Source organism: Silurus meridionalis, chromosome 6 (genome assembly GCF_014805685.1).
Source record: "Silurus meridionalis isolate SWU-2019-XX chromosome 6, ASM1480568v1, whole genome shotgun sequence".
In the NCBI taxonomy this organism is placed as follows: Eukaryota; Metazoa; Chordata; class Actinopteri; order Siluriformes; family Siluridae; genus Silurus; species Silurus meridionalis.
Window position 1 is genome coordinate 2,344,827 of NC_060889.1, and position 135,835 is coordinate 2,480,661.

At 39.8% G+C, this 135,835-nt stretch overlaps 4 protein-coding genes and 1 non-coding gene across 6 annotated transcripts; 1 reads left to right on the forward strand and 4 right to left on the reverse strand.

The window, feature by feature from the left end:
• Nucleotides 1–6,511: 6,511 nt before the first annotated feature.
• si:ch211-119o8.6 (uncharacterized protein LOC556659 homolog) lies at nt 6,512–10,209 on the reverse strand. The gene is made up of 4 exons (XM_046850855.1): nt 9,836–10,209; nt 8,587–8,772; nt 8,486–8,505; nt 6,512–8,401 (listed from the first exon to the last, which is right to left on the reverse strand). Exons 1-4 carry the CDS (start codon nt 10,085–10,087, stop codon nt 6,871–6,873), a joined length of 1,989 nt encoding a protein of 662 aa, XP_046706811.1. The 5' UTR covers nt 10,088–10,209; the 3' UTR covers nt 6,512–6,870.
• A 698-nt stretch (nt 10,210–10,907) lies between these two features.
• copb2 (COPI coat complex subunit beta 2) lies at nt 10,908–19,698 on the reverse strand. Of its 2 annotated transcripts, none has more exons than XM_046852495.1 (22): nt 19,549–19,698; nt 17,412–17,549; nt 17,232–17,318; nt 17,008–17,134; nt 16,593–16,741; nt 16,286–16,432; nt 16,057–16,156; nt 15,838–15,980; nt 15,561–15,760; nt 15,225–15,335; nt 15,055–15,143; nt 14,827–14,933; nt 13,892–14,035; nt 13,626–13,756; nt 13,319–13,526; nt 13,121–13,231; nt 12,772–12,986; nt 12,578–12,670; nt 11,770–11,953; nt 11,605–11,679; nt 11,369–11,512; nt 10,908–11,289 (listed from the first exon to the last, which is right to left on the reverse strand). In XM_046852495.1, exons 1-22 carry the CDS (start codon nt 19,549–19,551, stop codon nt 11,194–11,196), a joined length of 2,802 nt encoding a protein of 933 aa, XP_046708451.1. In that variant the 5' UTR covers nt 19,552–19,698; the 3' UTR covers nt 10,908–11,193. The 2 variants fall into 2 exon arrangements, with proteins under 2 accessions (XP_046708451.1, XP_046708450.1); XM_046852494.1 differs by having other exon boundaries at nt 11,369–11,515.
• A 6,101-nt stretch (nt 19,699–25,799) lies between these two features.
• On the reverse strand, nt 25,800–27,758 carry LOC124387616 (retinol-binding protein 2-like). The gene is made up of 4 exons (XM_046852046.1): nt 27,635–27,758; nt 27,364–27,542; nt 26,007–26,108; nt 25,800–25,893 (listed from the first exon to the last, which is right to left on the reverse strand). Exons 1-4 carry the CDS (start codon nt 27,705–27,707, stop codon nt 25,840–25,842), a joined length of 408 nt encoding a protein of 135 aa, XP_046708002.1. The 5' UTR covers nt 27,708–27,758; the 3' UTR covers nt 25,800–25,839.
• A 4,561-nt stretch (nt 27,759–32,319) lies between these two features.
• clstn2a (calsyntenin 2a) lies at nt 32,320–104,687 on the reverse strand. The gene is made up of 17 exons (XM_046852641.1): nt 104,456–104,687; nt 69,839–69,961; nt 58,613–58,808; nt 58,144–58,352; nt 55,587–55,736; nt 52,272–52,457; nt 50,215–50,472; nt 49,192–49,313; nt 40,559–40,721; nt 39,151–39,317; nt 38,920–39,068; nt 38,604–38,812; nt 37,570–37,737; nt 36,286–36,431; nt 35,971–36,091; nt 35,642–35,829; nt 32,320–33,939 (listed from the first exon to the last, which is right to left on the reverse strand). Exons 1-17 carry the CDS (start codon nt 104,523–104,525, stop codon nt 33,724–33,726), a joined length of 2,841 nt encoding a protein of 946 aa, XP_046708597.1. The 5' UTR covers nt 104,526–104,687; the 3' UTR covers nt 32,320–33,723.
• On the forward strand, nt 80,182–80,254 carry trnad-auc. The gene has a single exon. It is a non-coding gene; the product is annotated as a tRNA-Asp (tRNA).
• Nucleotides 104,688–135,835: the final 31,148 nt, after the last annotated feature.

Below are 135,835 nucleotides of genomic sequence, written 5' to 3' on the forward strand. Positions count from 1 at the left end.
AATGACTAACTATAATAGTCAAGTCAAGTTTATTTGTATAGCGCTTTTCACAACAGACATTGTCTCAAAGCAGCATCCCAGAAAATTCAGAACTGCAACACTATCTTGTTGAACAAACTATTGAAAAACCTTAAGTTCACCCAAGGTGAACTTATAATAATAGTTATATTATATACTATATATTTATGTAACTCTATCGTTACATAACTTTAACTAAATACCCTGGCTTTAGAGAGACAAATAGCAAACCATTTCATTTGAATGTTTTGTCCTTACATTTTAGCTCATCCCTTTTTCTACATGTTCGTACTTGAATCCGAGCTCGGAGAGCACCATTGTGGGGGCTGGCCACACACGCTTATGCAACACCAAACAAACGTTCTGGAAACGTTGCTCTGAAGTCAACATCGCAATGTCATTTCATTGTCAGCGCATGCATTATTCACTGTCGATGAACGTCGTGGATGGTTTTTTTTTTGGGGGGGGACAAAACGGGGACAATAAAGATCATTTGTACTCCTTCTTTTCTTGTTCTGGCTTGTCTGATTTTGTCTGAAATTACTTCTTATTATTTACGTGCCCCGAATGTTTAGCCCGCTACGCTTTGCTACTGTAGCGTTACTGGTGTTGAAGCATGTGTATAAAAGCGACTGTTGAATTGTGGGCAAACACTGGACCATGCAGTCCAAAGGGCAGATGGTTGGGACATGAGGTGATGGAGGAGGAGGAGAATGACTGATGATGGTTGCTTGGTAACTGTTGTCAAGGAGACGGAGTGTGACTCTCCTAAGCTTGACTCGGAATTCCTTACTATGGATGATCAAACTAGTGGAGCAAAACGACTGCAAACAACCAGAGCATTTTTTTCTGCAAACCTGCTCTATGACCCTCAAAGCTCTGGACAAAAAACATTGAATACTGTCTCCACACTATCCTGTCTGAATACTTAACCATATAGACTAGGGGTGACCAGAATCCATTTAAATCCACTTGAGTTGTGTCTAAATCAGGGGTGTCCAATCTTTTCCACAAAGGCCCAGTGTGGGTGCAGGTTTTCCTAACAAGGGCAACAAGGACAAATCTCATGATCAGGTGTGGCAAATTCTGATTTGGAATAAAAAAAATCCTGCACCCACACTGGCCCTTTGTGCTGAAAGGTTCTGACCAGTCCCCACTTTCCCACACTGCCATGCTACCACCAGGTTTTAATGTAGGAATAGTTTACCTAACCCTAGGGTTAGGGTTAGGGTTAGGCCTAACCCTAACCCTAACCCAAACCCAAGCAGGATCTGTTTTTTCACCAAAATTACTGATTAGAGTTCAGCTTGTAGGGTTCACTCAAAATCCTGCCATATGTCTTTCACTCGAGTATCTCTGGTTTAACTGCTCTACTCTACAAGCCAAAAAAATTGAGTATTTCTCTAACAGAGAATCCTTCCAGCAAGTTCTCCCATCTTTCCTAAGGATTTCTGAAGGTCCCTTAGAATGGCCATTGGGTTTGTGGACACTTCCTGACCAAGGCCCTTCTAGCTTGTTTACAGATTTCTTGTGCCTGGATGGTTCAGCAGCTCCTCCAGTTACAATTGATCGATGAGAAATTCAATACAGAATATGCACAGTCAGAAAACATTGAATTGAAAGTGTCCCACAATATACTGCAGCTATAACACTGGCTGTAATGGTCCAAATTCTCTGCCCTTGGCTGATTATTCTGGCTTGGAATCTAATTAGCCTATGCAGGCGGTCATTGAACTATCATTTTATATTATTTGTACTGATATAATCGTAAATATATCCGCAAATCCAGCCTTTTCCGACACCCCTTTTTTCCACTCTATATTGATTAAAGGCTAAGATGGATCTCTGGTATAACTGTAAACCTGTATATTTGTCATGGGACCCAAAAGGAATCAAACAACCAATTAAGGATCTCTGAGGGCTGCTGTAATGGTCTCATTGCCGCATTTCCTCCAGTACAGGGAAGCACGAGTGTTATCGATAGAGCTGCTTGTTGCAGGGTAAGTTATAATGTTTACCTTAAATTTATTACATCAACAGCTTATGGTCCCCTAGGAATTCCACCCTGGTTCACCCGATTACGCCACTCTGGCATTGATTAGTGGTCTGTGTACATTGCATTTTGAAAATGAAAACAAATTATGAAGTAAACAATTTTTGGCTCAAAATGTAGAAACTTTATAATGTGCCTCATTTATAGTTTCTTGCCCTCTTATTTCTTTAAGTTAGTTGGGTATGTGGGATGTAAAAGAACTTCTCACCATCAGCAGAGTTAATATAGATTAAAAGCAACAAGAGTGTGACAACAAATGAGAGATCAACCCATGTCCCCATTTTATTTTTTACAGTGTTATGCCCTGAACAAAATTTCTCGGACACTAATTTTAGAACAACCTTGTCCCTACCAGATTGTGTGCGATTTCTGAATATGTTGCTCTAGATTTTGTCATATTTTATTTGCTGAAATTAGGTGACATTTCCAAAATGGAAATTTCTTTCACTCATGCAAGACCGCTAAGAACGTAAGGATGTTAGATAGGAAGTATTTAGGAAACGTATGACATTTCTGGAAGTATATTCCAGGCAATTTTCAAAAATAATTGTATTTGCAATTGCTTTTTCCATGTGGATTTTTCCCAGCCATTATGGTTGCACAAGTCAGTGCACTCTTAGTGCTGATCCCAAGCCTGGATAAATAAAGAGGGTTGCGTTAGGAAGGGCAGCCAGCGTAAAACGTGCCAAATCAAACATGTGGATCACAAACCTGAATTTCATACCGGATCGGTCGAGGCCTGGGTTACCAATGACCGCCACAGGTATTGTTAGCCAGAAGGGTACCGGTGGAAATTGAGCTACTGTTGGCCGAAGAAGAAAAAGGAGAGAAGGAAGACGTCTACAGAGACAGCAGAAAAAGGAGAAGTGTAGGAGAGTGGAGGTTAGGGTGGGCCCTTTAAATGTTGGTACTATGACTGGTAAAGGGAGAGAATTAGCTGATATTGTGGAAAGTTAGATATGCTGTGTGTTCAGGAGACCAAGTGGAAGGGGAGACCAGGAACATTGGAGGGGGGTTTAAACTGTTCTTTCATGGTGTGGGTGGAAAGAGAAATGGTGTAGGGGTGATTCTGAGGAAGAGTACAGTCAGAGTGTAGTGGAGGTGAAGAGAGTTTCTGAAAAGGTTATAAATGTGAAGCTGGAAGTTGATGGGGTGATGACAAATGTCATCAGTGCTTATGCTCAACGAGGGGGTTGTGAGATGGAGGAGAAGGGAAAAGTCCGTAGTGAATTAGATGAATAGGTGGAATTTGTACGGAGGAATGAAAGATTGAAAGATTGAAATGAAAGAATGAAAGATTGGGGCAGACTTTAATGGGCATGTAGGTGAAGGGAACAGAGGTGATGAGCAGGTGATGGGTAGGTATGGCTTTAAGGAGAGGAATGTGGAAGGGCAGATGGTGGTAGATTTTGCTAAAATGATGGAAACAGCAGTGGTAAACACTTATTTTAAGAAGGAGGAGGATCATTGAGTGACGTATAAGAGTGGAAGAAGGTGCACACAGGTGGACTATATTCTATGCAGAAGATGCAACCTAAGAGACAAATGTGTTGGCAGGGGACAGTGAAGCTATTCAGAATCAGATTGTGGTCTGTAGAATGGCTTTGGAGGTAAAGAGAAAGAGGAGGAAAGCAAAGACTAAAAAAATAATAAAATGGTGGTAATTGAAGGAGGAAGGCTGTAGTGTGAGATTCAGGGAAGAGGTCAGACAGGGGCTCGGTGGTGGTGAAGAGGTGCTGGATGATTGAGCAACTACTGCAGAAGTGATAAGGGAGACAGCTAGGAAGGTACTTGGTGTGACATCTGGAAATATAAAGGAAGAATAAAGGAGTGCAAGAGGGATGTGGAGAAAGCCAAGGAAAAAGCATATGAGGAGCTGTATGAGAAGTTGGACACTAAGGAAGGAGAAAAGGATTTGTTCCGATTGGCCAGGCAGAGGGACCGAGCTGGGAAGGATGTGCTGCAAGTTAGAGCGAAAAAGGATGCAGATGGAAATGTGTTGACAGGTGAGGAGAGTTTGTTGAAGATGGAGTATTTTAAACAGCTGATGAATGAGGAAATGAGAGAGGGTTGGATGATGTGGAGATGTGAAGCAGGAAGTGGATAGGATTAGTAAAAAGGAAGTGAGAGCAGCTATTAAGAGGATGAAGAGTGGAAAGTCAGTTGGACCAGATAACATACCAGATTGTTTAAAAAAAAAATTGGCACTACAGATGCAGTATTTGCTTTGAGAATGTTGATGGAGAAGTATAGAGAAGGTCAGAAGGAGTTGCATTATGTGTTTGTGGATTTAGAGAAGGCGTACGACAGGGTGAAGAGAGAGGAGTTGTGGTATTGTATGAGGAAGTCAGAAGTATGTGAGGGTGGTTCAGGACATGTATGCCGTCATATACGACAGAAGTGAAGTATGCAACAGCGCATATAGGATCTTTTGGAGACTAAGTGAGAGAAACCCGATTGAGATGGTTTGGACATGTGCAGGAGGGACATGGAGTATATCGGTGGGAGAATGGAAGGACGGAGCCGCCTGTAAGGACAAGGAGGTGGTTTATGGATGTAGCGAGGGGGAAGACATGCAGGTAGTTGGTTTGAAAGAGGCAGATGTAGAAGACAGGATAGTGTGGAGACGGATGATCCGCTGTGGCGACCCCTAATGGGGGCAGCCCGAAAGATCATGATAAGTGAACGCATAAATTGATAATCCAAACGCAATTGCAAATCTTGGATTAACGTTTGCGTTTTTACTTTCATGAACGAACGGTGACTGCTTTTTCATTTAAAATTTGGCAAAGTCCATTTGTATTTCCCTTGTCTTACGAGTTATGTCCAGGTCATATTTAAATAGCAATATTAATTACCATGTATGCTTTTTTACTTTGCCTTGCAAGGAAAGCCGTCAATCTAGTGTCATGATTGGAACTACATTATTGGGTGTGTTTGTATTAGGAAGTGACATTATCCACAGTCTAAGGCCAAGCGGGGAAAAATGCCACTCAAAACGATTTTGTGGAATGTTTTGAACAATGGAGGTAGTCAGGGAAATTGTGAAGGACATTATGGTTTGCCCTATATACTCCAAGCCGTGGAAGCTGGACACAATCACGTAGTACTCAATCATTTCTAGTGGTATGTCCATCAAAAGACGTCCTGGTCAAGTTGTTCACTAAAACTTTCTTTTGGCTTCTCCCATTAGGGGTCGCACACAGCGGACCATCCGCATGTTTGATTTGGCACGTTTTTACGCTGGATGCCCTTCCTAACGCAACCCTCCCCATTTATCCGGGCTTGGGACCGGCGCTAAGGCTTGTGCAACCTTAATTGCTGGGGTTGGTTCCCTGACCGGGGATCGAACCCGGGCCGCAGTGGTGAGAGAGCCGCATCCTACCCATTAGACCACCAGGGAACCTGGTCAAGTTGTTCACTATTTTACAAAAAGCCTGTTAGCGACTTCACTTAGGTTGGCGAAGACATTACTGATGTTGCTGTTCCTTAATTCGTTTAACCTGTCCAAAGTGCGAGGAAATCTGTAGAGTATGAACAGTCATCAACCTTCTGTGTGAGCATCATTATATAGAATATACTTTCATTAAATGTTTTTCAATGGCAAAAAACAAGAAGCTCTCTCTCTTTTTCTGCTTCCAAAATTAAATAAAAAAAACAAACAAAAAAAAAAAAAACAATGACAGGGTCGTAATTCACCTTTAGTTTTTCAATTGCGAATTAAAAATCAGTAGTTATCACAAATACATGATGTATCGACTTTCCGCCAAAAAACTGTATGATCAGGGTTATAGATTGCTTAAAAGAAAAAATGTTAAACTCAATCCACAAATTTGAAATGAAATTCAAGCTAAATCTTGGATCTCATTAATTATGATGATTAATAGGCAAATTAATTAAACAATTCAGATAAATCTTTATTGGATTTCAAGGCCCTGAACCCTCAACTGCTCAGTTTTATAAATTAAAGGGGATTGTTAGGTCACTCTGGATAAAGGCATCTGCCAAAATGGCATACATGTACAATTAAATGTCAATATAAACTCTGATTTGTTCTACAGTGCTCTAAAGGTCACTAAAACCGAGGTTTAAATGTCAAAGCCTCTCATTGAGTTCTCAGCATAATTTATTAACCTTGCCTTAAGCACCTTAAGTGAGTAAGGACACATATGTTACCTTTACATTCAAAGCATTTGGCAGATGTCCTTATCTAGAGCGACTTACAGTCCTCTCAGTTATACAGCTGAGCAACTGAGGGTTAATGGCCTCGTTTTAAGACCCAGCAATAGCAGCTTGTTGGTGCTGGGATTTGAATCCATGACCTTGTCAACATCTTGTCCACTTGACCTATTTACCCGATCTTCTGCTCCATATTTAGCTGTTGCATTACAAAACAAACATTTCAGAGAAATCCCTAGTTGAAAATGAACAGCACACTGGTTTGAAAGGTGCAAGAAAATTCAATTTACTATACAGATTCTCATTACCAGTTACCAGAGACAAACCTGGCATAAACAGCCTGGAAAAATAAGCATTTAGAAATTTAGATATTTGACATGAATAAAATAAATCAGATCGGTTGGATTGCTAATGAAACCCTGTACCATGACAAAAAAAAAGGGTGAAAAATAATATTCCTGATAAGTACTGTCCCCCGCACTCAGGCATTCCACGGAGGACAGATTTGCCCATGCGATTGTAGATATTAAATACAAATTCAGATGGTTCTTTCATCCTTTGCTGTAAGGATCTTCTGAGAATTCCAGCTAGGACAATCCACCGCCATGAAAGTTTTTCCCTTACTTGGCGCAGACATACGGCGTCTCTGCTGCATGCACGGCTAGCTGGTGCTTCTTTACATATGCTGCGCTACTGAAACTCTTCTCGCACTCGCTGCAGTGATACATGGGCTTCACTTTGTGGTTCTGTATGTGTCTGTGTAAATTGCTAGCGCTGCTAAAGCAGTTTCCGCACTCCGGGCAATCGTAGACTTTTGCTCCTGAATGGATATTTTGGTGAGTTCTAAAAGTGTCTTTGCGGATGAAATTCTTGCCACAAACATCACAATGGAACTTGGTCCTGGGCAAATGGGTCATCTGGTGGGACTTCAGAGTGCAGGAGGAGTTAAAACCCTGACCACACTCTGTACAACGGTGGCGCCGCTCGTTCTTGTGCATTTCTTCATGGGTTTGAAGGTTGGAGGCAGCAAGAAAGCTTTTGCCACACTCACGGCAATGGTACGGTCTCTCGTTAGAGTGGGTCCTCTGGTGGATCTTCAAGGAGGGCAAGAATCGGAAAGTCTTCTCGCACTCAGAGCACTTGTAGTTTCTTTCTCCTGTGTGGATTCTGCAATGGACTCTCAGGTCACCGGATGATACAAAGCTCTTCCCACACTCTTTGCAGCTGTAGGGCTTTTCACCGGTATGAACACGTACGTGAATCTTAAGATAATTCTGATGCTTAAAAGCTTTGCCGCATTGATCGCATTTGTACGGCATGTCGCTTGAGTGGACCACCTGGTGTGACTTGAGGTGGTCAGCACGTCTAAAGCTACTGTCACAGTCCGGGCATTTAAACGGCCGTTCGTTCTGATGAGTTATCTGGTGGACGGTAAGGCTTTGCTTCCTTGTGAAAGCCTTCTCACACACTGAGCAACTGTAGGGTGTTTGTCCTGTGTGAACGCGCAAATGAGCGGCCAGTTGAGGTTTTAGAACAAATGTTTTATCACACTGATGGCAAGCAAAGGGCCTTTCTCCAGTGTGTATTGCTTTGTGGCTCCTCAAGGATGTCGACGTAAGAAAAGACTTTCCACAGTGGTCACACTGGTACTGTTTGATCCCCTCGTGCCACTGTGTATGCAATTTGAGCGAGCTTCTCCTACTAAAGCTCTTTCCACAGAAAGTACACGGGAAAGGCTTCTCTCCAGTGTGACTCCTTTCATGGCATATCAAGTCCTTTTTCCTTGTGAACTTCTTTTTGCAATAGGCACAACTGTGGAGCCTCTCATTCGTATGAAGCCTCTGATGTAAAGCAAGTTCACTCTTGCTAGCATATTGCTTTCCACAGGTGAAGCACCCATGCAGCTTCTTTACAGAGTGTGATTTCTGATGGGTTTTTAGGGCTGATTTGCTTTTGAAACATTTGCCACACTCAGGGCACAGATTGGCTCTTAAGTCCAGTTGAGGAGATGAGGCTTTTGAAGGAGTTTGGGCTTTCTGACCCACTGAGGCCATACTTGGTACCTCACTAGAAGATTTTCTTTCAGGGGATCTCAAATGCAAAGGGAACATTTTCTTCTCAACTGTGGTAAGCTCTTGTTCATGCTTTAATCTGAAAAGTTGCCAATTGCGTTTAGGTTTAAGGGCATGCAAAGTTAGTCCTTGTAAATATGAGCAAAACAAACATTATACATACCTGCACTTTCGGGGCTGCTTCTAAAAATTACAAAACACTTTCAAAATTTCTGACAAGATCAAATTATAGGTTATGATTTAAAAAATAATAATGAAATTTACCATGAATTGTGTGACATCCTCCTCGTTAAATCCATGTATGCCAGTATCATGGATATTGAAATAGGCTGATAACTTCAGCTCTATTGGTTTGTATTTGCACCTCATGTCCTTTGCAGTGTTATGCTTTTCATGTTCTTCTGAAGTCACAGTGCTTGCTGCCATTTGAAGCCACATCTTTGGTTGTACCTGCCAAGGAGAGTTTATCAGATGTACCTAGCTGCTAATGTTTTTCTTAACCAAATGCATTCGGCTTTCATGCTAGTTTTATAAGTACATGGTGGTCAACAACACTCCACTGAAGAATCATTAAGGTGGGCTGGTTAACGGGTGGTCGAATCACCAACCCAAGCACATATCCCAGTTTTGTCATATTAATTGGTCTTACAATGCACTTTCTTGTAATGGTATACGACTCTGTTGCATACATAACCCTACACAAACAAAAACAAAAAACAGGGTCGAGGTCTGGCTAATAAGGTTAAAGAATTTTACTAGGAATATTGATTAGCATGAACAAATGCTTGACAGTGCTTCCAAAATCCAAAAATGTGTGAAAATAATGACTAATCTGAGTATAGTACAGTGTAAGACATTAACCCTTAATGCTAGATTGAAGAAAAGGAGGAAAGACTGCAGATACACAAAGTCACCCCGCTCAAGGATTCAAGTGCTTGCTAATTTTCCATAGTCTGTTTTAATGTTCATAACTAGCTAGTCATTTGTTCAAAGAAAATGCTTCTTGGTTGACACGTTTTCGTTAAATGGACCTCCGGGCAATCAGAACATCAGACTGGGCAAACATACTGTAACTTTGACCTGCCCTCTAGGCTAGATAATGAATTATTGATTTGACCATCCCTGTGGGAAGGTGGAGTAACAAGCCAAGGGTCACCCAATGTCAGAATGCCTTTAGTCTAAAAACATTTTTTAAAAACTAGCATTTGTGTTTAAGGAATTTGGAATTGTTAATTCGGAGTTACCATGGCTGGAATTTTTACGCAAAACTGTAAAATCGGTTGAAATCGTCTGTTTTGCTCGATTGAAACCACAAGATTATAGATGAATGGTGCAACCAAAGTTGTTAGTTATATTTATTGTTCAAAAAAAGAATATTGGCGATCAGCCTTTGGTCTGTAGTATCGTACCCCGCTTGGTCCATTGCCATGTTTGGGTAAAATCAACATTCCGCAAGATATATGCATAAATCTAAATACAAATACGGGTCCAACCAGCTCAAACATTCACTCACCATTTCATCCTCAAGAACATTTCCCCTCTTCGGTCCTGATAACTCCCAACTCATATGTTGTAAAGACACCTCACACAACGTTTCTCTCAAACAAACAGGACATTTCAGAGACTGGGTCAACTCCCAGTAACTTTGTGCACAGCTTTTGCACAACCTATGAGAACATCTTAAAACCACAGGATTGTTCAAACATCCTGAACAATAGAAGCACATGTTGTCCCGAGGGGGATTTGGCTTTCCAACACTGGACATGTTCCTACCCAATGGAGAAAATGGTGTTGATCTTGTTAGTTAGGTAGATAGTTAATTGCTGGCAGGTTTGACTTCCTGCTCAGTTCTCACTCCATGTGCATGGATGGCCTTCTTTAGGACTTTATGGTTGCTGATAATAATGCTGGTGCCAGCACCACCTTCTGGAGAGGATGACAAGTGTTGCTTTTATTGTTTCAGAGGTAGTCAAACCTTTTCTATAACAAATTTTTCAGGAAAACCACATCAAATGCACACTGGTTTGGTCAGAGGGTTTCTAATGTTACAGCTCATTGTTTTGGACTTGTGTGTACCACAGGGTCAAGTGAAAGGAGATCCTCATTTCACATTCATGGAAGGAGTCTCCAGCGTCGGCACTAACAGCAAAATCTTGCAGAGATTTTTTTTTTTTAAAGAGATCGAGAGATTTAATTGAGAAACACTGAAGTTCAAAAGGACCGCTAAACTGACTGGTAAATCCCTTCTCTCATGTACAGACCAAGAGGGTTGCACACTTGTATCACAACACGTTTACTGATTGCTGCCAATCCCTGGGAGTCAATCATTCCTTTTGCTTCTCATTTCAAACCCAAAGTCCAATCCAAATGTATTTTTTTATGCTTTGGTTTTATCATTGGCCGTACATCCATCCATGCGTCAACAAAAAGTTTGGGGAAATACTGCATGTATATACATAGTTATGGCATGAATTACCATGCCAAGACTCGCTTCAAACATGTGCAATTCATTGTATGTTTGTTTATAGTGGAAGATTTTGTTCAGACAGCTGAAGACATGTTCTATATCCACAAATAAGCAATAATTATAGATTATTGTATAGATTTATTCATTACTTGAATCATGACTCGAAATGTACAGTTTGTAATGTAATGGCAAAAGAAAAAAAACAAAAACAAGAACCTGCATGTAGTAGAAAATTCGAACACATACACCCCCCCTCTTTAAACAGCATGTTCCCAAAAGATATCCTGCTCAGTCCACATCACCCTTCCATTTTCTCTGCTCTGGGGAGACTTCGCGGTTAACGACAGGACGACAAAGTAAATGTTTGGTCTTTTTTAAATAAATTTCGACATCTCGGGATGCGGTCAGTCGTCTAAGAAGTCGTCGTCCAGGTTGATGTCTGTAGTGTCGATGTCGTCCAGCTCCATGTTGTCCAGGTCGTCCTCCAGTTCCTCCAGGGTCTGTGAGCAAAGCCGGAATAATAAGAATATGTTCGCAAAATCCTTTTATGGCTGATGAAAATGATTATTAATACCGTACCTTTTCTCTGAACTGTGTAATATTGTCGTCTTTTTCTGCAGGTTCGGGCTGCGGAGGAGCCGCACTAGCAACGGGAGCGGCTACAGCAGCATCCGTGACTGGCGAAACTTCTGCTTCTGCTGTAGCCTTCTCAGGTTCGGAGCTCTGCTGTGAACAAACACAATACACAGTTTATTTCCAGCTTTATATCCAGAAGCGTTATAATATACAAAGACAAAAAGTTTGTGGAATTAAACCTGTGTATGAGTGGGAAGAACGCCTTTAGGTTCGTAACCGCTGGCTTCTTCTAGTATGTTCCGCTCCTCGTTGAGCTAGACAGACACGGATCCGTTGAGTTAGCAATGAAACATTAGGGGAACTACACAAATATGCTTTTACAGTAGGGTTCTGAGGTCTCTCACCGTGACCAGTGGGTAGTCGGTGGCAGGCCTGCTCTTGTCCAGGCAGGTTTCTCGGAGGTACCGCTCAGCCACGAAAGCCTCCTTCAGCCCAGGGAACAAGTTCTCGTATTCGGTGGGGTCGGCCAGGGATTCTGCCGCTTTCTGGTTGATTTTCGAAAGGCTCTCTCTCCATAGCTTTACCACTCTGGTAATAACACGCAGCAAACCCACGTTTATAAACAAGGCACACATTTTTGCCAGTCAACATGTGATCTATAAGGCTGATGCCGTAAAATTAGGGATGTGCTTGTCCACAACTGAGACCGATCTTGATGCAAAAAAAGATTCAATAAAACCAGACGTTTATTTCCTTTTCAGTCTCCAGGAAGACGCAGCTCTACCTCTGCCATGTTAATCTGTATTCTATGTGACTCTCAGGACACGCCTTGGCCTCTGTAGTGTTGTGATACATCATATTCACTCTAGGAGCAGTGGTTCTGAGAGAATGCGCCCGAGAAATGGTTTCTTATCTATCAACATTTAAAATATGGGTCAGTTTCTAATAGATAAAGGTACATTACAGCTACATAGAATAATATATAAATAAATTGCCTTTAAACAGATGCAAATATTTTGTAAATTATGCGTCATGATATGTGTATGATGCATCACGTCGTTAACTTTTGTGCTTGGAATCCCTACGTTCCGTTAATGTAATAATGATTAGTGACTTGGTGCCACTAGGTGGCAGCAGTGTGTTAAAAATCTGCAAAATTCTATCTTAATTAAAATCTGAGAAAGAAGTTATGGAGTGTGTAAGGGGAAGCACCTGGACACTTGGCTGGGCAAGTAGGTGCGAGCAAGGAAGGCGGCCTCAGGCAGGCGATTGGTTCTAATCAGGAGTTCCAGACACTGGTCCAATCTTAAAGAAGAATTAACCAAGATAATTTTTTTAGTAGGAATTAAAAAAAGTAAAAAAAATACAGGATTAATTTAAAGAAAAAGGTAAAAAAAAGTACTCACTTCCCCTGCAGGAAGTAGGTCATGAAGGCAACGTTGTTCTTGCCGTCTCGCTCTGCGCCCTCAGCCAGTTTGCTCACCATCGCGCCGTTGCCAGAGGCTGTAGCCAACAGCAGCAGGCCTCCGTAGTCCTGGGCGTGATGAAGGCACTCCTGTGCCAAGCCAAACTGGCACTTATTGATAGCCAACTCTGCCAACTGCTTCCATTTCTGCTCAGACTAAAATATAGAACAAAGATATATTTGACAACTAAACCTTTTTGTTACAAAGCTCAGGAGCCTCGCTCAGGAAAACGATAGAATTTGAGTAAAAATAATAAATAAATTAATTTCTCGAGCTACACGATTCATACCTCTGCTTCAACTGCTAGCTGGTAGCCAATTTTCAGCTCCCCTAGTTGGAGAGCAAGTTCAAACCTGTGCTCTGGGTCGGTAGAGACGGCCAGCGCTTGCTGTTTAAAACCCTAGAAATAGAATAAGTGATTAGAACATTTTTTTTTAAGAGATGGATCCGGTACATCGGCGTCGCGCGGGCGTAGGTGAAGTCGTACCTGTTTCTCCAGGAAGTGGGCCACCCTGGTCCTCTGCTCTTTCGGAATCGTCGGGAGCACCTTGTCGGCCATTGAGAAGTCGCGCCGCATGACGGCTGTCTGGTACTCCAACACCGACACCAGCAGCGAGTAGCTGACGATGTTCAGCTCCTTGTCTCCGAGGTACAGGCGGTCATCTTTCGGGATGTAGCCCAGCAAGTACATGGTCCTGAGAAGATCAAAAGCTTCGGATGTAACCCACAAATGGGGGGAAAGGGGCGTATTTTCATGGCATTTTCATGACATTCGGGACGCTAATGAAACGTACCTATCCAGGTGAGCGATGGTGACGATCTCGCCTCCGACAAAATAGTTCAGCCGGTTGACCGAGCTGGTGTAGATGAAGCAGTCTCCCACCCACAGACCTGTCTTTACAATCTCCTGGATCTCACCTTGCACCTGCACGCACACCCAAATCAGTCTGAATTCATGCAATTCTGATATAATCGTGTAGACATACGATCATCAAAAAGATTTGAACGACCGGTAGACGACTGGGAGCACAAATAAATAATAAACACAGGAAACTCTAACCTCGAAAGCGTCCTCGATGCCGTCTTCGGTGACCCCTTCGTTGGACTCCTGGGATGCAGCCACTTTGTCTGCCATGTAGCGCAAGATAAAGAAGGACTCCTCTGTGGCGATGCACACGAGCTCTCCAGAGTCGGACCAGAAGATCTAATTACAGAAATGTGTACAATAAATTGCATTTGTAACCAAGTCACATGTTCATGTTTTTGTCTGCTTGACAGAACACTGGATGTTCAACATGGCACCTCATGGTAAAGACTGGAACCATGTCCTGTGGTCTGATGAGTCTAACTTGTTTGGCTCAGGTGGTGTTCAGCATGTGTACCGACGACCTGGTTTAGGAGTATAAGAAAACTGTGTCTTGCCTACAGTAAAGCATGGTGGTGGCAGCATACTGGTCTGGGGCTGCATGAGTGCTGCTGTTACTGGGGAGCTGCAGTTCGTTGACGGAAACATAGACATTAACATGTACTGTGACATTCTGAATCAGGACATGATGCCGGATGGCGGTTTTTCAACATAATATCGACTCCGAACACACCGCTAAGATGACAACTGTCTTACTGAAGAAGCTGGCTAAGTATGTCTCCAGACCTGAACCCTATTGAGCACCCATAGGGCATCTTCAAGCGGAAGGTGGAGAGGCGCCATGTGTCTTACATCCAGCAGCTTTGTAGTGAAAGAGGAGTGAAAGAGGATCCCAGCAACAACCTGTGCAGCTCTGGTGAATTCCATGTCCAAGAGGATTAAGGCAGTGCTGGATAACAATGGCGCTCACACAAAATATTCAATCTTTACACTTAGGGTGTACTCACTTTTGTTCTTGGAGGACAGTAAATCAAAAGACTGCTCTAAAAGTTTCATTTCTATAATATTGTACCCTGAGAAGATATATAAATATATATTCCTGTATAAATGTGAATTTCAACAAGCATTACATGTTTTGGTTGAATTTCGATGCGGCGTATCAGCTCGGTGTTCTCCCAGTCGTAAAAAGCCAAGCCGTTGACGGACCTCACGCCCAGCAAGAAGCCACCGTGGATGCCTGAAAGAAATGAAAAAGAAAAAACATCTCATGTACTTCGAAGCTTACTGAGTTCCTGAAGTGAAGTGTCTCTGACAAACAGCTGCTCGATCGCTTTTGCAAATACGAAAGTTAAAATTACCTTCGGCCCCAAAATCAGGTTTGAAGGACTTCTTCTCCTTAAAATTCTTGAAGATTTTCACCACACTGCTGCTCTCTCGAATAGCGTACCTGTACATGAGAACGAGATATTTCGTTTTTTTTTCCACTTCTTGTGGTCGTCTATGTGTAATGCAGCAGAACACTACTTACTCTGAAGAATCGTGGGCCCAAACAAACTCCTGGGCTGAGCCGAAGCTCTTGTTCCTCAGAGCCATGGCTGTATAGATGATGTACTCTCCGTCGCCGCAAACCACCACGAACCTGGTCGTAAACGGGTATACGTTAAGATGGTACATTGAAGGCAACGTGCTGGAATTGGTTGATGTAAAGTGTCCGAGAGGGAACATCTTATTTTAGCTTATGTCCCTGTCAGATGTTGCTTCAGCACTCATTTACATCTCTAAGAAAGTATAGTGGCGGCCCGACCTCCAGAACCGTTTCATTGGGAAGCTTTGTGTAGATTTGGTCAAATTTGTGTCAACTAACCTTCCATTAGGGTTGTGCTGAATAGTCTGGGGGTAGATCTCACAGCTGCCCATGTCTTTGACGGCCAGTGGCAGCCTCTCTCCGTCTTTAATTTCCGTGTCGCCCATGGCCTTCAGGTTGGCCTGCTGGACCTCAGAATGCTTGGCCCAGATAATCTTCCCGTTGGTGTCCATGGACATGGCGGGCTCCTCGCGACCAAGCTAATGGGAAAAACAAAAACAAAAGTCAGAACATTACAGCATATTCCTTATGTATTAGTAAAAGTACAGGGTATTACCTTAATAATGATGCTGCCCTCGTCGTAACCGAGTGCGACGTTGTTGGAACCGCGGAGGCCGCACACGCACCAGACGCGCTCCATGCCGTAGTTCAGAGTGCTTTCCAGCCGATAGGTGCTCGAGTGCCAGATGCGCACCGTGCCTAAACGTGGGTAAAAGAGGCAGCGTAAGTCATTCGTCTCGGTGTACGCGTTTTACAGGTGGACACTGTGACCTACCGTCCTCGGATCCCGTCACGATGATCGGCAGCTCGGGGTGGAAGCTGACGCACGACACGTTCTGGGCGTGACCCTCCAGCGTCTGCACGCACGTCTTATTCTGAGAGGAACAATTGGCCGTGTAAGTGGGAACGAAGTGACAAGAAACCAGAGAGAAAGAGAGAGAGAGAGAGAGAGACAGATAGATAGATAGATAGATAGATAGATAGAAATAGATATCGGCGCTCACCTGGTAGTCCCAGATTTTCACCAGCCGGTCGTCGGCGCCGGAGATAAGATACGGCTTATCGCCGCCGCTGTAATAATCGATGCAGTTCACTCCCTTCTCGTGGCCCTCCAGGGTGAAGTTGGGAGACGAGGAACCAAGCTGCCATACCTGAAATATCAAGAAACAAAACATGCTAAACCTTTTCAGGATCCTGCGCTAAGGTGGTCCTGCACAAAAACCTCCACTAACCAACCAAAAGCACGTCGCGTACCAGTCTTTTGGATTTTCTCGATTACTAAAAGGTTATTGAGACAATCGGAAAGTTCACCTTGATGGTCCTGTCCAGCGAGGCGCTCGCGAACTGGTTGTTGTCCTTGGGGTTGATGACGATCTGCATGACGTAGTGCGTGTGGCCTTCGAACACCTGACTGCACGACCATTTCTTCTCCCAGTCCCACAGCTTAATCAGCATATCGTCTGAACACACAGACACACGCCAAGAATTGCTGGATCAAACCCATACAGTGCGGAATTTACATAGTGCATATTATAGTGTATATAAGAGGTCGACCGATTAATTGGTTTTGGGGATTATTCGGCAGGGATGGTTGATCGCTGGAACTATAACCGAAAATGCATACCGCCATTGTTACGACAGCGGCCTCTAGAGGCAAATCACCGACACCGCATGCTGTTTGATTTTTTTATTCCAGCATCCATTTGTGTATAGGGTATATACGTACCACTGCTGGTGAGGATGTAGGGCTGGGTTGGGTGCACGGCGATGCATCGGATGTAATCGGAATGCGCCTCGAACATGTGCACGCGCTCGAGCGTGTTGTAGTTGAAAACGCGGATCTGCATGTCGTCCTAGAGTTCGGGAGACGGAAAAGGGATTGAACTTGACAATCAAAATCAGATGGTGGGGAAAAAACAAACTGCTTGCATTGTGAAAGAACGCTCTTACTGCTCCGGTTATGACCCAGTTCTTCCTGGCGACAAACTTCGCAGCTCTCACTGGCAGGTCGCACACTTCGAAGGTCTTCACCAAAGTCTACCGTGGGAGAAAATGCATGAGAGGATGTGATTGGCTGCTTCCCTCTGTCCAAAACAATACTAAGTCTATTAAACTCCTCCTTTTACTTACTTGTGTTTCGTGGTTCCAGACGCACACGCTGCCGTTGTACAGGCTGGCCAGCATCCATGGCTCGGTGGGATGGAGGTCGACGCTTTTGACGCGGTCCGACCGAGCCGTGAGCTTGCGCTTGATGTCAAGCCTGAGAGGCTGCAAAAACCGGATGGGAAAACAGTTAGGGCACCGATCTGACTTCAAGTCTTAATGATAGCCTTTAACGATATACCCCACAAATGTGATCGTACAAAAGCATTAAGCTGCATGTCATACTATGAATGGTTATAAAAAATTAAAAAAAATCTATTTGAGTGAAATTGACCAATCAGAGTCGAAAACTCCGGTGGGTTTGTTCCTTTCTGCCTTTTCGTTCGTAGGTGTCTGGTTTTGTATGGGTGACTCTTACTCTTACGCCAGTGCTGCTGAATGCTCAATTCTGATTGGTCATTGGTTCTGACAACAGACCCGTTCTAACATCCAACAAAACGTTTACACAAGAACTTCACGGATTCGACACGAGATTCTCCAGAGTAAACGTTAAGGCTTCCACGACTTCTACAGGCGTTTCTTTCTTTAAACCGCAGAAGAATGAATTCATTAGAGGCGATCGACTATAAATAGATGACAAATATAAACCCAATTACGAATACCAAGTCAAATATACAGTAATCCCCCGCTTTACCACGGGGCGAATTGCATTTGCTACATAAATAATTTGTTGTATGTTGAAATAATGACATTTGTTAATAAAAATATAATTATTCATTAATAAATTAAGTGAAATGTTAATACAGTACAGTACCGTATATACGTAAAATAGCAATTTTGCGGTGGTGTCCGTTTATCGTGGTTGATCGTTTATAAACGGGGGATTACTGTGTTCTGGAGAAGGAACTAACAATTATATTGGACTTAATTATATGTAAATCTAGCACAATGTTTATCTATCTATCTATCTATCTATCTATCTATCTATCTATCTATCTATCTTTCCATCCATCCATCCATCCATCCACCAATTATACAATTGCATTTAAAAGAAAAAAACATTGCTAACAGCTGGAATACAGAGTGAGAGTGTATATATGAGTATATGTTTATTCATCCATCCATCCATCCATCGATCAGAGTCAGGTGTAAAATCAACAGTTCCACAAAGCAGGTACCAATGATCGTCCATTTCACATGTAGATACGTGAGGAAAAGCCAAGGCGAGGTCGTGCGAGACGGTTTCATGTCACAAGGCCAGCAACGAGATCCAAGGTAATTCTTCGGAAGATTTCAAAGCTCAAGATGTTTCGAAGAAACACAACGGAAGGGAAGAAACCGATTTGATATGCAGACGTATAAGGACATTTACAAGGTGGACCTTTTTCAAGAAAAGATTGCGTTCAAGAAAATCTTCCTTCATTTCAAACCACCCGGGAAAACTGAGATGACGTATGCGGGGCGGTGCAGCTGTGTCTATGCAGCTGTGGCTACAGTGAAAGGAGACTTGTTGAATTTCTATATAATATGAATGCTTTCTATAACTGTGGTGCCTTAAAGATGCTCTTGCTTCAAGTAGGACACCATTGTAGTGCAGATGTTTTAACAGAAATGGTTTAATATCCTTGTGTCATTTTTTATTTATTTATTTTTTTCAAAACAACATTAATGTTTCATTTATTAATAATTAATAACACATACAACGTTTAACGTTTATCTAATAGACAGCAAATAGCACCAAAACTAAATATTAAAGTGCCCTCTATGTAAAATGAGGCTCTAATAATAATAATAATAATAATAATAATTAGCATTATTATTATAACTATTGTTTTAATTATTAAGTGTCTACATTACGTTTTTATTAATACATTATTCTGCACATTAGTTAGCCTTCAAGCAAACAAGCTCAATTTATTGACAGCAGACGGACGACTTTTTAAAAAAAATGTATTTCATAAAATAAAATAGTGATTAAAAACGCGCAAAAAAAAAGAATATTAAAATAAAAAAGACATTAGCATTGTTAGCATTAGGTCTGTGTAGCGATACGGCCTCCGGTGTAGCCCGGATGTAACGCTAACATCAGCTGTGCTGCTTCCTACTGCATATTGTATTATATATATATTTTTTATATCACAATATATAATCTGTTTTTACTCACCATATCTGCTCTTGTTTGCTTTTACCCCTTGCTAAAGAAATCCTACGGTTCTGACACCGGTTCTGTACGCGCTCCTCTACACGGCAACACAAAAAAAAAATCTGACGTGGAACTTCCTGAAACGTGTTGTCGGAAGTGATGACGTGGGCACGCAAGGCATTGTGGGTGAGGGATGGAGGTGTGGGGTCTATCTGAAGTATGGTGGACAGGAGAGAGAGAGAGAGAGAGAGAGAGAGAGAGAACATTTTCTTTTACTTTTTCCACGACCTACTGAAATCCTAATAGTCCTTTATATATTGTTTTCTTTCTTGGTGTCGCGTAATGATGACGTAATTTTCCCCAGAATCAGGTTTATTGGCCATGTGTGTTGAAACGCACAAGGAATTTGGTTCCAGCTGTTAGTGACTCTCAAAAGTACAGACATAAATAACACTATAGATTCAGCTTGGACTATACGAGACAATAAACACAATGTGAGAGACAATATAGACGGTATTAAATTGGGATACAGAGCATATCACAGATCAGTCATGTATATAAAGTGTCTGGGATAAGTTCCTGTGCATGGTCTGTTATGCTTATTATCCATCTCTAGAACACGCCGAATGGACGGAAATAAATAAAGTCCTAAGAGGTCGTGCATGTTCTAAAGGCAGCGTGGTCGCAGCGGCGTGTCAAGTCGTGATGACGACAAAAGAAAAATCCATTATAATGCATGGACTCTTATGACTTATGTATGTTCTAGATGTGGCACCATAACCATTGGAGGCCACTTTGTGCAGCTGGGGATAATTTCTCATCAACGCCCTTTGTGGTTCTATGAAATTACAGAGTAAGAACGGGAGCTTTGAGAATGGATTTGGACTGTAGTTAATATCAACAGTCTGATTCAGTCTGATACACTGATTCAGTGATTCAGTTTTCTTCTGATCACCATCACTGTACCCGCAACATCGTTTATCTGCTATAAATGGACATTCGGTGCAACCCAGATGAGGACAGGTTCCCTCTTGAGTCTGGTTCTTTTCAAGGTTTCTATCTTATGCCATCTCAGGGAGTTTTTCATTGCCGCAGTCGCCAGCGCCTCGCTCATCAGGGGCAATTCTAAAAGCGTTTCAGAATGTCGCGTCACGCGAAAACAACTTTTACCTCGAGAAAGTGTCATCCTAATGAGAAGTCAAAATCACGAAAGTGCAGATTAAGTCGTGATCACGAGAAAACAAGAAAGAAAAAAAAATTTTATAATGCATGGCCTTTTAGGAATTATGTAGGGGACCAAACATCTTATAAAATAAATAAATAAATAAATAAAAACATATTGCATGACTAAATAAATGTCATTTTGTTTTTGTATTATTTTGAAGGTTCAACAAGAGCATAAAAAAGCACTATACACGTATACTTCATTTTGGATAGTTTTAATTTGTATATTATTAAATACGTGGATAATTAATTCATATATTTATAATATTGGCGCGTCATTCGCACTTTTAGTATTAATGGATAGATTTTGGCCAATCACCATCGAGAATCTTGCCCCACGTGGTTAGGGTGGAGCGCATCTCAATCCGCACTTCCCTTCCTACAAGTGAGCACAAGATACTCGTTACGAAACTACTTTAAACGCACTCCATAGTACACTAGTGTGTGGAATAAGACACAACCCGTGTGAAGCAAACTTACTTGGATGGCGGGATGAAGAAGTGAGTGACATCTTGATTTTTTATAGCATTAAAATTAATTATATTATACTCTATTTTATTTTATTTTATCAATTTTAGGTTTCTACACACAAAACATGTAAACTATGCGCTAATATACTTTATTTTCTGCACCTTTCTTGCTTGACTTCAGCATTAATATGGTGGTGCAGTTTGTTTGTACTTTGTAGGAGATAATGTGATTTTTGTTATTTTAATTGTTAGAACATTAAATAGGGAATTTTATTTGGACTAATTAATGTATGTAAAGGACGTTGCAGGTGACTTACTATGAGGTGAAGAAAATGGAAGGAGGAGTTGAGGGGATGGAAGAAGAGGGGATTCAGGGTCAGGGAGAGGAAGTGGAAGGTGGGCTGAAGGCTGAGGGAGATGGAGGAAGAGGTTGGTTGAGGGTGGGAGGAGAAGGATGGGGTTGAGGGGGCAGTTTGGTTGAGGGTGGGAGGAGAGAGAGGTGGGTTGGGGAGAGAATGGACGGTGGGTTGAGGTCTGAGGAGATGGAGGCAGAGGTTGGTTGAGGGTGGGAGGAGAGATGGGGTTGGGGAGAGAATGGCAGGTGGGTTAAGGGCTGAGGGAGATGAAGGAAGAGGTTGGTTGAGGGTGGGAGGAAAGGAGGTGGGTTAGGGTGGGAGGAGATGGGTTGAGGTGGGAGGGAAAGAAGAAGGGGGTCGAAGGGGGTCGAAGGGGGTTGAGGGCTGAGAGAGATGGAGGAAGAGGTTGGTTGAGGGTGGGAGGAGAGATAAGGTTGGGGAGGGAGTGGAAGGTGGGTTGAGGTGGGAGGAAAGGAGAAGGGGTGGTCAAGTGAGGGGTTGAGGACTGAGGGAGATGGAGGAAGAGGTTGGTTGAGGGTGGGAGGAGAGGATGGGGTTGAGGGGAGGGAGTGAAAGGTGGGTTGAGGGCTGAGGAGATGGAGGAACAGGTTGGTTGACAGTGGGAGGAGGAGGTGGAAGTGGGTTGAGGGGGGAGGGAGTGGAAGGTGAGTTGAGGGCTGAGGGAGATGGAGGAACAGGTTGGTTGACGGTGGGAGGAGGAGGAGTTGGAGGTGGGTTGAGGGGGGAGGGAGACGGAGGAACAGGTTGGTCTATGTATCTCGCAGTTCTGGCTATTTCTAAAATATATCTATATAAACACTTTGATTTTGAGTTGTAATAATATCCAAAAATGTCCACCGAGTCTGAAATAATCACCATGGCAACCTCTACTGGAAAAAACTCTGGATTTGGCTTCATTCATTAATGTCTGCTGCCACCTTGTGGTTAATCACATACATGACACTCAATGCTTAGTCTATACCAGAGGTGCCCAAAACTTTCTGCTATCTATAAATGGCCAAAAATCAAACAATCTTTGAGGGCAGAAAGTAAATATTTTATGAAATGTTCTCGCCAACACACTTTGAGAAAGCTGAAGAGTGCTTGGCTTCATAGTGACGACAATATGGCGCTCTTTCCAAACAGCTGACATTTCTTCCTGTCTGTGTACCACTGCTTCGATCTCCCCATATTTGATTGTTGAGTGTTATTTTGTTCCTGTTCCCCCACTACTCTGATATGGCCATCACAGAGTCTCTAGTGCAGTATCCATGCTTCAAATTGTTTAATATGATCGATATGACCATGTATCCATTTACTGCAATGTCTTTTTATTGGCCGTTATGTGTATGTTTTTGCTTTCTGTTTTACACTCGTTGACAGACGACATCTTCGTAATACAGCTCCTGCAAAACATATATAAATGCTATAAAATTGAAGACAGGATGTACGTAATGAAATATGACAGTAACTGGTGGGGAAAAAAACCCTCACCTGCCTGCTTTTTCAGGTACATTTAGAACAGAGAAGAATTAAAAAAAAAAGTTAACTCATGACAATCATGGATTAATTGCGATTTAATATTTGAATCAGTTGACATATTTTACACTATATTTCCAAAAGTATTGGGTCACCTGATCTTTCCTGCTATATGAGATTCTTCTTCAAACTGTTACCACAAAACTGGAGGCACTCAATTGTACAGGACGTCTTTAGATGCGCTTTAATACAATTTTCATTCACTTGAACTTGGAAACCCAAACCTGTTCCAGCATGGCGATGCCCCTGTGCACAACGTGAGCTCCTTAAAGATCTGGTTTACATGCTTTGGAGAGGAAGATCTTGAGTGGTCTGCTGTATCCCTACTGAACACCTTTGGGATGAATGTGAACGCTGACTGCACCCCAGGTCTCCTCACCTACATCAGTACCTGCATTTCATAACACCCTTGTGGCTTATGAACACAAATATCCATAAGCACACTCCAAAATCTAGTGGAACATCTTCCCAGAAGAGTGGAGGGAATTATAAAAGACAACTGAGACTAAATGTGGAAGGCGATGCTCAAAAATCACATGCCATACTTATGACCAAGTGACCCAATACTTTTGGAAATATAGTGTATATAATCAACAGTCCATCATGATGTTTTTATTTATTTATTTATTTATTATTCCTTCTTTTGGCCAAATGAAAGGTTAGAATGTTCTTAAAGACAGCAATATAATAATAATAATAATAAAAGACTACCAAATCCCATGTGTCCTCTATTGAAAAGGGGACTGGTAATAATTTAGACCTCCATTAATGTCAATATGATTATTATGAATATTATTATTACGGGGTCTAAATGACCGCATTATTATTCCCCTATGTCCTATACGTTATGTCGCCTGCTCGCTAGCAAGCTACCAGGTTGAGTTCATTCCCTGGCGGTAGATGGTCGTAAATGAAATGATAGAAAAATGTTTAATTAAATGTACTAATTAAAAACGCTTTAATTCCGAATAGCAAAGACCAAAGGAATGCATTAGCATTATTCTACTGTCTGTGGCTATATGGCCCGGATGTAGCTAGTTCGCTAGCTGTGCTGCTTCCTGTCTCCACTACTGCATTGTTTGTTTGTTTGTTTATTGAAATATAATCGCTATTTCAATCACCAAGTCTGCTCTCGCGCGCTATTTCCCCTGCTAATAAAATAATACGATGCTCCGGCTCCCGGAAGTGTGTGTAAATGTTATACTGTATGTGTGTGTGTGTATCTATATATTACATCTATATGTTACATCTTTAATACAATCTTCCAAGAAATAGAAAATCCAGAGAGAAAAAAATAATAATTGAAGAATATAAAAATAAATTAACAAAACCTTGCACAAGTCTGCAAAAGCCTCCAATCTAATACTTTGTTATAATAATAAAGTATAATAATGATAATTTAATACTTTTTTAATTATAATAATCTATGTAAAATGAATTATTGGGGAACATTAAAAATAAAATAAAAATAAATAAAACCTTGCACAAGTCTGCAAACCCCCCCAACTAATACTTTAAGTAAGTTTGTGAAACAAAGTTCAAGTTCCTTAAAATTACGAGGAGATCCACCGTGTACGTCTCTTTTTTTTTTTTTAACATTTATTTAGGCCATTCCATAGGTTTTCATATGTTGGTCATTCCCATGTCTTTTTTGATTTTGAGTTCTGCTTCGGGACACTGGCATAGGCCTCTTTGTTTTCACCTTTTTTGAAGAAGGACATCAGTTCTTTAGTTGTTGCCAAAATAGCTCTGTATTTGGAGCTATTCATTTTTGCCTATCTAGCGGAAGAGAATGTTCCTCGGATGATGATGCATATTGGCCAAAAACATACCTTTTTAGAATTATGGCTGAAATGTTCAACTTCTCTTATCAGCTCATAACATTTTCCCCCACATAGTTCGTGGTGACTAAATGAATCTTTTGGCGTAATTTAGAAGAGCTTGAATGTTCTTCTTTTGTAATGAACGGCTTCCATCTTGCCCCCCTCTACCTCACGGCCCAGACTTGAACTTTGCAATGTTTCTGTGGTGCCACATTTTCTCTGCATATTGACGCTTTTGACAGTGTTCTATATTACATTTAGTGCCTTTTGTTATTCTTTTCTATCCCTCTCCTGATTGGTACCCATGGCTCTTGGTTGCAAACATTCAAGCAAATATTCTAACAATAGCCGACTTAATCTGGTTTTAATCCGAATCTCCATAATTAATGGCAAATGACTGCCGTTTACCCACAGGACACATTTTGAATGTGGTGCCCAGACTTATGCAATCAGGGTGTTATAGGGTTTTCATGTAGAATGTTCCCAGTTCACTGGATATTTTGTTAGTTGGAAGATCACATAAATGGCAGACTTGTTACACCCTTAATGTTGTTGGTATTTCTGTTTCTATGTATTACAATATATCAATAAAATGGCAACCTTCATTGGAGCAAAATCTGGATTTGGCCTCACTTGTCTGTGGTGTTCCTGTCTTTCCAGGTGACATTCATGAGAATGTCTTCTGCTGCCACCTTGTGGTAAATCACATACATGACATTGAATGTTTATAACAGAGGTGCCCAAACTTTGAATCTATGAATGGCCAAAAATTGCACATGACTGAGGGCTGTTTCTGGTTTATACCTTATAGTGCAATATGCATGCTTCATAATGTTTAATATTATACATACGACCATGTATACATTTATTTAAAAGTTTTTTTTATTGCCCGTGAAGTAGTTATTGCTTTCTGTTGAACACTTGATGGCAGACGACATCTTCGCAATACAGCTCCTGCAAAAAAAAAAAAGAAAAAAAAAAGGTTATTTGAGATACTATTAGATTGAAGACCGTATAGGATGTATGCTATGCAATATGATTCTCTAATTGCTGGAAAAAAATCTCACCAAATGTAACTTATCTCCTTCTAACCAATGCTTCCATCCGCGGTTGGCCTTTTCTCCCTTTTGCGTGCACACCAATGTGTCGCCCTCCCAGCTGACCAAAGTCTGTTGGCACAATGGTGCAAAAAAATAAAGAAATCTACATTTTACGCATAACAAGCCTACAAATTAATCTACCTCGGTTGTTTAGAAGAATTCATTAATGTATGGGCAAAGAAAGAATAGAAAAAAAATAGTGTGCGTTCCCATTATTTAAAGGGAGGAATAGGTTTAAGGAATCAATTAATGTAGATAAAAAGGAATATGAAATTTTAATTGGTTTGATTTGGTCTAAAAATCTAATGCCAGGCCATGATAATGTTTCCAAGGCACTCTGATTCTGAGCCTGCACACAAGATCATCATACAATCCAGACTATCTGCCATCTTCTGCATACACAAAAATCAGACACTATGATCAGTTCATTGTCACTGTGCTTGAAACGGCCTGTTTTGCTCTCATGGATGGATGTGGCTTTGAACCTCTGCTCACACAAATGATACATTTTTGTGACTATTTCCATGTTCCTTGGTGAGGTGGTAGGATATCGATTAAGCCTCAGAAGGTTGGAGGTTCAAGCCACCAAGCTGCCACTTTTGGGGGGCCTTTGAGCAATGCCTTTTAACCCTTTGTACAATGTAGTACCTGAAAGCTTTACACATTTAAAATGAAATGGGCTCCAATCAACAGAATCGCATGGTACCAAACTGAGCCTCAGATCCCTGGAGAGAACTCTGTTGAACAATCAGCTCTGGAGGAGACGGAACAAGACGGATGAAGCAGAGGAGCTTCGTTCACACACACCAACAGCTTCAAACCTTTATTTATTTATTTATTTATCTCATTGAATGCACTAAATTGGTTTAGTTTTCACAGATATTCTTGTATACAACTGCAGCACTAACATGTACATTTTTCTAAAAAGGGAACAAATTACTTGTTCATTTTAAGATGCCCGTCTTATTTTCTTTTGTCGACCGATCCAATAATCCATAAAAGTCCTAGTTTTCTCGCTAGCTACAGCCCTAGCGTGCTTATGAAAAGTCGACTCTAAAGGTGGTGAAGGTTCAATTTGGTTCAATTGATTGTTACGTTTTGATTATTACAAATATTCTGTTGAATCGCAGAAAAAAAAGAACACGGAATAAACAATATCTGTGTCAAGTTATTGAGTAAGTAAAAATGTAAGCTCGTGTTCGTGAAGGGGTGCCAATAATTTTGTTCACATCTATAGTGAGTCAAATGTCAAGCTAAGACTGCGTCAGAGTTAATCCAAAGGCCTGAGGTATAAAAAAAAAATGATTTAAATAATTACTCCTACCTTAAGCATTCTGTTGTCAAGTCCTTTGGTATACTCCTCGAACTCCTTCCCGATCTTCAAGCTGACCTCATAGTTCCTGAAGGTGCTGAGCGTCTTTATCGTAAGCTCGTCTCCCTCCTGGATAATAACTTTGGTTTGAGACAAGTGGACGGCGATCTTGCGTGTGACCAAGTCAACGTCTGCAAAACAAAACACAAAAGACTTTTTGCAAGCACCATGTGGACAAGAAAAGAATTCATAACGCACCCCATAAACAGTCGTTCAGGCTTACTGAGAATTTTCATATATTCCTCAAAGTTGTAATTTTTCTCCAGAACCCACGTCCCGTTGAAATCCACAGGCATGGTGGTGGTGGGCGATGAACTTTGGGCCGAATGTAAGAGGGCATGCTGTTCCCAGGACTTTATACTGGAGCGAGTCGAATTGTTCACTGTGTTAAAGATAAGAAAGAAGAGCAATGGGAGAGAAGCCAAAATGAGGCACAGTCCAGCCAACGGAATAGACTTCTATTAAATAGTGGATTTTTTCGGCAGCAGACACAATGTATATAACATTTCAACATCTAGTCAGTGGTGTTACCGCCATCAGGCTTCATTCTGAGTTGAGGAGTGCATTGGTTTTCTTCCAAATGTAGAATTTTGTACCAGAGCCAAGCAGTTATTTTAGACCAGAGAGGTTTTTCTGCTAGAGTCTCCCAACATACCTTGCGGATTTCGCCAAGGGTCATTCTTATTTTTTTTTTTTTGGTTCTTCATTTGCTTCTTGGTACTCAGCAGGATACTTGGGATACTTGAGGTTGACCCATAGCATTTAAACGACTTGACTTTTCTTTTTGTTTTTATTTTAATTATTTGATAATTTATAAAGACAACATTGCATATGCAGAGATGATGACTTGTGATAGGTAAACCTTATTGGCAGATGGCACAACACAATGCAAAAAAGTTTCACAATTATAAAAAATTAATCGGCACTTGTAGTCGATCGCTGGAACTATAAGCTATCGGCAAAAATTCATATAGATTTTTCTGGCTTCCGCTCTGCTGTTATGCGGCCTCTACAGGTGAATCACTAAATCCGTGTGCTGTTTGTTTTTACACACGAGACTGCATGCTGCACGGAGAGCACTATATTATATTTATTATTTATAACTTAATAATTACAACTTTTCATGTATTAATTAAGATATTTATTTTATTTAACACATTTTCGTTATTTAGAATTGGTTGTTTTTTATTTTTGGAATTACTAGATAAACAATACTATTTTACATGGTGTGTTTTTTTTTTTTTTTTTTTTTTTTTTCCTTTCCAGTATCCATTTTCTAAAGTATCGGTTGATGTAATCGCTTTTAACTAATGGATTAATACGATCCAAACGAGCTAACGGTTTTAGTCAATTCCATTCAGTTGACCTCTACTAGAGAGATTATTGATAGATTTTGATCAATTAATAATAGATTTTAGTAGCTAAAGCTGTTAATCAAAGCCCTGTCCTGTTTCTTCCTGCCATTTTTAAAATGTATTTATTTATTTTTATTTATTATTTTATTTTCTTGCTAATGGTTACCTGGGATTGTTCAATGATACAGAAAGGCAAATTTTAAGTTTAAAGATGTTAAAAAAATAAATGAACACTAGGGGTCAGCAATGTCTAGCTTTTAGTTTGTGGCAACCAAACGCGTGCATCTTTTCAGAAACAGTAGAAAAACTCATTGAAGCACCAATGACCAAGTGATCAGCTAAACATCCAACAGTATCAGTCTCCAATAAAAATGGATCTCAATCCAGGAAAAATGAAATCAATTCCAGACGGGAATAAAAAGATTCTGCATTATGCGGCCGTACAGCTGGGAGTAAATTCAGCCATTATGCGTGAGCCCTGATGCTCGCTGTCTATCCAGTCCATGGCACGACAGTGTTCGTGAGAGAAACTCCAGATTCAGTGCAGGCCCTGACTAGCGGTTGCTGAATATGAATAGGTTTTATTTTGACAATGCCCACTTGCACGGACGACACTGCAGTCGGTTATTAACTCGGGCCCAGAAAGCAATTTCACAGGCCATTTCCAGCCGAACCTATAGAATAAATGCGAACAAAGCCTGCCCTTTAGCAAGGAGATGCTGGCGTGTCTGTCTGCGCCACGAGAACAAAGCGACGCCGACGCGGCGTGACTTTCTAGCCAGACGAAAGCAGTGCAACTCCTGGCCAGGTTATCAGAGATCAGTGCAATGCAATTTCATGAAGGTAATTTTCCGTGCGTGTCCTAAACTGGCAGCACCCATGCGGCTATATAATACAGTGGTACATTTAATACAAAGAGACAAGGAAGACAAAAAAAAAGTTGAAAATAACAAAAAGATGCCTTTCTCTTTACCAATTCACTCTACCCTTTTTTTTTTTTTTTTTTTTTTTTTTGCTTAAACCTAGCTAAATAAGGCTAAATAGCCTTCCATGCAGTGTGTTGTAGAGAAGTGGTAGGTCAGTAGGACCTGGAATTCTTTGTGGAAAATCTAAATCCCAACACCACCAAGCTGCCCCTGCAGGGCCCGTGAGCAAGGCCCTTAACCCTCAATTCCTCAAGGGTATAAATAAGATAATTGTTAGTCACTCTTTATAAGAGCGTCTGCCAGATGCTGCACATTACCACCTTCTTGGGTTTCATTTGCAGAATATTTGCATAAAAAAAAACAACAGAAAAAAAATAATTAGTACATGTGTGAATTTTTACTCTATTCTATGTATAATTTTTAGTAGATGTTTTGGCATTAGTAGTAGATTTTTCAATTTTTTTAGAAAGTGACCAATAATTCTCGACAAACCGTTTCTCGGCATCGTTGCCGCTACCTGAAGATGACGTATCGCAACGAGACCAAGGCGTTTCCTGAGAGTCGCATAGAATACAGATTAACATGGCAGAGGTAGAGCTGCATCTTCCTGGAGACCAAACAGGAAAAGAACCGAATTGCATTGCGTTGAATCAAACGGAAATTGGATCGCATCACATCGGTAGCTGCTTCATATGTATCTATTTAATGTATCGTATCTTATGGCTATACATCAGTATGCGAATAGTATCCGCCCCAGTTAAGGAGATGCACCTCCCTACTGGATAAATGCTCTCTACCTGCATTCTGAATGTGTGAACTAACCCTATGGTTCAAATTATCAATTCGCATTATGCTTGGGCAGGTATGAATTCAACTCTTGGATGTACAGGCCCTCATTGCTAATATACTGCATGCATATTCTATTGATTATATACAACATGTAAAGGATGACTGGGGTGTCCGCTGGTAGTGGGATGGTACTCCAGTCACATAACTATAGCACAAGGTGGAAAAAAGCATTGTATGGTCACTTTGCACAGGGTTAATAGGATGTAGTTGGGAATGTGCATAGAGTTATGTGCATGAGCAGTGGTCCCCAACCTTTTTTGCGCCACGGGCCGGTTTAGCGTCGGATGACATTTCCACGGACAGGCCTTTAAGGTGCGGCGGATAAATACAAAAAAATTAAATGATACGACCATAAAAACTGGTATTTCCTAAATATAATAATAAACGTGAATCCACTGTGTTGTTTTTTGTTCATTTTGCTTGCTTGGGGTTTCAGTTCAGGGGTAATGTATTATGTGTTAGCAGCCGGAGCCCCTTTGAGAAGGTAATGGATGGAGGTAAAACATGTGACCGAGGCATCTTGACATGCATCAAGAGTGGGTCATAGACAGATATTGCGGAGAAAATCCGGTCATTTTCCACATTAAAACATTGTTCACAATCAGATAATAAATTTCTGGGTGGCCCGATACCAATTGACCCACGGACCGGTGCTGGTCCGCAGCCCAGGGGTTGGGGACCAATGCTTTAGCGGTATGTGTGAACCACATGCTAGTGCACTCGCTATTCGGCAGCTTGATGGCCTTAGGGTGAAAGCTATCCCAAAGCCAGCTGGTTCTGGATCTGATGGTGCAGAGTCATCTGGCAGGCGGTCGCAATCAGCCCGGAGTTTGGTCTCTGTGATGCTTCTGGGTTTTGGGCTGTAGCTGGCGACTGAAGTTTATTAATATTCAAAATATCAATGTCTACATTGTGGGAAGGGCTTGATATTGATTATTTTTTTTTATTTAGATTTGAGACAGTGATGTATGCGGGTGTTGCAGCCGAGGTTGCAGTGAAAGGAGACTTGTTGAATTGTGTTCACTGGATTTCTTGCTTTTGTAATAGCATTGTTTCCCGCTGTATGAGATTCCTTTCCGTGATGCAGTACTCCTTATACTGTGTTTCGGTATAATATTGATTGGTTTCTATAGCCATGGCATCATAATGACTGTATTAAGAGGTGGATTAGCTCAGGTAGAACACCATTGAAGGCCTGGGTGTATGGTGTAGATGCATGGCCCTATGCTATATATAGTCATATAACCATCCAGTGGAGCACAAAAAAATGTCCATTTTGTTCTAGCAAAATCTAAGTGATTGCAATTGGTAGTTGAAAGAACATAAGCCAAAAAAAAAATTAAAAAAATGAATGCGCCACCTGCTTGTGTTTGCTAATTTATTTATTTATTTTTCGGTTCCATACAGAGCATGGATTGCTCCACTGCCTTGCTGCATGCTGGGCCCCATTTCGGTTTGGTCCTATGGATTATTCGGAGCCCTGTGTGATAGAGCTCCTGTCGAAAAACCAGCTTTCTACCCCCTTTTCGAAAGATTCATTTCCTGCGGCTGGCCTCTGGGTTCTGGGTGTTCTGGAACTAGTTTTAAATGACTCCATCTCTTCCTCCATAGGCACCATCCAGACAATCTGCAGCACACAGCACGAGACTGCGATTTCTCCGTTCGATTCAATGCCTTCTAATATTAACTCGATTCAAGAAAAGTCTCAGAGTAAAGCCAGTTCACATTTCACATCGAGTCCCTGGATTGAAAAAGAAAAAACGGTAAAGACACACTCGTTTATTGTAAAGAAACGTCTTTATTGGTCAGAACGTTCCGTAGCGACCATCGGAGAAACTCGAACCATTTACAAAAACAAACAGATTTGTTCAAGATATCAAACAATGGTGCACACAGGACAATCGAGGGCACGGTGGAATATCTCACGACGGCGGTATCACGAGCACGTGGCGGACGAGGAAAATGGTGACAACAGGTACATTTAAAACAGTGCGGAAGGGGCGAACAATGAACCTCTTTCTAGCTTAGGTCGCATAGCAGGAACAACAAGCAATTTTCCAGCTACAGCAGAATGACTACATGAACATCTTCATTTTGATCCTACTACTTATATATAGTTAAACAAGCCTTTCTCAGGTGACGTTTTAATAAATCGGCAAAAAAATAGCACAAAGCCCTCATTTGCACAAACCCCCCTACCCCCTTTGAAAATATTTCCTGAATTTACACAAGGCTATAGGGATAAACGGGATACAGAGCTCATTACTAAACATGAAGTGGGGCTGTTTTTACACAACTGATATTTTTAACCAGATGTTAAAAGGGCAAACTTCCAATTTATATATTTTTTTCTTTATATCCAAGTTGAATTGAGGATAGAAAATAATGACACCTCATGATTTTACCATTCCTGCTCTTTTTATGTGAAAAAGACAGATGTCAGACAGACACTAATAATCAATGTTTTTTTTTTCCATGACAAGCAAATGTGGGCACAAAACAAGGTGACAGGCTGGAAAGGATGCATTCTACTTGACAGCTTTCTATTTACAGTGTACAGGCATTATAAAATTGTACCGCCAACCTTTCTACGAGTACAATTTGAACGGAATTCGACGAGACAGCGAAAGACAATATGCATTTCTATGTGCTTTCGTTAGAACGTGTAAACCAAAGTCTATTTATAATCGTGGTAAAAACATTTGAAAATATTTGACATTAAAAATAAATTCTCCAGTGTTATTTGCTAGACAAAAAAAACTAAGTGTTCTGTAAGCTGGCGTTAAGGAAAATAACCATTAACCACATGTTGAGACATTAAGACATGTAACATGTTCAAAAACAAAAACTCCCCCAGCAGTGCTGGTTTTCGCTTTTTTATTGTGTGTGTCAGTGCATATTCATATTTATGTAACCTGTAAAAACATGTGGACAAGTCTTGTTTTTTCCTAGACTGATTTAAGCTCCTTAAACAAAGGGTACAGGAACTTTAAAGATGGGTGTGTGGGTGCAGTTCCATCGCTGGCCAGATTAGCGGATTAGACAACACGTCAGGTGGGTGTCGGCAAAACGAAAATTCTTGGTGGGTCAGTTAAATAATCTAAGATTTTCAGGCAGCAATTTCAGATTTTTTTTTTGTTTGTGTGTGTGTGTGTCCTGAGTGTATGAGTTGAGGAGGGATGTTAATAGGTGGACTCATCCCACACTAGTTTGCCCTTCACTCTTCCTCTCTCGAGTTTTGTGTGCTCCTCCCCTTCGCTTTCATCCGAGTCTGCACTGGACAGATTCCGAGCCAGCTCATCGTCGTCGTCGTCCTCCTCCTCCTCTTCAATGCATTCATCGTCTTTCTCAGGATACTCCTCCTCGATGTCCTCAGCAGTCTGTCGGCCCTCGATATTCTGTTTCGCAGAAAACGAGAGAGAGACATGTCTAAGTTCATACAGCTTTCAGTTCTGAATCAAAAGTACGAGGCTAATGGAAATCCATTCTTGCTTGCTAAACAGAAATGCCTAAGATGGTGTTTTGTGGCGTTAAATAGACTACTGAGGTATCCGCATAAGGCTATATGTGTAGTTGTGGTTTTACCTCCTTGCAATCTGTGCCACCCAGTTGGTTTTCCGGGGACTTAGTGGAGAATTCTTGCTTGCGTCCTTGCTATATACCAATACCAATAATTCCCTTCCTACTATGGACAATTCAAGCTGATCATTACCTCTAGAAATTTGTATACTTGCATACTATACTGAACAAGACACCTTCCCTTTGTTCATAAGGTGCGAACTGCCTATCTCAGGCTTTCAGTTTCTCCCACACACTTCTGTGGTACATTTAAAAAGAGACACTTTCAGCCAACTCACAAAAAAAGTCACTTCCCTGCACAAAGTTGGTGCATAAATGGAGCAGACAGATTCTGAAAAGTGCAAATGACTCCTTGCAATCGTGCCACTGATGCCACGGAATTGCTCTCATTTCCGGGGCTTATAATTTCAAGGTTTGTAGTCTGGCTGGCAGAGGGTATACATCAATAATGCCAGCAATAGATCCTGGCCAAAAGACACTTTTTGTCTCTGCCCTGTCCATGACTGGCAAATTGTATAGGGGCCCTTTAGTAATGCCATCAACAGATATCGTGCCCATATCATGTACTGTTTTGTCAGAATGGGATCATCAACAACACTGTTGGATTATGCTGCAGTGCCATCCATAACATGCTGGTAGTGGCAAGGCGTATATTTATAGATTTGGCCAATTGCGATTTGGCCCATCTTGAGCAATTTGCTAACTCTCGGTTCTTGGATTGAAGGCGTGCATCTGTCCAGTGCCAGAGCTTATTCTGCCACCTCGGATTTGCTTGCAATTTTGTGCCATGAAAAAACAAATCACCCTGGCATTGCTTCACACTAATGTGGAAGTGGTCAGCTTGTAAATTTCGGGTTGCAGATCCAGCTGGTCACTCTGGTCCACTTTTTTTTATTGCTGTTAGCAATTGTACTTCTATAGTCAGTTAACTTGTTGAACGTCTGTGGGGTGGACACCATTGTTTGCCAACTGTTGATGGTTGAACTGTAAATGATACTCTGCACAGGTTGTGCTTAGTAGCCAATGATCTAATGTTATAAAGCTACAGAGGTAGAAAACAATCATTCCATCGATTGTGTAATTTTAAAAAATAACATTGTAAACCCCGAGCCCTTTCAGTGAATCAATTCAATTTTATCTCTATGCGACTGTTTAGTCAGAAAGCAGAGAATAGTAAAAGACCAAAGGCAAGCAATTACTGAGTGTATTGAAAGGATGGGCATTCTGGCAATTTGAAGGACAAAAAGGAAAAGTGAATGAGCGTGTGACCACACTGGATCACAATGTGAGTACTTTGCTACTGGTACTGAGCAAGGAAAACGAAGGAAACTGCTTTGGCCAAATGGAGAAGGAATTTCCAAATTAATACTGCAATACAAGGAGTTTCCCTTTATAGACTTGAAAATAAGTGGTATGTGTCCTTGAGACCCGCAGGAAAAACTATCCGTTGTTCAAACTGTCTGCTTCTACCCCTGCAATAACGCTTACTGGATCGGCTAATGAAGCAAGTGTGTAAGTTACCTCCATAGGATTGACAGTAATGGTGACGTTTGTGTCATCCCAGACTATTTCTGGCTCCTTCGATTCATCGTCCTTCTCTTTTAGGCCTTCGAGATAGACCATGTGAAAGCGGTAGATGCCCAGCACCATGATGACCACCAGGGCAGTGATACTCATCACTATCATTACTGTCGCTGCTGCAGATGTCTCTGCGAATGTACACACAAGACCAAAGTGACAAATTAAAATATTATGACATTAACGTATCCAAAAAATCAATAGTCTGCAGAAACAATGTCAAAACTCTCTACTGACTCAATGGTTAAGAAGCTGGTTGGTGGAATCCTTACCCGACATGTATTTCGAGTTGGTGTGGATGACCAGTGGATGATGGATTGGTATCATAAACGGGGATTTGACAGCCATTTGATTTACATGCTCCACAGTTTTTACATTATGAACTATTCGTAGCTGAAAGGTAAAAAAAAAACAGCTGAAATTTGCTAAATGTTCAACAGCTCAAAATATCCTTCACTGTAATCTTGTCTGACATTGTCGGTAAAGAAGGTTTCAATTAAACTGTCAAAATGGATGAAGAAAACAACAAAAAAGGGCACACACACACACACACACTTCATTCTGCATTCCAAAATGCAATCTCTGACCTCTAGGTTAAAGTTGTTGCTGGTGTAGCGGCCATTGAGCTCGGAGCAGCTGAGCCTGAACCTTCTCTCTGACAGGCTGGTCGGCTGCCAGTTGCGGTACCTCACCTGCTGGATAGCCAGCTCATAATTTGCCATGGAGTCCACACCTGAGACACATACACAAACCATCAGTCAGTGACAAGCCACCTCCTGAATTGTTTTCAACCAGACACACAAAAAAAAAAAACAGTGGCGTCGCACAGGGTGATGTGAGTGTTATTTTTAAACAAGAATATATGGCTGCTACAAGTTGAAGGTATTTCTTAAAGTATCTTGTGCCTACAAATATGTCTAGTGCAGCTACGGATTGAGTAACTTAAGTCAATGAATGAGTTCATTGTTTAATTGGAATGGGGGAATTGGGCCTAACTTGGGCTAATGGTACAGGATATCCATGCTGTGATGCCATATATGAATTAAGGTTATGAATAAAATGAATCCTAACAAGTTCTTCAGCCCAATGTCAGTACAGCGACATATCGCATTGTCAGACTTTTAGATCATTATAAACATATTAATTATTTTCTCACTGAAAGTTATACGATTTATTGTCATGAGAGTTTGGGTTCTGTTTGTAGAGTAGAGGTTGACCGATTTTACCGACACCGGTAGCTAGTTAAACAAAAACAGTACTGACTCATTTAACCATGATAAATTAAATCAATATGAAAATATAAATTAACAAATATATATAGAATTAATAACTAATATAATATAGCACTCTCCGTGCAGCGCACAGTTATGTAAAAGCAAACAGAGGCTGCTCTCCTAATAACAGTGGGCCAGAAGCCGGAAACACTCTGTATGGATGTTTTCTGACAGTTCCAGCAATCAACTATTGATGCCAATTAATTGGCAAAACCGATGAATCAGTCGACCTCTATTGTAAATGTAACGCCCCCAAAAGAAACATAACTAGTAAGAGGGTTACATAAAGTATTTCAATCCTGTATTTAACGGGGAGGTGCAAGGTTTAAGACCCTTAAACCTTAGCTGCTCAGTTGTAAGTTATTCTGGATAAGTCTCCCGAATGCAATAATTGTAAATGTAGTGATTAGTGAGCGTGAATAGGGCGTGGGGTTGGTTCCCTTCGAGATTTAAATCCTTCACAAAGGATCACTTTGAATTAATATTCATTTAATACACTGGTATTAAAATGAACAACTTGTCAAAGTTAAAATTGGGTGTTTATGACGATAACGACTCAATGTAATGCAGATCAATGAGCAGCACTAAGACGGATACCGTAAATAGAGATGCCAGAGGTGGAATTAGTGGCGTCGAGGTGTTTCCCCAATAGGGAGCTGTGATGGATCTCCAGACTCTCATGCTCTGGATTCAGCTCCTCCCCGATGACCAACACATCACAGTAATCAAGGTTGTGCATTACCTCCAGAATTCCAGGTCTGTGACCTACATAGAGTACACAGATGTATATTAGGTAACTTCAAGCTACACCCTGGCCATTTTTATTATCTATTATATAGAAGCATCTTGTCCATTGTTTATGATATTGATAATAAACTGTTGAAATGCAATCTCCAACTGCCCCATATATACTGTATATGACCAACGACTGAGCCGTTGTGTAGTATGAATGCAATGTCAGTGATCTATTGCTCCTATAATAACAGGCACAGTGCATTCAATATACCAAGTACACTTGACATAGTAGGGTACAAAAGATATCCCTTATTTTCAAAAAAGAATTCTTTTCCTAAGCATCACAGAAAGTTTCTTCAGTCATGTTTCTATCGCACAGGTAATAACTGTAATTTAGTGTTAATATCACATCAGCACGCTCCCCAAGCTCGGCAAAATAACAGTTTCCAACGGTCCAGAAAGTTTGTGTATGTGTACGAAGAATGAACAATGGTAAACGTGTCAAGCAAAAAGTCAATGTTACAATAACCAACCGATAGGATCATGTGATTTATGCAGAAATCAGAACTCGGTAGAGTCACAACTCTTTCCCTTTATTGAGCCTACTGCTATCAAATGTGTTAATGATTGATGTGAGACATAGTGTATGCAATCCCTTGGAATATAACTTGCTCCATTTTTGCTTTCTAAGCTCCTAGCCAGAGATGGATGTGGCATCTTTGTGAAGTGAACTCGTGATGTTTAGGCTGTGTTCAAAAGTGTAACACTTTTCTCAGGAGAGGGCTCAAATGAGAAACAAATGACTTTGTTAGTCAATTTTCAAGCAGCCACGTCCTGAACACTTGACAACAAACCTTCACCCTGCAATATTGGTGTATGTGAAAGAGCAGCGTTACCCAAGTTGAATGTCGTGTCGCTCCTGGTAACCGTACTGATAATACGAATCTCTTTGAAGAGTGGCACCCCAAGAGGGGTTTGTAGCTCAGCTGCAGGTTTTGTTACATGCTCGGTGCCTGTGATGCTGATCTGTGGCTCGCTTGGCACCAGCACCATCACCCCTGCCTTTATGTCCGGAATGGATATACACTGGTCCTCGCCAAAACATCTGCAACAGACAGGCACAAAAGAAACCTTTGATAAAGACTTGCATTTGAGGGCATTGTTCCCATTGGAAAAAGATGTCGATTCATTTTCTCCTAACAAAGCACTCACTGAATGGTCGTGGATACACGAATTGTGCGCAGGCCCGGAGTAGGGAACTGCCTCGAGTTAATATAAGAGACCTTTTCCATGGCTGAGTTAACGTTCTCCAGATCATCGCTTTCCATCACTAGCACTGACTGGGCTGGGTTGAAATGAAACTGAAATGGAGAACGAAATTCAGGGGGGGTAATATGTTAAATAATTCCTGCTTGTGTGAAATCTGTTTGTGTATGCATGTACCTTGATGCCATTCCCCAGGCTCTCCATTGAGTTGATGTCTAAACCTTCCTTACAGGCCTGCAAACAGGAGATGACCTTCTGAGTCTCGATCTTCCCAGGACGAATAGTGAGTCCCGAGAGACTTCCGCGGAAGTACTGCGTGAAGCGAGGAGTCATCACCTCTCCTCCTGCCAGGTGTCACAACACGGTCAACAAAAAAAAATAAAAGCAGCACACAACACAACTCCAATAAGCCAGCACCACCTGTGTTAACTGACTAAATGTATGAGTGGGTTAAAGGCCTATCTCTATTTATTTTCCTTTTCCAACCTGCTGACACAAGCGTCCAGAGAACGTTCTAATCTGCCCTCTCTCTTGGCCCACTGATCATTTCTCTGACATATATTGCCATTTGATTGTTATCTGAGCCCAAGAAAGCAGCAAAAAAAACCCTCAGGTTTCTCAAAAAAGGACAGTCTACTATATCTGTTATGATTTACTAGCAATTTCTTCTGGCCTGGGATTCCAGACTGCTGAAAGACAAGCATAAAAATGAATACCTAGCCCCAAACAATTGCTAATTGAGTAATTAGAATATAAAGAACTAAATTGCCCACTTATGCCTGTTTGCTAGTGCAGCACATTAGCAGTTTTGACAGAATGAAATGCTAATGAAATAATGGCCAAGTCTAGGTGCTGTTAAATTCTCAGATCCGATTGGTCAGAAGGTGTTTATTTTTATTACCAACAACAGCTCTGACAATCATTCCAGCAAAACATGCTCAGTCTATAATGCTACCCTTTTCAATAATAAAATAGCTCTGAATGCTCAACTATTTACATAAACAAATGAAAACAAAACATGTAGTTGTGCCGAATACCATTCTTCCTGTTCTATTGCGGTACACCCTATGCCTTTTAGTGCTTACTTATTTGCTTCCAGAATGGCATCAGTAGAATGCATGACTTTCTTTAACAGCGATCTCGATTGGCTCAACCTTGAAAAATCCAGTTACCATTACGTTGACTGCTAAAGCAATCTCACATGCTAACAGCCTGAAAGGTTCTATAATGTGGCTTTATAGAGCTTAAATGTGATCTATTGTGGAATGCTAGCGAGTGAACCATTCGATTCCTTTGAATCCTGTCTTGGAGAATCGCAATAATCACCACCGGAGGCGAAATAGAAAGAACAACAGATGAGCGCTGAGAGCCTCATTTCAGAATAATGAAACTAATCAGGCTTTTGTTTTATGGCTCCTTATGGTTTGTAGCCATCGGCTCTTAAATAATAATACAAATAAAAAAAACTAGGTTCCAGGTTCCAAAAATAGCATCTACATTTAATCTGAGTTATTCATAGTATAAGCCTATTAAGACCTTGTATGGTAACACTAATATCTATAAATATGTTATCCATCTGTCTTACCTTGCCAACAGGCACCGACTGTCAGCTGCACATCAATTGTTAAGGGATGGATGGGCCAGTCGTCTGTCACTAGATAGGGGTCGTAGGTCACTCCGTCGACAAAAAGGGTAACGGCAGGAAACGCCACGTTAATCACATAGTAGTGCCACTCTTTATCACAGATCTGTGCGGAGAAAAGAGAGAATGTGAGTAGATAATTAGCATTAAAAGAGAAAGCACATGCTATCGATATTCGGTCAGATAGTGTAGTAAAAGATGCATCTAGAACATATGTGTCAAACTTAAGGCACAAGGGCCACATCTGGCCCAATGTACAATTCTATCTGGCCTGCAAGATAATTTTATATAGATCTATTATTATTGTTATTAATGGCCCGGCGATATGAAGCGCTGATAACACACAAACTACATATCCCATAATGCAGCACTTCAGCTGCCTTACCGAACACTAGACTACCTGGGAACATTCCAGCATCAATCAAGTCGAGCTTCTGTTGATGTATTTAACCCCATTGAAGCCCCTCACAATGGTGAAGAGAAAAGTGGATTCTGAAAACAGAGCCTTTCAAAACCGATGGGATTCTGAGTAGATGTTTACTGACGCTGTGTCTCATTTGTGGAGCGAATGTGGCTGTAATTAAGGAATTGAATCTAAGACGGAACTACGAGACAAAACATCAGGCTAAGATGAAAAACATGAATGCAGAGCAGAAGATCCAGATAGTAGAAGAGTTAAAGAAGAATCTGACATTTCAGCAGAGCAAAATCACAAAGTGAAGCTGGTGTGAAAGCAAATTTTATTGTGGCAGAGGAGAAATCAGAGCCAAATCAGCCAACATTTACCCAGGGAGAGCTTCTGAAGAGCTGCATGATGGAGGTGTGAAACGTCTGGTGTTTGACAGGAGATATTTTTATGGAGAGCAAAATAAAAAGTTATTTAAAGTTTAAGTTAATTTATTCTGGAATAATATTCCTGTCTTTTTTATTCATATTTATGTTAAAAAAACAAACAAAAAAAAAAACATTTAGTTTTAGTGTGTTCAATAAATGTTTTTGGCCCACGACCTAAAGTGTGCTTTGAGTTTTGGCCCCCTGTGAAATTAAGGTTGACACCCCTGATCTAGAAGCAGGTTTGCTCTTTAAAGTTTGATACAATATCCTAGCTAGGTAGGGTTAGTGTTTCTTTGGCATCATGTATGTATCTATAGTGACAAATCTCATGTGTGTCTTCTAGTCCTTGTTTGTTACCTGGTTGTGGCCACCTATTAATTGGCAATTTTTAAAAGTACGTAGTTTGTGGTTTAAATCAGACTGCAACACTACAGAACCACAGTTTATTTTGACTAGCCTTCATTTATTTTGGTTAAACACCGTTCTTTGTTTACAAGCTCTTCTGATGACCTTTATAGCCAACTAGAAACGAAACCATGACAAGACGTGAAAGCTGGAATACAAATCAAACCTCAAACCCTGCATGCCTCCATAACAAAGAATCATTGTGTAGTGTTGATATTAATATTATGCACTGGCAGCTAAGACTTTTATTGATTGGCACCGTGCAGTACTCGCAAAGTGCTTTTTTACAGATTCAATAGAAACGGAAAATGTGGCCTTGAAAGGAATAATAGAAATAACTAATAATAGCAAACTATTAAAGAGCAATGAGTAATGCATTTGCAGCATCTTTGGTTTTCGCCTTGTCAAGGTTGCATGTGTTTACATTTTAGATGTTTCTGGGAAATACCTAAATGGTAAGTACAAACACAATGAATAATTTCGCCGGTTGGAACAATGTAGCGGAGGTTGAGAAACTGTTAAAGTTCCCACAAAATGCTGACTTGTTTTTCTGGGTTTTGCTATAGTGCTTGGGGGGGGGTTCATATTTAATTTAAAACGTAAACAAACAAATGAAAAACTATGACGGTGGGCCATTCCTTCTCACCTCAGCATTCAACTAAACAACAGCAACTGGAATTAGACACACGACAGATAAACCTAGCCAACGTTCACCAATTGAATTCACTGGGCTCGAAGGGGGATTTACTGAGAGGGTAAAGGGTCCATGAGAAAAACAAGGGTATGAAACACTCATCCTAGTTTTGACTCCGATAGGTGGAGTTGTTGATTGCTTTCAGAGTGCAGCCTGTGCTGATCATTGGAGCATGAGATTGGCTGAGTGTTTCTAAGTGCCTGGAGATTTATGGACCTGTAATAGGCCAGGCATCGGCTTCTTGGGGGTAAACAATCATTTGCGCGTATCTCTGCCCCCTACTCTCCCGACACGTTGCGCTACACAAGGAACAGAATTTGTAGTCAAGAATTAGGCAGTGCTCAGTTTGAAATAATGCTCAGCGAATGCTGGGACAGCTGATCGATTGAAACAGACTTACACAGGATGCTAAATGCACAAGTAAAGGAGTTGAATTTTGTTTTTTTACAAAAACAAATATGGTGAGATATTGCAAAATTTGCTAGTGTTCCGAGGTACCTAAAGGAGATTCTTAAAGACGCCTAAAGAGCCATGAAATTACTGAGCAACTCAAGAACTTGGAGGATGGATTTGCTGAGAATCGGAATGCTGTAAACCAAAGATCCATTTAAACGCATTAACCATTTGCATGATCCTCTGTTGGAGTTTATGTTCATTCCCAAATGAGATTCATGCACAGGTCTGCTTAACGGACCTCCTCCCAAAGTCCCACTTTACAACCCAGTCGACTTACAGGAGGTCCAGTTCTAAAGAGCAAAACGCACCTCTCCTTGTCATTGCCCTCCTCCAAAACACGCCTGATCATTGGCAGATAAATGATTCAGGAATTTCTAAAACATTACCAGTGACCTCCACGTCTACAGCCTCAAGCTGGTCGGGTAGGTGACCTCATTCCAGGAATACCAAATCAATGCTCCAGGGAGCGAGGATTGTTTTTTTCCCCCATGCTGTCAAAACACATCTCTGTGCTGGTCTGTCTGAAAGGAACATGTTCATTTGGCCATATACCAGACCTTAATATATTCTGAGATGGTACATTGTTTTGAAAAGAACTTTAACACACGAATTCTGCACTGCATCGATTAATTCCTGATCTTAAACTGGTGAATGCAGAATGTATCTTAATGGGCACAAAGCAAAAGAATTCACCCATGTTTTTGGAGGAGGAACTTCACCAAGAAGCACCAAATGGGGACTTGAATCCTGAGCCATTATATTAAAAGTCTGATGCTCTGCTGACTGATCTATCCAACTGTTCTGTTATAAAATGATTGTTATATGAGTGTATAGAAACATGTCCGTTCCACCGAAATATGGCATTATAAATATATAAGCCAATTTGCACAATTGTACACTGTAGGATGTCTATGCATGCCGTGGCATTACATTTTGCATTCACTGGAACAAAGAGGCCCAAACCTGTTCTAGCAGTACAGCACTGCAAATGTGAACATAGGCTGAGAACCCTCCTACCATTCGGCTCATGCGAAGAATGTGAAAAGAGTGGTAGGATGGAGTTGGAAAGTTTTTGTTTTCTTAATGAAATTTTTTTCATGTACCCACACCACCCTTCTCCAGCTCCACCCATGCTACAATGAGAGATATAGCACTGATTAAATTTCTAAAAGCCTGGAGGTTGTGGAGTTCGAATAATAACTCCTGCAAGTTCGCCAATGTATGAGAGGAAGCCATCTCTATTCTAAGCTTTTTCATCCATGGAACGGGACCTGGGATTTAGCTGGCAGTTCATTACATCCACTTTCCTGAAAAAGGCCATTCATGCACATGAAAGTACCACCACACACTTGTGCACTTGCACACAAACACTTGGCTTCACTTTCACTCAGTGCACTCCTGGCAAGCACTTCAGCCAGCCATGACAAAGCCATCATTTCAGACTCCCTTTTCCAGGAAATGCATTGTGAGATCAGGAGCTGTACTGATTCGGCACACACTATATTGGCCCAGGTTCTCAAATAATCCCTACTGTAGACTGGGGGTGAAGAACTTAAAAAAAACAGAGAAAAGAAAAGCTGTAGGCATAGACAGGCTTTTATTGGGGTTATGGCAGAGGGTGTGGATGGTATATTGCGGATAGATAAAAATTTTGCATGTGTTATTAGCTTTCATCATTGCAACACCAACTGTTTTACTTAAGCTACCTCTACACTAATCCGGGTCAATTTAAAAACAACGTTTTCAACTCTGTGTTGTCTGAAAATGCTTATGTCCCTGTACTGCACATCAGCAAAACCCAAGACTCTTCGTTGCAGCAATGGCAAAAACATGCATCATGGTTTTTCGAAAGCCTCCATTTTCACAGTCTGCGTTTTCAAATGTATCCCCTTTAAAGAGTGTTTTCCATCTCCAATTTGTCAGTATTCCAAGGAAGTACAGAAATAAAGACTGCATTGGGGTATCGCCTGTATTACTAATTTGCAACCGGTGAAATTGGTGGTTATCATTAACTTTGAGATGGTTAGGAGTTACCTAGCTAAATTGCGACTGTGGTAAACCGCTTGCAACTTCGCTAGGTCTTGAAATTACAAGTGTGATCTCTGTGAGACTCTGTGTGGTTTTGGGTATTAAATAAGAACTGGCAATGTATTTTTATTTTTTTTTATTTTTTTGCATTCTTTATATAATTATTTAAAAAATATACAGTGGTCAGTAAACAGTGTTCCAATCATACAGGAATAAAACCTGCACTAAATTCACAGGCATCTGTGAAAGGCGCCCATTTGTGCATTTTGGTTAGCATTTTTTAAAGTTAGCATGGACCCACCCCTGATATTTGTTAGGGTTTTTTGAAATTGAAATTGAGTATGATGTAATGAGCTAGAGTACTTGAACCCCTTGGTTTTTACATCAACCTAGGCAAAGATTTACTTTAGTCAAACAAATATATAAATGTTCAGATGCTCAACTTAATTTTTTTATTGAAAACGCATGAATAACAGCTTGACACACTTTTGGCATCTGGAGAGTTAAATTTTCCAAACGTTCAGCTGGAATACTTTGCCAAGCCTCTTGGAAAACTTGTCAAAGATGTTCTTTGCTAGTTAGAGATCTCTTTCTTGCGATCCACTTCATCACAGAGCAATTCAATAGGATTTAGGTGCAGTGACTGGGCAGGCCATTTCATGATCTATAAGACTTCAGACCTCTGTTTGCTCTCTAAATAACGTATGTTGTTTGGTGAACTCTGTTCCAATGAGGCGCAGTCCAGACGGAATTACATGGTGTTGAAGTATGGAATGGGAGCCATGTTGGTTCAGTATTTCATTGACCCTAAATAAGTCTTCAACCTTCCATGCTCTCCAAACTTCCACAACCAATGTTTTACTGTAGGGGTGGGCCAGTCTGGTAACATCATCTCTGTCTTATAAGTTCTTCTGTTAGAGCCAAAAATGTCAGATTTGGACTTATCTGTCCACAGAACTTTCTTCCAATTACAATTCTTGTCTGTTTTTGCCTTCTACCTAGTTGGCTACATAGAAACAATAGGAGCATGGATGCATCTAAAAAAAAAAAGTAAAAGACTCCAGGCTAACTGGGCTAATCCTGATCTTATACAGAAGGTTCAGGTACATTAAATGGTACCTGACATCATTGACCAGTGGCAGGACAACATCCACATTAACCAAGTAATTTAAAAAATCCTCAATTTATGAGGAAATTTTTAATGGCATACTCTCTACGGGCGTTTTACTGCCACATCTTCAGACGCTGAAGGAAATCGCAGACGCGATGCATGCAGTCCTCATGAGAAAAGTGATCTATTCTTTGTCACAATGACAGATTTGTGTGTATTTTATATTTATGTATTCATGTTTATATTCTCCTGTTTGAAGGGCAAATCAGTAATCCGAATAAATCACTGCCAAATGACATGGGACTAATTGCTGCTCATCAACAGTCAATGCTGTGATATGAGCTGGACAGTCAGCTCCAATTTTACAGATCCACACCTACACATATGTATTAGCCCTTATAGTAATCTACACTTCCAACCAAAATTTTTTATTATGGAAGTATGCCAATTATGAATACAGTATTTTCTTCACAACATTTCTGGACTTCCATTAACCCTCCCGATTTATAGTTGACATAGAACAATAGGCGCCACAATTAGCAGAAGAAATCAGTGCTCTTTGCCCTCTGGACTGAGAAACATCAGTAGAAAAATCAGCTTATTGATCTAAACGCATTGAGGCAAAAGTTACAGCAAACAAGGCCTTCTGTTTCTTTGTCATAAAAAAATGGACTTAAAATGGACATTATAGCCCATAAAAACATTCATTTACTATCTCTGATGAATACAGTCTACATGTATTGTACACTATTGGCTCCATACACGATTCCAAACAATGGTGTAAGACCTCACCCTCAATTTGTTATAATTGTTACAAAATTTGCAATTGACTTTCCTCTAAAATAAACCAGGATTTTCCAAATATTTCTAGATATTATTTCCATTTAATGTCCCTTTCATTGTAGCTGGAGATCTAAATGAGAAATGCTTTTAATTTTCCAACTGGTTTAACATTGTCATTGTCATGATTGTTGCAATAAGATGCATCTCAAGATCTCTGATACTACACTCAAAATAACTAAAAACTATAGGCTGTCTACTGGTCCTCAGAAAAAGACAGTTTGAGAGGTTCAAAGACTATGCTAACCTTAACAGAAAAGGTTTAGTGGGTTCACTGGATCAGTGATGAAAGAATTCTTTGAATTCTTTGTAGCAGAAGTGTTTTAATTCATGTCAGGACCTTGACTAGATGTTGTTTGTCATTTACTCGTGGACTTGCTTGTATGTTTGGGCCATTACCTTTCTCAGTTCAAGCTTCAGGTAATGGACTTAAAGTTCTTTACAAATTTTCCTCCAAGATCACCTCGGCAGCTCACCCAGAGAGCTACAAAAACCCCAGATGAACATCTAAGGAATGGCAGATCTCACTTGCCTTGGATGTGATCAGTGTTCATAAGATGCAATGTAATTTCACTACTAAACAAGCTATATACTGTATATAGGCTTGTTTCACATTTGTCTCAATGAAGCACCTCGATGAACCCAACCCCAAGCCTTTTTGGACTCAATTGTGGTCTTGCAAGGCCTGTTAATTCTTGGTCATCAAGGTACTTTTTTGAGACTATATACCTCTTTTATTGTGGAATTTACCTTGCAGCTGCCCTCTCATGAACTCTTTTTGGCTCCCTGGACTGGATGAGGTGCCCTTGGAGGAAATTTGGTAGGCTGACAAAATCTGGGAAAATGTAGCATTGTTTCAAGTTCCAATAATGGCTCACACTGCAGTGTTGGGGTCTATATGTACTCCTCAATTTGAAAAACTGGATGCCCAGTCCCAAGGGCAAGTCATGGGCCGGACTCTCCTGTACTCAGTTGTTGTAAACTCTGGGATTAAAAAAACGTGATTCATGGGACCATTTGACTTGAAGCTCGACCACCTTAAACCTCAACTCTTGGGCTATTCATAGTCTTCCTAGTCTTTTTGAGTCAGTGTTTGCTTATTGGCCAAACAGTTATTTTACTTAACTGTGTCCTGGACCAGGCAGAACTGGATCACTGAAGCCTGTGTAGCTTATTGGATTTATTACAATTTTTTTGAAAACTTGATTTCCATTTGACCTGTAAGTAAGTAAGCAGTTCATGTTGGTAAATTGAATAGTACATGCTGTTAGGAAAATACAAAACCTTCCCTGCTTGTAGGCAATTTTTCAATGGCAGATAATTAACCCAGTGGAAATGTGCAATTGCTGACATATTTGCATACTCTCGTGGCTACAGAACTGTCTCAGTTATTTAGTGCAGAAGATATATGCAGTTGCTGACACAATTGGAGGCTCTCGTGGCTGTAGAAACAGATGTTACATTGCCTGTGTAATCAGTTAGATTTTCAGGTTTCGTTAAAAAGCCTTACTCTTGACATGTGAGAGAAAAAAAAAAAAAAAACCCTGTACACTGTCATTTTTTTTGGGACATGCTGAGTCTTCAAGATGTTTTAAGTGATTACTGCAGCACACGAGAAGCGTTGTTTACTCTGGAGACAACTAAAGATATGTGAACATATGTCTGAAACAGCGATTCAGAAATTATAGATGTCATGCCACAAATGCAGTCATAATTCATCTCGCACGGATGTTCCATCTCTCTGCAATTAGCAGCTGAGAGTGGGGATAAAATCGTGGGCTATTCATTATAGGAAGGTTGAAAAGTCAAAATCCTACCAAGCTGCCAGGGGTGAGCTTTTGAGCAAGAGACTTAAACCTGACCTGATTCTGGGGTACCATAAATCCTGTAGCCCCAATGACACACAGACAGTATTGTTACCCTAAACACAAAGCCATGTTCATGTTTTTCATTAAAATTCTCATCCACTAATTCAATTCTTTAACAATTTCCGACAAAATGGTCAGCAGTGAGAGCATTATACATCATCTTGAGCATATTTAAGTTCAGAACTTTCAGATTTGTTCAAATCCAGTGACCTAATTCACTTCTATGCTCATCAAGGACCCCCTTGGCCTCTGGTCATCCCATTTAGCAATGCGTAGAATGGAAATATACATATTTAGGTTTCCACTCTGTCTTGTCTAGTGTGCATCGGTTTCTTCTCACCTGCTCCAGCTTCCAGTGGAACTCTGCCGGCCTGAATGTGTCCATCTGCGTGAAGTCCCTCCGCAGCAAGAAGACCAGACGGCAGTTGTGCACATACAATGAGTAATGGTGTCTGTTCATCTCTGTCAATATATAAGATGGGTGAAAGTTAATTCAAATAAAGGGGGGGGGACGGAAGAAGTTCTGAATCTTGAGAAAAAGTGTATCTGTGGCATGGATAGAAATTCGGAGCAAGTTGACCTCGTTGTTTTATTATTATGGTGAGACCAAATAAAAAATTTTTATTGTTTTGATAGGCTGTCCCAATAATAATCAATCATAATCAATTGGAAAGCCATCGATATTATGGCATCTGGCACCTTTAAGGCCATGTTTTTGAGGCGTTTATATATCGAACAATTAACCTTCTCAGTGTCTTGTGATTTCCATGGCGATGCAAATCAATGGTCTTGCAACATTCTGATCCGAATGTTGAGCATGCGATACACTACTTCCTTGCTTTCTTAGTAAAAAAACAAAAAAGAAAAACACAACTAAAATATGGGAACAAGGGACGTGGCAGTTAAGCGGGTAAAGTGTTGGACTTCTGATCAGAAGGTCATGAGTTTAAATCTCAGCACCACCACGCTGCCACTGCTGGTCCTTTGGACAAGTTCTTTAACTCTCAAGTGCTCAATTTATGCAAATAATATAATTGTTAGTCGTTGTGTATACGGGCATCTGCCAAATGCCATAAATGTAAATGTGATGCAATTTAATGTGAACTGCTGAGCACTAAATAATTTCCAGGCCTGTGTAGGGACATTTACATTTTATATTTATGCCCTTATCCAGAGATACTTACAGTTATCTAACTTCTACAGCTGAGCAATTGAGGGTTAAGAGCCTTATTCGAGGACCCAGGAGTGGCAGCTTTGCGGTGCTGGGATTTGAACCCGTGATTTTCTGATCGACATCCATCTTATCCACTTCCCTATAACAATGCTCTGTAATATGGTAAAGCGGTATCAAGTTCCCTCATACCCGTCTTGTCCGAGTTGCATAACAGCGTCTCCTTCTCCCCTCTCAGACCAGGGCTAGGGCTGTGCTTCATCCATGTGGCAATTGTGAATTGTTCAGTGAGGTTTTGAGGCACCACCAGTTCTGGAATATTGGTCGCCTGTCGCCCATCGAAGTGGAAGACGAGGTCACTGTCTCGTCCACTGTCGGTCAGCAGCGAAACTGTCCAATTTGTCGAAGTGCTCGGGGCAGGGAGAAGATCAACACTGCCTGAAGCGGCACCTGCAGAAAATAACAACATTGAGAACGGCTTTGGATTATGAGGTGACGGGAAATGTCACACTGAACTAAACAGCAAGCAGTGCTTGACCCGGCATTTATTTTTGTTTCGTTTTTTTTTTTCCTCAATGTCACAGAAACACATGTTAATGTGTAAAATTTCACCTTGCTACATTGAAGGTGGCAAGTAGAATCTGTGAAAAAGCTCTCGCTGCATATCCACAGCTCTAACGATCACATTTTGTCCGATATCGATAGCTTGTCTTTTTATAAGCAACCTTTTCCAGAGACCCTGCAACAGCCTTTCTTGTTTGTACTTAGTAATCCTTTGTGGTTTGGAAAATGACAGGTAGGGGAAATAATGTTTTCCCTCTTTTGGACAATAACAGGCAAGCTAAATTCATTACAGTGAATGTTGTCATTGTCAAATATGATGCAGGACATTTTGCCAGACCCCCTAAAGCGAAAACCTGGTTTTGACCAAAACTCTAAAGCTGTAAAGATGATTATAGTGTCTGTATATGTATTATTGGATCAGGTTACCACACATATAGTGTTAGATATTATTTGTTTGTTTAGATTTTTCAGTAAATGACTGATGTCCTAATTGAAGAATCCATTTTATCCATTGCAGTTATTGGATATCCCATAAGTGTCAACTAACCAGGCTTAAATAAATGTTTACTGCATACACATTTTCTATTTTATAATAGAGCGCCCCACATTTCTGCATGGGAGACGAAATCCGAGGTGGTTATCAGGGATGTGTTTTTTGAGAGGGGGAGGTTGGGGATGTAACTCAACAATTGTGCAAATCTTTGACTCGTTCAATTTCTTTTAATCCTGCCTAAAACGTTTAAGGTCTTCATACCGCCAGGTTTAAGTGATAATGACAGAAGTTCAATTCCACTGATTGTCCATTTCAGACAAATGAAGAGAAAATCAATGGCAACTTGAGAACAAGGTGTAACTATGAAATAGCTGAAATGTATACGCGAGACTCCTGGAGTTGTCTGGTTCGTGTCGTACTCCGCAATGTGCAATTGGTGTTTTGGGTAGAAATACAATTTGTCACATCTGTAATTTTGACAATTGGACAAAGTTGTAAACACACCATTATGGAGAATTTTTGAAAAGAATTGGAACTGTTCCAGCCAATTTCCAGCCAAGACTTTTCTTCCCCTACTTGTGTAGGATGTCTTTGGATAAGTATTAAATTTTTATTTTTTCTTAAACTAGGTGACCCAAAGCAGTTGTAGCATGGCAATGCCTCTTGCACACAATGAGCTTGGTGAAGATATGGTACATGGGTTGGAGTGAGGGATCTTGAGTGGACTGCTTGTACCTCAACCCTATTGAACACCTTTGGGATCAATTGGAATGCTGACGGCACCCAACCATACACCCTTCTCATTCTCCATCTATAAAAACTTTCAAAATCTATTAGAAATTTTTTTCCTGAAGAGTAGAGGTTATTATAACAAGAAATGGGGAGTAAATGTGGATCGAAAACACATTAGCACATAACGCTCTATGGTCAATTGTCCATATAGCATTAATAATTGATTAGGACCATTTGGACCCACACTACTGTGCACAAGTGTTAAAGCTGCTACCATTTTCAGCATGCTAATGCGTATTTGCCCATAGTGAACATTGCATACCAAATAGGTCACGGGCTAACTGTACTATTTATGGTACATTAAGCTCATATTTAGCAATGGTGTAAATGGTTCCCGTTGGATATTCTGAAGATTGGCACTTCTATAACTTTTTAGTTGTATCTTGACTTCACGACTCACCACAGAGCTTCTGCAATGATTTCTCAGAGTAGGTTTCCCTGTCGCAGCCTTTCCCGATGTGGCTGGTCTGCAGTTCTATTGTGACTTGGACCGAGGATATGGGGCCACCACACGTCTCGAGGTGCATCGTGGGAAACAGTTGCTTGCTGCCGGTCCCAGGCTCGTAGTCCACTTGCTTACTCCATCCTGAAGAGAATGCAAAAAAAATGCATCACAGTTTTGCTAGGACAGCAAACGCCCACTTTTTGATTATCACCGTAGCTCAATGCGACATACTGCATGGATGTCTTTAAAGGAAACTAGAAGTTAGACCTTGTATTTAATTTAGCCACACCCACAAAACCTTATACAGTCTACCATGGTCTGACCAACCCATATGCTGCTTTGCTTTTATACGACACCAACTTTTTTCCCCTGATTGAATCTTATTTGTCTTTATTTATGGATTTGTTTTACTTTGCCTTTGTTCTCATTCAAGTCGCTATCATTTTTCTTCCGCACCACTCTGGACACATTTTTAGCAACACCATTGTGATTTATCACAGCAAAATGGCAGTATCCATGTTGAAATAGCTGTCCCTTTTTTTCCCCTCTAGAGAGAAAGGGTCATGGTTCTTTTATGAGTATCTGAGGCAGCACTTTCACTCCAAATAAAGCGGGACAGAGAGGACAGGCTTTACACACAAAAAAAAAAGTTGTGATATTGGTTTCAATTGTTCAGAATAAAACCAATTCATAAAAAAACAACGTGAGAATTAACAATAACTATTCCACTCTATTGTGCCGGGATGCTTGTTGAAATGGAACCTTGCGGGTCCACACCTTTTCTAGGTCTGGAGAAAAGGAGGCCGTCTACATTTTCAACTTGTGAAAATGTCCAGGAAATAAACTGTTGAACAAATTAAAATTAAAAAATTATAAAATAAAATTAGTTTCAGTTGCTTTTTCTAATTTATACCAATGATAAAACCTCGATAGACAGTTGTCATATTTTGATCGAAGGGCTTTAAACATGGAGTTGTCTTTTGGAGGTTGCGTATTTTTTTTGGCCCTAGTCCCGGTTTGAGAGGTGAGAGTGGACGCATGGACACAAAAAGTGGTAGCATATTGAATAAGATATTGGACTGCCAAAAAGGATAAGTCCATACGCCAACATTGCCAATGTTCCATTTGCATTTGTGGCATTTGGCAGATACCCTTATTCAGAGTAACCTCACATTTTACTCATTCATACCACTAAGCATCTATGGGGTTAAGGGTCTTGCCCAGGGGCCCAGCTTGGTGTGACTGGGATTTGAACTCTCAACCTTCAGATCCAAAATCCAAATCTTTAAACAGTATTCACCTCCCAAACTCCCACTGTTGATCCCTTGAACAATCCCTTAAACCTCAACTCTTCAGATTAAATAATTGGAAGTCGCTCTGGATAACAGAGTCTGCCAAATGTAAATGTAAATAGTTTTAGTTGGAACAATTTACTGGCATTTAACCAATATGGTTTCCATCAATATTATTCTGCATTTTTTGAAAATAGCACTTGATCCAGCACATCCTACATGCACGCTACTTAGCACTTAAAATCCTGTTACTTTGCTTCTTGCTAAATGGGTAAAAAAACACCAAGATTTTTATCCAATCGATGTGAGGAAAAAGCTGACGGAGTGCTAATCTGACCCAAATTTCCATGTTGCTCATATACAATCATTTTTAGGCCACCTTAAATGTATCTCAACTATGAATATTGCTCTAAATGCATTTTAAAAAAATGAGAACTTTTGTTACGAAGTAAGGCATTTTTGGGATAAAGAGAAAACTCACTTTCTCATGGACGTTAAACTTGAGTGAAATGTTAATCTCCCTGCATGGACAGCGTGTACCATGGGAAACAGTGAAGGAACGGAGGATATAGATAGATAGATCAGAGCTGACACACAAGAGATTGACCCTGAAGAGCAAGATAGGCTGGCCAATTACAGACCTGAACCACCATGACATGTTGGAACTGAGAAATCCTCTTTTTTGTCTTTTTTTCGAGCCTCTTTTTCTCCTTGCCCTGGGCTCATCACCTTAGTCACCATGTTTCCACCCCAGCACCTTACACCGAATGACAATGCAGGACATACAATCTATGAGCCAGTGACTGATTCTAGCTGCTGGTCAGGGCCTGTCAAAACATATTTAAGGAACCATCCTGCATGAGGCTAAAGGGGGATAGGTTGGGGGTCGATGGAATACAGAAAGGAGATGGGCCTTAGGAAAATTGATTTGCACTTCCGAGCTGAACTAGAGTGTTGTTCGGGGCACCGTTTGCTTGCTTTTACAAGGATTTCTAATTAATGCGCTTGAGGGTGACCTTTTGCGTTGTGCTGGGCGAAACTGTTGTTTTGCTGGATGATCAAAACCCGTTTCTTTCTCCGGGTAATACGAGAACATTCTTTCCAGACAGTGCTTTCCCTTGATAAACTGAGGCAGAGAAAAAAACAAAACAACCCAGTAGCACCTTTCTAATTGCCCAAGATCGACAAAGTTCACCTGTCATTTTAACAAGCACTCAGAAAGCAACCTGCAACAGCGAGATGCACACTTGCTGGTAAATTCGCTTTAGCACTGTGTTCCGGTAAGACAATTTAATTATGTGATATGAAGGGGAAACATAGCTTTGTTTACTTTTCTCAGTGTGAAACTTGTTATTGGAATACGTTTGCATTCAATTAAAAGAAAAAATTCACTGGGAGCACTTCACGTCAAGGTGAAATACGTAAAGCTGTAACAACATTTTTTGAAGGTTCTACCATTTTACGCTTCCACAGTTTTGCCTTGAATTGAAAGAAAATACATTTTATGCACTTTACAATTGTTGAGGAGGGACGTGAGGTATATCGGTAGAAGAATGCTGAGGATGGAGCCACCATGAAGGAGGAAAAGAGGAAGGCCAAGGAGGAGGTTTATGGATGAGGTGAGGGAAGACATGCAGGTAGTTGGTTTGAAAGAGGGCGATGTAGAGGACGGGGGGGTATGGGGACGGATGATCCGCTGTGGCGACCCCTAATGGGAGAAGCCGAGAGAAGAAGGAGAAGAAAAAATGAAAAATGTGCTGTATGTTCAGCTGCAGTTATTACCCAAAACGCTAGAAACACACAGTACATAGTGCTTCATGTGTTACATAGGTATTCAAGATGAATAAACTAAAGCCACTTAGAACTCACTTAGTAGGAACATAATTTTCAAAACTTTTTGCTGCATATAAGACAATGAAAAAAATTCCAGAAGTCAGGATATCAAATGGGACACACTAAAAAAGACCCTTAAATTTACCTTGCCAGCCAGGTTTGCACATGGGTTTCACATGGATTTGGACAAGCGCACTCTCTTTCGCCCTCTTTTGGCCACAGTCGTAGGCGCTCACCATGATCTTGTAGTATTGCTGCTTGTCGTAACTTAAAATTTCCGTGTTCCGAATATTACCTTGAAGAAACGAGAAACACAAGAGTGGTGAAGCAAAGCTCGTCAATTAATTGAATTACAATTGACTTCCCTCTTTGGTATTTAGTCATACATTCATACATGGTCAAATTGGGACACGGTTTTGTAAAATGTAAATAAAAACAGAATACGATGATTTGCAAATCTCAAATCTATTTGTTATTCAAAATAGTGCATAGAGAACATAAGGAACATAAGAAAAAAATAAGGTCATTTTGAATTTGATGCCTACATCATGTCTCAAAAAAGTTGGGAGTTGTAGCATCACGTCTTCTGTTCGTATACCTATGGGAAATGAAGAGACCAGTTGCTAAAGTTTGTGAGAGGAATATATCTCATATGTGTCTGATACAGGATTTCAGCTGCTCAACAGTCCTGGGTATTCTTTGTTGTATTTTTCATTTCATGATGCACCGAATGTTTTCAAATCTTCAAATGGTATTTATTAAAACATGTTTAAACAGTTTGCTTTATTATGAATAGAATACGGTTTGATGAGATTTGAGATTTTATTTTGTATTTATTTACATTTTGCACTTCGTCCTAACTTTTTTTATGGAATTGGGGTACATTTGTAGCAGTAGTTCTTCAGATAACCAGTAAAAAATAATCTGGATACTTTCTTGTGTTTCTTATTTTTTGTGCATCCCAGATTGTTTGGAAGTTGGGGGCCCAGTGCACGGTACCTCCGGAGTAGAAAAGGGTAAAGGCCTTTCTTAAGGGCCCAACAGTGGCACGTTAAACCTCATTTGGAACCCCATTAAAACCAAAGCCTTAACTGCTGAGCCACCAGTGCTCCCATATGTACATTGTATGAAGAGACCTTTTAACAAAAGTCATATACACAGCCCGAAACCCTGAAAGAAATCCTGGGTTTACCTATCCAATGAATTAAAATTTAAATTGGAATGCCTGCTTTTGGAAATGGAATGGGAGTGTTTGCCGACATGAAAGAGCATAATGAGCAAGGGACTAAGGCAAGCACCGAGAACAAGGAAAAGTCAGCGCTGGTGGGTATCACTAATTTCTATGGTGTATAAAAACACTCACCATGCTAAAAGAGATGTCACGAGACTAGAACATGTCAGCAGAACATGAAGGGGGTGTACAGTACATGCGGTCCATTGTGTACAAGGCAAGAAAAAGAAAGGGCAAGATGGCTTTATTATTCAATTCCCTTTGTTATTTAAACCTTGAAAGAAACTTGCATTGATATCATCCATAAATTATGCAGCAAATAAGTGTGTAGGCAAAAGAACAGCCACTAGCAGCAGGTATAGTGAGAGTCTGGGAGAGTTGTCCTCATTTGCCGCCATCTTCATCTGCAAGTTTTCTTCTAGCCATTATCCTTTCCATAGCTAAAAGTGGTGCATTTCCACATGTAAACTTAAATTCTTTTGCATATATCCAGGCAGTGTCTTGAAGCTGTATTCAGAGTGCAGGGTCAGCCATTATACAGATTGTTAAGAGCCTTGCTTAAGGGCCCAAGCTTGGTGATACTGTGGCTTGAATCCCTGACCTTCCAATCAGTAATCCAGAGCCTTAACCACTAAGCTACAACGTCCCCATAGCTAAAGACTAATTAGTCTGCCCAAGTCTGAAAAGTGGTACAGGTAGTCGTCGACTTACGACCACGATTGGTCCTGACAGATCGGTCGTAACACGATTTGGTCGTAAGTAGAGTAGGCTATATGTACAGTACTGTGAAATGATGCCGGAAGCTGGTACGCACTGTTGTACGCCACGGCTAGCGATAAACTTCTGCACTACCATTCATACCAATGGTTTTAAAATGCAAGCATTTTTATGCATCAGTGTGACTGAAAAGTGGAAAGGGGGTTGGTTGACAGGACAAGGACTGACTTCAAGCTACCTTCATCTAAAATTTGACAAATGCATCAAGACATTTGGCAGGAAACCTGCATCTCGTAACAGCGCTCAAACGGTGTCGAGGATGAACATAAAAGCGCAATCATCCTTGACGTCTCCTTTTGCTTGTGGTGTATGTTTGCACGTAAGTGAGTGCAACATATGCCCTGGGAACGAAATAGGTTTTACTCTTGTCTATCAAACACAGTGATCCTGATTGCCTCTATCACCTGAATAGTCAACCATCCTGTTCTTTCCTACTACTGGAAATAGATGTTCCAATCACTGTGTTTTGCTTCTGCTAGTATTTCACGTCATCTACAAGATTGCATTCGATTTTTATTCACTATACAGAAATGACAGAGATAAATAACGGTAAAAGATGCGAGTAGTGTGTGTTTTTTTATTTATTTATTTTATTTTTTTCAGGAAGTAGAGGTAAGTCGGATGGTGTGGACTTCATTGTGCCCATTTATCTTTGCGTGTGAGTGTGTGTAAGAGAAATAAAAAGGAGCCTCACCATTGCGGTCAATGGCGAAAGGGGTGTTTTGCGTAATGATTTCATAGTTGCAGATCTGGCTGTACTGGGCCGAGCAATCCTGGTCCCAGGCCTCCACTTGCACAACACTGTCATAAATCTTCCCCTCCGTCACTGTGGCCTGGTACACCGGCTCATGGAAAGTAGGAGCAAACTCGTTCACATCCTCGACCTGGATGTGGACCACTGCTCTGATGCACAGAATGAAGCAAGGTTGGAATAACGGAGAGGGGTAGGTAATAAAGGCATCAAATTTCACCGACGCCCTAGCGCAGACACCAATTTACAATCATGAACACTTTTTAACTTCAATCGACCTTCGATTTGAACTAAGACATATCCTCGAACTGCTTGGAAAATAGCATTAAATTCGAATAAGCATTTGTGCAGCGTACGAGTAGTAAATACACTTTTTATGACCCGTCCGGTATACAAATAACGTACTACGCACTTGTGGCTCTTTTTCCAGCTGTCTCCCGAGACGTCAGCCCCACAGTCGTAAGCCTGAATGATGAAGGTGAACTCCTTTTGTTGCTCGCAATCAATAGGGCTCGACGCCTTCAGTACTCCTTCCCCCGACGTCTTGTTTAATACCTCCGCCTTGAACGGAGTGTCTTGTCCATGGATCTTAAAAGCACAAATCTCCCCTGAAACAGAAAAAGCAACAGGTATAATGAGGTTTTATATATAGATTAGGTTACACCAATCATTATAAACACCTGCTTAATATTGGGTTGGTCCCCGTTTGGATGGCAAAACAGTCATGACCCATTGATTAACAGCAATAACTTCTTGAGCATTTTCAGCTACGATCTGTTGGATCGGACCACACGGGCCAGCCTTTGCTCCCCACATGCATCAATGTCATAATATTATAATGTCAATATATACTGAATAAATATGGGTGGAATATACAGCACTGCAATGATAGGTTCAGAATGGTGCAAAGATGCATAGCGGATGAAGTTCGGCAAGGCATTATCAGCTCTAACTTTCGCCAAAAAATTAAATATGCAGGGTACTGTCCAGATTCGCTGGCAGAGAAAGGATGCCTGCCTATTCTATTTTCTTTACCATGAATACAGAGGCACAATGTGCCATAACAGCCCACAAGGCTAGAATTTTGAATTGCTGACTGCAAAATTACCGACCTAAATTGTTTTGATTCTTGTCTCCGTGGCACATTGTTAACTGGCCCCTTTCAATTTCTTGCCAAGGAGAATTCAATTATAAGAGCTGTACCGAGCACATCGTGCGATGTATATTTATTATTCTTTCCCTTGTACACATACAATTTAATTATGGCAAGTTATTGCCTTGTAATATTGAACTATGGGTGTTTTACTAGTGTCTTTTATCTTCTATATGCATGTGAGGAGATAAAAAAAGAATAATATTTTAAGAGAATTATATTGGTTTATTGTCATGCCACGGAAAAAACCTGCCCACACGAGTGTAAAATATCTGTTGACACTATTTCTGAAGTAAAAAAAACACATTGCAAATGGTTGATGTCTTGCTTTTATATCAACTACAATGTTTTATTCAATACTTTCTCTGCATGGTTTTTCAACAATTTTTTAAATTAGCAACAATGGTCAGGAAAGCAGGTGTGTGTTTGTGAAAGATCTTTTTCTCCTCTGACAATATACTCCATATTTAATTGGCTGAACTCTATAATGATCAACCATAGAAGGCAAATAGTTGGTAAGACTTTTGCAGTACAGAGAAATATTTGAATTTGTTTTATGTTAACCGTATAGTCCACTTCATATAGGGTTAGTTATTTCAGATTGCTGGAACTTTGATGCATTATTTGCCACATTATCCCCCTCATAGTGCATCAGAAATCCAATATACAAACTATGCACACTAGGAAGTGCTGCAATATATGACAATTTCTCCGTTTGAGATGTGTTAGCCTGATTCTTCAACCTGAAAACCTGATAGAAATGTGTTAATTGGGCATTTAATACAGAAAATTGCTCAATACTGCAACACCATAAGTTGCCCATGTTCAATACCAATGTGTATTATCAAACCCATGACTCAAACCAAGAGTTTCGGCCAAGGGTTTTGATCAGAGCTTGTACTATTGTGCCTCTTTCGTCATGCTAGTCTCAGTTCTGTATCCACTTTAAAATCTGAAGCATTTTGTCGAAATCCTTTAGTAATTTGAAAGTAATTCAGTGGATTATAGAAACAGGACACATACAAATATTCAGTAGAATACGCAATACACCATATGACACTATACAGGCTATTTCCTTATTATTAAACTAACACCTGGCACTCTGCTGGCTGCATGAAATTTAATGAGAACTGTTGTGTTATAGGATGTACTCGCATAATTACGGTGCATTGCACTGCTGCAACATTATTGGCTGACTGGATAATAAAAAAAAATTATAGCTTTAATACCCCCGCTAAACAAAACAGAATGCCAAGTGAGCGCTAATCATCCCTACTGCTTGTTTTACGTAGGTCCGTCTCTAGATTTACTAAACTTTCTTTCAGCTTCTCCTATTAGGGATTGCTACAGAGGACCATCCGCACGTTTGATTCGGCACATGTTCTTATGTTGGATGCCCTTCCTAATGCAACCCTCCCCATTTATCCGGGCTTGGGACCTGTACTAAGGCTCTCTGACCGAGGATCGAACCCGGGCCGCAGCTGTGAGAGCGCCGCATCCTAACCACTAGACCACCAGGGAACCTTGTCTCTAGATTTACTAGGGGCTACTAAATCTGGCAACATATTATTAAAATAGACCCAATCCACTATCAATTGGCTACATTCTAGTAAATTGTATTACTTTAGGCATTACACTTATCAAAACTCGATTGCTCTTTCGGTTCTCGGCGAGGTGCCAAAAATTGTGCATGCACAAGGTATTGCGAAGCAGTGAAGCAAACACGCAGAGAAGCTATTACGCACGAAAGCGCTCCGACAGTTCTGAGAAATCGGCGTCACACTCTGAGAGAGACTTTCTTTCCACTCGCACACCAGCATCTACAATTTGCCGCTGAGTCAAGGTGCTATTCAAGGTGCCTTGCATTCATTTTAATGAGCGTGCTCGCCGAACGCTCAGGTTGAACGTCCTCACACTCGTGATTCAAGGCGCTGTTTAAGCGGCATAACATCTTAAACATAAAGCGCTAGGTGGTGTGAGTTCATTGTTGAAGTGCTGTGCAGCAGCCAACATAAACAGAGCTGACATGAAAATGTTCCACAATGCCCCTGATTACCAGAAATAAATGACTTGTATCTTGTACAACAGTGGATAAAAATTAATGCATGAATGATTTGTATCGATGGGTGGGGGTTGAGGTGAAGAGGGTTCCCCCGTTTTCTCATTTCTTCTCAGCCCTTCTGTCCTTAAATGTCATTGGAAAGGCAGAGCTTAAAGGGCACATCGAAAACTGATCTGGAGGAGAAAGGACAGAGGCTTGATGTAAGAAAGGTCAAGGCAATAGGTTAATATATAGAGTGTATATATATAAAGGAATATTCGCAGTCTTATTTGCTCAAAGGAAGGAACGCCGCTCGAGAAATTGGAGTGGGTGTAAATCGTGCTGGAGAGAAAGAGTGGAAGGGAACGTAAAAAGGGAGGCTGAGGAGATGTGTGAAAAGCGGTGACAACTGATGTCTTTCCCAATGGTAAAACTGACAAGCTGCGGTTTTGTTTTTTTCAAATGTTTTTTTTTTGCTTCATGATTTGGTCACCCATCAACTCCTACCCACCATCCAGCTTTCTCCATCGTACAACACCTACCAACAAAGGAGAATGAGTTATTACTATGTGTCTTACTGCAAGAATTGCAGATCATAGAAAAGCGCTATTATCCTTTTCCACATACATGAAGCCAGATGACTGTAATTGGCTGGTATTGTTGTGATTGACGGATCTTCCTTTTGCTCCTAGAGACAGATGGCTGTAGCACCACTTGGATGTGGATTCAAATATTAATGTGAAGGGTTTCACTCAAACTATAAACAGTTTGTTACAACTGGCACGAATGGTTTCTTAGCAATTTATTTTTATCTCCAAGTTTTGTCTCCATCGATAACCTCAACATTGATGAACCTATAAACTTTCTTTCGGCTTCTCCCATTTGGGGTCGCCACAGCGGATCATCTGTTTCGTGATCCGCATGATCGATTTTGACGCATGTTTTACGCTGGATACCCTTCCTAACACAACCCTCCCCATTTATCCGGGCTTGGGACCGGCACTAAGAGTGCACCCACCTTGTGCAAACCTAATGGCTGCCGGGTCGTGGGCCTGCTCTCACCACCGAATCCTAACCACTTGACCACCACCTTGAGGACGATGGGTTCCCCTTATTGAATCTGGTTCCTTTGGTTCCTCACATCATATCAGGGAGTTTTTCTTTACCAATGGCTTTCTCGTTAGGGATAAATGTTGACCACCATGCTGCATACATTGTATGTATCATAATTCTAAGCTGAAGTCACCAAAGTGCATACTTAGAGGAAAACCAAAGAGCTCAGGGTACCATTTAGGGGCCTGTGGCAGTAATTACAAACATTGCTAATTTGTTGAATATATAATTCGTATCAAATGAAAGCATGAAGCTCTTTTTAGCATCCAGCAAGCACAGTACAGTAGAGTCTCAGAATGTTTGCGAAACTTTGTTCGCGCTCCGCAAGTATTACGAGGTTGAAAGAAGGTCCAAGTGGGTGGACTCGGTGGAAGAGGCAAGTGTATGAAAGGCATTGTTAACAATTGATGGAACAGCAGAGGAAAGTGTGGGGAGCTTTCAGTCAGAGCTCAAAGAAGTGCTTGCAATGTGTAATTATTGGCTCTTTCTGCTGTCAAAACTAATGGGTCAGTGCCTTTTGTCCGCCAAGCTTTTGGCAAGAAAAGAGAACTACCATGCATGTGACGTGTAGTACCACCTCTTTACTCTAATTGATAGGGTGTTTTATAGGACTTCCTCACACCTCTATCATTTGAAACAATCCTAGTGCATTTACTTCTTTATGCACACTTGAAGGACATTTACTATACCCATGTTTGTTTTGTTTTGTTCATATAATAAAACTAGCTGATCTGGCTAAAAAAATATTAACAAATACCGTCATTCGTTTTTCTACGTAATTTTCATTCAATGAATCTCATAACACTGTCACATGCTTGAAAGAATAGCCTTGTAAAGAAAACGTGACTGCTTATATATTCTAGCTAGCTAGTTAAGTGCTTTAACTACACCGGCTAATATTTGTAAAAAAGTGTGTGAACTCCTGAAGCCATAACCAGTTTGATCACAGTGCTAACATATTTCTTACATCTTTTAAAAAGGACAAGCATGAAAATGTCACCAAATTAACAAATTGCCTCTAAAATCTCAAACCCCTGATAATTTGTGGTTCAGAAAAATCTTGGGTTCTCATATGGAACCTAACTAACAGCAAGTTGCGTATTATCTTACACATTTGCGGGAATCCGCAGCAGAACCGAATGTTCAGGAACAGATTATATAAATTTTTAAAGCATGTCCATTACTTCACATTTTCTGTTGAGTTTGCATCAAAAAGGAACCAAGTTACTTACGTAATGTCTGGATGATAGGGGCTGCGGGGGTGCATCCAAAACACACAGATTTTTGAAACTCGCAGGGGGGTCTTAGAACATAACCATATTGGGAAACCTTTTTTTTTCTCAGTCATATGTGGTACATTCCACATTGTTGGAGGCACACAATTGTATTGGACTTTGGATGAGAGGACCTTGAAACTTTCCCATCTCTTCAACTAAGACACCAAAATTTGTTCAGCTGGACAATGTTCCTGTGCACCCTGATGCACCCTCACCTACATCACTACCTGGAACATCTTCCCATTCGAGTGAAGGTTATCATAAGTGCAATTGGGGACCAAATTTGGAATTGGAAGTCCAAAAAGTCAGGTGTCCACTATCTTATGTCCATATTGCTTTTATTGGTATATGTGAATTTCTCCAAAAGGAGAGCTTACTGGTTTGTGTTAAAAAAAAATGTTCTGAGATGTCTGGCCATAATAAAAGTTGCAGTATCAAACTTTTTCAGACACAAATTTGTGCACAGTGCTTTATCCAACACACTTTTACACAACTAGCTCACGGATAATACCACAAGGAAACAATATATATATTTTTTGCAATCTTATCTAGAGCCGAAAAGACGAAGTAGAATAAACTAGGAGGTGGAAGGAAGGTGATTTAGCAGCTTTAACAGATTTTGACCTAGGCCGACTTTACAGCATTTTTTTTTGCTCCTTTTATGCTTCTTTGAACAAGCCGAATAGGCTAAAGGCAATATGCAAATATGGATCTAATTGGCTTGTCAGTACTGCGACCGCCCCATTCGTATGTGTGACAGGAAATTCGGCTGTTACACTCCTACATGTAATTAAGTTCTTGCAATGTACATTGCATCGCACCTTGGCTCGATGGACTGTGTTTGAACAGGCCCTGTCACTTCCTGTCAGGCATATCCTCTTTCACTTCCTACAGCCTCAAGCAATTCTTTGATGAATTTTTTTTTTTTGGAAACCTTATCTTACACCCAAGCCAGTGACACAGTGACAGGCAACTTATAATTTTTTAATTTGTACACAATATATTAGAATTTCTTTCAATTCTATGCAAAATCACATACGTAAATATTCACAGCATCTGCTCAATACTTTGTTGAAACTCTTTTGACAACAATTACAGGCTCAAGTCTTGAGTATGATGCTTCAAGCTTGGCACACCTATTTTTGGGCAGTTGCTCCCATTCTTCTTGAGAACCTCCATTAGGTTGGATGGGGAGTGTCGGTGCACAGCCGTTTTCAGATCCTCCAGAGATATTCTTAGGGGTTAAAATCTGAGTTCTGGCTGGGCCACTTAAGGACATTCAGAGTCATCCCATAGCATAGCTTTGCTATCTTGGCTGTGTGTTAAGGGTCATTGTCCAGTTGCCCCAGTCTGAGGTCTGGAGCACTCTGGAGCAGGTTTCCTCAAGGATGTCTCTGTACATTGTTGCATTTATCTTTCCTTCGTTTCTGACGAGTCTCCCAGTTCCTGCTTCTGAAAATCATCCCCACAGCATGATGCTGCCACCACCATGCTTCACTGTAGGGATGGTATTGGCCCGGTGATGAACAGTGGATGATTTCCTCCAGACATGACGCTTGGCATTCAGGCCAAAGAGTTAAGTTTTTGTTTTTCATTATCTGAGAGTCCTTCAGGTGCCTTTTGGCAAACACCAGTTGGGCTGTCAAGTGCCTTTTATTGAGGAGTGGCTTCCGTCTGGCCACTCTACAACACAGGCCTGATTGGTAGAGTGCTGCAGATATGGTTGTTCTTTTGGAAGGTTCTACTCTCTCCACAGAGAAACGCTGAATCTCTTTTAGATTGACCATCAGGTTCTTGGTCACCTCCCTCACTCAGGCCCTGGAGTCCTGGGGTTTCCAAACTGTGCCACTGTGTTCATTGAGACCTTCAATACTGCAGTAATTTTTATTCCCCAGATCTGTGCCTTGATACAATCCTGTCTTAGAGGTCTACAGGCAATTCCTTGGACTTCATGGCTTGGTTTGTGCTCTGACATGCAACTGTGGGACCTCATATAGGCAGGTGTGTGCTTTTCCAAATCATGTCCAATCAACTGAATTTACCACAGGTGGACTACAGTCAAGTTGTAGAAACATCTCAAGGATGATCAGTGGGAACAGGATACACCTAAACTCAATTTTGAGTGTCATGCTAAAGGCTGTGAATACTGTGAAAGACTCTTTTTACTCTTTTCACCAAACTATTAATAGAATGATATTAATCAAACACTGATCAATATCTACTAAAATAAGGCCATGGATGTTGTGGCAACTTAGACAGGAGTTTCTTCCATTATTTATTATTCTAAAAATATTCTGCTTAATATTGAACTGACGCTGAACTATATGTTGGTGCTAAGTTTTTGAAAGTTAAATGAAAATACTTCAGTAAAGTCCAGATTATTTAAAAAACCTACTACAAATTACATTTTCTTAATTACTGTCCACCACTTGCAAAGAGCACTGGTGCCTGTATATTCGTGACCGAACAAGTGCCTACAAGTGACGACCATACGCCAATCATACGGCATGACCTTCTGGAATCATCTATACCGCTTACGCCTTTTAATTTATTTAATGTAGCCCGAGTCTCCAAGCTCTTTATCACTATCCAGTGCTGTCAGTTACTAAGTTAGAGCTTGAAAGCAGAGTGGTTAATAAATTCAAGGGTGAAGTTTGAGATGAGTTCAACAAGAGAGTTAAAGGAAATGTTTCGAGATAAGAATACTTAATTCGCTGCAATTGGAAGTAATGGATGTTTGGCTTAATGATGCGTCTGGAGACGCATTCATTGGGGGGGATCTCACCCAACCTGTTCTATCCATCTTTGTTTTAATTCCAGGTAGTTGAGGCGAGACGTGTTTTTCAAATATATTTTGGGTTTTTTTTCAGCTCATATTCACACATTTATATGTTTAAAGATAAAATATAGTGATTTGAGAGAGCAAGAGAGTTGATTACGGCGTATAATTAAGACAGCCGAAATGATGCAATGTGTTCTACCGAACGAGACAGCCTTCAGTTGAAGTATTCACGGCAAGTAATGAGCCAAATGTAGCACCCAGCCCACTTAAGTATAGGGGGTGTATTTCAATGACACCATCTGTAACTATCTGTTTAGTGCCCCAAATATCTGTTTCGATTTAATTGAGGTGATTGAATGAATCTTCAAAAGCACAGAGAAGTAAGACGTCCAAAGCAAGTGCCATGAATGGCTAGTATGGGTTAGCATTTTCTTTTTGACAGCTTGAAAAGAAGCTCTTTAGAGGAATAGCACTATCCTAAAAAGATATATTTAAAAAATGAATAAAAAAATACCTAGATTCTTTTTCTACTCTTTTCTACAGACTTTATTTGGCACCATGCATTTAATGAATTAAACAGCAATGGTCTGTGTTGTGTGTAGAGTGAATGGTAACACAAGAGTATGCTCTTATACAAAACACAACTCACTGCCACCCTCAGAAATGGGAAAAAAAACTATCCCAGCTCATGTTTTAATTATCACCTCTTCAGTGGCTTTACATGTTTCCACATCTGTAAATTCTCAACATAGGTAGAAACTGTAAATTTGACTTCTTTTTTTTTTTTTCTTTTTCCCCCCCAAACCAGTCCCAGTACGTAAGGGCGTTAATATTAAAGTTGTTTTTTCTGGAGGTCTTGGTTATAGAGGTAAATGTCCCCCAGGACTATGTATGAGTATGAGTGGTACCATTGTAAACCATACATACATGTACAGGAGGGAAAAAAACAACTACTACCCTAGCACCATATTAACCAGAGTAAAAGATGTATGTTGCGTTTTGCTCAATCCCAAGTGGATAATTAGGAAGACACCGCTGTGACTAGTTCCTCAGGCGTATGTCTTCACCTCGGGGGAGATTCATAGATAATGGACATCAGTATGGCAGATTACTCATTAATCACATGGCATGAAAACATTAAGGTGCACGTGCTTGCACTCAAAACTGAACTTTTCTCTCATACACGCTTAATTATTTCGCAAGCTGCCAACCCAGACTGACCCGAAGTCTGCTGGTGCAAGAGGGAGAGAACACCTGTCCGGAATGTGACGTTGTTATCAACTAGCAAAATGCTCTCCTCCGGCTAAGAGCCTACTGTCAGAAATGACGCGGATGGAAAGAAGTGTTTATTAATATGGGATTTGCTCTGTGCTATAGAGACTGGAAATAGTGTCCTTGACTAAGGATTTACAATGTCAAATTAAAATTGTTTAATGTTGCCTATAGTCGACTGATAGTCGAATCATGTGTGTGTCAGGGGTTTGGGGGGCTGGACAACGACGATAACAGGTAGTTCTAGCAAAATCAGACATTGTGCACCCCCATATACCAAAATGCCATGATCCTCTTTTAATAGCCCCACTGTGAAGTTTCGATTCAGAGATTGGTAGTCGAATCAGGCTCCCCCTATTTAAGCATCAATCTTTGACTATTTGGGGGCACCCCTAGCTGTTTGAAATTATGTTAATGATCTAAGATTTAAATTTGAATATATCCTGAGTAATGAATTGTTTATTAAAATATAATGCGAATAGCTACAAGGTCAAGAGTATTTGTGGAAAAGGGGACTGGTTCCAAATGCCTGTGTAAGTGGGTGGGAAAGATCAAGAGCTTTCTTTAAGGAAGGGTGGGTTTTTGGGTGTGGTTGGCTATGTCTGCAGGAGTGGGCAGAATTTTTCCACAAGGTCTGTAGGAGTAGGTGGGACTGATCAAGGTCACATGTTGCTGCAGGAGATTGTTGGATTGGTCAGGTGTGTCCAAGTTTGTTGAATTGGTCACTCGTGTCTACAGGAGTTTGTTGGATTGGTCAGGTGTGTCTGCAGGAGTTTGTTGAATTGGTCAAGTATATGTGCAGGAGTTTGTTGGATTGGTCACTAGTGTCTACAGGAGTTTGTTGGATTGGTCAGGTGTGTCTGCAGGAGTTTGTTGGATTAGTCGCGTGTCTTCAAGATTGAGGTGGATTGGTCACTAGTGTCTGTAGGAGTTTGTTGGATTGGTCAAGCATGTCTGCAGGAGAGTGTTGGATTGGTCAAGTGTGTCTGCAGGAGTTTGTTGGATTGGACAAGTTTGTCTTTAGGAGTGGGGTGAATCGCTGAATATTACCATCTGTAGTTTTAGCGTTTATTTATTTTTATCAAGTCAAATCCAAGCCTAAACTGATTTTTGTTTCTGTTGGCCCTTTATTCAAAGGATGTGCTCATTCCTATACAATGCCTTTACTGCATCATATGTGCAGTAGGTATATATAGACAATGCAAAGTAATGTTTTTGATTTGTTACAAGGTTAAATAAAGGTCATCACAACAATTTCAGGCATAGTTATAGCCAATGGAATGGCAGAAAACAGAAGTTGCTGGTCAAATAGTAAAAAAAAAAGTATAAATAAAATAAAAGGTTACACAAAGTATTACATGCCATATTTATATGTGAGGTACGAAATCGGCCCCTGGGCCAGTTCTCTGTAACTATGATTGCATAGACTCTTATCAAGTACACACTGTATTAGTTTTATAACCCGATTAATGCTTGGCTGAGAGGCAGCAAAATGCCTGATTATTATCTGAGCTAATACTTAGCACAACAAAAAAATAAGTTTCTAAATCAGATTTTCAAGGATGGCAGAAAGCAGATAAATTGGAACGTTTGCCATTTAATAAGCTGTGAAGCGCTGTCATGGCACCTTGTTTGCCTCTTTGTATAAATATAAAATTATCATTACTTGTAAATTACTCTCCAGCTGGCACATCTTGACACTAACCTGACACCAACACACAAATATAATTGCTCCCCCCCACACGACTTCCAGCTGATCCCATCTTGCACTTAAATGATTAACCAGATTATTTCGAGGCTTACTTCTTTCTCTACCATTTCCAAGGTCAGTAAAACTATAAACGTGCATCACTGGGCCAATCAGGATGTCAGGAACAAAAAATAATGCTGAGGTCATTTCATATGGCTGAGACACAACGGAACAGAACGATATTTTATTAACAAGTAAGAAGGAAAAAAAGAGCTCATCTTGGTTCAAGTCAGTAAGAGAAAACATGTACCTGCATAGGGAACAGGAGCATCTTTGTCCAAGGCTACTAGTGGAGGGTCCAACAGGATGGTGTCCATGTTCTCGGTGATCACACCATGGTAGGATGTCTCAATCCATGGTTTGTGTTTGTTCACTAGAAGAGAAATATGTAAGGCATATCAGATGCAAATGTAAATATCAGATGCAAAATCTCACCCCAATTGACCCAAAGTAAAAGAATCAGGGAATTGAATAGTAGCATATGGGGTATGCTGGATCAATGCTTTTTTTATAGATTGCCCAACAATTCACTAAATTTACCACTCTTCAGTTAGTCAAACATGTCTACATGAAAAATCTTGGATTATAAGCACATGTGTTACACACTGACTCTAGGGTTTATCCAGGGACATTAACAACCCTATAACCCCTTGTGCACACAAGCTTAACTTATTGAGAGCAACCCATGAGTCATTGTAAGAGGTCTATCGAGGTGGTCAGAGAACAGACATACATCTATAATGCAAGACAAACAACAGAGGAGGAAAAAGACTATGAAACCAAGGAACAACAGGTATATAATTAATGGTGTTTGGGGGACACAGAACAGGTGCACACAAGTGGAGTCAAGATTAAGCCACTAAGTAAGAAGTCAGTGAATCTGAAAGTAAGAAATTGTATTTCAATTACATGTCCATTTTCCATCCAATTAAATCACGTAAATCCAACGTAAAACTTGAATTAATAGATGAGATAAGTAGCGATTCTTGTACTCCAATGGGTACCACCCAATTTATTCACCGGTATAATAGCAGCACCAGCACACTATTTCTGATCAATCGGAACACGCATGGCAATAACTCGGGTGTGTATGACTTCTCTCTACTATAAAGGGTGTCTGCTCCATTATACACCCACTCCCCACTCCCTCTTCCTTTGTTTCTCCCTCGATTTCTCTCCCTTCCTTTATAATGCCTTGGTTATTACCTGGGGGATAATTATATTATACATTATACAAGCGGTAATGCACCGCGATCCAGACTAATGCAACACAAAGTCTGCTTTTATCCACTCCAGAGCCATATATTTCGTTATGAGATGACAAAACACCACAATAATGGACTCATAAAGCAGGCTTTTAACCTGATTTTAACATTAGCAATTGATTGCTGTACTTTTTTTTTTTTTTTTAACTGTAAGATGCGGAAGGCTTTCTTTCATTCTTTTATGGTGACTGACATCCACGTGTAATACGAATCTTAATGACTGACAGTCTGTAATATCCATTACATGATCTACTATATATGACTGCAGTCTCAAGAATGGTTGAATGTTGAGTGTATAACAGGCTTTTTGCTGAAGAAGACTGTTGACTTTGTACAAAGAGGAACAATCAGATAGAAGTATTGCTGAAAATGAAATGAGACTAATAATGGAGTGGAGTGTATTCATAAACCATTTTAGTTTCATATATTTGTTTTGGCCAGTGAATTAGTAAATCTATAGCTATTCTTAGGATGCAAAATGAATTAATATACTCAGTATGCATTAAAGAGTGTGGAGGCCCAACCTAAAGTCTGGTACTTGCTTTTTTATTATCATTAGAGATTTCAGTTAAACACCATGTGCTTTCGGCAGCCTTTAAGTCCCCTGCAGTCAGAATGCAGTATTCATACAATTTGCTTGGCTGCTTTCAATAAGATTAATTTGTGTGCATGCAAAAGCAACTCTTTATCAGTATCTCTTCCTAAAGATTAACTGAAATGGGGGCGTTTTCCATTTAGGCATGGACTTCACGTGAAATTAGCATGCTATCAAGGAACTATAATATCTGCTTTATAAGCCTTTGTTGAAAATATAAGACATAATAGATTCAATCCAGTGGTCCACAGTGGTCTTCAGATCTACCTGGCTCAAATCCTGGAAGAATTAACATTTGCTTTTGGTGCAGTTTGAGAAAAGTAGCTGTTATTGTGAGCATTTGATTTTCTATTCTCATTAGCGGTTAAAGATTCCAGCTTCAATACATCTGTATTGCAATATAGATGTAACACTCATACAATTATTGCCGATCAGTGAAAATCATCAGATCATATCGCCTGACATCTCAAAACCTCTCGTTGTTATCTATATTCTTGATGAGGTCGTCATCTTTGTCCATCGTACCCTCTGTCCTCTAGGATTTTCCAGCTTCATGTGGCGATCCACTTCATTAGACACTTTTGCTACAAACTGGTCTGACATCTCAGTCACTTCACTCATATGCACCGCTTCGCTTATTGAACTCCCTGTGGCTTCAATGACGCCTCTGCTCGAAGAAGGTATGGCACCATTATGGCTTGTTACACAGTCGGTAATAGTTTCCCCCACTACAGCAAGCATGTTTTTGTCTGCGTTATCTGTTTCACACATTTCATATGTTTTTTTTTTACTATACAAGGTCCTTTGCACAGTACTTTGCTGTGAACCATAAACACCTGATGCCTGAATAGAAAACGTTCCTCACTTTATTCAAAAGAGTAACATTTTAAAGGTAGTTGAAGGTTTTACCTAAAACTTATCTCTGCCATGTGGCACAATTCAAGCCAAGTAGTAAGTCTGTACGAAGCCATCCATATTCTATACCGCTTATCCTACAGTGGGTCACTGGGGAGCTTAGGCCCATCTCCATAAGTTCAGGGGGAGGACATGATTGCAGGATACACAGCCCATTTACACACTTCGGACATTTTGGAAATGCAAATCAACCTACAGAGCATGGGGGTCTTTGGCCTGGGAGGGTATGAGCATGGGGGAGTATGGGAGTCATTGGTCTGAGGGGGACTATTGTAACCAGAGGAAACCAAAAAAAAGCAAAGGGAGAACATGCACAAAGACAGAATTTTAACCTCCACGCTCATGGTTTACGTACAGTATATGCATGTACCAGTTTACTTTACAAGCCTCTTATAAGCCACACTTGCTAGAGTAAAACATTAATACACCACAAAGTGTTGAGTGATATAAGGCTCAATTTGCACCTTCTTGAAAAGCCAACAAAATTATGGATCCAGGATTGAAATTGCTGGTTATTTTCATTTGTCTTGGATGCTGGAACTTGCAAGCCTTGAAAACTTGAAATATTGCTTCGCTGGGTGTATAATGTTAGCTACATGCTGGTCAGCCATAATACAGAGACATATAGTTATATGTGTGAGGTATTTCTATGCATTTCCCAATTTTCTAGGTGTTCAAAAACAAGACAGCCTTGTATATATGCCAATATGGTTGGGATATTAATGTCCTGAAAAAAAGAAAGTAGCTAGTGCTACAACATTAATACATACATTACTGCCCAATCTTTCATCCACAGCACTGGAGTAAGTCCCTATGGAGGCACATACCACATCTAAGCCCTCATTAATCAAAGTAGTCCATCGATTGGCTGGAAAAACATTACATCCGGTGTCCAACTCTAGTCTGTAGACTTCCTGTCATGGAGAACAACGGATTACGACAGGCATTCAGATTCACAAATGTAATTAAAGGAAAACCCAGTGGTTAGCTTTGTTTTCGCAGTCCAACCCTGAGAGCTATAACCACACCAGAAATGACTAACAGGAACAGACTAATTAGGCGTATTGATTTGAGATAAGCCGATACTCACACATTAGGCAGAATTGAGTTTGCTCTAAGAGGCACGAGAGTCATTTTCAGATACATTAACCTCATTGCTTCACTGACCACAGTTTTGAACTGTAATGGCTTTTGTCATTAATACATTTAGCCTGTATTTTCTGAGCTGTTCTGATGCTAAGTCCATTAACAGATACAAATCTGTGGTCTGGACTGAAAATAGAAATATTGCATTGCATGCCCATGCCAATAAATAACACTGAACTGAACTAAACACACGGACTAATTGCTTGACTAATTGTTTCTTTTATCCCAGTCCCAGCGATGGGAGTCACTGCCAATGTACTGGGAAAAATGCCATTACTATATTTTATTCGTATTATCTCGTCTAAGACCGTCATTAATTCAAAACGCATTACTTTCCAATATAAACTGGCATACCCTTGCAAAGTGGTTTTCGAATCAAGGGGCCTTGCTGAAGAGCCCAACATTGGCCATGCGGTAGTTCTGAGATCCGATCAGTGCCTTAACCACAAAACAAATGGTTTAAAAGCATGAGCACTTCGTAGATGCTGCTATAATTAGCAACATGAAAGAATATAAATTGCATACTGTTCCATTATGCAAACCTTTAACTGGATCCTTTTTGTAATAAGTATCTCACAGCTTTGGCATTTACCATTCTCATCTCGCTCCGTCGCCCTTGAGGACTCTGAAATGTCAATTGGCCGTAATTAGAAAGATGCCAGACTTAGTAGACAGGCTTGCTGTTGGAGAACGTGGCTTTTTGCTATTGCTTATGCTAATATCTACATTTACATTTATAGCGTTTGAATGGCACCCTTGTCCAAAGCAAGCGACTGTACTTTATACAGCTAAGTAGTTAAGGGGTTGAGGGCCTTGCCCAGGACTGACAAGTCAAACGTTTAACATTTTGACCACTGAGTTACCACTTGTCTTTATCCATATTGGTTATTCGTGTTTCTTATCATTTCATTTGTGCCACTAATGTGTTTTTATGAAGCTGAGATTGTCATTGAACCATAACGTGTCAATGTTATATGGTTGCAAACAGGAGTCAGGCTAAAATAATTGAATTAAAGACTTATTGTTATGGAACTGTTCGAGGTGGCACTGTCAAGCTAAATTAAAATAAAAACAAAACCAGTCCCTTGCTTACTTGTTCAGCATGAGGAATTTTTTTTTTTTGTGAATGTTATTTATTTTCCAAACATAGACAGGCCATTTTTCTTCGACTGGAGGCCACTCTGTGCAGCTAGGGATGGTTTCTCATCAACGCCTTGGGGGGTTCCATGAAATTCCGGAGTAAGAACGTGAGCTTTGAGGATATATTTGGACTGTAGTTAATGTCAACAGTCTCCTACACTGACTCAGGACTACAGTTTGCTTCTGATCACCATCACTGCACTCCGCAACATCGTATATCTATAATAAATGGACATTTGGTGCAACTCAGATGAGGCTTGGTTCCCTCTTGAGTCTGGTTCCTCTCAAGGTTTCTTCCTTATGCCATCTTGGGGGGGTTTTCCTTCACCACAGTCGCCACCAGCTCGTTCATCAGGGACAAACTTACTTATAAAGAACATATTCACTTTTAATCACCATGTTATCTGTGTAAAGCTGCTTTGAGACAATGTTCATTGTTAAAAGCGCAATACAAATAAAAATGAATTGAATTGAATCGAAAGTCCAAACATGAACTGCAAAAATCATTTTATTGTCAGGCAGTTGTTAGTCTGGTCTGGACAATTCTAAAGAGTAAGCCGAAAGAGAGCGACACAGAAGGTCAAACACAGCGGACATGATCAATAAGTTAACAATAGGCCTGTGCAAGACTGTGGCTTGAGGATCTGATGTAACTACAGTGTTTCAATGTTCAAAGTCTAGTGCATATTTTAAATGCGTTTCTTCTGACCATGGTTGCAAAAAGTGATTATTTGAGTTACCATAGCCTAAGGCTTTCTGTCAGCTCAAAAAATATTGGTCAACTTTCTAGTGATTTCTTTTTAACAGGCCATTCCCACCCACAGAACTGCTGCTTACTGAGGACTTTTTCTTTCTTTTTGGTTTTCAGTGTAACACTGTTACACTGTGTGTAAGGTTGTGCGTGAAAATCCCAGGAGCTCTGCGGTTCATGACCAGCTTATCTGGCACTAACGTCTATGCCACGGTCAAAGTCATGGGTTCTTGTCTTCTGATTAGTGGGAATTTTCCTGTCAGCTGTTTCTCCAGTTAGCTTTTAATCACTTTAACCCTTTTGGATTTTTTTTTTTAGCATAAAATTAATCTGAGCAAATAAGGGCAGAGTGACAGAAACTGAAGGGTCATTAATGTTGCTTTGCCTCTTGGAAAACTGCCAAAATGATTACAGCCACATTACCATACCAAATATCCATTAATTCTAATCAGAAGTGCTTCCTATTAGGGGGCCTTTATACTTGTACACATGTACAATACAGCACAGTGAAATTCTTTCTTTTTATATCCTGGAGATGTTAGGAAGCTGGGGTCAGAGCACAGGGTCAGCCATGATACTGCACCCCTGGAGGACAGAGGGTTAAGGGCCTTTTAAAGGGCTCAAGCTTAGTGATAGTGGGGTGTGAACCCCTGACTTTCCGTTCAGTAACACAAAGCCTTAACACCACTGAGCTACCAGTGGTTTGATCTTTTTTTGCCAAGTAAAACATTTTATTTATGACAACCAGAATTTGACTTTGATAGTACAAATCTAAAAAAAGATTTTCACAGAATCTCTATTTATGACTGCAATCTACACCACCACAATGTATGTTTTAAGGACCAAACACTGAGGGCCATGCTGTTATAGGAACGGTGGTCTTATTTAGCCTAATGTGAACAACTTTTTTCAACCTGAAGTGGATCTTTTTTCCAGATCATCCAGAGGTACTTTATTCCTCTTATACCTGATATATCAAGGATGACCAATGTAAAACGATGGTGGCTATTTTGGTAGTTCTGGCTGTAAAACAGTGCTATTACATTGTACTAAGAGAGAAGGTACCCATTGTTCAGGTCTTGTGACCAAAGATAGCATCTAAAAAATTTCTGCAACTGTCAGAAATTCAAGATCTCACAGTGTTCAGTGTGTTTGCTGCTACCACCTACATCTACTGAATAGCCAATAAAAACGCAGCATGGCGCTAAAACGTAATTACCATGAAGGCAAAAAGGAATATCGGTATACTGGATTGCAGTTCAGAATAAAATCTTGTGGGGTTATGACAGCCGAGGCCTTCTTGTTTATATATGTTTATCTCAACCTCCCTTTGCATTCTTGGCATCCCAAGTTGGCCTCTTTTTTTCTAGCCATGACCAGGTCCATATTCTCCTCCACCTCCTCCTCCGCCTCCTCTTCTTTTTTTTTTTTCGACAAGCATATAAACCACAATTGCCCGTGAGTGATTTATCTTGCTTAAGAACATGCTGATGGTGTGAAATACTAATAGCACATACTGATGACGTTTTATTCTTCTACATGAATTGCCTGGTAGCCTTACACTTCATTAGTTACCTTAATCCTACAGTCTACATACATGCTGTGCCCATGTTTATTAGGTCCACAGTTTTATTTGTAATGATCTTATAAGATGGCTGAAGTCTGTAGAGGGCATTATACCAGAGCAGGGTGCATCAATTACAATCGGTATTTACTTGTCAAGAACATGGCAGACTTTTTCACTACTTATACAGTAACTTCAATAGAGAAGTCCTTTGAGGCCATGCCACGACTTTATTTCCTTATGATCTGGAATAGTCTTCCTGACGGTGTTCGGGGCTCAGACACACTCACCCAATTTAAGTGTAGATTAAAAACGTATCTTTTTAGCAAAGCCTACACATAACACACATCACATCATAACCTTGTGCTCCAGAACATCTGATCACATGCACATTATCAACTTGTGCTGTTAATATCATGAACAGCAGCTACGCTAATTCCTCTCCACTGCTTCTCTTTCTCTCCCCATCCCGAGGCATCCTGAGGTTGCTCCAGCTCCAGTCACCTCCCACCTCGTGATGATTACGGACCTTTAAAGAAGTAGATGCCGAACTCACAAACATCCTGAACCATCTAGAGACGTACCAGTGCCATTTGGATCCCGCTACATGTGTGGAGTTTTGACATTGGACCTCCTGGAGTGTTTAAAGGCTCTGGCATGGAGAAGCTGATGCTGGATCTGTGGTGATCACAAATGCTGAGCTTATAAAACTCGGAGCTACTAACCATATAGACTGTTTAAGACTGCAGAAAGAACATTACTTATAATCTTATACTCCAGTAATCATGTTAGTTCTCACTCTCCAGTGTTCTGTATTGTTGAAAGATTTATGATCAAACTCTTGATGTCACCCAGATGAGGATGGGTTCCCCTTTTGAGTCTGGTTCCTCTCAAGGTTTCTTCCTCATAACATCTAAGGGAGTTTTTCCTTGCCACAGTCGCCACGGCTTGCTCATCAGGGACAAATGCACACCATTCACCATCACTGTTGATTTGTGTAAAGCTGCTTTGAGACAATGTCTGTTGTGAAAAGCGCTATACAAATAAACTTGACTTGACTTGACTATGATCTCAACGTAAAAAAAAAACATTTTTTCATGACATACGAGCTTGCGTCGGCTTCTGAAATCTCCATCATGAAGCTACAAAATTTATATATAGACTATATCTCTGTATTAGGAGGAGGGGTGTCCCAGGGGAGAACCTGACAAAGATGGAGGAAGATAAGGTAGACCTATTGCTAAAATTGATTGATCAACAATGTTTGTCATGTCAAGAGCAAGAGAATCAAGTTGTGATAACGGGAAAACAGCTTTTGTAACGCTCTAAATCACGAGAAAACTAGAAAGAAAGAAAATGTATTAATGCATGACCTCTTAGAACTTCCTTACCATAACTAGCAGGTCAGGAGAAAGTACTGGAGAAACGTTTATACTGTAAATATGCAACCGTTTTATGTATTGTGCGTTTTACACTTTTAGAGCCACCATTCAGAAAACATCATCAAACACACCAAACTTCACATGGGTATTAGTGGTTAAGCCATTGGTCTTTGGATCCAAAGGTCATCAGTTTAAATCCCAGCCACACCAAGATACTCCTCCTTGACCCCCTGAGTAAAGCCCTTAAACCCCATACAGCTGCTCTGCTGTATGAATGAGATGAATGTAAATCGCTCTGGAAAAGGGCATCTGCCAAACGCCATACATCTAACAGTAAACACGAGTATTAAATATTCTTCTAAAGGTTTTTGGTGGAGGAGGTAAGTAGAGATCAAATACAGAAATGATGACTCATATCTAACATACGGTTTTGTCTCTATGGGCTGTTCACATGCTTTAATCCCCATGCGTGTAATATGTGGAGATACATTAGCTAATGAGTCAGTGAAGCCCTTGACATTTTAGCGTCTTGAAACTAATAGCATTGAGAGACAAACCGTTGAATTATTTCATTCGAAAAATTGTGAAAAATTGGATCTAATGGAGCAAAGCAGATCACATAATGATCTGCAAAAATATTTTCAAAACAAAACTGGTCCATGGTTTTTCTCTTTCTTGAGCTCAACTATACAAACAAACAAACAAACAAACGTTGCTTGAATACAGTCTTGAACACTTTTTAATAGTAAAAAATGCCGACAAATGCCGACTTTTCCATTTTCATTTGTTACATAACAGCATTAAAGTTTATTAATCATCTTAAAGCATGTGGAGCTTCCTCTATTTTAGTCTTTTGAAATAGATATGCAGAAAAAAGCACTAAACGTGCTTTCAGTCTTTTTTTCAACACAAAGTCTAATTCGATTTAAAAAATCGAATCTGATTTTTTTGGAGTAAAAACTACTGTACCGTTGTGAAATTCCTGGCAGGAAATCACATTCGGGAGAAAGTCAGTGATTCCAAAATGACCATTTTCCTATTACACATCCGAGCAAAAACAAATCTACACGCTTTCTTGGTGACAAGACGTAAAGCGATACACGTTCTGCTCTAAGAATAGTGAGCAAATCAATCAAAATGTCAGCTGGGATGAAATCTGGATCAGGGTTTTGCTGTGACTACGAGACCATACCGTGGAACGTAAGATTTCATTTGTGCTTTGATTTTACCTGGGATGTTCATTTCCCATCCCTACAGAGAGAAAATATGGAGAGAGGGTGTGAGAAAGTGTAAGAGAAACTATTTGTTGGTTTGGCACCGCAGCAGATCACGTATCGGAACTCCTATTAGCTTGTACATATGTAAAGGACTGATTAGGAGCCTGCCCTCCAGCTCAAGCTGAACTACATCTCCTTGATCTCTCTCTCTTTGAGTGATTGCCTGACTCCTTGAGATGTGTTTCTTGGGATGAACTATGGCAGCTAGCGCTCCGGGCGCGATCCGAGTTTCGAACTTTTAATTAGCGGCGCGATGCAGTGTTGCGATCTCCAAATACCTGCGCCTGTTTAAGCATCCAAATATTCCACATAGTTTATGTATTCGGATTTCAACTCTACCACTACTTCTTAAAAAACATTGGTCAGTTTTGACAGGTCCTCAACCTCCATCAAGTCGCTCTGACCAGGTTTTAGTTTGTTTTTGTGAGCTTCATTTCTCACACAAATAAAACGATCCCAATTGTGCGATCCCAGTTCCATTACACGCTGTTATCTCCCCTTGATGCTCTGTGAATATAAGCCTTATATTTGTATCTTTATTTCTATGTTTACGCAAGGTCCCCTGGTGGTCTAGTGGTAAGGATTCGGCGCTATCAACGCTGTGGCCCGGGTTCGATCCCCGGCCAGGAAACCAACCCCAGCCACTCTTAGTGCCGGCCCCAAGCCCGGATAAATGGGGAGGGTTGCGTTAGGAAGAGCATCCAGCGTAAAAACATGTGCCAAATCAAACATGCGGATAATCCGCTGTGGCGACCCCTAATGGGAGAAGCCGAAAGAAAGTTTTTATTTCTATGTTTACTCATTATAATCTGTGAGTTAATAATGGCTGGACTGCCAGATTTTTCCCGAATCTCCCTGTAGGTGTCAGGCCTCCGAGATCACACCTACTGCAAATGTAAAAAGGGTCAGGTGAACTATAATCTGACTGAATATATGGGAGTCTTTGGTTTAGGTGAGTTTGACTGATATGGTCTGTCTTATATGCCATGAATCGGTAGATCATATACATGAATTTCAGACATTGGTTAGGACCCTGGTTCACTACACATCGAGATACATTAATGACTGAATTTCCGGTCACATGACTACAGTTAAGTCACCTCTGGTATTTATTGCTTACAGACAGGAAGAACCTTTTAATGTCTACACCAATCAGTGTAAATCACTGTATAGAAGGATTGAAGTGGATATATATATATATATATATATATATATATATATATATATATATATATATATATATATATATATATATGAAGCATATAGAAGGGCACAGTAACTGAAGAAAATGAACAGATAGAAAAGTTGCGATTAAATATTTTAATCGATTGACAGCCCTAATATTATTATGATGTTAGGTCCAGTTACCAGCATAATTTTGCCACCTCTGGTTCGTATCACGTTGGACGAATGAGAGAAAGCATTCAACAAACTTCCACTTCTCCAATAAACACTGATTATTGGCTAAGGTTTTGTTTTTTGGTGTGTACACTTTTTTTTTTTTCTGTCCCATTAAAAAACCCATTAGGCCACTGCAGACTTGAAACTAATCCGGAATGCAATTGCTTAAGTGTGTGTTTGCATTGCTACACATCATTTTTATTTTATCACCTACGAGGCTTTGTGATATAAAGCTTTTCTCTGAGCTTTCAGGTCATTTCACTGTCGAGCTGTTGACTTTAGATTCTGGCCTCCCCTCCGAGCGCATTTCGAACTCTCCAGTCGAGATCGATATGAAAGAAAGGGAAGGATCACGATCCCCAAAGGCATAGCAAGCACGATGCAAATAGCCTACACAAAATTGTTCATGGTCTGTCCAGCCACATGGTCCTGTAGCTGGGGCAGAGGCACGCAGAAAGAAAGCAGGACTACACAGCAAATTGCTGTTTTGATGGTTGTTTTTTTGTGAAGCAACACACGAGTAATGGTGCGCAGACAGATGGAGACTTAAGAATGAATCCCATCGGTCTTCCCAATGCCCCGACCCTACGAGCCGAGCAAGTGTGTGTGTGTGTGTGAGATTTCACGTGATTGAAATTTCCAAGCATGCAACCAGAGATTAGTCATGATGAAGCGCCCCCGCTTTATCTAGGGGCGTTTATTCAGCTGAATACAGCACTAATCCCGAATTTCAGTCTCCTTCATCTCTCTTTTTTTTTTCCCGCTTCAAGCTCATCTTCCTCTCCTTCATCACATCAACATTCTGTCTCTCTCTCCTTCTGATAAAAGCATGGTTCCATTAGTGCGTCCCCTCCATTCTCTCTCTCACGCACTCCCTCCCTCTCTCTGCGATAAGAGCATGGCCCCATTAGTGCCGTCCTCGCCTTTTTTTCTGGATCTTTTTTTTCTATCTCTCGCTCCCACACTTCATATGGATACATAAAGAGTGAAAAAGGGGGTCACTATGTATTTAAATTGAATGGAAAGTGAGAAACAGGGATTGTATCGTGTTTTGTCTCAGTTTCCAGTGTACGGTTTTGTTTTAAGTATGTCAAACACTCTCGGTCATGCCAGAGCCGATTCCATCAACCGTATCTCTTTGGGAACACAAGTACCATAAAAGAGTACGATAATGGATGCACGTATCGATCGGAGCAACTCGCAGCCCTTTTAAAAAAACGCTTCTGAAATTGCCGGTCCGGAGGAATAGTCCCGCTTCCGTGGAGTTCAGTGATGTTAGGTGCTCACAAGTTCAAGAAATGAGAGGCAAACAAATGTGTCAGAGCACAATCTATCGCCTCTGACATTTCTATTTATTGTGTGTGGGGGCAAAGATGTCAGATTCTGGATACCTTGCCAAATTTGACTGTGTGTGAAAGCATACTTATAACAGCACCGACTTGGTCAGGAATGTCTTGTATCTACTGAGGGCGCTTTTTAAGCCGGTCGACTGGAAATGTTTTGTTGCAATTGACCTAGGATCAAAACAGCGAACAAGAAGAATCGCCCAAATGAGTCTGGAGGTCAAATACATCATATAGTATTCCACTATAATTGCATTTTATCACTTTATATGAGGTTAACTATAGATGGACCCTGACTGGAATAAAGCAATCACTGCGTATTGCCCATCTCAACCCCATTATTAATCAATAGATTAGGTGTTTATTACACTGCGACTTGCTTACTATAATTTACTATTTTCTAGTATTTGTCTCAAGTCCCTTTATAAATCATTTATTGACCCTCAGAAACCACTTTATCTGGGGTCTCAGTGGACCTGTATCCTATTCTTTAAGGAAAACAAGGTCATTGTTTGGAACGAGTTAAAGCAATCCACTTACTAATATGCTTTGCGATGGTGAAAAGAAACCTGAGAACCCTGAGGAAATCCCAGCCAGGCACAGAGAGACCATCTCGCACTCATCGAAGACAGAAACTCAAGCTCAGGTTCAAACCACTCATCAGGTGCATATGCCATAACAAATTCTGTTACTGAGGACTGTTACTACTGTACATAACCTGTTGTCTTTTGTCTTTTTTTCTTATTAATGAGGCATTTGTATGGTGCTCCTAGCACAAGAGCAAACAACAGCGAAAAACATCCTCAGTAAGTCAAAGGAAAAAAGCTGCTAATGACCTTTGAAGTCTCATAACAGATGCTGCTACCAAAAAACATAGCCATGGTTTTAGTTACCACATGGTTGATACAGCATATACAGTAAAATACCTTTAGAAATTTGTACAATACATATCGGATACATTTAGGTGGCCTGTATACTGTACACAGGACATCTGTGTTAAAAAGCTATTTGTGTGGTCGCTCATTTTGTTAGATACTGTAGCTCCACTCTTAAATGGTTACATGGCATTTACTAGCGATGTGCATTTCCATAACTGAGGCTACCGACGTGATATGATACGATTGACCCCTATTACGATGCAGTGCGATCCGATTTGTTTCGACACAATGCAGTTCAATGCGATACGATGCAATGGAAAAATATGATGCTGTCCAATTCAACATGGCACAGATAGTTCCCTTTTATTTCATTAGTTCAGACAGACAGCAAATCATCAAGTCCATTCTGACTTCGAAAGGTCACGAACAGGTCTTTGGAGTACAGAAAACACAGTTCTTTTCCTCTTCTGTTTCCAAGAAGATACAGCTCTACCTCTGCCATGTTAATCTCTAGTCTATAGAATATAGATGTCAGGATATGCCTCGGTATCTGTTACATCATATTCAGTATACATTCATGTTCATGTAGCAGCGGTGATGTTAAAAGAACGTGCTTGGGAAACTGTTTTAGTGACGAGAAATCATTGTACATATGAAATATTGGTCACTTTCCGGTTTTTCAAAATGCAAATATGTGTAAAAAAAAAAAGATCATCGCGATTTGGGTTTGGCTTTGCTTAGTGCATTTGTTTCCCTCGGACCGTTATCACTGACGCACGCTAAACTCTGGAGCGCTCCGGACAGGAATCACAGAATACGATGCAGAAGGAAAAATTGAGGAACGAGGAGAAAAGAGCGAGGGGCGAGGAGAAGGTTTAGGCTAAAGAAAATGGAAGAATGTTTCCAAAGTTTGGGATAATTTCTAACCTAAAACATTAAATAAAACATCGTTTTTTTTATTTAATAATTAATACATGAGGAAAAATAACAATGATTTTCTTTAAACTAATAGTTTTCCATAACCTACTCTACGTGGCTGCTGCAGAGGGACTTTTTGAACGCAACTGTAAATGTATTTCGATGTAATATGGCTATTAAATGTACTAAATTCTTGGATGCAATTTCAGCAATTGTTCAGTACATTGTTCTTAAAAGAAAAAAACGAATTACTTTAATAACAGACCCGTCTAACTTTCTCTCTCTTATTTAGTATTGCTATTTAAAAAAGACGAAGTACCTCTTATCTGATTACTCGATTAATGGTAGCAGCAGCCTTAATCGTGATTCAATCGCCAACTTGTAACCAATGTCGTGTTCTGATTCGGGTGCCTTTATGATCAGTCTCTCTTATAATCTTATAATTAGGGCACCTTTAATGGTTAGTCTGTAGTTGAGGGTCTTTGTAGCAAGAAACGTTGCCCCTGCTGTAGTCTTTAACTTTCTAGGTACTAATAAAGATCCTGCACCTTTGTATGAAGAAGGTATTTCTGATTGTTATTTCTGGTGTGAAGTGTGAGGCGTGAGCTTTCGGTGCTCTTCAATGTTAAAATAAAAAGATTTGTGGAAAACTAACTTACACACATGACTTGATCCAATGTACTGGCACGATGGGGGGTAATATGGTGGGTAAGACTCTTTTTCTGTCCATTTAAGGGCAAGTAAAAATGAATCCATTCTGTCCAAAGTTACTTAAAAATATTTGGGAGAATAAGTCAGGGAGGGATGGAAGGGAACAGTGGTGATAATTATATATTGCAGCAACTCAACTCCCATTTGCATACCAATTTTAGCACAAATGGGCCACCATTCTGCCAAAACAAACTCCCCATGTGGGTTTGTGTGTTGAGAAAATGCACAGTTGATGTTTATATCCCTGCCTTGTTTTTGTGATTTGCAATTGTAAACCTATTTTTTTTTGTGGTCAATCAGCCACTTTCCCACTTCCCATCTATCTTGTGTGTATATATATATACATACTGGCATAAAACATTTGCTAATCCATGTGGAGCGAAAATCTAAATCTGTACCTCAGGCATTTCTGTTTGAACGAAGGAATGTTTTACAATAGACCCCGAGTCTTAAACTAGATCAGAGATTCAGGAGAAAGAATAACAGAGCAGGAGCTGTTCTACAACCTTCCCTTTACTTTTTCTCCTCCTTGTTCTCTCCATCTGCTTCTTTCTATCTTTCCTCTAGCTCAGCTTCTCTCTCTCTCTCTCTCTCTCTCTCTCTCTCTCTCTCTCTCTCTATCTTCTACCCCTCCCCTTTTTTCCTGCTAATATAGAATGGTCATGTTATAAAATAATAATAAAATGTAATAAAAAAAGGAAGACAATACTTGTGCTTGAATTAATGTTGCTGGGTAAACAAATTTAGTTCAGAGGTGGGGCTATGAACTGGCCCCACCTCTTTCAAAACACAATTATACACATAAAACACAGTGGTGCTGTCGATAAGGTCCAGAGTACAAGAGATGTGCTGTAGGGTAGCGCTAAAGAAATTCAGTGTGATCAAATGAGATTTCAATATGATAATGTACAGTGAAGTCACTCTATTCAGCCGGTGCATTTAGCATGAAATCATATTAGCCCGATAGCAGACACTAACCACATGAATAATAGCCCGAGCTTGTTGATACACAATCAAAACAAAATCACACTGGGAACACTGTGCATTGCTTTACAGCATTTCGTTTTTTATGTTAAAGCCTTATTCCAAAACGGGTTGATCTCATTATTTTCTACAAACAATACAATGACAATGTGAAAGAAGTTGTTTGAAATCTTCGCAAATTTATTATAAACTGAGCGATCAGGGGGAAGTGCCTTAGACAGGGAGTTGACCGAGGACCATTAGGTTCTCGGTCAACTCCCTGGGTCTCTCGGTCAACTCCCTTTTTTTCAGTAAAAAGCACAGGAAAGTTTGCCTGGAGTTTGCCAAAAGGCACCTGAAGGACTCTCAGATCATGCGAGACAAAGATCGAGCTCTTTGGCCTGAATGCCAAGCAACTTGTATGGAGGAAACCAGGTGCGGCTCATCACATGGCCAATACCACCCCCACAATGAAGCATGGTGGTGGCAGCACCATGCTATGGGGCAGGAACTGGGATACCAGTCAGGATCAAGGGAAGGATGAATGCATTCTACATACGGCACATACTGCTCCCCGTGCAACTTCCTATTGCCATATGCCATTTATTCTTGTTTGTATATGAGACTAAGTATGCAATGAATACTACGAGGGGCGTTCAAGTCAAACCAGGACCAGTATAAAAATGGATGCTAGTGTGCTGGTACTACACGCAGCAGTAAGTTTTTGGCAGGGCACATGTTGAATGCCATCCCGGAGACCGTTAATCAAGATGACCGACGTGTTTCTTGTGAACGAAGGCATAAAACTAACAGTAAAACGAGGCATTCGAACGGTGAAACATTTTAAAGATGGACGCACACCCGTCAGTGGTGGTTCAATGATGATGAAGTGAAGCAGACTGACTAATCTTTTCAGGCGTTAGTTAAACATTAGGAGGAGGGTATAAATGTAGCGAGTATGTCGAAAAACAAAGGTAATTTCCACAAAAGTCCTGGTTCCCTTTGAACGCCCCTTATATATCCTTATATAAGCTAGACTATGTGGACAAACGTTTTGTTGGACACCTGGTCATAAGGTTTAAGTGCCTTTTGACCATCCTATTTCACATTTAGTCCACATTTGCTGTTATAATAAACCCTACTTCCTTGCTCTTCTGGGAAAATTTTGGTTCCACTAGATTCTAAGGTGTGCTTGTAGTTATTTTCCACAAGGGTGTTGGTAAAGTCAGGTACTGGTGTGCAGCCAGTGTTCACATCCATTTCAAAGGTGTGCAATAGAGTTGAGGTCAGAGTTCTACAGCAGGAGATCTTCTACTCCAACCCATGTAAAGCAGATCTCCATGGAGCTGGCTTTGTGCACAGGGGCATTGTCATGCTGGAACAGGTTTGTTCTCAAAGTTCAAGTGAAGAGAAAATTGAATGCCACCCCATCCGAAGACATTGTCTCAACAGTCGGCTACAGAACCACATATGGCCAGAACAGTCAGGGGTCCCAATACTTTTTTTTTATCTTTTTAAAAATGTATTTCATTAAAGAATTTGGATTCCAAAATTCCTCCCAGTGTTTTTGGCACCCTTCTCCATCCTGTCAGACGAAATTGACTGATCATCATATGCTTTATGGTCTGGAATCCGTGTCGCACCTTTGGAAGAGCAGCAGAAGGGCTTGCAGATGGCCGGGACATGTGGCAAATATGACTTTCGAGACGCCACTTCGACGCCACAGAATCGCTAACGAGAGAACAAAACCTTCTCGGTTTCATCATCCGCTTCAGCTGCCTTCTCATCTTTGTCTTCCTTTTTCATACCTCCAGACTTTTTTTTTTTAATCTTTCTCACACTGGAGTAGTGTATGAGCTCGGCTGGACGGCTTTTCCACCGATTCCCTCAGATCATTTGTCTGTCATAAGCTGGCAAGGAACTTAAAAGAAAAGTAGGAAACCATATTTGCACATTTTTGCTTGGTGTGGTGGCAGATGTGTGAGAGCTTAGTAACACCGCTCCTTAACACGTTGTCTTTTTGTTTTGTTGCATAACCGTATTCTGAAATTGGATTTTTGAAAGCAGGTGGAACACATTTACTACCTGCTAGTCCATCTGTTAACACTCCAGCATCCTGCACCTTTATTACACTTCCTTTGCCACCACTTGCGTTATTGTGGAGTGGTTGTTTGAAAGCCTCATTCAGATTATTCAGATACCTGGAATGCAGGTTAAAAGGCCAAGGTTGCATTTTCCTCTCGAGCAGAAGTTTTCGTAACACAAGTACTTTTTCTTTTGCTTTACTGTAAAAATGTAACCATCTTGAGTAATGCTGAAATAATTGTGGATATTAAAAGAAAAAAAAAGAAAAAGTCGAAGCCATCTCCGGAATAGGACAGATCGAGAGTGGCAGTAATATGATAAAAAAAAAAAAAGAATTAAATAAAAAGAGGCTGATGGAGGTAAAATTTCATTAACATTAATAAAGGATGCTTGTGACTGGATGGCTGAAACCTGAGGCTGGCAGATGATTCTTCTTTAACGTGGCCTTATGATGTAGCCAAGCTCTTTGCTTAGTGTGTGTGTGTGTGTGTGTGTGTGTGTGTGTATGGGGGTGTTTGTTAATCACTTGCTAATAATAAAATCGAATTTAATATATCATCTGGAGTCACAGTGTTCTCTTGATTACTCACTGTATTTGCATATTCCATGATATTGAACACAATATAATTATTCGTTTTTATATATAGCGCTTTTAATAATATTGTCACAAGGGGACTTTAAAAAACAACTCGGTTCTGAGCTGTAAGTGATTGGAGAACTCCTGTGTAAATCATCACCACACTAAGCTGGGGTGTAGACTATATATATAAACGTGTTTGAACCTGACTAAAAGATCCATATGTGCTTTTAAACATCTGTAAAACATTCCAATTTCCACATTTAGTCCCCATTTGCTCTCTTCTTTACTTCCATCTATCCTTGCTGTGTGTATTCCTTCCCCATGCTTTTATCTTTTCTTCCAGCCATGGTAGTGTTTCTTTCTCTTATCATGCTATTTTTTTCATCCATCCATCCATTTATCCATCTACTCTACATTGTTTACTTTGTCAGTTCCTTTCTTCTGACAAATGTGTTTGGACACTTGACCATAAGATGTTTTAAACATTCCATTTCCACATTTAGTCTCCATTTGCTGTTGATATAACTGCCAGTCTTCTTTTCATCCATCCATCCATCCATCCATCCATCCATCCATCCATCCATCCATCCATCCATCCATCCTACCTTCTTTGCCTTGTTCGTTTCTTCCTATTTCAATGTTTCCTTTTTCCCCATGCTATTCTTTTTTCTTTTGTCATGCTATTCTTTTTTCGATCCATCAATCAATCTATCTGTCCATCATACATTCTTTGTTTGTTTTCCATACTTTTGACAGATGTTTGGACACCTGACCATAAGATCTGTTCTTGTTTTAACAGCCCATTCCACATTTAGCCCCATTTATCATAACTGCCAATCTACTTTCCATCCATCCATCCATCCATCCATCCATCCATCCATCCATCCATCCATCCATCCATCCATCTATTCGTCTTTTAATCTTTCCCTTCTTCCCACACCATGCTATTTTTTTCCCTTCCATCCTTCCTTATTACCATGCTATTCTTTCTTCTTCCTATCATGCTATTATTCTTATCCATCCATCCCAAATTCCTTTCTTCCTGTTTGTTCCTTTTTTGATCTGTCAAAAATGTTTGTGGACACCTGACCAAAAGATTTGCATGTGCTTTCTAAACATTCCTTTTCGACATAGAGTCCCCAATTGATGCCATAATAACCTCCACTCTTCTTGGAAGATTTTTCATTAGATTTTAGAGTGTCCTTGAGGAGATTTGTGGTCATTCAGCCACAAGGGTGTCAGTAAAGCCCGGTCCTGATGTAGGTGAGGTGAGAAGAGCTGGGGTGCTGCCAGTATTCCAACTCCTCCCCAAAGGTGTTTAATAGAGCTGTATAGCAGGAAATCTTCCAATCTAACCCATGTAGACCATATCTTCATCGAGCTCAAAACTGAAAAAATGGAAGCCTACACAGGGTGCATTGCTGTTTATTGATGCTGAACAAGCAAATTTTCCGTCCACAGAACTTCCTGGTCATGTTCATTAAACAAAACCTGGGTCAAGTTCCTGTTTTTTTTGGCCACATTTTGATTCCTGCTATATTTCTACTTGTTTAGTGGTTTTTGGGTCATGTTTTCGGGTTTGCTGACCGTGGTACTGCACCGCTAAGTTTTACCATGTTACAATATCCTTTGGTTCCTCAGGGTTCACTTCGAAGTTGAGAGTCATCTACATTATTGACTGTTTGCTCAGAAATCCTCGGGTCTATTTTCTGCATGTGGGGTACAAGAAGCTTGCGTTACGAAGCGGATTCAGAGACTTGACGTGTTCCTCCCAAAAGAACCCTGCAAATCCAATAGCCTACAATGAACTCTGAAATAAATTCCCTTTTTGGAAATAAATGCAAGTCCTTCCTGCCTTTAATCTTACTTTCCTCCATCCTTACTTCCTGGATGTTATTCTTTCTTTCTCCTGTCATACTATTGTTTTTTCATTTATCCATCCATCCATCCATCTGCTGTGTTCATTCCTTCTCTTCAATCTGGATGTTATTTTTTCTCCCCCCACCATGCTATTATTTTTCCTTACTTTCATCCTTCATTCCTGCCTTGCTGTCCTTTCATTCCTCTCATCTTTCTTCAATCTCCCATGGTATTTTCCTTCCTTTCTTCCTTCTTTTCTTACTTCCATCCATGCTTCATCTATCCATCTATGGTATTCTTTCTTCCTTCCATCCTTCCTGCCATGCTTTTCTTTCTTTCTTTCTTTCTTTCTTTCTTTCTTTCTTTCTTTCTTTCTTTCTTTCTTTCTTTCTTTCTTTCTTTCAATTGTTTTTCCCTCCTACTATAGTATTTTTTCCATTTATTCAGCATTAATTCTTTCTTTCTTCCTTCCATCCCTTCTTCATCTATCCATCCATGGTATTCTTCCTTCCTTCCTTCCTTCCTTCCTTCCTTCCTTCCTTCCTTCCTTTCTTCCTTCCATCCTTCCTGCCATGCTTTCCATTCTTTCTTTCTTTCTTTCTTTCTTTCTTTCTTTCTTTCTTTCTTTCTTTCTTTCTTTCTTTCAATTGTTTTTTTCCCTCCTACTATAGTATTTTTTCCATTTATTCAGCATTAATTCTTTCTTTCTTCCTTCCATCCCTTCTTCATCTATCCATCCATGGTATTCTTCCTTCCTTCCTTCCTTCCTTCCTTCCTTCCTTCCTTCCTTCCTTTCTTCCTTCCATCCTTCCTGCCATGCTTTCCATTCTTTCTTTCTTTCTTTCTTCCTTCCTTTATTCCTTCTTTTCAATCGTTCCGCTAATATTTTTCCTTTCTACCTTCCTCCCATGACTTCCTTTTTTCCCTCCTACTATAGTATTCTGTTTTCCATTTATTCAGCATTCCTTCTTTTCAATCCTTCTATTCTTCCTTCATCTATCCGTTCATGGTATCCATTCTTCCTGCTAAGCTTTTATATCACTTGCCATATTGTTCCATCCATCATTCCTACTATGCTAGTCTTTCATCTTCCTACCATGATATTATTTTTTCCATCCTTCATTCCTTCTTTTCTTCCTTCCTTCTATGCTCCCTGCCATGCTATACTTTCTTTTTATCCATCCATCCTTCACCATTCTTTCTTTCTTTATTCCTTCCTTCCTTTTTTTTTCACTGCTTCCTTCATTCCTTTGCATCACATTTATAGAGTTCCATCTTTAAGAGAATACATGATTAAATATCAATGAGTATCAATAAAAAAAGAGAGACGCAACCCCACGCACGGATCGATTCGGCAGAAATGAACACCGCATATATAAACCCACCTCTCAAACTTTTTAAGCCCTCATTCTCTTTAAAATATAAATGGAGCTTAAGAAGCAACAAATGATAGCAGTACAGCACACTAATCCAACCAGCCCTTATCTTTCCCCCCAGCCACCCCAAGCGACCTTGATAACGACCTTAACATACCGATAAACATTTCTGCTCCATGCATATACACAGTCTAAATAGTTTCTAATGTACATACGCACATAGTCTCTTACGTGGAAAGGTTCAGCCGTGTCGTTTTTAATTAATGCTCAAATCTGATTTAAATGCACATCCAAGCTCCGAAGTGCAGAAGCATGGCTCGGAGTGATGGAACCCACCCTACGATCTGCTGAGCTGAGGGGAACTTAATGGACTTTAAAAAAAGTAGACGTCGATGCCAATCCCAGAGTTTAGAACCCTGGAAGTAAAGTGCGTAATGGCAGGGTTTCGTGACAACCTGAGCAACCTTGCTAGAGATAAAGAGTGAGCGAAATGATACATGTGTCAAAAAACAAAAACGGATCATTATAGAGAAAGACATAAAAACTGAGGAGAGAACAAGCTATGATTGCCTTTTGTTTGGGGGAAAATATGTATACATATATACAGAAGTATCGGGTCACCTGATCATAAGTAGGACTTGATTTTTGTAGTTCATCCCAAAGGTGTTTAGGATGGAGCTCTAAAGCAGACCACTCAAGATCTTCCTCTTCAAAGCATGTAAACCAGATCTTCAAGGAGCTCTCTTTGTGCACAGGGGCATCGCCATATGGAACAGGTTTGGGTTTCCAAGTTCAAGTGAATGAAAATTTTGTTAGAGCGCCATCTACAGACATCCTGTACAATTGAATGCCTCCAGATTTGTGGTAACAGATTGGAAAATAGCACATATAGCAGGAAAGATTGGGTGACCCAATACTTTTGGCAATATAGTGTATGTTGGTTTATATACACAAACCAATACACAAAAATTGCTTGATTTTTCCCTAAATGACTAAAAAACAAACAAATAGATAAATAGATAGATAAATAACAAATGTTATAAATGCCAACCAAAAAATAACATTTAAACCTGCACACTCCTTCCATAAATGCCAAATAAATACATCTATGTATTTAACAGATACACTTCATCCTTATTTGTTTAATAATGAAATCAAAGTAAATAATACACTAAATACACCATAAATGCCAAGCAAACGAATAAATACATTTGTATCGTACGCTCCTTCCATAAATGTCAAATAAATAATCAATCGAATGCATAAATAAATACATTTATTTAACATTTGCACTCTATTCTTATTTGTTCAACCAACAAACAAATACATTTATTTATAACACCTACGCTTTATTTTTATTTGTGAAATAAATGAGTTACAAATTGTAACCTAAATATTAAATAAATAAATAAATAAATAAATAAATAAATAAATTAATTAATTAATTAATAGATTTAACATGCACTTCTACTCTGAATGTTAAATAAATAAATAAATAAATAAATAAATACCCAACTGTACAAACATAAATGAATGAATGACTGAATAAACAGACTCAGAAGCATTGCTATATATTACTTGCATGGGTCTATGGAGCAATAAATCAGTATTAACCCACAACAAGACAGAAACTAATGGCTCGGTAAGGTCAGGTGGCAAAACTCTGAGCGTTACTTCGCGACATACGAAGGAAAGACTTTGGATATGTGTGTAAACGAATCCAACAGAAGGGTGGAGATATGAACAAAATGGCTAAATCAATAACGCAACACAAAAACCATGAAGCGCTCGGTAGCACCGCTGCGTTATATGAGGACTTGACGTAGGGGGCAGTAGTTTCCGGGTGTCGGCTGACAATGAGTCTCCAGCAGACAGTGGTCATCTCCGTGTCTGCTTTGCGTTCGTTAAAGTAGGTTATGTTCAATATAATAAAAATCCCAAGGTATTTAAAACTCTTTGAAATTTGTATGTCGAGGAGGTGTATGGAACACGGTAGGGTAATTAAGTCTGACAGTAATGGCCTGGATAGCAGCGTTTATTCATGGAAAAAAGTAGAAAATAGAGGAACCGAAGGGGTGGAACGGAGACTGTCTGCTGTAGACTTGTATATTTAATGATCACACAGTGACTCAGCTGATCAGAATATCGTAATGGCTGTCATCGGATGCTGGCCCAGCCAAGCTTAAGTCCGAAATCAATATTCTATCTGAGATGGGATTGCTTTTTGGAACTTTGATCCAAGGATATCCTGTCTAATGATATCCTATACACTTATTAATCCCCAAACACCTATATGCGAGGGGCGGTACCTCTGCCTAAATGTATGTCTGTGGAAAAGTTTCTTGATTGGACCTGATTTGGAAAGACGTACACCTCTCTAAAGAAAGCCTTAAGGCTGGCGATGCATATCAGCGCAAAAATCAAGCCAGGAGGTCAAAGGAACTGCGTGCTGAGCTCAGAGACAGGATTGTTGCAAGCCAAAGATCTGGGGAAGGGCTACAAAAAAATGCTGCTATGCTAAAGTGCACTTCCCAGTGCAGTGACCTCAATAATTCTCAAATTAGGGGAGCAATCAGGGGAAATAAAGCCTTAGTAAGAGAAGCGACCAAGAACCCGATGGTCACGTTTACTGAGTTCTGGAGATCCTATGTGGAGATGGAACAAAGTCTTAGAAGGACAACCATCACTGCAGCTGTCTACCGATCTGGGCTTTATGGCAGATTGGCTAGAGGGAACCTTCTCCTCAGTGCAAGACCCACTTCTAGTTTACTTACACAGTCCTTCATGTGCTTGATGGTATTCTCCAAGCGGGCTTCCATGGGCTTTGCACTAAGGAGAAGCTTCCCTCCAGCCACTCTGCCTTAAAGCCCAGATCAGTGGAGGGCTGCTTTGACGGTTATAAAAGCTTAATTTTTTTTTGGTTTTACCTTCACTTAACACTCCTACAACAATGTGTGCATGTGGTAATGGGATTAGATCATTGAAACACTTTAACATTAGGGTATGAATTTTTTTTTTCTTTTTGACAACTGCTGAACTGTACAGTGTCTGAGACTGATTTGCATTTTGTCACAATCCGGTGTGAAAAGAACATAAGGAGCTTCTTTTAACATACAATTATCAGAAGTGACACATTTTTAATTGCAACTAGCAGGCTGATAAAAAAAAAAAAATCCTACTTTTTTTTTTTTTGACACAGTTTCCAGGATATCTGGCGGCTTTATACTTCACATTGCTTCATATTTTTTTACCAACTTCACCGATTTGGTGTCAACTTCAGGCTTATGATATGGAAAGGTGGCCATTGGAATGGTAGAAAGCATGAAAAACATGTGGATATGCGCTCTATGGACAAACGTATTGGGATCCTCAACCGTATAGAACACCTTTGGGATGAATTATGGTGGAACAACTTCCTAGAAGAGTGGAAGCTAATAAAACAGCAAATTGGGTTTTTCTGCAGCAATAGCAAGCATATGTTACATAAGAAACATAAAAATACGCATATATTTGCCCAGACAAAGACCTTGTTTGGTGTTCAAGTTCAAACCTACTTTTTCTCAAATATGGCTGCTTCATGTCAAGACCTTTCCCAGAGGTTGTGTCAGAAAATGTAGCTTTTATTGGAAATTTATGTTGATTTTTAATAGTATGGGCTCAACCTTTACTGCTGGCTGGTGGTGGTTGTGTGGTGATATGGGGAATGTCTTCTTAGCACACACTTACAGGAAATATTCTAAAATTGACTAAATATATCATAATCAGTTTAATTGGCAAAGTGTGTTGACTCACAGGAGGAATTTGGTTTTAGCTGTTGGTGACTGAAAAGTACACACATAAATAACATTAAACATTTAGCTTATAGACAAGACAATACAGACTATATGAGACTATACAGAGAAACAAGAACACAATATACAAAGTATATAAAGGATCAATAAAGTATATAAAGTGTGGGGGGTGCATGGTAGTGCGTCTTTATTATATCTTTTAATAGCCATTTTGATGCCCCTGACTGAAATTGTTGTACTTCCTGGGCCTTTCCAGTCACCAGGTCTGAATCCAGTAACACACTTTTGGGTTTCTGATTTCCAACTCAGACAAGGTCTACCATAAAAAAACAACAAACAAACAAACGGGGCACATAAATAATTTTGGGATCCTCAGCCCTATCTCTGCCAGAACACTGTGTACACACTGAGTCATAAATCTTCCTCCACGTTTTTTAGACAAGCCAACTGAACTGACACAAACGACCCGGCTGCTCAGTCGGCGACGTTCGGACAACCGAACAAAAGCAAAAAAAACCCTTTGCTGATTATCTTTTTTTTTACACCCAATGTTCATGGTAGAGTGGCTACATCTTAGTGGAAACACCAGAGACTCCTTGCATACATGTTAAATGTTTTTTCCCTAACAGGAAAAAAAAAACGTTACCCATATCGAACCCATATGTTTTTGCCTCATTAGATTAGATTAGATTAGATTCCATTATCCAATTAGAGCCATCTCTATTTCCATTTCAGGATCGCTGTGGCGGAAAAGATTTCAGCCGTCAATGTGGAACGTATCAGCAGGGAATAGTACGTTTTTGCATTTTATCATCTTGATCTATTTTGCCTCTCTAAGGGTCTCCATGAGGGACCCGAAGAGAAATGGTGAAGAAACAGCAGGACATGGAAAAATAAATAAATAATCAAATCACCTCGCAACAAATAAGACATTTCGTCCTCTGGTAATAGAATTGCTCCGAGATGTTATTGCGTTAGCATTAGTGGCTGGAGGAAGAGTGTGTGTTAGTGTTAGAGAGGGTGGAGGATGGGGGAAGAGGGGTTTGGGAGCAAAAAAACAACATTTTATATATATATATATATATATATATATATATATATATATATATATATATATATATATATATATAAATTGCATCAGTAAAAAACAATACATATAGATATTATTATCAGTAAATGATCAAGAGTTTGTGACTAATATTTTATATGTAGATCGATTTTTCCTCGCAAAACCGAGGCCTGTTCTGAGAGTCACATAGGATACAGATTTACATGGCAGAGGTAGAGCTGTGTCTTCCTGGAGACACAACAGGAAAAGAACGTCTGGTTTTATTAAATCTTATTTTTCCTACGTCAAACTGTTACCTCAAAGTTTAGATGCGATAACATTAGTAGCATTAGGTGGCCCTAAACCTGTTCCAGCATTACCTTCATGATGAAGAGTGAAGATCTTGAGTGTTCTGCTATAGAGCTCTGCTATAGAGCTCTGGGGTCTGGGGTGCAGTGGGTGTTCCAATTCATCCCAAAGATGTTCAGTAGGGTCCCTCAACCCTACTGAACATCTTTGGGATGAATTGGAACACTGCCTGCACCCCAGACCCCCCTAACCTTACCTTCATCAGTACATGACTTTACTAACACCTTTGTGGTTGAATGAACATGAATCTTTACAAAACACACTCCAAAACCTTGTGGAACATCTTTTCCTTAGATTTTAAGTCATTAAAACAGCAAATGGGGACTAAATGTGGTACGGGATGCCCTTAGAACACATGCGGATCAACCGCTGACTCACTGTCTCTTTAACACGAACAGATGACACATTCGCGGAAGGAGAGGAGAGCAAAAGATCTAGAGTAGAGCATCCTTACTTAGAGTGGAGCGTTCACCTGGGAGCCTCCTGGCGCAGGTGTTCAGACCAGGATATCAGCTCTAAACATGAGTAATGAGCACTCAAGGGGGATCGTGTGCAGGTAAACACGTACTCGCACACACTTTCGCACATATGCACACGCACATACACACGTACTCTACAGTGCAGCCCTGAAGCCTGCTTAGGAACCTGTATGGAAAAGTTTACAAAAATAAAAAATAAATATGGCTGATAATCTCAATGCAGATCGAGGTGGAGAAGGTTTCAGCTGCATAGCAAGCTTCACCTGTTGTTGCAGACTGGGACTGGAAAAAGACTGGCAATGAGGCACATAGTCCCAGTCCAATTATGCAGGTGAAGAGAAGACAACGTGATAATGACAGAAGTACCCAGATTTAGATTCACACTTATCTTCATCATCATGTGCAGGTGACTGTTTTGAAAATATGCCAGGTGGGTTTGACAGGGGCTGGAATTTTATTTTTATTTTTTTTTGCTTTACGTTTTAATTTACAGGTGTACACACTGGCGAGTGAAGGCTTTCTGAACTGAAGTGTGTACACCTGTAAATTTGTTCAGGTTATTTCACGGCTCCATTGCTTTTTAAGGATGCTTTTTGAATACGCTAGGCTAAGTATCCTAGGCTTTGTAAGCAGACCTAAGAAGACTGGTTGTAATAAACCACAGGTGAAAATTATTACACATTGCCTGGCAGTTCACCCAAGTTCCCATAACTTCATGGTGTGACTGATCAACTTTATTCCCCATAATTACTGCAGGTCTGCACATCTCCCTGATTCTTAAAAAAATTGGTACCAGCAAACCATCCTCTCATCTTCCAGAATTTTGTTTTAACAATCTTGTTAAAAGCTCCACTGCAATCTCTCCTAAACATCTGTCATCTGTTCCAACCGACTTTCCACTCATCGCTGCTCTCAGTTCCTCCTTATTAATCCTGTCACCATCTCCACGCCATCCAACCTTCTCTATCTTTTTCCTTATTCATCAGCTTCTCAAAATAATCCCTCTATCTTCTCAACACATTTCCATGTCCATCCTTTATTGCTCTAACTTAAAGCACATCATTCCCAGCTCGGTCCCTCTGCCTGGCCAATCGGCACAAATCCTTTTCTCCTTCCTCAGTATCCAACTTCACATACAGCTACTCATATGCATTTTCCATTTCTACTTTATCTCTTTCAGGTTGCATCTCCTGCATAAAACATAGTCCACCTGTGTGCACCTTCCTCCATGCTTATACGTTATCCTATGCTTCTCCTTCTTCTTAAAATAAGTATTCACCACTGCCATTTTCATCCTCTTAGCAAAATCTACCACCATGTACCCTTCCACATTCCTCTTTTTAAGGCCATACCTACCCATCAACTCCTCATCACCTCTGTTCCCTTCACCTACATGCCCCTTAAAGTCTACCCCAATCACCAGTCATTATATGCTAGGTTCACTTTCCACCACTTCATCTAACTCACTCCAGAATTCTTCCTTCTCCTCCATCTCACAACCCACTGGTGTAGCATATGCACTGATGACATTTATCATCATCCCTTCAACTTCCAGCTTCACATTCATCACTCTATCAGAAACTCTCTTCACCTCTACTACACACTTACTGTACTCTTACTTCAGGATCACACCTACACCATTTCTCTCTTTATCCACATCATGATAGAACAGTTTAAACCCACCTCCAGTGTTCCTGGCCTTACTGCCTTATCACTTGGTTTTATGAACACAGACCATGCCTACTTTTCTCCATATCAACTACCTCTCTCCCTTTACCAGTCATAGTACCAACATTTAAAGTGCCAACCCAAACCTCCACTCTCCCCCACTTCATTTCTTTCTCTGTAGATATCATAACATCATAACCATATCAACCTTCTACCAATTCAACACTGGAAAATGATTCATGCTCCCACATGCTGCCACATTACCTTCCACATTAACCATTAACTACACCAGTGCTTGACATCAACCCTTGACCACATCCCCACTGCCACATCAACACTTGGTAACATTATTCCTTTACCACACCCCTGCTGCAACAACAGTCCTTGACTATAATCACTCCACCACACTCTGCTGCCACAACAAACCTTTACATCATTAACTCTCAACCACACCCTTTCTACTAAAAAAATCTTTGACATCAAACTTTGAGCACACCCCCACTGCCACAACAACCCCTGCCCACACACCTGCTGCCAGAACAACCTTTGCAACCTTTGACATCAACCCTTGAAAACACCTCTGCTGCCACAACAACCCTTGATAATATCAACCCTTCACCACACATATGCTTTCACATCAACTCGTGATACCAACCCTCAACCGCACCTCTGCTGCCACATCAACTCTTGCCAATATTAACCCTCACCAACATCAACCCCAATCCACACCCCTGCTGCCAAAACAAACCCTGACATCAACTCTCAACCCTTCTGCTCCCAGAACAATTCTTGACATCAACATTTAACCACACAGCTGCTGACACAACGACCTTTGACACCAACCCTGCTAACACAACAACTTTTAACATCAACCGTAAAACACACCCCTGCTGACACAACAACCCTCAACAGCATTAAACCTCAACTACATCCCTGCTGCCACAACAACCCTTGATATCAACCCTTTACCACATCCCTGCTTTCACATCAACTCTTGACATCAACCCTCAATTGCACCTCTGCTGCCACATCAACCCTTGCCAATATCAAACCTTACCAATCTTGCACCCCTGCTGCCACAACAAACCCTGACATCAACTCTTGACCAAACTTCTGCTGCCAGAACAATCCACTCTTTCCATCAATCCTTGACCACTTCCCTGCAGCCACAACACTTGACAACATCAGTCCTCCACCACACCCCTGCTTCCAATATTAACCCTTTACCAAATACTTGCTGCCACAACAACCCTTGACATCAACCCTCAACAACACCCCTGCTGCCAGATCAAATTTTCAGAATACTACACTAGTAACCTGGTATGATCTGAAAAAAATGAAAATCTTCTCTGGTTAAAGTAGGTTCCAATTTACTAGTGAGGTATCTTCTTGCTATTGGATTCTTCATTCTGAGAAAACATGAAACACCATATAAAAGGTGGATTTTATGATTTTTTTTTAAATTTATAACACAAAACGAGCATGCCACATTGAAAAACAAAACACTCAAATTCTGAACAGTGTGAAGTGTGTGAAGTGTTTGCCATTTAGAACCTACTTAAGCATTGAGAAAACACACTGAAAAGAAATTATTGCTTTGTCCTTACATGACCATGTTCCCTCAATCAGTGCATTTCACAGGGGGCATAGCTATAATTCTGTGAAAGCAAAGAAACTTCTGGAATTCCTAGGCTCAGTTTTTATTGGGGGCAGGACGTCCTGACAGCAGGATGTTGGAGTTCAAACGTCTTTCCAGTAACACCCCTGTGTCGTGGTACAATATGGACTAAACATAGCAGGATTACGATTTGCTACCCCTGAGCCCCAGTGTTGTGGCTTACTTAACAACAGCTACAGATCAAACTTCAAGGCAAGCGTGCTTAAAAAAAAGGAGAACTCCTGCAGGGATTTGTGAAACAGGTTAATGGAAACCTTTTAGATACAAAAAGAATGAGTGAGGGAAAGAGAGAACCTAGATATATGTGTTTTTTAGCCAGCACACACTCACTTTGCCAAAGGTCACACTGAATAATGCAGACTTCGAAACGCAGTGAATAACGCAGACTTCATCAAAAACACTGCAACCTGATTTGAACCGTTTGGTTCATCTGAACATTTTAGATCTCGTAGCTCTGAATTCAAGCAAATCACCCCCACACAGACACATTTTCTCTCTTACACAAGCGATGCTCGAAAGCCATTTTTCTGTGAACTGACATGTGAACTGAAGGTCAGAGGAGCGCATAATGAAATGTTTTTTTGTGCCTCAGGATTGCTGAGAGCCAACCCAAATAGCAAGGCAAAGCAGAAGTTTGCAGATAAGATCTACTCATGAGAACTTGCGGTACGGTATAGGTATAAGAATTCTGTGAAATGAGCACAATGCATCTTATAGCGGAGGGAATCCCTTAACAATGGCGCCTTTCCGACAACACAGAGACCACACACTAAATTTGGATCTTTAAATCTTGTGGTCAAGTGAGAAATTTTGAGCAAAATTAAACTGATCCATTTTCAGTAGCTAACCTGCAGTAGCTCTGTATAGGAAACAATTAATTCACATTCTGAATCTTCAGAAAATTAAAAAAAAAACTCTTTGAGACAAATTGTTCATTGTGAAGGACCCATTTCCCACACACATATGCACTAAAAGCAGGCAAAAGGTCTTATAGTCTTATATTTTGTTTGCCTGCTGATGGACTAGCCGGAAATGTGGTAGCTAATGTAATATATACAAGGCAGCTAATGTAATATGTACGTGGAAGGCAAAGAACCGTTGCTCACACTTACCATGATGCATTGACAAGGTAAATGTGCATTACCTTTATTAGTCTTTGGCAATACCAATATCGAAGCTGTTGGTGTTAACTACTAATGCCCTTTCACATTTTACTGTTTTCTTTTTTTTTCGGCAAAATCACCATATTTCCATCACCACAGAAATCCTCCATTGAGCTGAGTAAGGATATAACGATAACAATATCTGCCTCGTTTTGTATGCTACTGTATGTCGCTAAATTGACTGTAACTGCCTGGGTTTGACCTTTTGAACTCCATCCAGCCAATCAGAATCGACTATTCAGACAGACCATTTTGAACAACAAGCTACTGAGCTGTTTTAAGTGCGTTCATAGAGAATAAACTATCTTAAATTTTCAAACAAACAAATCAGCAAGATGTTTGACCAAGGTTTCAGCTTTAAAACGTGTAATTTTTTCCTACATGTACATAGTAATTGGTGCAACTGCAGGATAACTGCTTTGCTCTAAAGTACAATTAGACCATTAGTGTTGAACTCACCACCAAATGAAAGATAAGTCCTTATCTTTTCCATATACAACATCTGTTTATAAAATATAGGGAAGCTAATGAATGTCCATGAGTGTCACCAGGTTTCAGGTGATTTTCTTTTTCGTTGGTAGACCTCCTTGTCCTCCCGTTACCTACAAATGAAATACCAAGAGCCTAGACACTAAATCTGCTTGTCTCTGGGTTACTCATATATCCACCTTTGGAATGCCTCCGTGTTCATGAGGGTTAATGAAAGTGGAGCTGAGTACGCAGAGTTATTCCTGCATAGACTGTAAACTGGACACGAGCTGACCTGTGGGAGAAGCTGGGCCAGAAATGATGACCAAGCTGTCTAACCTCTTTGCATTTTCTTTGCACTTGTGTCCTACGCCTTCCTGTCTTCTCCTGTCTTTTATCTCAAGACTGCAGAATGGTTCAGGATGCTGGATAACTAAAAATTAAAATCCTTAAGGTGGAGGGGAATGGGATGTGTTTGTTTTGTGGGGGCTTTTAAAGGGGCGCCAATGGGCTAACCAATCAGATTCAAACATTTGCCAACATTGTGGTGTAATACGTGTTCAATTAAATTAACATCTGCAAGACACATTTGATGGATATGGAAAAAATTACAGCAATCCAACCCCAGTATGCACTTGCTCCCATAACAACTCCCCATGCACTGGAGAATTGCGAGACACCTTTGTCTTCGGATCCGAGAACAAAAGCTTGAATTATGCAGCTTGGCGAGACAAGACAACTGGATTTATCCGCTTTTTCGGAGAAAGGTCCACCGTAAATCTCGCCCTCTTTTACACTCGCACCTCTTTCTTCCCTTTCGTATATTGCTCTTGTTCCTCGCAAGTCTCTTCTGTCTGATTTCTTTTACTCTTTATAGATTTCAGGGATGCATGGTTCTTCCTGGACACAAGGTTTCTTTTGGGCTCATAAATCTTTTTTTAGCAAATTGTAGCATAATTAAAAGTTTGCTAACATTGGGGGTCAAGGAAAATACTAAACAAGGACACCCAAAAGGTAAACCATTCCTCCAAAAAAAAGTATAGTTCTCATTATTGTATTGCGGTGAAATTAGCTACTGGGCTACATTTCTGCGTCTAATATCCATGCATTATTTTTGGATGATCTCTTTTGTATCTACAGCAGTTGCACTGGCATTGAAATTCACCTGAACGGCAGGTATTAAATACGGAAATCCACCAATTTGCACCAGTTGAGGAAAATTTTCTAGCGAGACTGTACTCTTGCTCTGTGGTAACAGTGTTTTTTTCTGATCGGAAGGTCGTGAGTTCAGATCCCAGCTCCACTATGTTGCCAATGCTGGGCCCCTGAGTGTTGCCCTTGACCCTCAAATTGTAGTTCAACCTGCATTAATGCGTCTGCCAAACGCCGTAAATGTAATCCAATTAGTTTACTGACAGAACGCCTTCTTGGACACTATATTACTGAGAAATGTTCAATGTAAATTCATGTTCACTATATTCCTGGTGTATCTTTGAAATTTTAGAGGACAAAATGTGTACAAGGAGTGCACCAAGGATCAATCCAACCTTCCAATCTTGAATAGGATGCCAGTCCATCAGACAATTAAATTCAGCAATGTTTCAGCTGGGAAGAGAAAACCAGGAGAAATCTAATAAAAAGCAAAACGGAGGATAAGAAATCATGTGAAACCTGCAGGGTCGATGCTGGGGCTCCTCTGGCTCTTATACAACCCACCCAAATGCACCCAAAGCCAAACAGTCCAATTAACCTGGCTAAAACTTTCAATACTTTTTTTTCAGAGGTGGATCACGTCGCATACGCTACAAAAGAGGAAGCAAATTAAGCACCAAGCTCCGATGTCTATTAGTGTTAGGCTTATAATCAAAAATACAACACTTCATGTTTGAAAAAGGAAGGATCGTCAAGGTATAACAAAGTTCAGGTCAGCTCTCACACCCCTGATCGAGCAAGCAAGCAAGGTACAATTAGAAATGAAGCTCAACACTGGACCGGTCCCATATCCAGCAGCTGTTTTAATGCATGCTTTTGCTGTCATAGAGAGTTTTCCTACCTTTAAATGCGAGGATGCAGCTCTGGCTGAAAAGCCCCAAAAGCACCAGCGCTATCACGGCCATCTTCATGACGATGAGAGCCAAAATTCACACTTCTCTTCCATGCTCGGTGTTGCTCACTCTCTCTCTCGCTCTCTCTTTCTTCGTGTGTGTGTGCAGAGGCGAGTCCCTCCTTTCGAACAGCGCATGCAAAAACGCACACGGTAGGATGGAGTCTGAGCAAAGTCCCTGCTCACATGAGAAAAACACAACCAGTACTGCCTCCTCAGTCACGTGTGTCTCAGATTTATTTATTTATTTATCTATTTACCCATGTATTGATTTATTTTTAACCAAGCTTTATTGCCATATATATATATATATATATATATATAGCTCCTGCACGGATAAAACACCTTGTAGCCAATTAAAATGATCAAATGTATTCATGCGTACAGCATTTAATATTGTCCTCAACTGAAAATATACAATATATGGCCAAAAGTTTGCCAAAACCTGACTATAAAATATAGTATGTGCTTGTTTTTTTAACAGCCCATTCCACATATAGTTCCCATTTACTGTTTTGAGAACCTCCATTCTTCTGGAAAGATGTTGCACCAGAGTTTGGTGTGTGCTTGTGGAGAACTGTGCTCAAGGGTGTTGTAAATTCCGACGTAGGTGAGGCGAAGAGGCCTGGGGTGCAGTCGTTGTTTCAATTCGTCGCAAAGGTGTTCAATAGGGTTGAGGTCAGTGCTCTGTAACGGGCCACTTAATATCTTCTAGCACGCATAGAAACTATATATTCATGGAGCTGGCTTTGTGCACAGGAGCATTGTCATGAAAAGAGACCCTCGGTAGCTGTTCCATATGTATCCTTATATATATATATATATATATATATATATATATATATATATATATATATATATATATATATAAATAGCATTTATTTATTAGTTTTCAGTAACCGCATCATCCTTCATCCTGGTCAGGGTCATTGCGAATCCACATGCTTATCCTGGGTACAACTGTTATAGCCTCCTGAGACCCCACCAATTCAATTGTGTCCTCTGGATGGGACATTTAGTTTTTTTGCCTTTGCCGTTTTACTCATTCTAGTTGTCCTTTTAAGTCTGCTGTCCACTAAACAATGAATGGTCCCATTGGGAGGTCAGACATTCCCTCTTCTCACACTTTTAATGTTTTTCACGCCACGGTTTGTAAACTTTGCAGACTTTTATGTGTCTTCCCAAGAGATCGCAGCTTCTGAAACATTAAACCAGTCCATTTGGAACCAATGTCTATGTTCTAATTAAAGGCACTTATTTTTGTTTTGTTTTTTTCAATAATTGAAGCTCGACTTGACTTGTATCTGTATTGTGCAACTGTCACATGAAATGAGAAGATAAATGATAAATTGTACAGGTGTTTCTAAATAACTGGATGGTGAGTGTATGTTTTAAATGATGACCACCAGCTGTTTCAGCAGTTCTCAGGAAAATAGCTAGCTAGAAGGTGGCAAAAGGAGGCAATTAGAGTAGTAATGCAATCATCACATTTTTATATACCACATAAAAAAAACATCTCTGGATAGTAAAGATCGCATGGATTTGCATTCCTTTCTATATTCTGGTTCACAACACCGATATTTTCTGACCTGTAAAAATTTCATTGTAGTTTCAGGGAACATTCTCCTATAACATTTATATAGCACTAGCTAAAAGATTATATTGTACTAGATTGCCGACAATGCGGTGGAGAAAAAGAAAACTGTCTCAGTTCTTCTCTCTGTACACAATAAGCTACAAGGTAAAATTCCGGTGTGTGGTTGCATGGGTTTATGCTTGTAGAACATTTCCAGTAAATGCTTTCTCTTTGGATGTAAAAAAAAAAGCTGCAAGGCCAGATAGCTATGAGAAAAAATATTTTGTGTACAAATTTTGACACCCCATTATTCAAACCAGATTCAAAGGTGGCCATAGAGATGCACAAGCTAACCATGTGACACTTCCTCCTTAGGTTACAACTAATATAGCACTGGGTTGCAGTTATTTCAGAAATGCCCTCGTTTCACATAAAATGAAAAACATCATCCTATGGTATGGTGCTTCAGAAGAAAAAGCATGCTTTTTTTTTTTTTTTACATATCTCAATGAAATGCCTGTAAGACCAACCTGACAATATCAAGAATATGTTGTGTATGTAGTGGATGAACATAAAACGTACATATTCTTTGAAAATATTAAACTAATCAGACCTGACCATTCGGGAGTGGCACACCATTGGAGGCTCCTGGTCGACCTGAGTGAGAATCTGTGATTCCTAACTGAGATTGCCTCAACAAACATGGTCAAGCTTACAGTTCCCGTGGAAATTCTGTAAATAAGGACTATGAATGCAGGAGATTTATGACTGTTCATAAAATCGTGGATGGAAGAGTACCACATAATCCTTGATTGCTTCAAGCTTGTCGACCAGGGCAACTTGAAGTAACTCACAATTGGATAATGCTGGCCAACCTGCACCATGTTTCCTAAATGAGACTGCCTCTACAAATGTAATTGAGCTTAGAGTTTTCTTGGAAGTTTCCTTGGAATAGATAAGTTCTGCAAATGCTAAAGTCTTATGATTTTTTTGGGAATGTGGAGGATGAAGGGGCAATATGTACCCTTGATCAACTTGGTGTAGCACACAATTGGAAAATGCTGGCCAACCTGGACTAGAAATTCTGTATCCTATTTGAGATTGCCCTCAAAACAAATGATCAAGTTTTTACATTTTGATCAATTTTGCAGTTCTCAAAGACCTCATGTAAGACTTGGATGAAGCTTTTAAGTGCAAATGACCTAAAGGTATTGGTACTATTGTGGATGAGGGGGCACTACCTACCCATTTGGTCATCTTAAATCCGTTAGCCTGGGCAACTGGGCGCAGCAAACAATTGGAATATGTTGCCCAACCTGGAGCACAAACTGTTTCCTGGATTTCATTAAATATTAAACATTAATTATAATCGACTGATGTAGATGAGCCCCAGGAGGCTTAAGGTAGCTGAACTTGATGTGGATGCTGAACAACATAGTAAGAAAGTTAGAAAATTTGTAGCTATCTAAACAACAAAATTTCTAAAAGAGCCTTGTTCCAAGCCCATTATCAAGCCTTTGCCAATGTTCTTTTCATCAATGCTGAAAAAAGCAGCTAATGGCTCTGGATGAAGAGGGTAGACTCCTCAAATAGACCATCAAATGGAGGGAACTTGGTACATCAAATCTAATGGTTGAACCCTTATGAAATGTATTGAACTCGTCGTTGAAGAAGGTGGGGGCTCATCTGAGAACCCTGAAGCTGCTTTCAGCATTTATCCAGACTCTTTAAGCCAGCAATTTTCAGGAAGATGCAAATGCTACTCATGAATAACTTTTAAATATTGCAATTTACAAAAATATCCTTTAGAAACATAAAATAATTTTTCTCTCAAGCTTTTTTGTTGTCATTTTGGCCTTGCTTTCACTATATTTGTAGCTCTTCTTGGTACTGTTTTTCTTTCAGTGTCTTTAGCTATGAAAATGTATTCCAAAAAGAAAACTGTGCCATCAGCTGCCTTTGGTTACAATGACTACAAGTTATCAGGTCATATTGCGTATTCTAATCCGACCAAAGAATCCATTCAGGATGTGTCATTTTTTTTTTTTGTGACAGCTCAATTAAGATAAAAAGCAGCTTTAATGATTTCACCAAACAAAGCAAGTGCTCTCGTCTTTAATTTAAGTGCTCATTTGGAGTCCCATTAGAGTCTGAAAGTGGATTATAAAGTTCTTGATTGAACACTTAAAAAATATTTTTCCTTATTGATTAATCCCTGACTTTGGGTAAACAGCAGCCGATCTTTTGATGAATGTTCACATCAAACATCAGAATGGGGGAAATTACGACCTCGTGGTTTTTGACTTCGGCACAAGGAGTTGGTTTGAGTAATTCATCACCAACGTTGCTGATCTTATGCTTGACAAGATTCTAGAGTTTACACAGAATTGTAAGTAAATCATTAAAAAAAAAACCAGTACGTCGCAGTTGTGCGGAAAAACCTTGTTTGATAAGAAAGATCTTATCAAAAAGGCTTTACAGTATCTTTTCTTTGAAACTGTGGTGAACAGAAATCCATCTGAGAATGCACAACATGTTAAAACTTGGGGAAGTTGAGCTACAACAGCAGAAACCCACATCAAGTTCCATTCTTGTAAGCCAAAATCGGAAAGAACCCAAAGCTACATTGGGCGCAGACTCACCAAATCTGAACAATTTAAAACTGGAAAAGATTCCTGGTTGTCATTGCCAACTTTTTCTTGTTCTTGTGACACCTTTTTTTTCTCCTCCTCACAGTTATTTGCACCATGTTTGCCCTTGTGAGAGGTCAGAGTGTGTACAAAGAAAGGGGAGGGCGTGGGGAAGTTTTAGTCTGATGTTTGCTTCGTGACCATTAAATATTTAAGCAGACCAAATTTGGTAGACGTTCGAAATTATTTATTTTAATTAATTTGGAAACTGAGTATAGCACTTAATGGTCCATGGTGACCTTGTTTAGGATTTGGATCATGCCATCTTCTTCTACTTTTTTCAGCTTCTCCCATTATGTGTCGCCACAGCGGATCATCCATCTCCATAACCCCCTGTCCTCTACATCTGCCTCTCAACCCAACCACCTGCATGTCTTCCCTCACCACATCCATAAACCTTCTCCTTGGTCTTTCTCTTTTTCTTCTTCCTGGCGGCTCCATCCTCAGCATTCTCCTACCGATATACCCCATGTCCATCCTCTGAACATGTCCAAACCATCTCAATTTCACCTCCCTCGCTTAGTCTCCAAAACGTCCTACATGCGCTGTCCCTCTAATAAACTCATTTCTAATCCTGTCCATCCTCGTCACTTCCAACGAAAACCTCAACATCTTCAGTTCTGCTGCCTCCAGCTCCACTTCCTGTCTTTTACTCAATGCCACTGCCTCTAAACCATACAACATCGCAGGTCTCACTGGATCATGCCATCCATGTGACAAAAAAAACAAAACAAACATATGCTTCTTACATACACAATTGCAAACCCTGCAAATCTTTTCATACATTGCTTTTTTGCCCACGTTGCCAGTTATTCAACAGTTTTTGAACTTGTTTGCCACAAGGACCTCTTAAACTGTAATACAAATTCACAATAAAGGCAAATTCACATCAGCCGTACACAAAATCTGTGTACAAAATGAAAAAAGGCGTAAAACCCATTGATATCTACAGTAGATTTCAAGCACAGTACGGTGATGAGACGCTCAGCTGCAGTAAGACATTTGAATGGTGTAAACGTTTCAAAGATGGCAATATGTCTGTCAGTGATGATCCTGGTGGTGGTTCCCAGCCCACAGCAGTCAAACCTGTGAGCATTTAGCATGTGGAACACCTGATCCCGGATAATCTATGCATAAGAGATGAATCTTCCTGTGGGAACGGTGAACGTCTGTCCTAGGATGGTTCAGCGTACTTACCAATACTTCTACGTTGAATTTTTCCAGGCATTAGTTAAACGTTCAGATAAGTGTATAAATGTAGTAGGGGAGTATGTCGAAAAAATAAGTGCGGTTTCCACTCCTTGAAATTTGTTCATTTATTTTATAAACTCAAAAGTCCAGGTTTGATTGAACACCCGCAGTATATATAAAACATGATGCCAGTGTTCTTGTTAGTGTTCTTGTTGAGTAACCCCATTTTTCCATTTTTTTCCCCCCAACATTATAGAGAAAGAACAGTTTTTTTAGAAGTCCTGTTCCAACTTGATGCTCTGGACATTTGGAGGGAAAGTAGGAAAGCACTGAGGTCTTTAAAAATATTTTTTTTACTGTATATTTACACGTCAACACTCATCTAGAGTGGCACTAAACTGAACAGTCAAGTGTTAGGAAGTTTGCTTAAGGGCCATCAAGGGCCCAGCAGTTGCAGCTTGGTGGGCATTTGGCGCCAAGTGTCTTGCTCTTAGGCCAATCAGCCTGGCAGTGAGTTGACTTGGATTTTAACTCATGATCTTCACCACTCAGCCTTCATTTCCCTGTGAGTCTGAATTTGACACTATTAGACACTTTTTACATTCTTTATTCATCCATCCTTGTATGAAAAACAATCTTGGCATTGTCAATATGGCTTGAATTATACACTTCGTAAGTAGATCTGCATGAGCAAAGCTAAAAACAAACTAAAAGAAAAATGCCCTGGTATGATTAGAGTTCTAGAATTGAAAAAAATTCTGCTTTAAAATGAGCCCACATTGGCTCTAATAAAAAAAACACCCATAACCTTAACAAACCGATCTTAAACCCAGTTGCAGTGTCAGAAGGGGTTCACTTCAGTAGGAAATTGCTGATATATACAGTATATGCTCATTTATACTGATTACATTTTGTCTAGATTAGTCGGGCAGGAATGCAATTATCCCTCCAGAAGAACTTCAGGCACTGTAATTGTACAGCACAAAAGAATGGTTATATAATTACAGTGAGTGCTATAATCAAAGTTGTCTGGTTTGATTGTAATCAAATGTGATGTAATCAGAGACCTTTTTTCTTCTTCTTCTTATTTTGCTTGTCAGTGTTAGAGCTAATAAACACGTTAAGTCGTATAATCTTAAAAATACAAACCATCCAGAAATCGATCGTCTGGAAATGTTTGGTTGCTTTATGTCTGCCTGTATTTTGCAACTAAAACAAACTTTACAAAGCACAAAATTTCCCATTTGTATGCATCAAGAAGTCACAATTACCACAAAAAAAGTGATGCAAACAGTGAACTTAACTGCTCTAAGATTGAACACAAGGGGACACAATTTGTAGAGGACATGCGCTGTTTTTGTGCTGTAATGAAGGTTAAGGCAGAAGGTTAAAAAGTTTATCTCCAATGGTGACCTGATGACTCATAATCCACACAGTAATCATTGACATTTATATTACACTAATATTACATCTACATTCCAATCTACATACAAATAAAGCTGCATACTAATTAGTATTTCAATAATATCAAAGCTACATAAGAGTACATAATAATCCACATGCAGCCAATACTATTTTGTAGCTACATACCAAAAGTCCATACTACCATACTAATCAGTATTCAACCAATACTTTAGCTATAGTTACATATCAAAAGTAGGTACTAACTTAGTAATGAGTATGCAACTAATACTATAGCTACATACTACCATACTAATCAGTATGCAACTAATATTATAGCTATATACCGAAAGTTGGAAATGAATATGGTGTGCATTATTCCCAGTAGCTCAACGTCAATAGCACATTTTTATCTAATGTCCCAATTAAGGTAATTCGGGTAATAGCTGCATTTGAGAAAGTACACTTAAACTGCTGCAATATCATGACTAAAGTTATGCATGTAACTCAGTTACTTGTTAAAAATAATAAAATGCCAGTATATCTGATGGTATTCTTTTTGGTGACCTACAGTAATGCAGCAGTATTTGTATTTATTGATAGAAACTTCACTTCTGTGATTCACTCAGGATGTCTGCCAAATGACACAGATGTAAATGTGAACCGAAAATGATGGACCTCTTAGTCTAAATGGGCAGATCAAACATCTGTTGTCTGGTATAATGTCTTTGACAAAGTTAGACTTCATAACAATGTGTAAAAATGGTCTGTTAGCTGCTTTAATATCCGGTTTTAAAAGAGAGACAGTGCCTTTTACCTAATTGTTTATGGTTTTTAAAAGATGCATGCATGTTCCTTATGTTTCTATGCAACAAACCAGGCAAAAGGTAAAAAGATACAAGAATTGGACAGTGTATGTCTGGAAGAAAGTTCTGTAAACAGATGAGCCCCAATCTGATGTATTTGAATCTAACAAAAGCACTTTCTGTGTATAAGCTGAACAGGAAGATAATGTTACCAGACTTCCTCATGCCCACAGTCCAACATGGAGGTTGAAGCCTAATAGTTTGGGGTTGTTTGGCATAGGTAATATAGGAGACTTTTTTCAGGTGGAAGGAATACTGATGCAATATAATGAAGGAATACCAACATGGCTACCATTGCATACTTCGACACCATGCAATTCCATCTGGACTGCGGGTAATTGCGTCAACATATAACAAGACAATAAGCCAAAATCATCTGTAAGCATTAAGGCTCAAGAGAGCCAACAGTCAGCTGGAGTATTATCTACATGAAATGGCCTGCCCAGTCACCACACCTTAATCTTATTAAACTGCACCAAGATGAACTGAATCTCAAGATCAAAAAGAAATATCCAGGTTGAATGTTTGGAGAAACAAACTCTCCTGATGCAAAGGTGTACTGTAATTTTTTGGTTACAATACATTTTTTATACCGTTATACCATCTTTCAAAAACCATAAAGACCAGACAGCAATAAGCCCATATTCAAGTTAATAATGACATTAACACCCCTTAACCGCACTTGTGCAACGGAGGAGACATTTGAATTTTGCATTACACCGATGGCACTAAATCAGAATTTCACTTTATTGGCTAAGTATGGCTGATCATACAATGAATTTGTTTCCTGGTTTAGTACAAACCATTTGTGCACATTTAACACTGCACAGCAGTGATGGACTAAACATAGCTCTACCCCTATTGATAGTCTGGTCTTATGCAAAGTGTCTAGATGTGTATCACTTGGGCATCCTGAGGGTGTATTACTGGCTTTTATCTTGTATCTCCCTCTCTCTGCTAAAAGCACATGAATAATGATTAGATTGGCTAATTCAAACAACCAGTTCATAGCTTGAGTGAAGTTATATTGACCAATCTGAGCCTTCACTGGTTTATTGATAGCCGATGGTTAAAAATAAACCTTTCGTTTGAGTGTTCTCACTGGCTAATATCTCTGGCTTTGATTCAGACCCAATAATAATATCAGGTAATATCAGATAGCTTTTTGCCAATTTTTCCCAAACGCGAGTGGCCCTTGAAGACACTTTCAAGACAAATACAAGGACCTGTCCTTCTTGGCTGTCCCATTTCTGATGGGATCATCAAAGAATCTGTGATTGCTGTTAGTGCCAAGTCTGAATGCCAGGGCCTAAATGTTTCCCTGGGAGAGAGCAAGACTGTGGCAGAATGCGAAAGCCAAGCCCGACAAACAAGTCCTGGAACAAAGGCTAAGAACGAGATTTACTGTGTTGGCATTTTCTCCAAAGGTGCAGCGTTACCCTCGGTGCAATATATCTGTAGACACTGCATAATTCAGGCTTTTGTTCTGTGACCAAGGGGGTGTAAAATGTGACACATCTGTTTTATATTCCCGGTGTTGTTGAGGCAGTAAGGTGGTGTAGTTCGAAACTCTTTGAATGAGCATGTATATAACTCCCCCTTAATTTTTGACATCGCATGGCCTTTCGCCAATTGGCTCTTCTTTCTGAAAGTTTGCTACGTTATTGCCATCTGTGACCAAATCTTTGGTTTTTATCATCAGTTATCCGGCACGGATCATTAGCCCGTGTGAGATATTTGACAGTGTGGTGCAGTGCTGGATAAAGGAAAGAGGTGCATAAGGAAAGATGTGCTGGGTCCTGCCACTTGAGTTCTCTTGCCAGATGGCTAGATAGATGGCAGTTTCTCTCTGGGGTCAGCTTTGATCATTTTGCACACAAACAACATTTGTGCACTCTCTTTAGCATGCACACACAACCATTCTGCACATAATGCAGCTATTTCTTGTGATTTTGGTGTGTTAGCAAGCCTGTCTTGCCTCACTGCCATAGCACTTCATTGGGTATTGAGTTGTAATGATTGTCATTAAGACATATTTGGAGCCTTAGGTATTTTTAGTAAGTATTTTTTTGTTTGTTTCGGTGCTAATTCTTGAAGCTAAAACTTGAGGGAACAAGCAAGATCTTTTAAAGAAATGAGGTAGTTTTTTTAAGCTTTGTCGGCGCACAGCATAGGACGGTGATTGGACGGTGATTGCGATTTCAATGGGGCACGTCATTCACACGCTGATGAAAGCGGATTACATTCACCTTTGACACAAAACAAGTCATAAGCCAATGACGATTGCTTTTCACTGACGAGCTAAAGCAATGCAAGGGCAATTTGACTCAAGGTTTTGCTGTTCGGGGGGTGGTACCTTTCCTTCCTGGCATATTTTCTACCCCGTCCCCCCTCATTATCCAGACATTCCTGCTTGCAAAATCTCCACTCACTAGATAATAGCATTATTTTGCAATTGTCAAAGGATGCATTTGCCTCCACTAGGTCTTTTCTCTGAAGAGTTTTCAACACTCTAATGAGCCATGTCAAAAAAAATTCGACTTCCGTCACATGCACGATCACCCAGCAGCCCCCTTTTTTTAATCCATTCCTCTGATTGCCTCTCTGATTTGTAGCCTCACTAAGCAAGTGGTGTACTGTAAAATACATTACTTGTTATTATAACCAAAATTCAGGGTGTGGGCCCAGAAGTTTTGAGGTGCTCTCCTTCTAATCTCCATATCATCTTCATTTCTCCTTACTCCAGACAAAAAGAGACGATAAAATGGACCTTGCTTTGGGATTTTCTGACAAGGGACTTTGGTACAGTGCTGTTATTCCCTTCTGGTTAAGAACTCAAGCAAACAAATTAACATTGTAAGACAACTGCACAATGTTGTGTAGGTCCCAATAGGTAGGTGTCAATAAAGATATTAGGAATGATAGACAGTAATTAATTAAATGTAATTTGTCTTTCAGTCTTGTAATCAGTCTTTCTATCTGAGACTTTAACTTTACTGCATTCCAAAGTCATATATCTTCCATTTTGTGAAATTAGTCATTCCTATTTATTTATGAGGATAAAAACTAAACTAATCAAACACCAATGAGGGTCTAGTGCACGCTCTGTTTTGAACTTGTTTTGATTGGCGCTTGGTGGCATCTACTGATCACAAACATACAGTTAAGCGTCAATTCAACAGCAAGCCGAACATTTTGAGAGGAATAAATGATAGAAGAACCTCCTGACTCCAACTTGCCACAAAACCCATGGCCTTATTTGGCCTACTTTATAGTACATTTATAGTACATGTAAGTACATGGTTTGTTTACTTCATCCACCACTGGATATTAGCAGCAGATCCTGTTTTGTAAGTTGTGAGGTGGACCCTCCTGTTTGTCAACACCTTGAACTCATTGTCAAATTTCTCCTAAACCATTTTTGCAGTTTAGTAGAGTCCATTATCCTGCTGAAAGGAGCCACAGCCATTACCAATTACCTTTGCTATCAGGGGAGTTCTTGGTCTGCAAGAATGTTCAGGTAGATAGTCTACTCTGGCTTGCCTTCTTCCCATAATGCATCGTGGTGCCACCATTCCCCCCAGGTAAACGACGGACACACGGCTGTCCACATAACGTGTAAAGATAATCGCGCCGAGTTACCTTTTTGTTGCCCAATGGTTTAGTTCTGATGCTCATGTGCACTTTGTTGTCAATTTTTTTCTTTTATTCAGAGCCAGCATTAATATCCTTAGCAAATATGTGCTACAGTAGCAATTCTGTGAGGGTGGACCAAACAAGCTAGCCTTCCCTTCTCACACAAAGCAGTAAGTCTTGGGTACCCTGTCACGGGTTCACTGGTTGTTCTCCCTTGGACCACCTTTAGAAGTTACTTACAACTACAAACCAGGAACAACCTACAAAGTCTACCATTAAACACATGCTCTGACCCAGTGGCCTAGCCACCAAACTTTGACCCTTGTCAAAATTCCTCCTACACTTGCTCTTTTTTCCTGCTTTTAAAACCAATACCTTAAAGAACTGATTGTTCATTTGAGGCCTAATATATTCCATCCTTGATGAGATCAATGATATTCATTTCACCTGTCAGTGAGTTTTATGTTTCGGCTGATAAAGTGGGCAATCGTCAAACACAATGAAGCGTGGTATAACCAGACCAGAGGGAAAATCCAAAAAGTACACTATAAAATAAATCATTAAATATACAAACAATGGGATTGTCAGGACTTGCATGTGTTCCTCTGTCTAATAATGTACAAGTGTTTTGCTGGTATTTTTAATTGCATCTGGATTGGTTCCCAGCGTTCACCTTGAATGTGTGTTTCTGTGTGTTAAGTTATGCAACACAATTTCACATAAATATTACGTTCTATATTTCTTTGTTTTTCTGGACCACTGATCAAAGCCAGATTTCGAAAGATAAAGATGAATATATGAAGTCATTTGACACAGGTGATGGAAAAAGTGTCCCGTTTTCTATTAAAGTTCTAAAAAAGTTTTGCAGGTGACATGGTTTATGCCGGATTATGACGTGTGTGTATCCGTGTGTGCGGTTTTGATGTAGCGTAGGCATTGTGAAACTTGCTGAAGGCCACTTGGATGTTTAGAGGTGGCAGTGGGAGGAAAAAAAAAATAAAATGAAAATCTGTTCACATGAAAGCAGCTATTAATTTTTCTGACACATCCCGCAAGCATTATTTCTCCTATGTGTCGGTTAAAATATGTTCTCTTTCTCAGGTTATTAAACAGGGAAAAGAGAGATTGAAAGTAAAAGGAAAAAAAAAAATAGTGTAAGGTCTAAACATAGTCCTCATATGTCATTCACCAGAGAGCGAAATCACTATGCATCCAATGCACCTTTACACTTTCCCTTGAACATGCTCTATTGTGGTTGCCAAGACCAGCAACGAGACTCAAAGTGACAAAAGTATTGGGACATCTGACTTTCCCAGCCATATGTGGTTGGAGGCACACAAAAGTATCAGATGTCTTTGGATGCAGTAGAAATAATTTTATGTTACAGCACTTTACTCTCATTGGTTAGTGTAATTTGGATCACAATGCTCACAATGCAGTTTTACCGTATAGTTTTTGTACTTTGAATGGGAATTCCTTCCTTCCTTCCTTCTAGGTTTTTTGGTTGTCAAGTCCTGTGAAAGCAAGAAACAATTTAAAAATGAGAAATTAAATACGATGCAATCCATTATTGATGATGGTATATTCCCAATATACATATTGCTGCATTAATAGACCTGCCAACTACACCAATGTGTTATGTTGTATTCAGAAAAAAATAAATCACAAATATACAAATTTTATGGCTAAAAAGTCTTAAATTCGCTGTTCTACGCCATAATAACGAATATTATTATATATTAAATCATTTTAAACAGGTCATCATTTTTTGATGTCTATGTGATGTTGAATTTGAAATCTTCATGCAAACAATGTTTTTTGGTTTGTTTGTTTGTTTGTTTCCATGGTGTCGTACTTCTTTCTTTCGCTAGTCTAAATATAATTCACTTTATTATGACTAGAAATGAGACCAACATTCAACAACCAATCAGGGAAAATCTTGGATTGTTAAACAGATTTTATTATCTTAATGGTCATAAATTAAACTTAAAAAGTCTTGAAACCTGCAGAAACCCTGTGTTTTAATCTTCCTGTAACATTGTTTGTAGTTATTGCTTTGTCAGCGTCATTAAATTGTCTATTGTGAACTTCAGCCTTATCGCCCTCAAGATGTGCACCACATTCACATACATTATGGACCCAGTCTGAGACCTATGTAACGTTGCACCAATGCCTTGAAGAGCGCTATTTTGTTCTACTGTATACTTGCATAAAGCTAAAACATACCTTCCACCAGCATTGTATGTGGAATAGCACTTAATCCAGTGCATGGTATTCATTTTGGATTTTGTTTTTTTTATATATTAAATACATATTAAATACATGACCTTGCTGTACTTCAGTCACACCGGCACCAACTTGAACAACCTATAGTCGGCATTTGGGTGCAAGAGGAAGTGGTAGGTGTCTGACCATGACTCTAAACCTATTTTTTAAATATAGTGTATGAGTGACAAAGCATGAAAGGGGTTTGGTGTGTATGTGGGTCTATGGTGTTTGTGTGTGTGGCTTTGCAAAAGGATTGAAAAAAGCTTGTCCATGACTGATGTGAATGTCTGACTTGTCTTGAAGATGGGTCCATGTGAAACGTCTGTCTGATGTGTCTTTCCTGACAGGAGGTCATTAAAGAGCCGAAGCTGCTAAAAAATAAAAAATAAAAAAAAATGTCCAGAAGGGGGAACCTGGCTCTGATTCAAGCTTTAAGCTAACCACTAGGCATTAGTAGAGAAAATAGGGAAAAAGAGAGCGAGAGAATGCACTGAAACACTCCATCTCACTTCATCTGGAGCTCCATTATGCAGCAGTTGTTGCTTTTTTTTTATCCTTTTTGGGAATTAAATGAAGGAATATCACTGCTGGCTTGTGATTTTCCAATTTCCAGGTCTATAGATGACTGACTGTTCAGTTTCAGGGTTATAGGGGGGGAAAAAAGAACAAATAAATCCTCCAAACAAAATGAAATTGCCTCTACAAATCGCTTTAAGAATCCAGGGCAGAAACTTCTTCATATATTTTTTGTTCCCTTTTTAGAAGTGTATAGTGTAGTCTTAAAAATGTCACGTCCAACAGTGAATGCAATATTTTTTTCCATTTTTAACAATTAAATGCCACTGCAAGGGGCTGTATGTGAAAGTTTGGATTTTTTTTTCTTTACACAACCAAACATTTCCATATCTTTGTCCAAAATGCGATTTTGGCCACTATTTGGAAGGCAAATTTAGAAAAACCTGAAAGATTCCAATAATCTTGGCTAAATCTGTCGTCTTCGGTCGCTGGTTTGACATGTTCACGACACTGACATCATTTTTTTCCCTATGGAGAAATTCTTACAGTGAAGATTTAACACTTTCCTGTTGTGTGACGTCTCCTACGACGACCATCAAACTGAAATCCGAGAGGAGCGCCCGAACCTGACGCCGCAATTAGCGCGCTAACTTTAAACCACCTCAGGGAACAGGGTCGAATTGTGTTGGACAGTACAGCAAGAAGAGAAACTTAAGTGATGGAGTGATAGATAATGTTTGTATGACATTTTCATTATCAAGGTATGTCATGAACAAAACATACCCCACATGATTGTTTTAGTTTGCTGCCGTTAGCAAAAGAGAACGTGGGTCTGAATGTGTCACGGATTCATGAAGTAAAACTTCGGACGGATTTTTTTGTGTAAGTCAGTTTTTGACATTTGACTTGGCCTCCGATTTCCTCAGAACTTAGTCCCATCAAAAGTCTGTGGAATTAGCTATAAAAGCAAGTATGATCCATGAAGTCCCACCTTGCAACTTATAGGACAAGCAATCTGCTGTTGACGTCTTGCTGCCAGATACCACAGCAAACCTTCAGAGTTCTTGTAGAGTCCATTCCTTGACTGATCTGAGGTATTTGATTGGAACAATGGGGGCCTGCACTATATTAAGCAGGGTTTTAAAGCAAGTTATGACTGATCGGTGTAAATGCTTGGTATTGATTCACTTTTTTTAGGACTGTTAACATAATTAGAGCAAATGCCCTACTTAGAAAAGTCAAGTTTGATCTGGATTATCAAACCCCATCTCACAATAGACTCGCAGCTTCACAATCTTTATCCTGTGTGAAGATGAAATGATGGTCTCCAATTGTTATTTGACTGGGATTGCGCTTATATTTTAACTTCTATATAAAAGCACATTCTACCACTGCGATGAAATTGTCATTGAGGAGGAACAGTCAAGCTTTCAACACGGCCATTCTTTGACTTTTGTTCGCGCTTTTCTGCCAATGAATAGACATAATAATTCATTTTATGTGATCAAGTCAAAGCAAAAGCTTCTCATAGGTGCCGTATTATCTGCTGTAGCTGTAGTTTTTTATTATACTTTCAGAATAAAAGGAGTTTCAGCTATATCAGATTCAATTAGGCTTATTAAAGGATTCTTTCATTTCTGCCTTTTTTTGTATGATCATGAGGGTGTTTTTAAATCCAAGGCACATATGTATAATTTTTTTACCATGACTATGCAATACAGTTACGCAGATTGAATGTCAAAAGAGTACACGAGCAATATCCAATAATACCCAATTAAATAATTAATAATACCCAATTAAATCTTTCATTCCTCAGTGTGTGCCCAGAGCAGCACAATAAAATGGTCATAATGGCAATCATATTTCACTTACAAACGCCGTATTGATTTGGATGGTTGCAATGTCAGACAGAACTCCCCGAAATGGTATTCAGGATGACAACAAACAGAACGACCAGAAAATTAATCAACCTTGCTTACAAGGAACCATGTGATTACAAGGGCCTCAAGAGTGGCAACTTTGGCGATACCAGGCTTCAAGCCCCAGTATCACAAAGCTGCCATTTTTGGGGCCCTTAAACAAGGCCCTCAAACCTCTGTGTTTCAGGGGTGCTTTAACATGGCTGATCATGCGCTCAGCATCAGTGGGATATGCGAAGAAATATGCCAAGTCCATGGATATTCGGAAAGTGACTCAGTTTTCGGAATTTTGCCTTGGTACAAAACCACAATTATTTGGAAACGAAGAAATCAATTTGATTTGAAGTGTAGAAATTAAAATCAAATTTGCCTGGCAAATATTTTTTAGAACAAGAATCGTTGAGCATAGAGAAGGAAAGGAAGAGCTTATGATCCAAATCATGCCACAACATCTTTCAAACACAGAGGACGTTTTCCGAATAGATATGCATGACTGCCAAGGTACCTGGATCACCAGTGTATATTGATAAAAGCTAATAGAAGTAGCAGGATAAATTTTGAAGAGCATGGAGCGATCCTTTCTGCTCAGATTTTGAGAAACGTTGCGAAATTTATAGGACAGCACTTCACAGTACAGGAAGACAATGACCAAAAACATATCAGAAAAGTGACCCAGAAGCTTTTTAAGGCCAGAAAAAAACTATAGTGAGAAAGTTTATCCAAATACTTTTCTCCTCTGAAAATGGATTAATGAATGTTTTGTTGGTAAAGCCCTTGAATGAAAGCTTGACACTTTCATAGCATCTCAATTGTTGGATTTTAAATCCATTTTATTGAGTTTCAGAAGCAAAATCAGAAAAAAAAAAAATGTATAATGAAAAATGCATGAATGTTTTACATTGTAAAACAGAAACCTGTGGGAATGTAATAATCTATCTGAGTAAGCTAAACTAGCTAGCTGATTTTATGATGTTTTACTGTTATGATATCTATCTACCGTCTAGCTTAAGATAAGGTCAATTTTTCTCCTTATTTCTTAAGTATTATTAGTTTTTTCAACAGATTATAATTGTTTTCTTTATTTGTTTATTCTTGCTTGATACACTTGTCTTCTGTACTCATTTAACCAAGCAGTTGTGTAAGAAGTGCAAAGTGCCTCAATTTCCAGATCTTCAGAGGGATTTTTTTTTTCTGCAACTGGCTAAAAAACATGAGGATATGTATAGGTTTCTTACTAATCCATTTTCCCTAGAGTAGGAGGCATTTATGTCTTTTGGCAGGTTCTGAATTTACCCTTGGGCAAGTATAAAGTCACACCCACTGTAAGCCGTGTGTACCACATGAGCACCAAGCTCTCTGTGGTTAATCTTGCCATTAATTATATTTTGTTGCAAGGTGCATTCCATTTCTGAAATGCTACATACTTGAACAGTGGTCCCCTACTGAAAATCCGTGAATTTTGGACGCACCCCCGCAGCCCCTATGGTACCTTTGTGAATTTATCTAGACATTGTCACTTTAATACAATAATGTATTTTAAAAATCCACTGTGGATTCCTGCGAATTTTAAGATAATCTGCAACTTGCTGTTAATTAGGTTCCAGATGAAAACCCGCAGATTTTCCATTCGCCATTTCCGAACCACGAATTATCAAATTCAAAAATAACTGTCAATGCAACAGACAATGAAATGGCTTCTATATGTACTGTATTTGCCTGGAGTTACACTAGAGTCAATTCTTCCTTCCTTGTAATTCTTGGTTGCCAGATCCAAGTAGAAATTTGCTCTCAATGGGAAAGGTCAAACCCCCTGATTTCTGCAAGCTGGGCTGTTCTTACTGTGCTATTCCTGGAATGACAGCCAGACAAAAGAATAGAAAAGCGATTATGCTAGCAGAAACTTGTTTTATACCTTTTCCCCCAGGTGCACAGAGAATAGCATTAACCTACATTTCATTTTATCTATGTTCATTATCTTGCAGCCTTATCACAGGGTCCTTGAAATGAGTCCGTCTGAAATGACATTTTCACAAAAATTAAGACTTTTACTAAAATAAATGGTTGTGAATTGCATACTATGAACATTCCTAACAACAATTAGGGGCAACAATCTTCTTAGTATTTTTTTGATATGGCCTGTTTTACACAAAAACGAGAAGTGCTTTTCCCAATGCACTCGCATGTCTATTGTCAGGGCCATTTAAATCTGCAATTGCTTTGCAATGTTTTTTTAATGGGAGCATATTGGAAGCTGAGCTACTATGGCGTAGTAATTAGATCATGCGTCAGATGCCCTTCGGTTGCTTTTAAGCCCTGTTTTAGTTTTATAGTCCTGGACATGTATCCTTCTTCCCAAGAACAAGCAGAATAAATTAAAGGAAATCACTGTTAATGATGTTGAATGTTTTCCTTATTTCTGTCATTGGGGACCATCATTTATTAAGTATAAGAGAAAGTAATACATTTATACTGAGTATTTTAATGAACTGAAGAAGACTAGCCGTTTCTTCAACCCTATAGTCTTTCTCACAGAGAAAACCAAGGATGCCAAGCAAGATAAGGATAGACAGGAAGAGTGCACTTGCAGGTCTCCGATTAGTCCTATTAAGCCTTTCATTGACAGTGTAAGAGATGGGACAAAGTGACTAAGGCTGGGGTAACTTCAGCGGCTTTTTATTAAATGTTCAACAAAACAGACTTAGAAACCATTTTCGGAGACCAAACAAGACAACAAGAGCTTTCAGAATAATTGCACACTGGACCTCACATTTCTATTAAGTAGAATCTAAATGGAAGACTACACCAGGGTACTATTAAACCTATACAAGCATTTGATACTAAATGGTAATATCATTGATTTGATTGTTCTTTAACTTAACAACATCTCATTCTTCAATGTTGTGTTCATCAAGTCCTTTTTTTGTGGTTATGTCTCCATCACCAAATCCAATAACTGCTCAAAAAGTGCTGGCCATTTTTGGTCTAGTATCCTAGAATCAAAAGGGACAAAAGGTCTTGCATTCGATTATACCCATGACCCTCAGTCAACACTGTGGACAAGATTTCATGTAAGAGATGAGTAATACATTTTTTTTTTTTTAAAACCATTGCTCCAGAATCTGTCAAGAAACACCAATCATTCTTTCCACACTTCACCCCAGTTGGCCGTGATGACCTTGGCCGTGCAAATATATACTGTATATGTCTAAGTTTATTGTTACACTTATTAAAGCTTAAGGTTGACACTCAGTTCTAGGTGAACCACCCAGTGAAAATGATAGGTCATCTCTTGATTCAAGCCTTGTGACCTCTAGTGTAAGAGCAAGTGTAATAACACCCCAAGGTTTAAAGATATCTAGACTCACATGAATAGTAAATGATGGGTATATTGCAATTATCTGTAGAGGTCAGATGCTTTTTGAACATTTTCTAGCTAATAAATAGATACACATGTTCTTTTGCACATGACTGATACCTTAGAGAAACCTTGGGGCCACTCATTCAATCTGGTGTCTCTTCACTGTTAATGCATTGCCCTGTCCTTAGAAAGATATCTGATGACCAATACGACTTGTTTTTAAACAAGAAAAGCCCAAGAACCTAAGTCTAGCCTGGTCAGCAGAGAGACATTCAATGAGATGGCTTTATACTGAGGAGAGCCTAATTCACTTTCTGGGAATAAGATACTCCAAACCTAGGGAAAAACTATCATTTTGAACCTTTTGGAATTGGGACCAAATCAGTCTGAATGCTATATTCTGTCATTAGCAATGGTTCCTAGAAAACATTTTACCTCAATGGTCTGTAATTTTGTTCTTGTGTTTCTAACAGAGGTGTAAAGAGTACTTGAAAGTCATACTTAAATAAAAGTATGGATACCTTACTTCAAAACATACTCCATTACAAGTTTAAAGTCACCAATTCCGAAATTTAACTTGAGTAAAAGTCTTCGAGGATCTGATTTGAACAGTACTTGAGTGTTTGACTCATATTGAACGTAGGCTCAAAGATGCACTAGTCCCCAGCACATTAGTGAAAAGCCAAAAACAGTTGATTTGTGAGGTTTTAATCCGTAAAATACAACTTAGAAAAAGTTAGCAATCGGTCTCAGAGAGATATTTTTCAACTTCAACAAAAGCTTGTTCTCAGAGTTTTTGGAATTTAAGCACTTTTTGGACTGACAATGAGGCCAGCAGTGATAAAAAGTTGTTTACTGGGAGCAGCAGTATGTAGGGGAGTGTTGAACATTAAGGACATATCAAACAGAGATGCAAAATGTAATTGGTAACACATGTCAATTAAAATATAGTGGAGAAAAAAGTATATAAAAAGTACATATTCTGAATGATAAATGTAGTAAAAGTTGCTTGTATCTTTGGTACTCATTAAAACTGGAAAGTAGGCAAATAAAAATTACAAGTACTGTAACGAAGTACATTTAGTTAAATACTTTACACTACTGGTTTCTAAAAACCCTTGATTATTATTCATGCAGGGAATACTAATTTAAAAAAAGCAAATAAGTAAGTTAGCATGTGGTGTCGTTTGGGGTGATTTTGATGCTCATGTATTTTTGAGATTGAGAATATCTATTCCCAACAAGTGGAGACCCCAACAATGGGATATAGTGAAATGGGCTATATCAGGGTAGTTTTGCTGCCGCACACCACCACAGTACCTCGTTCAATCCTGTACTGAGCTCAGATTTTCTCAAGGTTCTCCGCTTCCCCCAAGCTATGATAAATTGTACCTTGGTTGACTGGCTTCCTTTACCACCGGGGGGTAAAATCTGTCTCCTTGTACCCAGTGTTTAAAGAACTGCAATTTGAACAAGTGCATATTGAAGACGACTAATTCAACAGTCTAGAGTTGAGGGACCGATAAAATATCACTCTGAGATTTTACAGATGATCGGCTTAATGCAAATGACCCATCCCGAGGCATCCTGAGGTTGCGCCAGCTCCAGTCATGTCCCACCTCATGAAGATTGTGGACCTTTAAAAAAGTAGATGCCGACATCCCGAACCATCTAGAGACGTACCAGCGCCATTTGGGTTTTACCTCATGTGGAGTTTGGACATTGGAACTCTTTGAGTGTTTTGAGTGCTCTGGAATTGAGAAACTGGTGTTGATGATGATCCCAGATGTTGAGCTATTTTATGAGTTGCTCAGTAGCTCCTGGTTCCATCATTTTATATGACTATAAGACTGTAGAAAGGACATTACACATAATCTTACATTTCAGTGCTCATGTTAGTTCTATTTCTCCAGTGTTCTGTATTGTATAAGACTATAATCACACTCTTGATATGACCCAAATGAGGATGGGTTCCCCTTTTAAATCTGGATCCTCTCATGGTTTCTTCCTCATAACATCTAAGGAAGTTTGCCACAGTCACCATGGCTGCTCATCGGGGATAAATACACATTGGTCACCTTAACTGTTAAATTCCGTAAAGCTGCTTTGAGACAATGGACGTTTTTGAAGGTTTTTGGAAGTTGTTTTTTGCTGTTGTTGGTGACAGTGAATTTCCATTTTCTGCTGTCTATAAAAAGTGGAAGGACTTTTGGTGAGCTGGCTGAAGCTGCAGATGGCCAGGCCACAAGGTGAATGAGACACCACATTAGCAACAAACTAAGATTAATGAGCATATGAACCTCGATTGAATACACAGACTTAATTTATTAGTTTCATGTTCTTGTGGTGCTTTTTTTGTTGTAAATCCTTCTGATTGCCATCTACCATCTGTCTGAAGGCAATACGGCATGTGCTGTTTATTCTATTGCTGTTAATTCCTGAGCTAGCATGTCAGAACTCAGAACCTATGCATTCAGGCTTTGGTGTTCTTTACTTTCAGATTATATTTAGCACTGCAGGGAGAGATCTGATCAGTAACACATGGGCGCTTACGGGCCTGCCATTCTTTATTTATCAATTCTTTTAGAAATTCCTTACTTTTCTCTTTCATGAGATATATTCCCTGTTGTTCCTCCTCTATATTGTATGAGGTGCTCTTGATTGCCAAGCTATCTGGCTTGCCCCATCTTAAATCCTGGCAGCTTTTACAGTCTTACAATCATATATAAACGTACCTTGTACAGACAAATCAAGGACAGCTTTATTGCCATCACATCCATAAACTCACGATCAGTGTAGAGCAGTTCAGTATTCAAGTGTCATTGAAGTAAAAAGAATGACAACAGGATGGTTCATTAAAATGAATTCATGGAGGGGGATTAATTGTAATTTCTCAGCTGAGTTGTCTGCTGCAAGGGCTTGCGTTGGGAAACATTGCAATTCCAATAGTAGTTAGTGATGCAGCTGCTCGCTCTCTTGCTCTCTAGAACCTGCAGGAAATTGAGTCAATTTTCCTCTATCAATGAGCTATAGCAAATTTTGGCTTTATCTTCCATTTTTTTCTTTCCTATGTGTGCTGTGAGATAATAACCCTTCAGGAAATATAAAACAACAGGATGAGGAAAACAAATGGAATGGAATGGAATCTGTCATGTACTATGTAGAGGGTGGGTAAATTAGCAAAAGCAATGTCCAGGGTAGTTGTCTGCAATGACCCCATGTGGATGAACCAGTGTGGTTTTGAAATGAATTAACTTCAAATTTTTTCATTCTGTTACCAATAAAGTTATTAAAAAGTCTGCACGTTTAGACCCCCTTGAGGTGAAACAAGGAAGAAATCAGACTGAAAAATTGAACCATTTTCCTTTCAGGTGAAACTAGATACTGGATATTTAGTAAATGCATGTTGTGAATATAGACCTGTTGAATATACACTCATTATTTATTAACTGATGATTTTTTTTCTTTGCTATTCAGTTAGTGTCGAGGGGGGTCAGGTGAGTACCTGTGTAGTTTATTGCTTGGGGCTGTTTACATCATCATTAAAGATTTGGTCCACCATGGGATCTAGCAAACTAGGCGATGTAATTTGAGCTGTTTGTTCTGCTTTCACTTTTAGCACAGTATAACGTCAGCAGTGGGGCCAACCACACAACCGTAAGAGACATGGTTGAGATACAGTTTCCCTGGGTAATTCAGTAAAGGTGAGACAAACATCTTGATACAAGGAATCTAATGTAGTAAATGCAGTACTGGATTTTAGCATCTCAGTGGTAAATAAAATGTAGTGACTGAAAGAAGGACCCAAATGCAAGATGCAACAGAGGGAAGGTGAAAACAATCTTTAATAAATGAAACAGGCAGGGGGGAAAACTCAGACTGAAATAAGTCCGAAAGAGTCTGAAATAACAGTCCTAAATCCGAGAGCAGGCAGGCAGAGCAATGAGAGAAATACCAAAATCAGAATCCAAAAACAGTCCTAAAATCCAAATGGCAGCAAACAGAACAATAGTCCCAAGTCCAAACCAGTAACAGGGGAATAGAGGGCAAAACAAGAATCAGAGATAGGGGATGAAAATATAAACCAGTAGGCAGACAGGGTGGCAAGAATAATCTCAGGGACATAAAGAGCCAGTGAGATAATCTGGCAGTGAGTTAATGTTTTTGTTGTCCTTAAGTACTGGATGGCATCGGAAAAACGGCAAGATGGCCGCTGGCATAGAAATGCACACCATGAAACCGGAAGTAAGTGACATGAGCCCGAAAGATCCTGGCAGTTATGGTATTATTAGTATTTCAATTACCGGTGAGGTACAATCTTTGGTTAGTATATGCAGTTGATTGCATAAGTACTTGCATAATTTCATGTAGCTCCTGAAGTAATTAAGACGCAACCAATTCTGCCATCAGAAATCATAATTAGTTAATTATGTGCAATTAAAATTTCAATGGAATACCCAAAGTTTTCCACAAAACAGTTTCCTGAAAACCAAGTGCTAAACAAATAAGATCTGGGTAAAAAATGTATCATGTTTGGTTGCTAGAATTGGAGTTGAACATCCCATGGAACATCATTCAATTCATGAAAAATAGTTACTGCATAGAGAAGGCCATCCATCCACCAAAAATCAATGACTGGGTACAAAGGGAAGTGACCAAAAAAGAGATCCACAGCTCAGATGATAGAAATTGTAGCCGAACATCCATTGCCCTGACACGCCGCAAAGTCGGGCTTTGGAAAAGATGAGTAGAAAGATAAAAATTCACTTGGAGTTTGCCAAAGTGGAGACACACTAAAAAGTTTGTTGAAACCATTATTTAACATGGTCGCCTTATATTACCATGGCCTTGTTAGTCTGTTTGGCAGAAATAAAATATGTTTGCCAGAAACTCAACACTCCTTGAGAGCACAATGAAGCATGCTGGTAGTAGCATTTTGCATTACTGTGAGAATTCATTCTATTAGTAGAAAATTGGAAACTTCATGGTTAAAAGCATGATTTTTGGAATCTAATACAGGGCAGTTTTTAATCAATCCTTAAGGTTGATCCTTGAGGTTGACCTGCCAACAAGAAAAAAGCTGCTGAATGTGTTAGAATAGCCCAATCAATGACAAGAAGGTATGTGTCCAATTTGAGTGGGTGTAACTGTTTTTGAAGCATTGGTGAATAAATATAAGAATCTCACTGTGCAAAGCTGATTGAGGCATGGTTAAAAGTGGATTGCATACTTTTGCAAAATACTATACCTAATGACTAGCTTTTCAAAACATTCCATGACTATAAGGGTGGCACAACGTAGTAATATGCAAGAATAGACAAAGGTAGCGTTTCATTGCCATTGGAATGTTGGGAAGGCAGTAAACAAGGACTTCAGGAAGCAGAACTTCATTTTACCCTGAGCACAAAGCCATGTATGTTGTCAAGGATGATTACACAGGGTGACTTTGGATAACATTCTCCTTATGTCAACTGTGGATCAGCAGAAGATGTAGGGATTGTGGTTTGCCTTACAGGCGTGCATTTCTAAACTTAGAATTGCACAGTTATTTTTATGGACAGAGTATGTCCAATGCGCTGTGATGCCGTAAATGTCCAGCTACATATGAAATGTTTTATATTTCAGAAAATAGTCATGCGCTTCCAAAAGTGTACCTAAAAAAAGGGGAGGCAGTAGCTTAGTGGTTAAGGCTCTGGGTTACTGCTCAGACGATTGGGGGTTCAAGCCCTGGTATTGCCAAGCTGCCACCCTTGGGGCCCCTAAACAAGGCCTTTGTTTCCTCAGTGCTCCAGGGGTGCTGTATCATGGCTGACCCTGCACTCTGACCCCAGCATGGGATATGTGAAGAAATCATTTCACTGTGCTGTAAAGTACTTGGTAAAGGCTGTGAATACTTAATCCATTTTGGATTTTCCAATTTGGAAAAAATAAAGCGTTGTAAATTCTTTCCGAATGCACTGTATAAAGCACCTTTCTTCTTCTCTTTCTTTTTAAATTCTGTTTGGATGTTTCATAGGGAACATTTTTAAGATATCACATTACACATATTCTGACAAAGAGGTGACTAAAAACTGATCTACATACTGTAGATCTCACATAAGTCTTTGAACAAGCAGTGCTCCAGGCAATAGGGCAAATTATTCATTTTTGACCTTGTTCTCTATGGTAGCTTGATAAGGCTGCATTTTTGGTTAGCATGTTTTCAGCAAATTCAAACCCCCTGTGTGAAAGTCTCAATAGCGCTTATGTTCAAACTTTACCTCAGAAGTCTGTATGCAGATCTGTGCAAACTACTCATGCTCGGAGCTGCCTGTTGTGTCACGACAAATACATATTGGGAGGGAAGGCCACATGACTAATTAAACAGATCCAGGCCCACCGGTGGAAAAAATCAAAAGAGCTATGACTGCTTAGGACAGATTGCAGGAACTTTCTAAGCTCTAAAGAACTTGCTGACTTATATCCACTCCAGGAAGAGACAAGAAGACACAAGGTCAAGAGGAAGTCACAAACAGAGACTGGGTCCAGATGGCCCACTAATTGGACAGACTCTTCCCAAAGTTCTTGTCTGACACCTGTTATTTGACACTTTCCCCGGCAGTTTAAGGCCCTTATACCAGACATGTTTAAACTTTTTCTTTTGCAACATAAGGACCGCTTTTAAGTTTTGTTCAGAACCTCTGCTTGAGATCATGTGTAATATGACAAATTAAGCTAGTAGTAGTACTCAGTACATTTTTAATGAACTAAAAATACACAAAAATTCATAAACATGGGTTTACTGCATGCTTAGTAACCTCCTGGTCATGTTTAAAATGGTTAAAATTTGTGTATTAGTTTTATACTTTTAAGAAATAGGACCAAATAAACTGATTAAGACCAACTTACTGAAGCCCCAGTTTCACTAAGCTGCAAATCAAACTTCAGTCTTCCAGGGGTGCCATATCATGGCTGACCCTGCGCTCTGACCACAGCTACCTAGCATCACTAGGATTTGCAAAGAAAGGATTTTATGTGACAATTAAAGAGTACCTTTACAGTGGTTATAACTTAAGTGATGTAGCTGAGGTTGAGGAACTGTCAGACACCTTGCTGACAGTTTGACCTCGATTTTAATAACCACTTATTATAACTTATATTTAATTATAACTTGTGATGAAGCTGAGGTGAAGGAACTCCACTCTACTCTCAGACACCATGCTACCAGTTTTACCTCAGATTATTTTCCATTGGTGTTTTGTACTGATTCAGAAGCATGGTGACAGCATTCATGTTTAATTAACAACACAAAATACAGTTGCATGCAACACAAACTTCAGCTTTAATTCAAAATACAGATAAAAATATGTTCAAGGTTCATCGCTGTCACATACAAATGGCAAACATGATGTAATGTTGTGAAATGTTTTTGATATGTTAATACTGTAATGGATCGTGTAAGCGACGAGAGTCAGTATCCTACACAGTGTTATGGGGCCCTCTGGTGGCCAGAAAGAGAGAGAGGCAGGAGTAAGAGTTGGATAGGGAGGCCATGACCTTGTATCTTAGTTTAAGAACTAAATAACATATGAATGTTGGATATAACTTGGAAACACTCTCACTCAATAATGTTGTTTAATGCTTAAAACAAACAGCTTAAAAACTCCTGTTTATCATTCCTGTTCATCGTAAATAGAGACATTTATCTTTCTATTTAAAAAAGACAACATACCAAAATATTTAAAGAAATGCATATTATTGTGTTTCCAAATGCTGTTATTATAAAATCACTGGATTTATTAATGCTTATGATAACAATTTCAACTGATACATTTATAATGATTAAACACCTTATACACTTTTTTATTTTTATATTTTTACCAGCCCTGTAAACATGTTCCCGCTTCTTGCTTGTTTTTCAGGTTGAAGGCCAACTTTCTTCGTTCACACGGTATTTTATTCGACTGGACACAAAGTCATTTCCTCACTTCTTGGTGACGCGTCATTTATTTGGTTTCTGTCGCCCTCTGCTGGTAGGTAATGTAACTTACATTGATATCTGTGTTTAAAGAGGTTTTAATTGCTTTTATAATCCAGTATTGCTGTCAGTAATTTTGTCATTATGGTCATATGTTCACACTGAGTTTGTTATTTGTATACCTTATAAGTGCTAATTAGGAATTCGGCTGTTACTGAATAAATTTGCGAGACTGCTATTGTCCACCAAATATGAACAATTTAAAATTAATTAAGATATTTATAGATTTATAATTGAATATTTAATATACCACATTTGTAAGCAGCAAAAATGTAAATTAAATAAAAAATTGAGAATATAAGTGAATTATAATCACTTAATAAACATGAGTAGCTTTGCCTCTCTTATTAGAGGTTACTGATCTTACAAGCAAATGGCTGTATAACTTTAATTGGTTAAATATCTGCATTAGGCATTAAACTCTACTGTACTATAAATTGGATTGTTTTTCTGTTTATAATGTACTATTATAAGTTTCATTGAACTAGAAATCTTTCAATGTCGGGCAAAATACAGAGTCATGTTTTATATGATTCGCAGGTGTAGATACTCAGCAGTGTCTATAAACAGGATCGGTTTATATTTGACTCTGCCAATTCTTGCAATTATCCAATTAGCCAATCAAACGGAAGCTGTGCATCACATAAAAATCACGCAAATACAGATTAAAATTTCCCGTTATTGTTCACATCAAACGTCAGAATCATGACCATTTGACATTCTGATGTGGTCTCCTGCTGTGGTAGCCCATCTGCCTCAAGGTTTAGTGTGGTGTATGTTCTGAGCTGCTCTCCATCTTTGTAAAGATTACAAAGTAATTTGAGTTGTATAAGTTATTTGAGTTGATATAGACTTCCTGACCCTGCCAATCATTCTGGCTCTTCTAAACTGAAATTTGCTTAATTCATTTTAATTTCAAGTATCTTGTAACGTGATCAAAAACATGGCAAAAGCTGTGGACCAAAATCATACTTAGCTTTAGCCAGAATTCAGCCAAGACAGGTTTGGCTGTCTCACCTCATTTTTCTAGCAGTAAGCATTTTGTTTTGCGGAATAAAATGAGGTGGTGAATCAGAATGATGCCACAACAATCTGTACCCAGGACCCAAGGGATCAAAACTAGGTAGTACACTCTGCATGGGAGGGGCATATTCTTTCTGCCCTGTCAACCACAGCAACAATAGCCAATCATCAGCATCTCTGAGCTCATCCATGCAGATAGCGCTTTTTACCGAATGGGCTACATTGCCCTTGGATGATGCAGTTGGTTTTCTGGGGGTAGCACTTTTTAAGCCTACACCCTTACAATTACTGTATTATCATTATTATTATTATTATAACAATAACTGTTGTTCTACATGATGATGATTCGAACACTTTTTTTGTTCTCCATACATATTTTATATATATTTTATATATAAGTTGTAACTACCATTCTCATCCTGTAGAGGGCGTCTCATCCTTGGCTGTTTCTTTTTTAAAAGAGATCTGCTGACCACAGGCATAATTATGAAAGATTGGGGTTAGTAGAGACTTTAAAAAAAAAAAGCATATTTATTCAGACAAGTATAGGGCGCATGGGATTTATTTTTGCCTCTGTCACCAATCAGGGGGAAGAGAAAACTTGTGTCTTATCAAATGGCATCAGTTTTGATTGGTCAGAGGTGTCTATCCACTCATGCTTGAGAAATTATGAGTTGAAGAAATGAACAAGGAGAGAAGAAGCGAGAGAGACTTTGAAAAGAAGGAAAGCATGATTGACAGCTCAAGAAACTCCCATGTAGGTGAAGAAAAGGTCAGTCGGTACTAAATGCATTTGGACATGAAATAAGTCATTCAGACATGAAATAAGAATATTAACGTGCTAATAAATTCTGGTGGTCCCCGACTTGTCGAGACATAGCCTAGCCTTTCCAGGGGTCCTAAAGAATAGTGACCAGAATAGGGGAAAAACTGTGATGTGTAAATAATTGAACAAATTACAGTATACAATTTAGCAAAACAGAGCAATTTACAGTACAGGTGTATAAGGTGTATAACTTTTACATGAGACTAATGCATACAATAGGTTTCAGTGTCTGGTGACACCAATAAAGAGACATGAGCTAAAATTGGGCTTTAAAACGCAAAAAACAGAAAAAATACGAGTTTAATTTTGTCGTCTTGTCATCGTAAGATCGAAAAAATCTTGACGAACCATCATGACCCAGAAACTACCTGTATGTTTACATGCCGTTAGAGTCTTACGCAATTCACCCCAATGAAAAGACTTGCATATGTATAAATCTTCTTTAATCTTCTTAATATTAAAGTGCAATTTCTCTCTTGGTCTACTAACATTCACAGTTTTATTCCGTCAAAATGCTCAGAATGTTAAACATGGAATACCGTAGCCATGTATCCCAACCTTATCACCTTCTTGCATAATTCTTCATTATATCAATGTACATATTGGGAAGACATTTACTTTCTGTCACCTTGTACGTCATGCTTAAACTTTAAGCATTTAGGTTCAGACACTAATGTGGTACTCTTCCAGCTTGACAACAAGTCCAATCTCAATCTCTTTTTGACCCATAAGCAACCAGGCTGGTTTATTGTCCACTGACAACACAGTTTTAGGCTTTGGAACTGGAGGTCATGAGTTTGCATCCCATCACCACCAAGATACCACTGCAGGTTCCCTTGAGCAAGGCCCTCAACCCCTCAATTGCTCAGTTGTGTAACTGTAAGTCACTCTGTTTAAAAGCCTCTGCTAATTGCTGTAAATGTGGGAGGTTGTACTGTAGCTTAGTGGTTATAGCATATATTTGTCTTTGAATCTAAAGGTCATGAGTTCAAATCCCAAACCAAGCTGCCACCCCTGGGCCCCTGAGTAAGGTGCCTAACCCCATAGCTGCCCAGTTGTAGGATTGCGATAAATGTAAGTTGCTCTGGATAAGTACGTCTGCCAATATACCTAAACGGCTGCTTTGTGGTGGTTTGTCAAGAGAGCTTGAGGCAGCTGTGTTTTTTCCGGTTCTGCTATATTTAAACTTCTTAGTTTCATCTCAGACTTCTTCGAAACTTGTCATTGTTGCTTTTTGGGCATTGTGGGTTTTTTTCAAAGATCTTATTTTGATCTTAGATCCATATGTAAATCCTGAATAAACTCTTCTGAGGTATTCTGAAGGAAGTTTTGGCAAAACAGGAAGTAGCGAGAGTGGGAATAGCAGCAGACTTGAGGGATTGGGAAATGCTGTATTTACTCAGAGAGAGAAAAATAGACTGAATGTTTGCACATGATTTATCTGTCTCCTTCCTATCTCTCCTCGTCTCCTCACATAGCCATGTTTTCCGTACTCCATGCAATCCCTTTTACTGAACGAAGGACTTTTGGAACAACCTGAACTCTAATTGTTCCTTTGATAGTTCGCTACATGTTGATGAATGAAAATGCAGAAAGTTTCATTGCTGATCAATTTTTGCTTGCCGTTTAATATCACGACCGTCGCTGCCGTTTATCTTATAACGCCGTCTTCCTGAAGAAACGTTCTCAGAGGCTTATTGGATCCAGGATGCACCTGCGTACAGTCTGGAGGTCATAGGGTCATGTGCTACACTGAGAACCTAACAGGCTTTAGGTTGCTGCAGGCATCTCACTATTTATATCTCAATTCTCTCTCTCTTTCTCTTACATGCCACTTTGTCCCAGCGGAGAGGAGGAAGTGCAAGTCGGATACCTCAGTCTTTTCACACTATAGTCACAAAGGGCTCACAGCTGCATATGAAGTGCCTCTCTCTCACTCTATCGCTCTCTCTCTCTCTTTCTCTTTGTCTGTCTGTCTCACTATTTTCACACACTCAGACAAACATTTCCAGCGGAAACACTCAACGGATACATCCTTGAAA

What these genes read in the sequence shown, in the direction of transcription:
- si:ch211-119o8.6 (XM_046850855.1), bottom strand. Translation starts at nt 10,087, where the DNA reads ATGTCCAGTGTTGGAAAGCCAAATCCCCCTCGGGACAACATGTGCTTC. An exon ending in ATGTTCTTGAGGATGAAATG is followed by an intron (nt 8,773 to 9,835) that starts GTGAGTGAATGT and finishes TCTCCTTGGCAG; the next exon opens with GTACAACCAAAGATGTGGCT. An exon ending in AGGATGTCACACAATTCATG is followed by an intron (nt 8,506 to 8,586) that starts GTAAATTTCATT and finishes TGTAATTTTTAG; the next exon opens with AAGCAGCCCCGAAAGTGCAG.
- copb2 (XM_046852494.1), bottom strand. An exon ending in TGAAAATCTGGGACTACCAG is followed by an intron (nt 16,157 to 16,285) that starts GTGAGCGCCGAT and finishes TGTTCCTCTCAG; the next exon opens with AATAAGACGTGCGTGCAGAC. An exon ending in CAGCACAACCCTAATGGAAG is followed by an intron (nt 15,336 to 15,560) that starts GTTAGTTGACAC and finishes GTTTACGACCAG; the next exon opens with GTTCGTGGTGGTTTGCGGCG.
- LOC124387616 (XM_046852046.1), bottom strand. Translation starts at nt 27,707, where the DNA reads ATGCCTGTGGATTTCAACGGGACGTGGGTTCTGGAGAAAAATTACAAC. An exon ending in GGAATATATGAAAATTCTCA is followed by an intron (nt 27,543 to 27,634) that starts GTAAGCCTGAAC and finishes TTTGTTTTGCAG; the next exon opens with ACGTTGACTTGGTCACACGC. An exon ending in AAGGAGATAAGTTACATTTG is followed by an intron (nt 25,894 to 26,006) that starts GTGAGATTTTTT and finishes TTTTTTTTGCAG; the next exon opens with GAGCTGTATTGCGAAGATGT.
- clstn2a (XM_046852641.1), bottom strand. Translation starts at nt 104,525, where the DNA reads ATGAAGATGGCCGTGATAGCGCTGGTGCTTTTGGGGCTTTTCAGCCAG. An exon ending in TGCTCCTGTTCCCTATGCAG is followed by an intron (nt 58,809 to 69,838) that starts GTACATGTTTTC and finishes TTTCTGTTTCAG; the next exon opens with GGGAGATTTGTGCTTTTAAG. An exon ending in CGTGTATCCACGACCATTCA is followed by an intron (nt 38,813 to 38,919) that starts GTGAGTGCTTTG and finishes TGTCTGTTGCAG; the next exon opens with ATGTTTTGGCGAGGACCAGT.